The sequence below is a fragment of the Bufo bufo genome, chromosome 4, assembly GCF_905171765.1.
Source record: "Bufo bufo chromosome 4, aBufBuf1.1, whole genome shotgun sequence".
Taxonomy (NCBI): domain Eukaryota; kingdom Metazoa; phylum Chordata; class Amphibia; order Anura; family Bufonidae; genus Bufo; species Bufo bufo.
In genome coordinates, this window is record NC_053392.1 from 347,267,941 (window position 1) to 347,392,696 (window position 124,756).

Below are 124,756 nucleotides of genomic sequence, written 5' to 3' on the forward strand. Positions count from 1 at the left end.
TGACATATATATGCCCAAATATGCTAATTGGGCCTGTCAGTGTCCCTTTAACATTGGGGTGCACCCTAAGTATTGCGCAATACTATTTGTAATCCACAGAAGGTGAAGTCTGTATCCTGCAGCTTTCATATATATCCAAAAGTGTTACTAGAACAATGTGATGTGATGGGACGTGGCGAAGCCGCACTTACAGTTCCTTGGATACTTTAGCGGACTCTTAGCGTTCTCTTCCCTAGTCCACTCCCGAACTGGACCGCACAGTGGCATGATTACCTGAGTTAACGCTGCGAAAATCCCCTTGGTGCTGATGCCAGACTCCACTGTGAGCCGTAAATTCTTTTCCAGGCTCCACAGAGGTTCTCTCCTGACGTCCTCACCATTCACCAGGCAGCCTCCGTCTGGTCACTTCCTGCTCTCTCCTGGAACTCCTCCCCTACCCAGGGAGACTGTGATGCAGCAAGTGATTTCCTAAGTGCAGCCTCAAACCTGCATTTACAGTTCGCTATCACCCTCCTGAGGGTCCTAGCCTACCCCTAAATTAGCATAATTTGAACTTTGAACGGTAAAACATATATAAACTTCTCTATATTGAACAACTGCATTTTAAAACATTGTATGTACTTTGGCAGAAGAGAGACATTGCAGGCATATTACACTTTACATTAAATAACATTGGTGAGTCATGCTTACACCCTTACAGTGTTTCAGTTTCCGTTCTGTATTTCCGCCAAAAAAATCTACGTATGGTTTCCGTATGTGATCAGTTTTTTGCAGATCGCCAATGGAAACATACATTTTTTAATCAGTACTGTAATGTACTGTAATGTTTGTAAACAGTAAACACATGGGCAAAGTGGGCATGGATCTGCAAAAATCAGATGACATACGGATGTGTTTCGTATACATTCAGTATTTTTTGTGTACCCATTGACTTGACAGGAGCGACGGAACGTTATTTGCGGACAATAATAGGACAAGTTCTATATTTTAGAGGAACGTATATACGGACATACAGAAACAGAATGCATATGGAGTACATTCCGTTTTTTGTTGAAATGAATGGTTCCGCATACGGACCGCAAACGGAACCCGCAAAAACGGAACGGAAATGGAAAAAATAAATGTTCGTGTGCAAGAGGCCTAAGTCTGGTTTCTGTACTTTAGGTCTGTTCTGGTATCCTTGGATGGGGTGCCATCGACTGTTATTCCCCTCCTGACACTCGGTGAACAACTTATTTTCAGCTGAAGAATTATTCCTCTTACTGACTTCTCTTATGGTGGCTGAAGAACTCTGGCCCCTATGGCTTTCACACATCTTCCATTAGGGTGCTCTGGCTGGCCTGAGCACGAAAGGACATGACCGTGAACCCGCTCACATTCCTCCTGTCCAAACTCGACTCACTCTCTCCCTGACTGCTGCCCCACTCTTCCGGCAGGAAGAAACACTGGCCCACTTCTGCCGAGGGGGGGCGAATGGAATATCTAAATATAACTCTGCCATATAGGCTGCCACATGTTGATGAACCAGGCATATTACATGTAAAAACAGTTACATAGAAAGATTATATCATTGCATGATGTAGAGGACCTGGACAGAAATACATAGGATGACAGTTATGTTAGACCACTAAAGACATAAAAATATAATCTTTAATACTGTCAGATAGGTGTCTTTCCTTCCCCTATGGGAAGGTGCATGAACTATTGGTTCTCTGGCTTGCTGTTTCCTGAGATTTTACATTCTTTAAACTGCCTGACCTGACTTCTGCCTGTCTCCCATATTGACCTTGAGCAGCCTGCCCTGACTTATTGTCTGTATACTTGATTGTATGAACTCTTCCTGTCCTGACCTCAACCTGTTCACTGACTACACTCGGTGCCATACACCTGTGTCTCTTGAACCCCTTGGTCATCTCTCATTGAACGGAGACTACTTTAAGAGGTAGTGGCACGGTGGTTTCCGTGCAGTGGTATCTAATTCCCTGTACAGGGTTTAAAGGGTGAATACTATGGGGAGCCACTTAGATAAAGCTCTTTGACCTATTAGCACTAATCAATCTCAGATTTTCAGTGCATTTGACTATTTGCGGTATATTTTTAATTGTTTTTATGAGATGTTTTATATGTAATATTGTAGTGTGTTTATTTTTTAAGCCTATAAAATTTATGTGGATACCTATTTACTGTGTGTTTGCCTAATATTGAGTGACCCCCTATCCAAACTTTATATCTATCTCCATTCACCAGCATTTGGGAGTGCTGAGGGGTAGTGCACCTTTCCAGAAGTAGAAAAGTGAGAGAGCCACCATTTTCTTTTCCAATTGTACTTTTTTCTCCCATTGGTTGAGCTCCCACTGATCTACTATGGATATTTGGCAACACATGGATACTAAATATGAGACAATTGACAATTATAATTTTGATACATCTGTGGAGAATCACGATGATTCCGGAAGGAACATTGATGAAATATTTGGCAATTTGGAAAAATTAGTACAGAAACAATTGCGGAATAAGTGGGAAATAAGAGCACTTAATCAATATGTACAAAGTAGGCTCATCCCCAAAGGGTTAACACTAACCAAAACCCCAGCTTCGGATCTAATGAATGATGCTTTCAAAAAAGAATGGGACAACTTCCTCAAAACACAGTCAACAAACCTGATTCATATGATTATCACTATCAGCAGACGCACACAAATTCTAACGGATATTTCAGAACAGGTGACTGACTTGAGGAAGGTGGTAGACTCATTTCCTAACAATGAACAAATACATAGATGGCAACAAAGAATATGTAGAAATTTGGATGCCCTGGAGAAAGATATCATATATAAAAAATCCAAAAAACTAAAAAACTCCAACCTTAATGATGTCCAAAATATTAGTACAGAAGAAGATACTAACGATTACCACAATCAATGTACACAGTCACAGACACAACAGGTCACTAATAAGAAGGGACATACAAATTAATATAATGTCCCCACTAATAATAGATACGAATCACTTTCATCACCCCTTTTTTTAGATTATACACCCCCGCACCACAAAACAAAAATGAAAAAAGTTCGGACACCAACACCAACAAGGAAAGTAGAGAGGGAACACAGACAGACACATCATTACAATCTGAGACACCGACAAACACCAATAAAAGAGCCACTATACAGACGGAATCACAATCACCATTATCCATCACAGACCCACTACCCTGCACAGGACTACGAATTGAGGACACACAGGAAGGTACAACCATACAGGAGAGAAGGAAGATTAGAAGAGGGAGACACTGTAAGACGAAACAGATACGAGAAACAGAACCCATATCGAGTATAGTCAATTTAAGTAACACTGAACTTACAGAGGTACAAATAAATTTGCTTAATAAAGGCTTGAAATATGCTCCAACCACCAAGCTAGACAAATTTTCCACTTATATAGGGGTGGAAAAGTTCATTCGAAAATTCTGCTTGAAAAAATATTTTATAAAAAACCCCATAATAAAGGAATTAAATGGGGATTTTAACAGCAATAAATATGTACATACAGGATTAAAAACGAGTTCTAAACAATATCCGAAACAAGAGATCAGCCATCAAATGGCAACTTTTAAAAAATGTGTAGAGAACGATTTGAGGAAATTAAAAGGATATAATATAAAAAATAATCTTACCAAGAGAGAGACTGAGGCTATTAAACAATTACAATCTGCCAATAATATAACTATTAGACCAGCGGACAAAGGGGGCGCTATAGTGGTTTTAAACACAGAAGACTATAATCAGGAGTGTTTGAGACAGTTACAGGATGAAACCACATACATAAAACTCAAACAAGACCCCACAGAGGAATATTTTAGATTATTAGTGCAATATTGTAAAAAGGGGACTGAATCTGGGATTTTATTGGAACAAGAGGCTAAATATATTACCAATACTGAAAAAAGATTACCAATATTATATTGTATTCCCAAGATTCATAAAGACCCAGAAAACCCTCCAGGTAGACCCATAATATCAGGGATCAATTCAATCTCCTCCAATCTATCAGGGTATATAGACAGGTTATTACAACCTGCGGTTAAAAATATACCGTCGTACATAAAAGACAGTACAGATATTATCAAAACATTAGAGGAGATGGACTTCAAAAATGGGTGGATTTTAGGCACCCTAGATGTGAATTCACTCTATACAATAATTGACCATAAATTGGGATTGAGGGCCCTATACCAACAACTTACCACCCATAATACTATGAAGGAAGAACAGATCCTATATACAATAGAGGGAGTAGAATACATATTGACACATAATTATTTCTCATTTAATGAAGAATTCTATGTACAAAGAAAAGGAACTGCCATGGGTACCAGATTCGCCCCTAGTTATGCTAATTTATTTATGGCCCAGTGGGAAGCCACTACTATTAGGCCGATATTAGGGGCGGGTCTGGTACTATGGCGCAGATACATAGATGATGTAATATTTATATGGCAGGATACAGCAACAGCACTATCATCATTCTTGGAAGAAATAAATGAAAATAATTGGAACCTCAAATTTACATCCACTACTAGTGATGCTAATATACAATTTCTAGATCTTAATATCACTGTAGGAGATAATCAACTTATATGTAACACATATCAAAAGGCAGTAACTAAAAACAGTTACATATTATACACAAGCTGCCATTTACCCAGATGGCTGACTAATGTGCCAAAAAGTCAATTTAGGAGGATAAAACGCAACTGTACCCAAGAATCACAATTTGAGATGGAAGCAGAGGTACTAAAACAACAATTTATAGAAAAACAATACCCCACACACCTCTTGGAGGGATCATTAGAGGAAGTTAGAACAATGAAGAGGGAAGAGTTTTTTGTCCCCAAGCAGAAAGAAACAACAGAAGATACATTGAGAATGATCCTGCCTTTCCATGCACAATATAAAGGCATGGAGAGAATAATTAAAAAATACTGGCATCATCTGCTTGGGGATAAAATAATTGGACCCCTGCTAAACACCATACCTCAAATTACATATACTAGGGTCCCCAATTTGGGTCTTAAAGTTGCCCCATCAGTGAAAAAGAAGAATCCCACTATACAAGGGAAACAAAATTGGTTATCCTTTAGTGGTTTTTACAGATGTGGACGTTGTTCCAACTGTAAAATCACTAAATTTCCTAAAAAAACTTTGAAAGCACAATCAACACAAAACTCATTTTCAATGGATATTAAGGAAGGGTTGACATGTGACTCAACAAGTGTTATTTATTTAATTGAATGTCCGTGCCGCAAACAATACATTGGCAGAACTAAGCGAACTTTGAAAAAGAGAGTGTCAGAACATGTCGCAAACATTAAGAAGGGATATGAACTACATTCACTATCCAAACACTATAAAGATCATCATGGTAGTGATCCATCAAGCCTCAAATATATAGCGTTAGAAAAAGTCAAACACACATGGAGAGGGGGCAATCATATCCTCCAGATGTCCAGGATGGAATCTAAGAGGATATTTGAGTTCAATACCCTACTACCAAAAGGATTTAATGCAGATATGGAGTTATTTGGCTTCTTATAAATGGGGCGTTGGCCTGGCGGGACAGAGACATCTGTGTCAGGCTGTTTTTTCCAGCACCCAGATCTCTCTCTCCTGTTAGCTCAGCGCCCCCTATTCATCTATACCTATATATCTAGAATACTGAATAGCCATCAAAACCGAAAATGACACTTCACTCAACATTCTTCAAATTATTTATAGTAACAATATATGAGTCCCATCTCGATTCCATATTTTGAATGTATACAATGCATTCATTTCACATTTTAACTTCACTAATGTATCCAATTTTATCATATGAACCATTTTAACTCAATTCCGGAAAAAACGCATTGAAAACTCATAGAAACCGCATATGCGTTTTTTAATTTTTAAAATTTTTTTAATTTTTTTTTCCGGATTTTATGCATTTTTATGTCTAATATGTTTTATGTCCAATATATTTATTAAAGTGATTCATACCGCATGAATTGTAAAATTGAATGATAAATCTGTCAATAGAGCCAGAATATATGAAATATAAACCAGTTATAATAAGGGACATGCTCCAACATTTGGATCTGATTTCCTGGTCTTCAAGATATCCCTCACTGATCCAACCCATGGTCCAACCCATGTTTCAACCCACACCTGTTAATCATGAACACTATATAAAAGAGGACATTATACCTCCACTGTTAAACCACTGAGGAAGGGGTCTCTTCACCCCGAAACGCGTTTGGTATGACAGTGAGGGACTGCTAAGAAAAATTATCAACAATCGTGTATCTACACTTGGATTAAAAGCTTTAAACTATCTGCACCAAAGAGATTTGAAAACCCCGCCTGGAATTACAGCTCACCTGACCTGTCCAGCAAACCACATGGGACACCACACAGGTCTTGGAAGGTCAGAGCGGTGATATCAAGCAGCACCGCTACTACATATCCAGGAGTGTGGGGAACTTCATATATAGACTTTGCCTAAAGGTCCTTGCAGCTCACAACAGAGCATTACACTTGGAAACCTTGGTGTACAAGCGGACCGATCATAGGAGCGGTAAAGTACCCTGCATAATTACAAATCTAAGTAGTGCAATGTGGATATACTAACAACTCCTCAATTAATGTGGAACTTACAACCATAACAGTCTTAGGACTATGATGCTTGGAGTTAGCATTTAACAGCTACGGCCATACAGCCATTCCAAGGGTGCTAGTGCTATTGAAAAATAGCCCCTCCCAGGGATGTATTAGCACTAATCAATCTCAGATTTTCAGTGCATTTGACTATTTGCGGTATATTTTTAATTGTTTTTATGAGATGTTTTATATGTAATATTGTAGTGTGTTTATTTTTAAGCCTATAAAATTTATGTGGATACCTATTTACTGTGTGTTTGCCTAATATTGAGTGACCCCCTATCCAAACTTTATATCTATATCTGACCAAAACTTTAAAACACTGGGTCAGATCTACTAACAGTGTCACATTTAGCCATGCCAAAGAATACGAATCACAATCACCATGTTAGACAAATTTACTATTCTGGGGTATCCTTTATAAATTTGGAGTGCTCTCAATCCAGCACACATATGCCAGAATTCTGTTTATATTTTGATATTTTTTAAAGAATTTATGGTGCACATTTATTAAGACCGGTGTTTTAGATACTGGTGTTTTAGATGCCGGTCTTAATAAAGCCCCATCGCTGGCGGTGGATCGCTGAAGTTATGAAGAGGCGCAGGCCTCTACATACCGTCGGTGTATTCAGCGTTACTTCTAAATGTAAGACAGCTTCCTTGCTGTATAACTTTTAGACCTTTTTCTATGTCTGAAACAGGCATAGAAAATGGTAAATGAGATGGGCCTACCGGGCCGTCCCCTACCCCGCCCATGACACCCCCACCTTTTTAGACCTGACGTGAGCAGGGAGAAGTCGCAGATATAATTTGGGCATATTTAGGCGTATTTCAGATTGATAAATGACCCCCTATGTCTGTTATTTTTTTGCATGTTAACCCTTTCTGGGCCAAGAAGTTTAGATGCTCAAAAATGTCCACATCCAATTTTTGCCCTTTGTGTGTCTGGTGTAGAAGCCAGGCTGACACAATCATGGGGGAAGGGGTCAAAAGGACCTGGCCTTCTTGCTGGGTGCTGCCTCACTGCTGCTGCAAAAAAAATTGATCCAGTGGGCCATGAAAGACATGTACTGGTTCTGCCCATGACAGCTTCTCCAGGTGTCCACCATGGTGTGAACCTTGCCACAGAGCTAGAATAGCAGGAAGTGGCCCATGTTCTCTATCACGTTAGAGGACAAGGCAGGGATGGCTTTTTGGAGAAATAATGGCAGCTCACATCATCAGCTCCCTAAAGGCAGTGGACTCTACTAATTGGTACAGCAGCGACTGCACCGCTAGCAACTTGGCCACTTAGAAATTAAGCTTGCACACCAATGGATTGCTAGGCTGCTAAAATTGTTTCCTGGCATTGCATTCCGTTGTCAATGGCTGACGATGGAGCGGAGGAGAATTAGTCTGAGAGGAAGAGGCAGAAAATTATGACGACAATGTGAAAGACTCCATAGTGCCTGTGGATGCGGCCTGGCTGCCACAAGGGAGACTGAGTGCAAGAGGAAACTCTTGTTGCGGTAGCTGGCTTCCACCTCTGTTTGCCCATGGGGTGAGGTGATGCCACTTCATGTGGTTCAATAGAGCTGTGGTGACTTTGTTTGTGTTTGACTGCCAATGGATTATTTTACTTTTGCAGAGCTTGCAAAGGACAATTCTTCTGTCTTCCGGTAACGTGGATAAAAACTGCCAGATGGGAGATACCTGCGCAAAGATAGAAGCAGCCACGCTTGGCTTAGTTCTAGCATGTTTTGGGCCTATGCACCCGCAAAGTCAGTGGCATCATCAGTTCCAGAAGTAGATATGTCCCTAGCAGTTCTTTGTGAGGTTTGTATGTTGCCTATGCTCTTTATTGCTGCCCTGCCACCACTCTCCTCTTCTAATGTTACATCTTCCAGTTCCCAGGTATTGTCCAACACACAATCATCATTAGAGTACTCCCCCTCCCTGCCACTTTTATCAGACCATAATATTATGGTGGGCTCCTTGATCCCCAATCCAGTTCCTGCTCTGTATTTGCCTCAACTGCCACTGTCGCTGCCCCTACTACCAATACCGTGGCTATGGGTGCCACAGTTACCACCACAACCACAGCCAAGTATGGGGTCCCCCGCCCCTCCTGTACCTCCTCTTCAGGGCAGTCCAAAGGTGGACTGCTTTCACACAAGTTCTCAACAGGGAGACTCTAATGACTATCCGCCATAGAGAGTGGTGGAGTTTGTTAAATGCTTTAAACAGTCTGAGGTCAGGGCAAGCAGCTCATGGTCAGTACAAAGATCATGTAGAGTTGGGCAGCAAAGGGACAATAAGGGGATCAGGCAGAAATCAGGTCTAGCAACGAAAGGTGAAATTTGGAAGAACAGCAATACAGAGCAGGTTGCAGCCTGTGTGGAGTGGATAGAGCAATGCTACTCTGGTGGCTGGGCCCATCTGGTAGGAGGAGAGGGACACCGATGGGTCTGAGGCACCAGATCCTAGCAGTGGAGGGGCAGTTGAGCACTTGTGCCCCCTGGAGGGATTGGAGCGGCAGCGGGCATAGAATGCTGCAATAACAGGATCCCTATGTTGAAAGTGGTCATACTATATACTGTATGCTGCTTTTTAAAGTTAAGAAAGAATCAAAGTCTCTGTTCCATCGTCATTGAACTTCTGTTAATTACATAGAAGAGACATCCAACAGTAAAATTTAGAATAGCCCTCGCATTGCTGTGACATCTATTTGCCAAGACAGAAGAATTTTCAAGTACTGTACAAGATGAATATTCTAAAGCGTTAAAGGTTTTTTCCGAGATTTTGATACTGATGACCTATACTCAGTGTAGGTCATCAGTATCTGATCTGTGGGGGTCTAACACCTGGGACCCCCGCCAATTAGCTGTTTGAGAATGCACCAGTGATCTTGTGAGCACTGCAGCCTTCTTGCAGATTACCTGTCACGATGCAGAGTTGCGGGAAGCGGAGACGGCCGGGGCGCGCTCACGTCATTAGCGCCCGGCGTTGCCTGTTCCCGTGGCAACCGCAATAGGGCTGAGCATCGGAACTCAGGAGTCATGTGACGCTGGCCACGTCACATGACTCCACCAGCGCCCTATTTAAACAGGCAATCTGCTGGGCCACAGATTGCCTGTTATTGAGGTCCTTCCTGCAAGATACTCACCTGGTTTGTTGTTCCTGCTTGGCTTCCGATTTCCTGTCCGTTTCATCCTTTGGTCTTGGCGTTCCCTCCTGGTTTTGACTTTGGCTTGTCCTGCTCTCTTGGTTATTGATGCGGCTTGTTTGACTTTCCTGTTACTTGTGTTGTTTGTCTTCCCTGCACTATCCTAGCTAAGGGTTTGTCAACCAGTTGTCCCTTGTCGCTAGGACTTGCGAGGCAAGTAGGCAGGGACAGGGGTGTGGGTGGAGTTCAGTGGTCACTACCCCACCCCCTGTGTGTGTGACAGAATAACAGGCCCAAACACCACTGTTATCATGAATCCTTTGCAGGGGCGGATTAAGTGCATGATAGGCCCGGGGCTGTCTAACCAACTTGGGCCCCCCCCCCCCCCATCCATTTTAGTTTAGGGTTTTTTTGTATGAAGAGGCTGCGGTGCTTCATGAGCGCCACAGTCTCTTCTTAGGCCATATGACATCTTCAGACAAAAAAAAATACCCCAAATTGGGTCCTAAACTGAAAGATTTGGTCGCCAAATTTAACCCCTTAAGGACCTAGGACGTACCAGTACGCCCTATTTCCCGAGTCCTTAAGGACCGAGGACGTACCGGTACGTCCTGACTTAAAATCGGAATTCCGGCGCCGCAGGGGTTAATCGGAACGGGATTTCGGCTGAAATCATTCAGCCGGCATCCCGTAACAATGCAGGGGGGTCATTTGACCCCCCCGTATCGGCGATCGCAGAAAACCGCAGGTCAATTCAGACCTGCGGTTTTCTGCGTTTCCGGTCCATTCGGGTGTCCTGTGACCCGATGAACCGGAAAAAGACTGCGATCGGTGGCGTAATTATACACCACCTATCGCAGTCCGAGGATTTGGAGAGGCGGTGCTGGCCCTGGTGCTGAATGCCGCTGTCCAGGGTGCTGATTGGTGCAGGGGAGAGAGGCGCGAGATTCAAACTTCCTGCGCTCCTCTCTCCCCTCCTCTTCCTGTCCAGCACCCTGACCGTGCAGCATCGTCCAGCACCAGCTCCTGTGTCCCCCTAATCGGAATCCATCACCCTCCTGCACCCATCGCCACCCAGGTAGGTTAGGGTCAGTGAGGGAGAGGCACCGTTAGGCAGGGAAAGAAGGGAAAAGTAAGTTAGGAAAAAAAAAAAAAAAGTACTTTTATTCCAAACTTCCATCTAACCATAACCCAGACCCCCCCTGCCACTTGCCCCCCCCCCCCACCAGCCCCCCTGGACTTTTTAGTACGCGAACACCCGTTGCCCCCACACACACGCACATATAATAAAGTTTGCCACACACGCACACCTACACGCACACACACCCATGGCCCGCCGGATGTTCTCGGCCGAGGAGGCATACGCCCAGATTGCCTCCGACTCTGAGAGCCCCAGTGAGGATGAGGATGACCCCACATTCCTTTTATCATCCGCATCCTCCTCATCATCATCTGATGACAATGAGCCACCAAGGCGGCGGAGACGCCGCCAGGCGGAGCCAGGGGCCCCACATGCTAGGGATCCTGTGGCCCACCCTAGTACGAGCCGCCCTGGGGTTCGTACTGGTTTCCCGGCCCACCAAATAAGTCCACCGGAGCCCCCTGCCGATGAACTTAGCTGGTGTCCCCCAGTGGACTTTGAGCCTGAGATTCCGGATTTTGCTGGCAATCCTGGAATCCAGATTCCCACAGTGGGGTTTACTGAAAGACTATTTTAGTTTTTTTTTCAGTAACTCACTGGTGAATTTGATGGTGGAGCAGACGAATCTGTACGCCCAACAGTTCGTCGCTCAAAACCCAGGCTCAGTTTTGGCTAGACCCGGTGGCTGGACGCCGGTCAGTGCAGCCGAAATGAGGACATTTTGGGGCCTCGTGCTGCATATGGGTCTAGTCCAAAAACCCAGTGTCAGGCAATACTGGAGTGGGGACGTCCTATACCAGACCCCACTGTACAGTATGGTCATGATACGTCACCGGTTTGAGGCCATCCGGAAATGTCTGCATTATTCCGATAATGCAGCATGTCCACCCCGAGGTGATCCTGCCTATGACCGGCTGTATAAGATACGGCCGGTCATCGATCACTTTGGGGCCACATTTCAGCAGGCCTACGTACCTGGAAGAGAGGTCGCGGTTGATGAGTCTCTCGTTGCGTTGAAGGGGAGACTCAGTTTCCGCCAATATATTCCCACAAAGCGGGCGAGGTATGGAGTGAAGCTATACAAAATTTGTGAGAGTGCCTCAGGGTACACTTACAAATTTCGTGTGTACGAGGGGCGAGATTCCCGTATTGAACCCCCAGAATGTCCCCCCACTCTGGATGTTAGCGGGAAACTCGTGTGGGACCTTATGTACCCACTGCTGGATAATGGTTACCACTTGTACGTGGATAACTTTTATACCAGCATTCCCTTGTTCAGGTCCCTTGCCGCCAGATCCACGTTCGCTTGTGGGACCGTGCGGAAAAATCAACGTGGCCTCCCTGCCTACCCCCTCCAGGTACCTATCCCCAGGGGTGAGACCCGTGCACTTACCAGTGGAAACCTGTTGCTGGTCAGGTATAAGGACAAGAGGGATGTCCTTATGCTGTCCACAATCCACGGTAACAGCACCACCCCAGTCCCTGTGCGAGGTACCGCGGCAATGGTCCTCAAGCCCGATTGTATCGTCGACTACAATCGGTATATGGGAGGAGTTGATCTCTCTGATCAAGTCCTCACGCCATATAATGCCATGCGCAAAACCCGGGCATGGTACAAAAAAGTTGCGGTCTACTTGGTACAGGTTGCCATGTACAACTCTTTTGTACTATCCCGAAGCGCTGGCAGCACAGGGACATTCCTCCAGTTCTATGAGGCAGTCCTCAAGGACCTGATCTTTTCGGACCGGGAAAGAGCAGGCCGGAGTACCTCGGGAATTGGAGGCGCCCGGATCGTCCCTGGCCAACACTTTCCAGGTGTGGTCCCCCATACTGGAAAGAAGGGACGAACCCAAAAAAAGTGCAGAGTGTGTCACAAGACGGGGATACGGAAGGACACCACTACTCAATGTGACACTTGCCCCGATCATCCGGGCCTCTGCATTATCAATTGCTTCAGGGAGTATCACACTTCCATGGAGTACTAAATTTTTATAATCCTCAACAGTCCACTAGAGAACATAAAACACTATGGCTCTCAGACTTTGGAGACACGGAAACAATTTTTCTTTCCCCCAAAAATATTAGTTTTAGAGCAGGCATCCTCAAACTGCGGCCCTCCAGATGTTGTAAAACTATAACTCCCAGCATGCCCAGACAACCTACAGACATCCCAGCATGCCCAGACAACCTACAACATCTGCAGGGCCGCAGTTTTAGGATGCCTGCTTAGTGTCTCCAAAGACTGAGAGCCATACATATTGGGCATCGTTGCGTGCGTAAAAGTCGTCGCTATAAAAATAACTTTTGACCAAACGCCTCGGATGAACGGTGTTAAAAATATAAAATAAAAACTGTGCCAAAACACCCATTTTTGGGCAAAATTTCAATTTGAATCCATTTTGCCGGTAATAAAGCAAGGGTTAACAGCCAAACAAAACTAAATATTTATTGCCCCGATTCTGTAGTTTGCAGAAACACCCCATATGTGGTCGGAAATGGTTATATAGCCACACGGCAGGGCATAGAACGAAGGGAACTCTATATGGTTTCTGGAAGGCAGATTTTGATGGACAGTTTTTTTTTGACACCATGTCCCATTAGAAGCCCCCCCTGATGTAGCCTAGATTAGAAACTCCAAAAAAGTGACCCCATCTAAGAAACTACACCCCTCAAGGTATTCAAAAGTTACTTTACAAACTATGTTAACCCTTTAGGTGTTCCACAAAACCAAATAGTGAATGTAGAAACAATTTTAGAATTTAATTTTTTTGTTACATTGCCTCAAAAAAGAGTAATATAGAGCAACAAAAAATCAAATTTACCCCAAAAATAGTCCCAAAACAACAACCACCTTATCCCGTAGTTTCCTAGATGGGGTCACTTTTATGGAGTTTCTACTCTAGGGGTGCATCAGGGGGCTTGAAAGGGTACATGGTGTCAATAAAACAGTCCAGCAAAATCTGCCTTCCAAAAACCATATGACGTTCCCCTTCTTCTATGTCCTGCCGTTTAGCCAAATAGTAGTTTACGACCACATATGGGGTGTTTTTGCAAACTACAGAATCAGGGCAACCCATTTTGAGTGTTGTTTGGCAGTTAACCCTTGTTTTACTCCTGGAAAAAATTTATTATATTGGAAAATTTTCCAAAAAATAGAAATTTCTAAATTGTTTCTCCATCTGCCATTAACTCTTGTGGAACACCTAAAGGGTTAACAAAGTTTGTAAACCCAGTTTTGAATACCTTGAGGGGTGTACTTTCTTATATGGAGTCACTTTTTTGAAATTTCTATTCTAGGGGTGCAACAGGGGGCTTCAAATGGGACATGGTATAAACAAAACCAGTCCTGCCAAATCTGCCTTCCAAAACCCATATGGTGTTCCCCTCCTTCTATGTGCTACCGTTAGGCCAAACAGTAGTTTACGACCACATATGGGGTGTTTTTGCAAACTACAGAATCAGGGCAACCCATTTTGAGTGTTGTTTGGCAGTTAACCCTTGTTTTACTCCTGGAAAAAATTGATTATATTGGAAAATTTTCCAAAAAATAGAAATTTCTAAATTGTTTCTCCATCTGCCATTAACTCTTGTGGAACACCTAAAGGGTTAACAAAGTTTGTAAACCCAGTTTTGAATACCTTGAGGGGTGTACTTTCTTAGATGGAGTCACTTTTTTGAAATTTCTATTCTAGGGGTGCAACAGGGGGCTTCAAATGGGACATGGTATAAACAAAACCAGTCCTGCCAAATCTGCCTTCCAAAACCCATATGGTGTTCCCCTCCTTCTATGTGCTACCGTTCGGCCAAACAGTAGTTTACGACCACATATGGGGTGTTTCTGCAAACTACAGAATCAGGGCAACCCATTTTGAGTGTTGTTTGGCAGTTAGCCCTTGTTTTACTCCTGGAAAAAATTGATTATATTGGAAAATTTTCCAAAAAATAGAAATTTCTAAATTGTTTCTCCATCTGCCATTAACTCTTGTGGAAGACCTAAAGGGTTAATAAAGTTTGAAAAAACAGTTTTGAATACCTTGAGGGGTGTAGTTTCTAGAATGGGGTCATTTTTGGGAGGTTTCTATTATCTAAGCCTCACAATATGACTTCAAACCTGAACTGGTCCATAAAAAGTGGGATTTTGAAGATTTCTGAAAATTTCAAAATTTGCTTCTAAACTTCTAAGCCTTGTAACATCCCCAAAAAATAAAATATTATTCCCAAAATGCTACAAACATGAAGTAGACATATGGGGAATGTAAAGTCATCACAATTTTTGGGGGTATTACTATGTATTACAGAGGTAGAGAAACTGAAACTTTGAAATTTGCTAATTTTTCAAAATTTACGGTAAAAATTGTATTTTTTTATGCAAAAAAATTAACTTTTTTGACCCAATTTTAGCAGTGTCATGAAGTACAATATGTGACGAAAAAACAATCTCAGAACGGCCTGGGTAAGTCAAAGCGTTTTAAAGTTATGAGCACTTAAAGTGACACTGGTCAGATTTGCAAAAAATGGCCTGGTCCTTAAGGTGAAAATGAGCCCGGTCCTTAAGGGGTTAAAATACATATAATTATAATAAAAAAGACATGGAGGAGAATACAGCACCACATCACTCTTACATCCAGTGACATCTCCTGTCATGTAGACCTTCTCTTTTCTCTTCTCCTCCGTTTGACCCAGACCACCATGTCAAATTCTTTCAGCCGCATCTCGTCTCTACAGTTTGTAACACAGACACGTTAGATCAACCTCCTCATCCTGGTGTCCCCACAGTGTCATCCTGCTGCCACCCCCAATACTGTGCCCGTTGTGCCCCCCAATGTCCCTGCTTAAAAAATAGTGACCCTAATAGACATAATTGGAGTCCTTTATCAAACTGGTGTAAAGTAGAACTGGATTTCCAAAAGAGCTGTCAAATATGAAAGGTGGAATCTGATTGGCTGTTATGGGCAACTAAGCCAGTTCTAGTTTACACCAGTTTGATAAATTACCCCAAATGTTCCTATAGTGTCCACAGCAGCTATAATGTCCCCTAGACTGCCCCGAGTAATAATACCACCCTCTATTGTGCTCCAGGCAATAGTCCCTGTATAGTGTCCCCAAAAATAATAGAATTGCCCCTACAGTGCCTCCCCAATAGCAACACCCCCATATAGTAATTTCCACCACACTGCCCCCACATAGTAATTCCCCCATAGTAATTTGCCCCCACACAGTAATTTCCCCCAAACTGCCTCAATATAGTAGTTTGCCCCCACACAGTAATTTACCCTACATAGTAATTTGCCCCACACTGCCCCTACATAGTAATTTCCCCCACACAGTAATTTGCCCCCACACTGCCCCCACATAGTAATTTCCACCACACTGCCCCCACACAATAGTAATTTGCCCCCACACTGTCCCCACATAGAAATTACCCCACACTGCCCCCACACAATAGTTTCCACCACACTGCCCCATATAGTAATTTGCCCCCACATAGTAATTTGCCCCCACACTGCCCCATATAGTAATTTGCCCCCACATAGTAGTCCGGCTCCCATAATAATTTAGCCCCACACAGCCCCCACATTCCTCCTCCCATGTTCTCGAGGTCTCTTCCCTAATATGTCCTCCTCTGTGTGTCGTCCCCCAAAGTAGGCACATGAAATAAAAAAATAAAAAATGGAAAAGAAAATGAAAAGGTAAATACTCACCGTCCAGGGCAAGGCACTTGATCGCAGACGAAGGCGGGATGAGGCAGGCGTGCACACGTCAATGTGCTGTGTCCCGCCACAGGCACGTGATGACGTCATCACGCACGCCTGCGCCGGGATTTCACTACCGCATAGGCCTCAGGCCTACTAGGCCTGAAGCTTATGGCGGTGATAGGCGACGGGACAGGGAGCTATGCACCAGTGGCGTAGCGTGGGTTGCCAGCACCTGGGGCAAGCCAAAAATTGCGCCCCCCCCCCTACAGGCACGCCCCTTTTAACAGATACTGTAGTAGATCACTAGCAGTCCTATGTAACACCACAGATAACACAGTGATAACTCTGAGTACAGATAATGTAGTAGATGGGTGTAAGCCCCCAGAATTCAGAACACGCACAGGGTGAGCTGAAGTCTGGGGCCGAATGCGGCAGGGTGGCCATATTCTCAATCTCCTCCCCCAACCCTACTGTGAAAAAGATATGTGCATGGACATTATTATTACAGTATAATACCGCCCCATACCTGTTACATCCAGTGACGTCTCCTGTGATGTAGACTCTCCTCGACGTCTTCGTTCAGAGATAAGACCGCCATGATACCTTCTTTCAGCCGCTTCTTGTCTCTGCAGAGTTTCACAGAATTTTTTTTAGGTTCCTCACTTTACTATCATCCTCTCCTTCCTGGTGTCTCAACAACTCATCCAGCTGCCCCCCAATACTGTGCTAGAGCCAGATAGTCCCCCATTCCTCATAATATTATTTCCCCTGTATATTATAATGTCCCCCTCTTTATTATTAATATAATGGCCCCGCTTTATTGTTAATATAATGTCCCCCTCTTTATTATTAATATAATGGCCCCCTCTTTATTATTATTATAATGGCCCCCTCTTTATTATTAATATAATGGCCCCCTCTTTATTATTAATATAATGGCCCCCTCTTTGTTATTAAAGAGGGGGCCATTATATTAATAATAAAGAGGGGGCCAGTACATTAATAATAAAGAGGGGGCTATTATATTAATAATAAAGAGGGGGCCATTATATTAATAATAAAGAGGGGGCCATTATATTAATAATAAAGAGGGGGCCATTATATTAATAATAAAGAGGGGGCCATTATATTAATAATAAAGAGGGGCCAGTACATTAATAATAAAGAGGGGGCCATTATATTAATACTAATGTATTGGCCCCTATTTATTATTAATATAATGTCCCCCTCTTTGTTATTAATATAATGACCGCCTCTCCCCTCCTCTCCCCTAATTACACAGGGTGGGACTCTGCACTCAGGGACAGTCACTGACTCAGACTGTCACTCACTCTGGGTCGCTTGAATCACTGCCTGGAGTCTGGACTTCAGTTCTGCATCTTCATTCATGCTCCGGCTACTGGCTCTGCACTGCCTTTCCCGCCTGGAAGGTGGGCGGAGCCTATCGGGAACTGCCGTGCATGCCCCGCCCCCTCTCCCCTCCTCACTCTGCTCTGCAGCCGGACGCTGTGTGAAGAAAAAAAAAACACAGCTCGATTTAACTTGTGCCAGCCCAGCGGACAGCCGCGCCCCCCTGCAGTGTGGCGCCCGGGGCAACGCCCCCCCACGCTACGTCCCTGCTATGCGCTCCCGTGCCCCACCGCAGTATGTGGGCGTTCGGGTCGGCGCTGGGCCCCCCAGCGGTGCTGGGCCCGGGGCTGCCGACCCGAACGTCCCTATTGTAATCCGCCACTGATCCTTTGGTTACCCTGACAGAACATGTTTCTAATTTGACTCAGATGGTTCAGGAATTGGGGGAGAAACTCCATTTACATGAGTCAGGACAGAGTGCCTCCACTATGCATTTATTTAGTCATCATATGGAGCCTCAGATTAAGCTTCCTGAACCGTTTTCAGGTGACCGTAAAAAGTTTCTTTCTTTCAAAGAGAATTGTAAACTTTATTTCAGATTACGCCCCTTGTCATCCAGTTCTGAGAGCCAGCGTGCGGGCATAGTAATTTCCCGCCTCCAGGGAGATCCCCAGGATTGCGCTTTTTCCTTGCCTTCTGACGCTGGTTGTCTCAGCTGTCGAGGGATTCTTCCAGGCCCTGGGAACCTTGTATGATGAACCTGACAGGGCCATGGTAGCTGAGACCGCTTTTAAGGCTTTATTACAGGGAGACCAACCTGCCGAAGAGTATTGTACCCAGTTCAGGAGATGGTTTTTTCCTTCTGGATGGAATAAACCAGCCCTTAAAAGCCAGTTCAGGTCAGGTTTGTCTGAAAATCTTAAAGACCTATTAGTGAACTACCAGCTTCCTGAGACATTAGAGGAGACCATGACACTCGCTGTTCGACTTGACAGATGTGTTAGGGAGAGACAGCAGGAACGTTTGCTTTTTTTCCCAGGAGGTGCTTCAGTCAGAAGTCTGTCCTGTGAGTAGAGCCGATTTCTCTTCTGAGGAACCCATGCAGGTCGGGATGACTCGTAAAGATCAGTGTCGCCGACAAGGGGCTTGTTTCTATTGTGGCGAGTCAGGCCATTGGATTAACCAATGCTCCAAGAAACCTTCTTCCAGTAAATCTACCAAGATGGGGGAGCTTAAGAACCAGGTATTTCCTAATGTGGTCAAGAATAAGTTACTAGAACCTATTACTGTCTCCATGGGTATTAACAAATGTTCTGTTAATGCATTCATTGACTCAGGTTCTGCTGCCAACTTTATTGATATGAGATTTGCATTAAAGTTGGGTATTCCGATTTTGACACTACCAACTCCTATCCACATCATGGCTATCGACTCCACTCCCCTGGTGGGTGGTACTGTGAAGTATTCTACCCCTGAGATATCCTTGACTGTGGGGAGGTGTCACTCTGAAATATGCTCTCTGTTGGTTCTAGAAAACTTACCAGTAGAGGTAGTACTGGGAATGCCTTGGCTCCAGTTACATAACCCCATTATTGATTGGACCAAGGGGGAACTGGTGAAATGGGGGGTTGAATGCGACTCGTGCTTGTCTATAGTGCAAGCATGGGTCTCAGCAGAATCCAATACTTTGCCTTTACTCTTAAAGGAATATATGGATGTATTCTCCTCCTCAAACCCCAAGTTGCTACCGCCCCATAGAGCTTATGATTGTGCCATTGAATTGATAGAGGGGACCAGGTTTCCCAAGGGACGTATCTATAATCTTTCCAGACCTGAACGCAAGCCCATGGAGGATTATGTTGAAGAAAGTCTCAGTAAGGGACACATTAGGCCTTCTGTATCTCCTATGGGGGCGGGATTTTTCTCTGTCAAAAAGAAAGATGGAGGTCTCAGACCTTGCATCGACTACCGGGAGTTAAATAAGATTACATTCAAGAATCAATACTCCCTTCCGTTGATTCTCGATTTGTTTAATGAAGTAATGGGGGCTTCCTGGTTCTCTAAAGTTGATCTGGAGGGGGATATATTTTATTTCGAATTAAGGAGGGAGACGAGTGGAAGACAGCTTTCAATACGCCAGCTGGACACTTTGAATATCTTGTAATGCATTTTGGACTCAGCAATGCGCCAGCTGTGTTTCAAAACTTTATGAATGATATTTTTAGAGAATTCTTGGGTAAAATTGTAATTGTCTATCTTGATGATGTTTTGATTTTTTCCCCTGATTTTGAGAGTCATGTGTCTCATGTTAAACAAGTGTTGGAGGTTTTGAGGAAGAATAAATTGGCGGCCAAACAGGAGAAATGTGTTTTTGGGGTACAAGAAATTTTGTATCTTGGATATGTTCTCACTCCTCACGCTTTTAAAATGGATCCTAGCAAGGTATTAGCAATTTTGGACTGGGTAAGGCCATCATCCTTAAAGGCCTTACAACGTTTTTTAGGATTTGCTAATTATTTTCGTAGATGTATAAAAAAAAAATCTGTAATTGCTAGGCCCTTGACCGACCTCACCAAAAAAGGGGCGGACCTGGAGAACTGGTCTGTTGAGGCTACTGAAGCATTTGAGACACTTAAGAAGGCTTTCAGCTGCGCCCCAGTTTTGACTCAGCCGGATCAAGAGAGACCTTTCATTGTGGAGGTGGATGCCTCTGAGGATGGAGTGGGGGCGGTCCTCTCTTAAGGTCCCGCTAGTCTTACCAATTTAAGGCCTTGTGCCTTCTTTTCAAAAAAAAATTCTCCAACCGAGAGAAATTATTATGTGGGGAATCGTGAATTGCTGGCCATTAAATGGGCGTTTGAGGACTGGAGACATTTTCTTGAGGGGGATAAACATTGCGTTACCGTTGCTACTGATCACAAAAATCTCATGCTTCTTTAATCTGCTAAGAGGTTGAATCCCCGCCAAGCCAGATGGGCATTGTTTTTTACACGCTTTCATTTCTCCATCACATTTTCCATAATTTTCACCTGAAAGCCAAATATCCCTGACTTTTTGTGAGAAGTTTATATGCTTTTGCCAGAGCAATCTCAAACTGAAAAAGGAAAATACAGGTAAAACGGGAAAGTACTTCTACATCAACTTTCATTGACCGTGACTAAAATTGCACATTCCGTTACTGATAATCAACATTTTTGTATCAACTGGTTAGTGATGGTTCCTGAATGCACAGTGATCTAACTTGTTCTTGTCTTGTCTTGTCTTGGCCTGTCACACTCAAAGGGTAACTGTTATGTTTTCATAAAAATAATAAATTTTAGCATATGTTACTGCTGCAGCAGCATTATGCATAAAGCAATCTTTAGTTTCTTCACATACCACTGTTTTCTTTGAGTTTTTCCCTTAGTTACGGCTGTTTAAATATTTACAATATGAGGACCTTCTCAAGATGGCTCCTCTGCCAGTTCCCTCACTTCCCATACAGACTTGCTGTAGCCAGCAGCTCCCTGCCAGCCAATCAGATTGAATTACTGAGAGACACGTCTCCTCATTCTGAAGCCTAATGCAGGCATGCAGAGTGAAGGACTGCCCCTCCGTCTTCCTGTCTTCTTAGGCAGAGACAGACAAGCCATAGCAACTGTCATTTAAGGGAGCAGTGGAAAGGAACAGAGGACATTAATGAAAGCTGTTATTATAAGGGAATTACAGATCTTTTGACAATCATTGACAGACTAACTCAGGTATACATGCCCAGCTCTAATAAATTAGCAAATAAAAAAAATATGACAGTTACCCTTTACCTGTGAATGTCATCAAAGTTTTAGCTAGGTAATCCCAGGGGCAAATTATCATCTTGTTATGTTTCAATGTCTTTGAACAGATTTATTCTATTCAAATATACAAATAACGCTAACTGGGCAAAATTTTAACCCCTTCCTGACCAGCACTGTAATAGTACTGGGCAGTGGGACGTGACCTGCCGCCCAGTGCCGTACTATTACAGCCCGCTGATCAGACGGGTGCAGGAGCTGCGCCCGCCCGATCATCTGCAGGGGACCGGCTGTTCCAGTTAGCCAGACCCCTGCTGTATGCGCCAGCATCGGTGAAAACACCGATGCCGGTACATTACCCCTTCTATGTCGCGGTCAGCGCTGCCCGCAACATAGAAGGGGTTTTCTGCGGGGGCGGGAGCTCATTGGGTTCACACGCTGCTGTGGCAGGGACCTGATGGGTGAGAAGGCAGCCCGATGCCGTGCAGAGGCTGCCCAATGCCTTGCTCCGCATCGGGACCTGCCTTCTACGGGTGCCCAGGAGATCCAGTCTCAGGCTGGGTCTCCTGGGCAACCTGTTAGTGTATTACTCAGTGTAATACACTAACAGGCAATGCATATTGTAATGCATTGCAGAGGGGATCAGACCCCCAAAAGTTAAAGTCAGAAATAAAGTTAAAAAAAGTAAATAAAATTGTGTTTTTAATAAACAAATAAAGTTTCAAGTAAGAAAATAAAAAATGCCCCTTTTCCCCTGATTTTATATAAAAAAAAATAAAATAAAAAGAAAAAACACTCATATTAGGTATCGCCACGTCCGCAACGACCGGCTCTATAAAAATATCACATGATCCACCCCGTCCGATAAACACTATAAAAAAAAAAGCCATTTTTGTGACCTTACATCACAAAAAGTGCAACACCAAGCGATCAAAAAGGCTTATGTCCCACAAAATGATACCAATAAAACCGTCACCTCATTCCGCAACAAATGAGCCCCTACATAAGAAAATTGCTAAAAAAAAAAAACTATAGCTCTCAGAACATGAGACACTAAAACATAATTTTTTATTTATTTTATTTTTTTTATTTTATTTTTTCAAATATTCTATTATTGTGTTAAAGTGAAATAAAAAAATTAAAAAAATACATATTAGGTATCTTCGCGTCCGTAACAACCAGCTCTATAAAAATATCACATGACCTAACCCCTCAGGTGAACACCGTAAAAAAATAAAAATAAAAACTGTATCAAAAAAAGAAGGGGGGCGTGGCCTGGAGTGCATCAGAGCGGTCGCATGTCTCTGTAGCTCCGTGACCCACAGTCTTAAAGCGGCTCAAAGGACTTATCACAGAAGAATCAACTAGCCTCACCATATCTATATCGGCTAAAGACCTCAAAGGACATGCTTAAAATGCCGAGGGGCAAAAGAAGACCTGGAACTCCGGCTAAACTCACCAGTTTCTTCAGTCCAGCATCTCTCCAAGATGGCGCCGGTTCGCGGGAAACCATAACTCCCGCACGAGATGAAGCTGCTCCTGCTTATGGATCCCTTCAAGACTCTCCAGCCGGTCGATCGCCGTCCTGCATATCGGACAAATCACAAGGCAAGTCACACTCTTCTGCCTCGTCCCCTGTACACCCAGAGTTTATGGGTACAGAGAAATCACCTAATGCGGGCCCTTTAACTCTAGAAAATATGAAAGAGCTCCTGTCTGACTTAAAGATGTCTTTCAGCAACGATCTTAAAGCAGCTCTCACCTCGCTAAAAGCGGACATAACTGCTATAGGCGACCGCACGGCACATTTGGAGGAGAAGATGGAGGAGTTTACAACAGCTCATAACTGTCTTGTGGATGCCCATAATTCTGCTGAAGATGATATAGCTGCTATAAAGCTGAAACTGGCAGACATAGAAGACAGATCTAGAAGGAATAATATTCGCTTCAGAAATATTCCAGAATCAGTGCAAGACGCGCAGCTGCAGGAATACCTGAAAGATCTGTTTTCAGCTCTTTTACCCCAGGCCTCCAACGCAGACCTGTTAATAGACAGAGTCCACAGGCTTCCAAAGCCCAAGTCCATTCCAGCATCCCTGCCTAGGGACACCATAGCAAGGATACACTATTATCATATCAAGGACTCAATCCTTAAAGCTGCAGCAAAAAAGCCAGACCTCCCTGAACGCTTTCAAGAAATCTCTGTATACACAGACCTTTCGCCTGCCACTCTAGCTAGACGCAGGGAATTTACCAAAAACACACAAATTCAGAGAGAGCAAAGTATTCTCTATAAATGGGGATTTCCGGTCAAGCTTATAGTCCACTACAATGGATGCACTTCAGTGTTACTCTCTCCTAAAAAAGCTATGAGCTTCTTATCCAAAAATGCTCTTATCAAAGAATCAGAAGAACCGAAAAGCCCACCAAAAAAGAAGCATCACACCCTTCCTCATGAGTGGACAGTAGTCGGCTCTCCAAAATCCTCAACATCTCCAAAGTGAGAAATCACTTTAGAAATCTTGGCTAGTGTCAATACAGTTGCTTTGTTACCAGTCTGATTTTAAAAGCGGAAATAGACTAGTTTGAAAATGTTAACTGAAGATCAACATCTTAACTTCAGCCACCACCTCCCATGTCAAGTTAGCGACCTGGGGTCGCATTGGTTCACTTAGAACCGGACTTCATAATCTTATGCTTATTTTTGTTAACTTAGTTTCACATTATTTCACAGTTTTGTTCACTATTATTTATATGTGGTACATTACTCTATCACTGAATCCTTCATTATTGCAGGTATCTCTATTTACTTGGACCCCCTCTGCGCGCTTCTTTACTACTGATGCATTATGGTCTTACAAATAGTGTCCTTAAATGTTAAGGGCCTTAATAGCCCAGCTAAACGCTCATTCTTATGGAAAGAAGCCCACAGATTGGGATGTGATATCTTATGCGTACAAGAAACGCACCTAAATGAAGCAGATAGCTTCAGAATTAAGCATAAAGATTTTCCTACTATTATGTTCTCACATGCCTTTAATAAGAAAAGGGGCGTATTAATCGCTATCAAAAGGTCTATAGCCTTTCAAACACTATCTCTTGATGCAGACCCAATGGGAAGATTTATCATTGTTACTTGTCTGATTAATAACTCACCTTACACTATAGTGTCTTTATATGCCCCTAACTCTAAAACTTTAAGTTTCATCGGGTCTGTTTTGGAGTCCGTCTCAGCAAAAAAGAAAGGTTCCGTCATCATCTGCGGAGATTTTAATTTGGTAATGGATCCAGGTATTGACAAATCTACTCCTGTAAGTAAGAAGGATAATTAAAAACTTAAAAATCTATGTCACAAGGAGGAGTTGTTTGATGCCTGGAGGACACTTCACGCCTCCTGGAGGACACTTCACGCCTCGGAATCGGACTACTCCTTCTTTTCAAATCCACACAATTCTTATTCCCGAATAGATTTCTTTCTGGTTGATAAATGGCTACTCCAGAAAGTGGCGGACTCCAAGATAGGCCTGATTACATGGTCAGACCATGCCACTATTACACTCTCTATACAAGAAACTTTTAATCTTCAACACACTTCCCCATGGAGATTGAATAATCTTTTATTATCAAATAAGCACTACAAAGAATTAATATCTAAGGCAATAACAGAATACTTCCAACTTAACACAAACTCCGAAATTAACCCAACAACAATATGGTGCGCTCACAAAGCGGTAATCAGAGGCCTTTTTGTATCAAATATTCTTCTGAAGAAAAAAAGAAAAGAATGCTTAAATTAGAGGAATTATATAACAAACTTAGGGATTTAGAAAAAAACAACCAAAAACTTCCAACCTCCCATAACTCCCAACAAATCACTAACATTAGGCATGAAATCTACCTACTCATGCAAAACAACTATGAAAGACATCTTAGACAATCTAGGGCACAATTTTATAGACAAGGGAACAGAGCTTCCAAAATGTTAGCCAACAAACTTAAAAACAAAGCAGCAAACTCTCGAATCCCTTTCCTTTGGTCCACTAATAAAAACAAAATAATAAATCCCCTTAAAATTGCTGAAGAATTTGCCAATTATTATCACTCCCTTTATAATTTAAAAAACGACCTACAGGGGCGGAGCTAGCGCCAGAGAGAGATGGTGGTTTGCGTCTGAGCTCCGTCTGACTTACAGAGCTTTACCGCAGCTAACACTAGCTATACCGATCAGACAATGGTCAAAATCGGCAACCCGAGACAGGGGGACACCCTGCAACACCAGAAGCCTTCCATTACCTCAGGGGACATGGACAAATTCATTAAAAAAGCGGCGGCAATACATGTCGCTAAAGAAACTAAAATGGCGCCCGCGGCTGCCCCAGAAGAAGAAAACATGCTCTCAGAGGAAAAAGACAGCGATATGGAAGAAACGGGTGGATGTCAAAACCTACCCATCTCCAGGAAATACCTGAAGTCGGTCCTCACCAAAGCCCTGGAACCACTGGTTAGTGAGGTCTCTTCCCTGAGGCAAGATATCAGACACATCGGGCGCAGGGTGGAGGATCTGGAGTCGGCGCATCATGCGGTGCTAGATTTTCAGACGGCGGCTTCCAATAGCCTGCAAAAGGTTCAAATACATCTTAACCATGTTTATGCGGCTTTAGAGGACCAAGAGAACCGGGGCAGGAGGAACAATTTAAGATTCCGCGGGCTGCCTGAGTCAATCCTCCCCTCAGAAATACCGGAGGCAATGAAGGCCCTATGCGAGCAACTATTAGGCCCGGATTATCCCAGCCCGATCATTGAAAGGGCTCACAGGGCCCTCAGGCCTAAGCCGAAACCGGCCGAACCATCAAGAGACGTAATATGCCGTTTCCTAAACTTCCAGGATAAGGAAGCTATTCTAGAGAGCGCAAGAAAGAAAACCGAAGTCCTATTCAGGGACTACCGCATCCATGTATATCAAGACCTAGCGCCACTCACGCTGAAAAAGCGCAAGGCGCTTAAACCCCTCACAGAATGGCTTATCCAGAGGAAAATTACATACAGATGGACTTTCCCCTTTGGCATTTCGTTCCTGTACAATGGAAGCAGGATCACAATCAGATCCCACGCTGACCTGGATCAGGTGCTCCAGCATCTAGAGATCCCCGACATGGAAATTGAGAACTGGGACTTAATCCAGGATGTCGCTTCCTTACCAGAAGGTCCTAGGCCGCAGCTCTTTGAACCCAGGAGGACCCCTAAAGCCCAGCGCCAGAGAAAGAAAGCCAACTCAATCACTCCTAGACGTCTATCCACAGACTCATTTTGATCCAACTGGAGATTATGGTGTCGTTTGATGGCCGTATAGGAGCTATTCCCCATGGAAGGGATTAAAGTAGTACTTGTTTTTTATCTCTTATAAGTATATTGCTTTTATTATCCATATATATTGTCTCCAGTTATCGGCAGCACTGCCCCTATGGTACAATGGGTACAATGTATATAATCTGCATATCCTGTCTCCCTTCCCCCCCCCTCTATACCACTCATCTCCCCCCCTCCTACCCCCCCCCTTTTTCTTCCCCCCCTTCCCCCCCCCACCCCTCCCCTCTTCTTCCACCTAGAATGTTGATACGCTGGGTATTAACACGAAGCAATACTTAACCTAATATTAAGTAACGGGAAATCCTTCCTCTCCCAGTTTCAGGCCTTTACCTTTTCTGCCGCCTTCCACTGTTCTGGCAGGTAGTGTTGGAGCAGGGGGTGTTCCGCTGGTTCACTTCCCTCCTCTGACACTCACAGGAGGCATATTTGGTGGAGCTCTGTATATTAAGGGTTCACCCTTATTCCCCCCCACACATAGAGCAATGTCTCTAATATGTTGTTTATGCCTTTTGTTCTTTTCTTGTTATTTTAGTTACCATTCTTATAATGTCAACATGTCGCCTGATGACCTCAGACGGATGGCTTTGGTATGGGATGCAAGTAAAAGGTTTGATATCTCCAAGCCCACACTCTACCATCTTCACATAACTATCATGGCTTCCACCTCTCCTCATATTCCAGATGGATGACCTTAAGATAGCATCTTACAATGTGAGAGGCTTTAACTCGCCAGCTAAGAGGGGTCAGATATTTGGAGTGCTGAGGAGAGAGGGGGTGAAGGTGATTTTTCTCCAAGAAACTCACCTGAAGTTGGGCCATTTTCCAAATCTGTCACACTCATATTTCTCCCAATGGTACCATAGCGGCTCTAATTCTTCCAACTCAAGAGGTGTCAGCATAGGATTGCAAAGAGGAATCCAATTCCAACACATAGACCAGGTCTTGGACCCTGAGGGTAGGTTCATAATGCTGAAAGGAAAAATAGCTCAGCATATCTATACTTTTATCAACGTATATGCTCCTAATAGGAAACAAATTCCCTGGTTAAAAAACGTTTTAGACAAAGTAAACAAATTTGGGGAGGGGACCTTGGTGATGGGAGGAGACTTCAACCTTGTAATAAATCCTCTATTGGATTCTTCCTTGGGCAAATCCGTACATTCCCAGTCAGCTGTTAGATCCCTGACTTCGAAGTTGTGGAAGGCTCAACTCATAGATGTTTGGCGAACTTTCCATCCAGACACCAAGGATTGCGCCTTTCATTCAACAGTTCACGACTCATATCAGCGTCTGGACTATATTTATGTCTCCAAAAACCATCTGCAATATTGTAAAGACACTAGCATAGGAAATATCCTACTATCTGATCACTCCCCTATTTATCTGTCCCTGACTTCTCCAAAGAAAAACAGTACCTCGAGATCTTGGAGATTAAATGAGCAATTGCTAGGCAACCCTGAATCTAGATCAAAAATCAAAACAGTCCTGAGAGACTACTTTGATCTAAACGTCTCATCAGAAATATCCCCCCAGACCCTGTGGGATGCCCACAAGACAGTAGTAAGAGGCCAATGTATCAGCATTGGAACTTATCTTAAAAAATCAAGGAACAAACAGATAGATGAGCTACATGCGAACATAACTAAGTTAGAACAAACACATAAAATTTCCCTGCTCAAGAGTCATCTAGAGGAATTGAATGGTTATAGACGCTCTCTTAAGGATCTTCTTAACTCCCTCTCAGCAAAGTACTACCTCAACTTTCAGCACAAGATATTTGCCCACGGGAATAAGGCCACTAAATTCGTGATGAGCAGAGTCAAAAAGAGGAAATCAAATAACTTTGTCCATAAACTTTCAACCACATCAGGCTCACATATTTTCGACTCAGAATTGATCGCATCGAAATTTAGAGATTTTTACGAATCTTTATACAACATAGACACTCATACTCCCCCCTTGTCTTCCCCTGATTCCTCATCTCATATTTTAGCGTACTTAGAAAAGCTACATCTTCCTACTCTGACCGAGGAGAATAGATCAATGCTAGCCACTCCCTTCACACCAAAAGAACTTTTAGAAGTTATACGTAATTCACCCAAAGGGAAAAGCCCAGGCCCTGACGGTCTCCCTATCTCATATTACTCATCATTTTATGACACCCTCATTCCCCACTTAATCCCACTGTTTAACCAGACTTTATCCGGCACCCCATTATCTATTAATCCCTAAAGAGGGTAAGGATCCAACACTTTGCCCTAGCTATAGGCCTATCTCTCTCCTTAACATCGACCTTAAACTCCTAGCTAAAATGCTGGCAAACCGTCTAGCGTCAATCTTGCCCTCTCTGATACACAGAGATCAGACTGGCTTTGTTAGGGGGAGAGAAGGCAAAGACAATACTGCTAGAGTTCTTAACGTTCTCTTCCACGCGAAAAAGAAATCCTCGCCCTTAGTCTTTCTCAGCACAGAAGCTGAGAAGGCTTTCGACAGGGTCAAATGGTCATTTATGAATACGGTCCTCTCCTCGCAGAAATTCCCGCCCCCATTCCTTTCAGCCATAAACGCCATGTACTTAAAAGCTTCCGCCTCCATCTCGGTCAACAATATCATCTCCTCCCCTTTCACTATCAGAAACGGCACTAGGCAGGGTTGCCCCCTTTCCCCCCTTCTCTTCGTCTTAACTATGGAACCACTGCTGCAAGTCATTAGATCTGATAGAGACATTGGAGGTGTAGTCCTGGGAGATCAGGAACATAAGACGGCGGCCTTTGCCGACGACTTATTGATGCTGATCAGCAATCCTGCAACTGCACTCCCCAAGGTCTATCATCATCTAGAGACGTTCGGTAGCATGTCCAATTTTAACCCCTTAAGGACACAGCCTTTTTACACCTTAGGACCAGGCCATTTTTTGCAAATCTGACCAGAGTCCCTTTAAGTGCTGATAACTTTAAAACGCTTTGACTTATCCAGGCCGTTCTGAGATTGTTTTTTCGTCACATATTGTACTTCATGACACTGGTAAAATGAAGTCAAAAAATTATTTTTTTTTGCACCAAAAAATACCTAATTTAACAAAAATTTGGAAAAATTTAGCAAATTTCAAAGTTTCAGTTTCTCTACTTCTGTAATACATAGTAATACCCCCAAAAATTGTGATGACTTTACATTCCCCATATGTCTACTTCATGTTAGAATTGTTTTGGGAATGATATTTTATTTTTTGGGGATGTTATAAGGCTTAGAAGTTTAGAAGCAAATCTTGAAATTTTTCAGAAATTTACAAAAACTAAATTTTTTAGGGACCAGTTCAGGTCTGAAGTCACTTTGCGAGGCTTACATAATAGAAACCACCCAAAAATGACCCCATCTAAGAAACTACACCCCTCAAGGTATTCAAAACTGATTTTACATACGTCGTTAACCCTTTAGGTGTTGCACAAGAGTTATTGGCAAATGGGGATGAAATTTGAGAATTTAATTTTTTTGTCTAATTTTCCATTTTAACCCATTTTTTCCACTAACAAAGCAAGGGTTAACAGCCAAACAAGACTGTATCTTTATTGCCCTGACTCTGCCGTTTACAGAAACACCCCATATGTGGCCGTAAACTACTGTACGGCCACACAGCGGGGCGTAGAGGGAAAGGTGCGCCGTATGGTTTTTGGAAGGCAGATTTTTATGGACTGGTTTATTTACACCATGTCCCATTTGAAGCCCCCCTGATGCACCCCTAGAGGAGAAACTCCCTAAAAGTGACCCCATCTAAGAAACTACACCCCTCAAGGTATTCAAAACTGATTTTACATACGTCGTTAACCCTTTAGGTGTTGCACAAGAGTTATTGGCAAATGGCGATGAAATTTGAGAATTTCATTTTTTTTGCTTAATTTTCAATTTTAACACCCATTTTTTTCCACTAACAAAGCAAGGGTTAACAGCCAAACAAGACTGTATCTTTATTGCCCTGACTCTGCCGTTTACAGAAACACCCCATATGTGGCCGTAAACTACTGTACGGGCACACAGCGGGGCGTAGAGTGAAAGGTGCGCCGTTTGGTTTTTGGAGGGCTGATTTTGCTGGACTGTTTTTTTGGCACCATGTCCCATTTGAAGCCCCCCTGATGCACCCCTAGATTATAAACTCCATAAAAGTGACCCCATCTAAGAAACTACACCCCTCAAGGTATTCAAAACTGATTTTACAAACTTTGTTAACCCTTTAGGTGTTGCACAAGATTTAATGGAAAATAGAGATACAATTTCAAAATTTCACTTTTTTGGCAGATTTTCCATTTTAATATTTTTTTTCCAGTTACAAAGCAAGGGTCAACAGCCAAACCAAACTCAATATTTATGGCCCTAATTCTGTAGTTTACAGAAACACCCCATATGTGGTCGTAAACCGCTGTACGGGCACACGGCAGGGCGCAGAAGGAAAGGAACACCATACGGTTTTTGGAAGGCAGGTTTTGCTGGACTGGTTTTTTGACACCATGTCCCATTTGAAGCCCCCCTGATGCAACCCTAGAGTAGAAACTCCAAAAAAGTGACCCCATTTTAGAAACTACGGGATAGGGTGGCAGTTTTGTTGGTACTAGTTTAGGGTACATATGATTTTTGGTTGCTCTATATTACACTTTTTGTGCGGCAAGGTAACAAGAAATAGCTTTTTTGGCACCGTTTTTTTTTTTTGTTATTTACAACATTCATCTGACAGGTTAGATCATGTGGTAATTTTATAGAGCAGGTTGTCACGGACGCGGCGATACCTAATATGTATACAATTTTTTTTATTTATGTAAGTTTTACACAATGATTTCATTTTTAAAACCAAAAAAATGTTTTAGTGTCTCCATAGTCTAAGAGCCATAGTTTTTTCAGTTTTGGGCGATTATCTTAAGTAGGGTTTCATTTTTTGCGGGATGAGATGACGGTTTGATTGGCATCTATTTTGGGGTGCATATGACTTTTGATTGCTTGCTATTACACTTTTTGTGACGTAAGATGACAAAAAATGGCTTTTTTTACACCGTTTTTATTTTTATTTTTTTACGGTGGTCATCTGAGGGGTTAGATCATGAGATATTTTTATAGAGCCGGGCGATACGGACGCGGCGATACCTAATATGTATACTTTTTTTTTATTTATGTAAGTTTTACACAATGATTTCATTTTTGAAACAAAAAAAATCATGTTTTAGTGTTTCCATAGTCTAAGAGCCATAGCTTTTTCAGTTTTTGGGCGATTATCTTGGGTAGGGTATGATTTTTGCGGGATGAGATGATGGTTTGATTGTTACAATTTTGGCGTACATGCGACTTTTTTGATCACTTTTATTACCTTTTTTGGGAAGTAAGGTGGGCAAAATTTCAATTTCATCATAGTTTTTTATTTTTTATTTTTATGGTGTTCACCGTTCGGGTAAAGTAACATGACCGTTTTATAGATCAGGTCGTTACGGACGCGGCGATACCAAACATGTGTAGGGAATTTTATTTTTTTCATTTTTTATCAGTGATAAATGTGTTTTTTGATTTTTACTTTTTTTTCACTTTTATTCACTTTTTTTTGACCCAGACCCACTTGGTTCTTGAAGATCCAGTGGGTCTGATGTCTGTATAATACAGTACAGAACAATATATATTGTTCTGTACTGTATTTTACTTACACTGAACAGATCTATGCTTTCAGCACAGATCTGTTCAGCACCATGGACAGCAGGACGCCTGAGAGGCGTCCTGTTGCCATGGGAACCTTCCCCGTCTGCTCAGAACTGCGCAGACGGGGAAGGGTAAGGAGGGGATCTGTCGGGGGGCTCTCTGGGAGCTCTCTCCCTCTCCCATCGGGGGGCTGCAAAGGCACAGCAGCCCCCCGATGGGAGAGGGAGGGAGCTCCCTGCGCTGTTAACCTTTTCCATACAGCGGTCCGTACGGACCGCTGTATGGAAAGGGTTAAACGGCTGACATCGCATCGCAGATGTCAGCCGTTTATACCAGGGTGCCAGCAATGTGCTGGCACCCTGGTATCCCCACTAGAGACCAACGATTATACAAGGGGAGGCGGGCGGGGGATCGCGATCCCGCCTGCCGCACCGCCCGCCTCCCGCACCGCCCCCACCGCCCGCAACCCTCCCCCTGCACCTCCCGCCACCATAAAAATCATTCGGGGGTGCAGGGGGGGGTGAATAAAACTTTTTTTAGACCTATAAAGTTTCTGATCCCCGCGGTCAGGGACCGCGCGGACCAGAAACGGCAGAAATCGCAGCAAACCGCAGGTCTGAATTGACCTGCGGTTTGCCGCAATCGCCGACATGGGGGGGTCACGGGACCCCCCCCGCGCATTTAGCCTAGGTGCCTGCTCAATGATTTGAGCAGGCACCGGGTTCCGATCACTGCCAGCCGCACGGCAGTGATCGGAAATACATAGGACGTACCTGTACGCCCTGTGTCCTTAAGTACCAGGGCACAAGGGCGTACCTGTACGCCCTATGTCCTTAAGAGGTTAAGGTTAACCATGGGAAATCCCTAATCATACATACTGGCCTCTCCTCTAGTTTAGCAAAATCCCTGGAACAAAATTCACCCTTCAATTGGGCAAGTCCTCACCTTACATACCTTGGGATAAAGATTAGCAATGACCCCTCCCAATTGTTTGCATTAAATTATTTACCTCTCTTGAGCCATATCTCCACTTCCCTCAAAGATGTAGACCTGCCAATCCTATCCTGGTTTGGTAGGAAGAACCTACTCACATCCCTGGTGTTACCTAAATTGACCTACTTAATTCAGGTTCTCCCTATCCCTATCCCCTCCTCATACTATTCCTCTCTCCGATCGTTATTCAGCGCTTTCATCTGGTCGGGGAAGAAAGCTCGTCTTGCCTATAAAACCCTAAACAAACCAAAAACCCTAGGAGGTATAGCCCTTCCAGATCCAGAGCTATACGGGAATGCAGTCCTGTTAGCCAGAGTTGCAGATTGGCTGAGAGTCCCCTCTCATAAATCCTGGGTCCAAATAGAACAGTCATTAATTAACTCATCTTTTAGTACGCTTTTGCTAGGATACAAATCTATACCTCCTTTTCCCTCAGATGTAACACCTATAATTAGAGCTACTTATAAAGCCTGGAAATGGTTCCAATCTACCTATCTTCATGTTCCCTTCCCTTCGCCCCTCCTCCGGCTTGGCGACATTCTACGAACTGCCCCTAAAGCATTACAAGACAGTCTACCCACACACCTCAGAGACTCTGATATTAAGCTGAGAGATCTTCTCATAGACAATACTTCTCTATCATTAGACAAACTGAGAGAGAGTCTTGCAATCCCTCCCTCTCGCATACTCAATAACCCTATATACTTTATCAAGACATACATATCCTTACACATCTCAATGGGAGAATTGACAAGACCTCTAACATGGTTTGAAAGCTTGATAGAGAGCTCATTGTGTCCCAAAAAAATTATTTCGCAGCTATATAGTAGATTTAGATCTCATACCCCCAATGTTCTACCTTCATTCATTGGCCTATGGGAGAAAGACCTGGATCGAACCTTTACTAGTAAAGAAATTATCACTATACTACAATCTCCACATAAATCGTCTAGATGTGTTCGTATCCAAGAAAACGGGTACAAGATCATGACTAGATGGTACAAGACCCCAGATATAGTCTCCAGATACTCATTGTCTGGCTGTGATAAATGTTGGAGATGTCTGTCAGAAAGAGGCTCCTTCATCCACATATGGTGGAGATGCCCTGGACTCCTTAAATGGTGGGAGAAAATATTCCATGTAACCAACCACATATGTGGAGCAGATCTAGTACCTTCTCCAGAAATAGCACTCCTGGATGTATTCCCGTCCGGACAGAGGATCACTAACATGACTCTGTTTAAACATCTGATAGCAGCTGCCAGACTTCTCATTCCGAGATTATGGAGATTATCTCTATAGAAACCCCCTCCATTGAACAATGGTTACTAAAAGTCGACCAAATCCACAGATTTGAAGAAATTTCCTCTTGGGAACTAAGAAACTTCCAAAGTTTCACAAAGGTATGGAAGGACTGGAAGGCATTCAGGAGTCTCAACGACATATCACAATTCTATCCTTAGTATCAGGATTCTATTTCATTCTATATGTTCCGGAGTCTTGGGCCATTCATCCTGGTCCTTCTGACCTAATTGTGCTTTATATCTCAAACCATGTAAACCAAACTTCTTGTGCACCCATACCAATCCATCACCGTACATAATATTATCCTGTATTGTTCATGAAGCCTTCTTGACAAGAATTGCTTACTTGTAATGAACCAACACATTGGCCTGTCATTGTATACTGTGACAACAATGGTACTGTTTTACTTTATGTTCTTTATTTGTGAGGATGCTTCCTCCACTTGTTATATCTTTTTGACTTCAATAAAGAAATTTGAAAACAAAAAAAAACAAAAAAAAAAAAAACGACCTACAATCCCATCAGCCAACCTCAGAAGACATTAACTCCTTTCTAAACGACATATCACTTCCCCTTCTATCCCCAGAGCAAGTTTCATCTCTAAACAAACCAATTTCTTCACAAGAAATACTTAACACCATATCTACTCTCAAAATAAATAAATCCCCGGGCCCTGACGGTTTTATAAATGAATATTATAAATCCTTTTCCCATATTTTAACTCCCCACTTGCTTTCCTGTTTTCAAAACATGATGCATGATAAAGGAATCCCAACAGAAATGCTTCAAGCAATAATGATCACTTTGCCAAAACCTGGAAAAACCCCTAATATACCTGCTAATTTTAGACCAATATCCCTTTTAAATACTGATCTAAAATTATTTTAAAAAATTTTAGCTAACCGCTTAGCAGATATATTACCAAGTCTTATAGACTCAGACCAGGTTGGTTTTGTCAAACATCGTCAAACATCAGATGGGACTAGACGTTTCTTGGACTTAAATTGAAATTGCCCACACCCGTCGAACGCCTTCTCTACTCCTTTCACTGGATGCGGAGAAGGCGTTCGACAGGGTTCACTGGGGATTCCTTCAATCAGTTTTGCTAAAATTTGGATTTAATGGCCCCCTATTGTCAGGTATACTAAATTTATACTCCACACCCCAAGCATTTGTCTACTCCTCAGGATTCAAATCCCAATTATTTCCCATCTCAAACGGTACTAGACAGGGGTGTCCCCTATCCCCATTAATCTTCGCCCTAATAATGGATCCACTAGCTAGTCATATCAGATCGTACCCCCATATCAGCGGCATTTCAGTATCAGATAAAGATCATCGCATAGGCTTATTCGCAGATGATGTTCTTTTATTGTTATCCAATCCTACCACCTCCCTTCCCCACACTTGCAATATATTAACATCCTTTTCGAAAGCATCATATTACAAAATCAACACCACAAAATCTCAAATTTTGAACTTGGGAATTCAAGAGAAAACTGTTAATACTCTTAAACCCCCTTAATGACCAGATCACTTTTTACAATTCTGCAATATACTACTTTCATGGTTTATTGCTCGGTCATACAACCTACCACCCAAATTAATTTTACCTCCTTTTCTTCTCACTAATAGAGCTTTCATTTGGTGGTATTTCATTGCTGCTGACATTTTTACTTTTTTTGTTATTAATCGAAATTGACTGAAATTGTGAAATGCTAAAGGTGCTCTTTAGAATTTGGGCCCCTTTGCGCACCTAGGCTGCAAAAAAGTGTCACACATGTGGTACTGCCATACTCAGAAGAAGTAGGGCAATGTGTTTTGGTGTGTATTTTTACATATACCCATACTGGGTGAGAGAAATATCTCTTTTCCCATTTTTTTATACAAAGTTGTAATCTTGCAGAGATATTTCTCTCACCCAGCATGGGTATATGTAAAAAGAAACACTAAAACACATTGCCCAACTTCTTCTGAGTACGGCGATACCACATGTGTGACACTTTTTTGCACTCTAGGTGCGCAAAGGGGCCCAAAATCCAATGAGTACCTTTTAGGAGGGCATTTTTAGACATTTGGATTCCAGACTTCTTCTCACGCTTTAGGGCCCCTAAAATGCCAGGGCAGTATAAATACCCCACATGTGACCCCATTTTGGAAAGAAGACACCCCAAGGTATTCCGTGAGGGGCATGGCGAGTTCATATATGATTTCTTTTTTTGGCACAAGTTAGCGGAATTATAAATTTTTTATTTTTTCTCACAAAGTCTCCCTTTCCGCTAACTTGGGACAAAAAGTTCAATATTTCATGGACTCAATATGCCCCTCAGCGAATACCTTGGGGTGTCTTCTTTCCAAAATGGGGTCATTTGTGGGGTGTTTGTACTGCCCTGGCATTTGAGGGTCACCGCAATCATTACATGTATGGCAGCATTAGGAGTTTCTGCTATTCTCCTTATATTGAGCATACGGGTAATGAGATTTTTTTTTTTCCGTTCAGCCTCTGGGCTGAAAGAAAAAATGAACGGCACAGATTTCTTCATTCGCATCGATCAATGTGGATGAAAAAATCTCTGCCAAAAAATGTGCAAAAAAAAAAAGGAGGGGAAAGGCGTCTGCCAGGACATAGGAGCTCCGCCCAACATCCAAGCCCACTCAGCTCGTATGCCCTGGCAAACCCGATTTCGCTATTCACATCAATCGATGTGGATGAATAAATCATTGCCGGAATGGCCACCAACATCTGGCACCGAGCACCCCAAAGGCAGCTTCAAGGAGTTCCCTGGCGTGGCAGTTCTTCAAACAATGTGCTGACGACAAGACCCGAGTGGTTTGCACGCTGTGCCATCAGAGCCTGAAGCGAGGCATTAACGTTCTGAACCTTAGCACAACCTGCATGACCAGGCACCTGCATGCAAAGCATGAACTGCAGTGGAGTAAACACCTTAAAAACAAGGAACTCACTCAGGCTCCCCCTGCTACCTCTTCTGCTGCCGCCTCGGCCTCTTCCTCCGCCTCTGGAGGAACGTTGGCACCTGCCGCCCAGCAAACAGAGGATGTACCACCAACACCACCACCACCTCCGTCACCAAGCATCTCAACCATGTCACACGGCAGCGTTCAGCTCTCCATCTCACAAACATTTGAGAGAAAGCGTGAATTCCCACCTAGCCACCCTCGATCCCTGGCCCTGAATGACAGCATTTCTAAACTACTGGCCTATGAAATGCTGTCATTCAGGCTGGTGGACACAGACAGCTTCAAACAGCTCATGTCGCTTGCTGTCCCACAGTATGTTGTTCCCAGCCGCCACTACTTCTCCAAGAGAGCCGTGCCTTCCCTGCACAACCAAGTATCCGATAAAATCAAGTGTGCACTGCACAACGCCATCTGTGGCAATGTCCACCTAACCACGGATACGTGGACCAGTAAGCACGGCCAGGGACGCTATATCTCCCTAACAGCACACTGGGTAAATGTAGTGATGGATGGGCCCCAGGCGGAGAGCTGTTTGGCGCACGTCCTTCCGCCGCCAAGGATCGCAGGGCAACATTCTTTGCCTCCTGTTGCCTCCTCCTCCTACTCGGCTTCCTCCTCCTCTTCTTCCACCTGCTCATCCAGTCAGCCACACACCTTCACCACCAACTTCAGCACAGCCCGGTGTAAACGTCAGCAGGCCATTCTGAAACTCATATGTTTGGGGGACAGGCCCCACACCGCACAGGAGTTGTGGCGGGGTATAGAACAACAGACCGACGAGTGGTTGCTGCCGGTGAGCCTCAAGCCCGGCCTGGTGGTGTGTGATAATGGCCGAAATCTCGTTGCAGCTCTGGGACTAGCCGGTTTGACGCACATCCCTTGCCTAGCGCATGTGCTGAATTTGGTGGTGCAGAAGTTCATTCACAACTACCTCGACATGTCAGAGCTGCTGCATAAAGTGCGGGCCGTCTGTGCGCGCTTCCGGCGTTCACATCCTGCCGCTGCTCGCCTGTCTGCGCTACAGCGTAACTTCGGCCTTCCCGCTCACCGCCTCATATGCGACGTGCCCACCAGGTGGAACTCCACCTTGCACATGCTGGACAGACTGTGCGAGCAGCAGCAGGCCATAGTGGAGTTTCAGCTGCAGCACGCACAGGTCAGTCGCACTGCGGAACAGCACCACTTCACCACCAATGACTGGGCCTCCATGCGAGACCTGTGTGCCCTGTTGCGCTGTTTCGAGTACTCCACCAACATGGCCAGTGGCGATGACGCAGTTATCAGCGTTACAATACCATTTCTATGTCTCCTTGGGAAAACACTTAGGGCGATGATGGAAGAGGAGGAGGAAGAGGTGTCATTTTTAGCACTTTCAGGCCAGTCTCTTCGAAGTGACTCAGAGGGAGTTTTTTTGCAACAGCAGAGGCCAGGTACAAATGTGGCCAGCCAGGGCCCTCTACTGGAGGGCGAGGAGGACGAGGATGAGGTGGAGGAGGATGAGGATGAAGCATGTTCACAGCGGGGTGGCACCCAACGCAGCTCGGGCCCATCACTGGTGCGTGGCTGGGGGGAAACGCAGGACGATGACGATACGCCTCCCACAGAGGACAGCTTGTCCTTACCTCTGGGCAGCCTGGCACACATGAGCGACTACATGGTGCAGTGCCTGCGCAACGACAGCAGAGTTGCCCACATTTTAACGTGTGCGGACTACTGGGTTGCCACCCTGCTGGATCCCCGATACAAAGACAATGTGCCCACCTTACTTCCTGCACTGGAGCGTGATAGGAAGATGCGCGAGTACAAGCGCACGTTGGTAGACGTGCTACTGAGAGCATTCCCAAATGTCACAGGGGAACATTCATAAAAATAAACCAAGCATGGATCCCACAGGACCTGTCCATCCCTTGTGCAGATTAGACATTTATAACTACCTCCCCTTAACCATATATTATTGTACTCCAGGGCACTTCCTCATTCAATCCTTTTTTTATTTTTATTTTACCATTATATTGCGGGGCAACGCAAAGTTGAATGAACCTCTCCTCTGTCTGGGTGCCGGGGCCTAAAAATATCCGACAGTGGCCTGTTCCAGTTTTGGGTGACATGAAGCCTGATTCTCTGCTATGACATGAAGCCTGAATCTCTGCTATGGGACCTCTCTCCTCTGTCTGGGTGCCGGGGCCTAAAATATCTGACAGTGGCCTGTTCCAGTGGTGGGTGACATGAAGCCTGATTCTCTGCTATGGGACCTCTCTCCTCTGTCTGGGTGCCGGGGCCTAAATATCTGACAATGGCCTGTTTCCAGTGGTGGGTGACGTGAAGCCTGATTCTCTGCTATGACATGAAGCCTGATTCTCTGCTATGACTTGAAGCCTGATTCTCTGCTATGACATGAAGCCTGATTCTCTGCTATGGGACCTCTCTCCTCTGTCTGGGTGCCGGGGCCTAAAAATATCTGACAATGGCCTGTTCCAGTGGTGGGTGACGTGAAGCCTGATTCGCTGCTATGACATGAAGCCTGATTCTCTGCTATGGGACCTCTCTCCAATTGATATTGGTTAATTTTAATTTATTTTATTTTTATTTTAATTAATTTCCCTATCCACATTAGTTTGCCAGGGGATTTACCTACATTTTGCTGCCTTTTGCAGCCCTCTAGCCCTTTCCTGGGCTATTTTACAGTCTTTTTAGTGCCGAAAAGTTCGGGTCCCCATTGACTTCAATGGGGTTCGGGTTCGGGGCGAAGTTTGGGGCGAAGTTCGGATCCCGAACCCGAACATTTCCGGGAAGTTCTGCCGAACTTCTCGAACCCGAACATCCAGGTGTGTGCTCCACTCTACTCATGTGCTAATTTGTTGGGTATGCACACCAATTTTTTTAGGTTTTGCTTCATGATGGAGGTGTGATCCCATTAGGTCTCATTGTAGGCTATTAATGTTTTAGATGATCAGATCAGCAGGCCCTTGCTCCAAATATTTTTGAGGGTCACCAGCAAGACATCAATCATAATTTTTCAAGGGTGTGTATGATGCCCTCCTTTATGTGTAATAAAGGGTGTTTTGGAGTGCCGGTTCCTTGTAATTTTTGGCAGCCCTTTCACTTAGTGCATAGGCTTTATGAGTGTAGGAGTCCCACTACCTGAACTAATGTACCACAATGTGAATAAGGCCCTCCATTATGTGATATACAGGTTGTATCGGAGTACCTCTTCCTTGTAAGTTTTGGCAGCACTTGCACTTATCCTATAAACCATGCACCCTCCCCTCTTTAGAGCAAGGGTGCCTGGTTTAATGCTCAGGTTCTCCCATTGACTTTCATTATACTTGGGTGCTCGGTAGAGCACCCGAGCATCCCGATGTGTTCAGCCAGACCACCCGAGCACTTTGGTGCTCTATCAACACTAGTTATTTCCTGTCATTGATGTTGAAAATGGAAACACTGGAATACCCCCTTTATTGGAGCTGTAACATTTATCACCAACAAGAAGGAAGGAACAAAACCAGCAAAGTATATTATTAGAAGAAACAGAACATAGTAATACATGACTGGGCTTTTGCTGACAAAATCTACAGCAACAGCACCATCTAGTGACACTACATAATTATTTAAGATATATCAATCAATACATAGAAAATAATATAACTATTTTTATTGTGAGTAAAGTGACTGTCCACTCTTTTTTTGGCCTATTCTCAGGCTATGAGGAAGCGCTGTGCCCGTGAAATGGGCGTTGCTGCTTGGAGCCACGCTGTACCTGCATCCGAGAAGTTTTTTAAATGAAGAAAATAAAGCTGCAGAAAGATTTGGTGAGTGCTGTTGTCTTTTTTTACTAAGAGGACATGAAAATGATCTCAGCAGGCACACGTCAGGAGAACAACATGTTAATGTTTATAGGAATTGCTTCAACTAAAGCCATATTTAGTGTCATTTGTGCAAGCGTTAAAGGAGGGGGATAAATAGAAGTGTGTGATGTATTGCAATTGGCTTCTGGATGAGGCTGTAGACACTCTCAGCTAATTACAGCACCAGCAACCCGCTATTGGCTAAATGGGCATTTCAAGACATTTCTTAAATGTCAAGATGGGGCCTGAAAGCGGAGAGTGGGGACCCGGTCAGCAGGCTGCCATTAGGGCAGAACTATTGGTATTGCCATAAGAGCCTAGTAGAAAATGTAATAAAATGGTGTTGCTTTCTGCGTCTGCCTGCCACCACTGTAAACTAAACACAATAGGGCTCATTTACTGTAGGTTAATATAGCTCAAAGGAACCGGCCCATTATGCCAATATGCCTGTTTCTTCAAGATAGCTGGTCCTCATAAAACAGTCAGTGTCAGCCCACATCTCTTCTCCTTGCTTCTACTTTACTCCTCCTCCTCATAGTGATGCCATGTGTGTCTGTATCTCAGTAAGAAGGTAGAACTGTCTTTGTGAGAGTGAGAGTAATTAATGCCTACCAATGCCATCACCAGCCATGGCAAGTCACCTGTGAGGACAATATGTGCAGTGGTGTCAGTGTCAGGCAGGAAGACTGTGCCTGCCTGTCATTTTGCCCTGATTCTGCCCTGCCCTAATGAAGAATGCCAAAGCTGTAGTCCAAACAGAGACAAAGGTGAATGTGAATCCAGCCTGATCCCGTGTACTTGAGATGTATTGGGTTATGTCTTCTCTCTTAAGCATGCTTGGGGAAGCGGTATACCCCAAAATGAGGCATCTCTGTAGGATCACATTCTATTATCCTCCACTTTCATATGTGTTCGCATTACAGCTCTGGGATTTTATTGATTTGATAACTCTTGGATTTTTAGGATATGAATATTGTCTACTATTTACATAGGTATTATATTGTAAAAGTGTATTTGTATGGACATTACCTACAAGAGCCATGGGAGCCTCATGTTCATGTAGAGCTAAAGGTAAGCCAATTAAGAGTTGGTGTAGTTATAATTATCCTATGTCTGATCTAACAGAGACCCATCTACTTTTTCTTTTACATGTCCCTGATCTAATAACATTTTTTTCTTTCCCCTTTCACTTACAGACCTCCTGCCTTTTTCTGAAGCTGGCCTACACATTAAATGACAGGCAACATCAATTGAGATAGCAATACTGTCTGATTCTTTTGTTGTTGGGAAGGTAAGCCTTCGGCCAAATATATCTGGCAGAGGCTTTCTCTGTTCTCTCCATTCACTACATATTCACAATATGGTAATAAACATGGGATAGGGAGATTAGCTGTCGGCTGAACTAGTGTTCACCTGACAGATATCTCATGCCTGACCTCTGCCTCCACACAACTTCTTGTCATTTTCAACTTTCCCCAACAAAGTGCTTACCACCTTCTTTGACCTACCTCGTCAAATATTCCTTGGCACCTTTTGTCCCACTAGCCCTACGGGGCCACCACCACCATATTTTATTCCCTTACAACCCACAGTACCCCTACCATCTTTGTTTCCTCCTAATCTAATAGAGCCTCTCCTACATTTTGTCTTCAATGTAATACAGATCCTGTGGCAACCTCTGAACCCCCTGCTACCTTTCATATTCCTCTTACCTAACAGACCAAATTACCTCTTGTTTTCTTGACAGAGCTCTTGCCACTTCATGCCCCCCCCCCCCCCGCCATCCCCTGTAGTACTGCTTCAACCTCATGTAGCTTCTCCCCAAACAAGCCCCATCTATCTTTTGTGTTTTATGACAGCACTACTCCCAAAAAGCCCTACATTTGTCCTCCCTACCTCAGATATAGCCCCTGTCTCCTGTATACTATCTTGCACCTGAAATACCACTTCTTTCTACAGAGACTCCTTGTACCCAAATTCTCACCATCCATCACAGAGCCCTGCAACTTGTCTTTTCACCTAACCACCTCACACCACCTCTTTGGCAATGTCGGGCTTCAGTTTTGCTTGACAAGCATCACTACGGCAACATTCTAAGTATCGTATAAGTGAGTATTCCTTTTTTATGTTTTAATACCACCATATCTCCGGCTGCTTAGCAGCTAGCAATATGATCCATGTTTGAAATCCAGCAGCTAGAGCTTTAAAATAAGACTAGGATTGCTACATTTTCTCCTTGAGATATAGCCTTTAAAAATCAGGTTGGGAATGATAGCAGCTGAAAGTGAAAGTAGGTTTCAGTTGCTTTCATTCCTGACTCGATTCCTAAAGGCTATATCTCCCAATGTATAGCAGCTAATGTTGGCATTTTCTACTGGCACACATTATAAAAATAATTATTACTACTGGGGGACTATGGGGAACTTGATTACTTGTATGAGCACTTGTATGAGGGCATTATCACTAGAGTTGAGCGAAGTGAGCTTCGGATGCTTAATCCAAAGTCGTTCCGTTCAAACTTCAGAATAATACTGTACGGAAATTTGTCTCCATACAGTATTATAATATACTAGACATTAAGCCCGTTACAATAACGGGCGCTAGAACAGTAGTGCTGGCACTGTGATGGGGGATCTGTGGATCACACTGTTATGTGGGTATCTGTGAATGGTACTGTTATGGGGGTATCTGTGAATGGTACTGTTATGGGGGATCTGTGCATGGCACTGTTATGTGGGGATCTGTGGATGACACTGTTATGGGGGATCTGTGGATGGCACACTGTTATGGGGGGATCTGTGGATGGCACTGTTATGGGGGGATCTGTGGTTGACACTGTTATGGGGGATCTGTGGATGGCACACTGTTATGGGGGTATCTGTGAATGGTACTGTTATGGGGGTATCTGTGGATGGCACTGTTATGGGGGATCTGTGGGTTGCACTGTTATGGGGGGATCTGTGGGTGGCACTGTTATGGGGGGGATCTGTGGATGACACTGTTATGGGGGAGATCTGTGGATGGCAATGTTATGGGGGATATTTGGATGACACTGTTATGGGGGATCTGTGGATGGCACTGTCATGGGGGGGATCTGTGAATAGTATTGTTATGGGGGATCTGTGGATGGCACTGTTATGGGGGATCTGTGGATGGCACTGTTATGGGGGGATCTGTGGATGGCACTGTTATAGGGGATCTGTGGATGGCACTGTTATGGGGGATCTGTGGATGGCACTGTTATGGGGGGGACTGGGGATGGCACTGTTATGTGGGGGATCTGTGGATGACAGTGTTATAGGGGATCTGTGGATGGCACTGTTATGGGGGGATCTGTTGATGGCACTGTTATAGGGGATCTGTGGATGATACTGTTATGGGGGATCTGTGGATGGCACTGTTATGGGGGTATCTGTGAATGGCACTGTTATGGGGGGAACTGTGGATGACAGTGTTATAGGGGATCTGTGGATGACACACTGTTATGGGGGATCTGTGGATGACACTGTTATGGGGGATCTGTGGATGACACTGTTATGGGGGATCTGTGGATGACAGTGTTATAGGGGATCTGTGGATGGCACTGTTATGGGGGGATCTGTTGATGGCACTGTTATAGGGGATCTGTGGATGATACTGTTATGGGGGGATCTGTGGATGGCACTGTTATGGGGGGATCTGTGGATGGCACTGTTATGGGGGGATCTATGGATGACAGTGTTATAGGGGATCTGTGGATGACACAATGTTATGGGGGATCTGTGGATGACACTGTTATGGGGGATCTGTGGATGACACTGTTATAGGGGATCTGTGGATGACACTGTTATGGGGATCTGTGGATGGCACTGGTATGGGGGGGATCTGTGGATGGCACTGTTATGGGGGATCTGTGGATGACACTGTTATGGTGGATCTGTGGCTGACACTGTTATGGGGGATCTGTGGATGGCACTATTATGGGGCGCTGTGGCTGACACTGTTATGGGGCTGGTCTGTGGCTGACACTTATTGGGGTCTGTGGCTGACACTGTTATGGGGGATCTGTGGATGACACTGTTATGGGGGATCTGTGGATGACACTGTTATGGGGGATCTGTGGATGACACTGTTATGGGGATCTGTGGATGACACTGTTATGGGGGATCTGTGGATGACACTGTTATGGGGGATCTGTGGATGACACTGTTATGGGGGATCTGTGGATGACACTGTTATGGGGATCTGTGGATGACACTGTTATGGGGGATCTGTGGATGACACTGTTATGGGGCTGGTCTGTGGCTGACACTGTTATGGGGCTGGTCTGTGGCTGACACTGTTATGGGGCTGGTCTGTGGCTGACACTGTTATGGGGCTGTTCTGTGGGTGACACTGTTATGGGGGTATCTGTGGGTGAAACTTGATGGGGTCTGTGGGTGACACTTATTGGTGTCTGTGGCTGACACTTATTGGGGTCTGTGGCTTAGGCTACTTTCACACCTGCGTTCGGGTGTCCGCTCGTGAGCTCCATTTGAAGGGGCTCACAAGCGGCCCCGAACGCATCCGTCCAGCCCTAATGCATTCTGAGTGGACGCTGATCCTCTCAGAATGCATCAGTCTGGCGGCGTTCAGCCTCCGCTCCGCTCAGCAAGCGGACACCTGAACGCTGCTTGCAGCGTTCGGGTGTCCGCCTGGCCGTGCGGAGGCAAGCGGATCCGTCCAGACTTACAATGTAAGTCAATGGGGACGGATCCGTTTGAAGATGACACAATATGGCTCAATCTTCAAACGGATCTGCCCTCATTGACTTTCAATGTAAAGTCTGGACGGATCCGTTCAGGCTACTTTCACACTTAGAATTTTTTCTAAGTTATAATGCAGATGGATCCATTCTGAACGGATACAAACGTCTGCATTATAGGAGCGGATCCGTCTGAGCAGACATCAGACGGACCCGCTCTGAACGCTAGTGTGAAAGTAGCCTGACACTGTTATGGGGGTATCTGTGGATGACACATAGCATCTTATGGTATGTGTCATCCACAGATCCCCCCATAACAGTGTCGCTGTTTAGTGTGAATGTAATGGCAGTGGGGCCCGGTGCAGTCACTGTATTGCACCAGCCCTGCTCAGAGTAGTAATACTTTAAATAACTGTAATAATGATAATGATCTTCACTTCTTCACTTACTACATGGTGAGGCAGGAGGCCGGGCGGGCGGCCAGGCACTGGCAGCGTAACTCACTACGTCATGTGCCTGCGCCGCCTGCTTCATTCATGCAGTGTGGCGGAGCAGGGGCGTCACTTAGTGAGTTACACTACCAGTGCCTGGCCGCCCGCCCGGCCTCCTGCCTCACCATGTAGTTAGTGAGCGGGGCCGGTGCAATACAGTGACTGCCCCCCGCCGCCATTACAATAGGATGCTGCACATGTAGTGTCCGTGGAGTGTGTGCCGATGGAGCGGCGTCTCGGCCGCACTGCGCATGTGGGTAAGCGGGCGCACGCACAGTGCGGCATAATGAGTAAGATAGCTGGCTCTTAGTGTGGACGGCTCCCCGGGATCTGTGACGGCTGCGCTGTCCCGTGTGCTCTGGGCAGAGTATAACTCTGAAAGCCGCTGTGCCCGGCTCCCTGCGTCCTCCTCCCTGAGCGCTGCTGTCCCGCCGATGTGCCCCCGAGCCCGGCTCTGCGACCTGGATTGGCCTGTGTGTGTGTGTCCGTCCACTGCGCATGAGCACTTCTATAATCGGCACACACGGATGGACACCAGCCCTGAGCACGTACACAGGGCTTTTATTAGTATAGATAGCTTGTACCATTGATTCCCTCAAATACAATCTATGATAATAAAAGCCCTGTATGCATGATCCGTGTCCATGTGCCAATAATTAAACTGCGCGAGCGCGGCGCGCCCACACCAATCATCACACGGCAAAGTCTCAGCCATCCTTTCCTCTAAAATGAAATGGAACATGGTCAAGATCATATATTCAGATAAAAATGAATATCCTATTTTCATGTCATCTTAACCTCCAGAGGCATTTTTCTCTGAATAATCCCCCTGTCTGCCCGGCATCACCCCCCACCCACTGATACCCCTTCCCTTTAAGCAACCTCACCATGCTCGAGATGACATCATCCCTTAAATTTCATCCCGCCTCTTCTGGCCTCTGATTGGCTCATTGGCACTCCCTACACACCTCTCCAGTGATTGGTCCAGGTCTGTCAATGAAACCCCGTAGCCACGCCTCTATAGGTGTTTGAGACAGCGTCTGGTCTCTATGGAGGCGGTAATTAATGATGGAGCTGGAAGACACCGGTTTTCCTTCCATTGTCGCCGGCTAGCCGGGCACCTGCATCTCCGCTCCAGAGTCTGCATCTCTGACTGAGGTAGGGAGCGGAGAGGAAGACAGGACCCCATCTTGTGTGACAGTCAGCGCCATGCAGCCGCCCCAGCACTGAGCCGGACCACAGAGCCGCCCCCAGCTGCCACTCTTCTCCTCACAGAGCCCACGGGGAAGGGAAGTTGCTGGGCTGTGAGTGCCATGGCAGAGGGGCCAGAAGGGGTTTGTGGGCGGTGCAGCGCGCTGTGTCCTGATTGGTCGCCCCCTGCGAATGCCCAGTGTAAAAATCGGCACACACGCACGGACAGCACGTACACAGGGCTTTTATTATATAGGATTGGCCCCGATGAGCCGAAGTTAGTTATTCACGAACTCATGCGGAACTGAAGCTGGGTTCGGTTTCAAGTTTTAAAGTGATTTTCCACTTTAAAAATCAACTACCGAAGTTATTCAATGAAGTCACGCGTGGCTCAACTCTGACTATTACGTCTGGGGCACAATGAGCGACATTATAACAATTGGGAGCACTGTTAACACTAAGCGCATTCTGGCAGATAATTTTTTCTATTAGTGGGACTTTTGGGACCGCTATTACAGGTTTTCCTCTCTCTCTTTTAAAGGCCAAGCCCGCCTCCCACTACATCACACCCCCTAGTGAACCACTTGTGAGAAGATGGGCGGATCAGAAGCCTCCCAATAACTACTCCAGGCCGCTGACAGACCAATTGTGAGGAAGTGGGCGTATCCACCCTTCTTTACTCCTTCCTTACATTAAATTACACATAGGGGCATTTTGGGGTGGGGTTAGTGTCACTCTCCCTCAATGACATGACAGCATACTCAGCTGCCAAGGCAAGACCACTTGGAGGAAATTCCCCTGTCAGCTGCAGCACGCCCCGCATGTCTCACGTTAGGGAACAGCGTAATGTTGCCATAGAGACCTAGTAAGCGCACCCCCTGACCAAGTTGGCTGATGGAAATTCCCTGAAGCAGAATGTTGTGAATGTTCCATACCAAGGTGTTACTTTTTGAAGTGTATGTAGCAAAAATGTGCAACAAAATATGTGCATACCAAGATGTTGATTACTGCTACTGTGGTTTGTTTATTTTGGTGTTCACACAAGTTGACTCTTAATAGAAACAAGTTACATTTTAACATTCCATCTGACACCCTAGCATAGTATCAGCTTAGCACAATTATTTTTGGGGGACATTATGTTTACACTATTAGTGTCAGGGATAGAGTTGAGAGAACACAAACTGCAAAGTTCGGGTTTGTGCCGAACTTTGCGAGTTCTGGTACCCGGACCCGAACCCGGACTTTTTCACTGAAGTTCGGGTTCGGGTTCGGTAAGCGGGTGATTTTATAATTTTCCATTATAACATGCTTATAACGGAAAATAATAGCATTCCTAAAACAGAATGCTAAATAAAATGTCTATTGAGGGGTTAAAAATAAAAACAAAAACTCACCTCATCCACTTGATCGCTCAGACGGTATCTTCTTTTCTTCAGGACCTGCAAAAGGACTTGCGGTGACGTCACCGTGCTCACCATGTGGTGAGTGCAGTGATGTCACCGCAGGTCGTGCTGAATGAAGATAGAACCTTCTATCTTCATTCAGCAGGACCTGCGGGTACGTCACCGCGCTCACCTTCATTCAGCAGGACCTGCGGGTACGTCAACGCAGGTCCTTTTGCAGGTTCTGAAGAAAAGAACATACCGGCTGCGCGATCAAGTGGATGAGGTGAGTTTATTTTTAACATAATAGACTTTTTATTTAGCATTCTGTTTTAAGAATGCTATTATTTTCCGTTATACCCATGTTATAACGGAAAATAATAAAGTGAAGTTTGGGTCCCCATTGACTTAAATGGGGCCCGGGTTCGGGGTGAAGTTCGGGTCAAGCTCGGGTCCCGAACCCAAACTTTGACCTAAAGTTTGACCGAACCCGGTGAACCCGGTGAACCCGAACTTCCACGGGTTCGCTCAACCCTAGTCAGGGACACTATTTGCTGGGTACAGTTATTTTTTAGGGCACTGTGTGCCAATAATTATTGAAGGGGGCACTATCTGCATTGTACTAGCATTTTCAAGGGGATTATCTGTTTCTGAAGTATAGTGTTGGGGAGCACAGCGAACACAGAATTGGGATTGGTAGGATGGGGTGTTGAGAAGGTGAGGAGGATGATATAAAAGTAGGAAACCAAGATGTCTATTTGTCAAACTCTGCAGAGACAAGAGATGGCTGAAAGAAGTCATCATGGCGGTCTTGCCCAAATGGAGACGATGAGGAAAGAGTCTATATCAGAGGAGACATCACTGGATGTAAAAGTTATGTGCCACTGTTTTAACCTGTATGTTTTGTAGCACTGTATGTAATGTTTTTCAAGTATGTCTTTAACAGTAGGGCTGGAGAGAAGGGATTGGGTTCATAATTTGGCCTGTGGGGTACTGTTTCAATTTTTGCCTCAAGCAGCAGAAAGGCTAGGAGCTCCCCTGCCCCTTGCAACGAAGTCAAGAGGCATGGGGGACCTAAGTTGAACTCCTGCACCAAGATCCGTAAGCCTTTAGCAATGCCCCTTAGTGATACCCATTACACACTACAGTAATAGTGATAATGATTAGCACTAGAGAGGAATATCTAATATATTAGCCCTCATATGGTTATAAAAATAAAAATAAAAACAGGCACTCACCAGCTGGTATCTCTATAGTAGAATGTTTATATAAAATATCACATAAAATATCACATAAAATATAAAATACAAAATAAAATGCAATGAATCATAATATGCACTGGGGTTGGCACATATATTATATCACATCCGCTCTGTTGCGCAAAATACAAATATTATAGCGATATATTTCAGAAGAGTTGCTTCAATATGATGGATTAATAAAAGAAAAAGAAAAAAAGTGATACTATGTATGATAAATAAGATCAAAAATCTGTGACAGAAATGTCCCGTATAAGGATTAATACCTGTGAATGAAGGGTTATTCAAGAGTGAAAAAAACTGCTGAATGAGCAGCTGTAAAGAACTTGCATGTGTCTTCTTAGGTGATAATTGTGTCCATGTAGATTGATGTAGCACTGAGGAAGAGGGAGACCCCTCGAAACGCGTCTGGCTGGTCCTGCAAGCTACAAATTACCCACCCTAACCCGAGGAAAGAGACCTATACATCGTTGGTCAATACAAGCACATTGTTGGTGATCTGGATACCAGCGAAAGCGAAACTGGTTAGACTTATCGCGAGACTACGCGATCCCTGCACATTACTTCCTGGAAGGCGACACGCAAAGACATCACGTGAAACGCCGAGACCGGAGGGCAGTAAGCAGTGAATTTAAAGTACCGGATCCCACATCGTGACATAAAGGACCCAGCGACCATTGGCAGCATAAATCACACAGGCATTCTAAAAGGGCAAGGTAAGAGGGTTCACGGATAGGGGGACGCCCCATTCATAAAACCCGTCTACTTTAATATATACTGAACCCTGAGTGCGGACTTTGTATGCTGGTGAAACCGGATGTTTCACATCTCTATATTAGCGCTACATTAGTTGCTACATCAATCTACATGGACACAATTATCACCTAAGAAGACACATGCAAGTTCTTTAAAGCTGCTCATTCAGCAGTTTTTTTCACTCTTGAATAACCCTTCATTCACAGGTATTAATCCTTATACGGGACATTTCTGTCACAGATTTTTGATCTTATTTATCATACATAGTATCACTTTTTTTCTTTTTCTTTTATTAATCCATCATATTGAAGCAACTCTTCTGAAATATATCGCTATAATATTTGTATTTTGCGCAACAGAGCGGATGTGATATAATATATGTGCCAACCCCAGTGCATATTATGATACATTGCATTTTATTTTGTATTTTATATTTTATGTGATATTTTATGTGATATTTTATGTGATATTTTATATAAACATTCTACTATAGACATACCAGCTGGTGAGTGCCGGTTTTTATTTTTATTTTTGCATTTGAAGTACATTTGTTACATTGGATGAACGGGTGAGACATCCAAAAAACAGAGCACCTTAACCAGGCTAACAGATAAGGGTGAGCCACTATATAATTATACTTCACCTCATATGGTTATGTTGTTGGAAAAATAAAAATGTTCTGGGTCTTGGATTGCAATGACATAAGAACAGATTATTATCAGGGATTAGCGAATTGACTTCGGATGAAATATCCAAAGTCGATTCGCATAAAACTTTGTTCTAATACTGTACGGAGCAGGAGCGCCTCTCGGCTTCTGCCTCTTAACAAATCAGGCACATCTCACGCCAGTGCAGGGAGATCAAGCCTGGCATATGGATCCGCCAGCCTTGATATATCTCCCCCATTATGTTCTTGTAAATATAGATGTTCAGGGGCTTGTTCAGCTGTTCCCCTGCTTACCGACGCAGTCCCGGGTGCCGTGTTCAGCTGTGATCTGCTGCCAGTGTTTTCTTTCAGCCCTGGCCATAGCATGCATGCTGCTTGCTTCCTGCAGCATTTCCTTAAGCCCAGCGCGCATCACTTCCTGTGTTTTATGCGTTGGATCATGTGACCCCGCCTGCACATATATAAGTGGCTCAGCCCCCTTCCCAGATGCCTCAGTGTCAAGGTCCTTGTGTCCTGCTAAGGTTCCTGATATCCGCTTATGTTCCTGACTCATACTTGTGTTCCTGGACTCTGCTACCTGTTTGATCCCTGCCTGCTTGCCTTGACTCTCCTGTTGCCAATCCGGATTGCCTGACCTGTACCTTTGCCACCTGCACTGACCTATTGCCTGTCTAACTTCGCCTCTGCCTCATCCTTTGGTCCTGCACTGTTGCTCCTAGTAACAACTCAGCCTGCTGACGATGCCTGTACCTCTGGTACCTTTCTCAGGTACCTCCTGGTCCGCCTGGACCAGCTGCCTTGTATGCCTATCCTCCTCAAGAGGTAGCGACCTGGTGTTCCTCTCAGGAAAGTCTATCCCCACCATCAGGGGTACTGGGAAGATCGAGGAGTCCACTTAGACAATGCCCTTAGAGGAGGTAGGACACGTGGAACAGTGGGTTCACACCCGCTGGTTCGTGACAGTACACTAAAGGCCATGGACACCGCTGGTCACCCCAAGCCTGTCATTCAGGAATTGTTACATGAAGTGAGGTGTCAGAGCGAACGTCAGGATGTCATGATGCAGTTCATGCAAAATGTTGCTACTCGTCTGGATGCCATCTCTGATGTCATTTGTGTGCCGCTGGTGTGCAACTCCCTCTGCCATCACGCTATTGTGGAGATCCAAAAACCTGTCATGGATTCCTGAACCAGTGTCTGATCCACTTTGAGTTGCATGGGCAGAGCGGTCCAAGGTTGCCTTCATTGTGTCCCTGCTGTCTGAGGCCCTGGCTTGGGCAAATCCTATTTGGAAACATCGCGGTCCAGAGACCAGTAATCTGCAGTCTTTCCTGGCTACCTTCTGGCTGATCTTTTAAGAGCCCGGCCGCACGTCCTCTGCTGCATCAGCTCTGCTGCATCTACGACAGGGTTCCTTGTCTGTGGGTCAGTACGCCATCCAGTTTCGTACCCTCGCTGCCAAACTTGCATGGAACAATGAGGCTCAACTGGCAGTGTTCTGGGAGGGCCTTTCTGACCAGATTAAGGATGAATTAGCTGGTTGCGACCGTCCGTCTACTCTGAATGACCTGATCACCTTGGCCACAAGGATAGATATGCATTTCAGGGAACGTTCTAGGGAGGTCACAGGCACCAGAAGACCACCCCGTTTGACTCCATCCTTCTAGAAGACGGTTCTTTCTCTAGTGTCCATTCTAGCTGAAGAGCCCATGCAAATAGAGTGCCTTCGATTGTCTGACCAGGAACGTTTACGCTGCAAAGCAGACAACCTGTGTCTGTATTGCCGAGGCAAGGCCCACTTTGTGCGTAATTGTCCACAGAAGTCAGGAAAAGCCAATGTCTAGGGTCAGTTGGAGAGGTGGTCCTATACAAGGAGAAGTCTGCTCCGAAACTTTCAGTTCTGGTGACTCTTTCTCACAAGGTAGTCACACTGTCTGTGCCTGCATTCTTGGACTCTGGGTCAGCCGGTAACTTCAGTCAGCAAGCTGTGGTCCATCAGTAACAGCTTCCTACCACCCGTCTAGAAAGGCCTCTGTCAGTGGTTTCCGTAAATGGACTGCCACTTCCCAAACCTGTGCTTTCTGTTACTATGCCTCTTAAGTTGCAAATAGAGATAATCTCCGTCTATGTGCTGCCAGCGTCCGTAAATCCGGTTATCCTTGGTCTTCCCTGGCTGCGTCAGCACACTCCAGTTCTGGACTGGCACTCCGGTCAGATTCTGTGTTGGGGATCATCCTGCCAGTCCACCTGCTTATCAGAGGTCCGACCTGCTTCCTTGCCTACTGTACCTGTAGACCTGCCTGGAATTCCACAGCAGTATGCCAGTTTTGCGGATGTCTTCAGTAATAAAGAAGCCGAGACTCTGACTCCTCATCGTCCGATTGACCTTCTACCTGGTGCCACTCCTCCTCGTGGTTGAGTCTACCCACTCTCACTTCCTGAGACCCAAGCAATGTCTGATTACATCAAGTAGAATCTCGAGAGAGGGTTTATCCGGAAATCTACTTCACCAGCCGGTGCCGGGTTCTTTTTTGTGCAGAAAAAAGATGGATCATTACGGCCGTGTATCGACTATCGAGGTCTGAATAAGGTCACAGTCAAGAATTTATATCCTCTACTGCTAATTTCCAAACTTCACAAAATTCGACCTGTGCGGCGCATACAACCTTATCCGCATTTGAAAGGGCGATGAGTGGAAGACTGCTTTCAACACTCGTGATGGACACTACGAGTATCTCTTCACAGTATTGGAGTTGGAAAACTATATCTTCCGGGACCTTCTCTATGTCACCGTGATAGTGTACCTGGACGATATACTGATCTATTCTCCAGATTCGACCACTCACCGGAAGCATGTACGCTTGATTTTACAGCAGTTGAGAATGAATCGACTTTATGCCAAACTCAAGAAATTCATCTTTGAAAAATCTACCGCACCTGTCCTTGGATACATAATCTCGGATGCTGGGTTGCAGATGGATCCTGAAAACTTGAATGCAGTAATGGACTGGCCCCGCCCACAGGGTCTTCGTGCTCTACACACTTCTTTGGATTTGCTAATTTCTATTGTCAGTTCATCCCGAATTTTTCATCTCTTACATCTCCGATCTCTGCTCTTACTAAGAAAGGGGTGAATGCCAGAGTCTGGACTCCTGAGGTGGAGGCCACCTTTGTCCAATTTAAGAGGTCCTTTGCTTCTGCATCTGTTTTGCGTAATCCTGATGTCTCCTGCCAATTCTTTTTAGAAGTGGACTCCTCCTCCATAGGAGCTGGTGCTGTTTTACTACAGAAAGGTTCCAAGGGCAAGATGTTTACATGTGGATTTTTCTCCAAGCTATTCTCCCCTGCTGAGAGGAATTACTGTATAGGAGACAGAGAGCTTCTGAACATAAAACTTGCCTTGGAGGAGTGGCATTATCTATTGGAGGGGGCCCAGAATCCAGTGATAATCTTCACCGACCACAAGAACCTTACATATCTGCAGACGGCCCAGTGTCTGAACCCTCGCCAAGCCAAATGGGCACTCTTCTTCTCCCGTTTTGATTTTGAGCGTCACTTTCGCCCAGCCGAGAAGAACATCAAGGCGGATGCTCTGTCTCGGTCATTTGACTTCTCCGACCAGCAGGAGGATCCCCAGTACATTGTAGATCCTGCTGGCTTGATCCTGGCTCCTATCCTGGTAAAAGACATCCCTCCCAGGAAGACATTCATGCCATATGCCAAGAGAAAACATATTCTAGTTTGGGGGCACAACTCCAAATTGATGGATACGCAAGACCACAGAACTTTTGTCTCGCCACTACTGGTGGCCCATACTGTCTAAGGATGTGCGTGATTATATGTCTGCCTGCACCATCTGTGCTCAGAATAAAGTCTCCAGGACCAAACCACCCGGGCTGTTGTTACCTCTTCCTGTTCCTGATGCCCCATGGCAACACATTGCCATGGACTTTGTTACAAATCTGCCCTCTTCTGCCGGATGTACAGCTATCTGGCTAGTCGTGGACCGGTTCTCCAAGATGGCGCACTTCGTTCCTTTGGCTGGACTCCCTTCGGCTGCTGAACTTGCTAAACTGTTTACCTCTAAGCTCTGGAGAGCTCTTTGCCGGCTGCTCGAAATTGAGCTGGATTTCTCTTCCGGTTATCATCCCCAGACCAATGGGCAAATAGAGCTGGTCAATCAAATATTAGAGAACTATCTCTGGCATTTTGTTTCAGCCCAACACGACAGCTAGGTACGATTGCTACCTTGAGCTAAATTCTCTTATAACAACCACTCTAGTGAGTCTACTGGAACCTCTCCATTCTTTGTCATTTATGGACACCACCCTCATATTCCTCTCCCTGTTCCTATATCTTCTAGGGTACCAGCTGCAGATTCCTCTTTTAGGGATTTTTTGAAGATTTGGCGTGACACCAAGAACTGCATCAAAAAAGCGGTGACTCGCATGAAAACGAATAGAGACAAGAGAAGAAGAAAACCGCCTCAGTTCTCGTCTGGGGATAAGGTATGGCTCTCCTCCAAAAACATCAGCTTAAGGGTTTACAGTTTCAAGTTTGCTCCTAGGTTCCGTGGACCCTTTGAAGTATTGAGGAGGATCAACAAAGTGACACATAAGTTATGTCTGCCTCTCTCTCTGCGTATTCCTAATGCCTTCTATGTGTCCTTACTAAAACCAGTAGATCTTAATCGCTTCTCGACGGCTCCTTCTACTCCAACTCCGGTATCTGAAGATTCTTACGAGATATTTGAGGTCAAACACATTCTAGACATCAAGAAGACCTACTATCTTGTCGACTGGAAGACTTTGGTCCTGAGGAGAGGTCTTGGGAACCAGAAGAGAACATTCATGCTCCGAACTTGATAAAAAGGTTTCTGTCTCGTCGTGGACTCAAGAAGAGGGAGCGTAAGGGGGGGGGGGGGGGGGGTACTGTAACCACCGCGGTCCCGGGCGCCACTTTCAGCTGTGATCTGCTGCCAGTGTTTTTAGTCCTGGCCACAGCATGCTTGCTGCTTGTTTCATGCAGCATTTCCGTAAGGGCCGGCGCGCATCACTTCCTGTGTTTTATGGGTTGGATCATGTGACCTCGCCAACCAATCCTAGCCCTCCTGCACATATATAAGTGGCTCAGCCCCCTTCCCAGATGCCTCAGTGTCAAGGTCCTTGTGTCCTGCTAAGGTTCCTGATATCCACTTGTGTTCCTGACTCGTACTTGTGTTCCTGGACTCTGATATCCACTTGTGTTCCTGACTCATACTTGTGTTCCTGGACTCTGCTACCTGTTTGATTCCTGCCTGCTTGCCTTGACTCTCCTGTTGCCGACTCGGATTGACTGACCTGTACCTTTGCCGCCTGCCCTGACCTATTGCCTGTCTGACTTCACCTCTGCCTCATCCTTTGGTCCTGCACTGTTGCTCCTGGTAACGACTCAGCCTGCTGACGATGTCTGTACCTCTGGTACCTTTCTCAGGTACCTCCTGGTCCGCCTGGACCAGCTGCCTCGTGTGCTTATCCTCCTCAAGAGGTAGCGACCTGGTGTTCCTCTCGGGAAAGTCTATCCCCACCATCAGGGGTACTGTGAAGATCGAGGGGTTCACTTAGACAATTCCCTTTAGAGGAGGTAGGACACGTGGCCCAGTGGGTTCACACCCGCTGATTCGTGACATCAAGTGATATTTCTTTCTAATAGAACCATTTTGTGGCAAAAAAATCAGTTCAGTACAAATATGGCATTATCACATATATATAGTTTTATTTTTTGCTACAGTTTTTTATTTTACTTTTTCACAATAAAAATGCTTTTTTTTTAAATAATAAGAAAAATTGCATTTGTGTTACCATATTCTGAGAGTATCCGTAGCAACTGCATCTGTCTGTGAGAAGAGGAAAATTAGGCCTCTTTCACACGGGCGTTGTGGGAAAATGTGCGGGTGCATTGTGGGAACACCCGCGATTTTTCCGCGCGAGTGCAAAACATTGTAATGCGTTTTGCACGCGCGTGAGAAAAATCGCGCATGTTTGGTACCCAAACCCGAACTTCTTCACAGAAGTTCGGGCTTGGGATCGGTGTTCTGTAGATTGTATTATTTTCCCTTATAACATGGTTATAAGGGAAAATAATAGCATTCTGAATACAGAGTAAAACAGCGCTAGAGGGGTTAAAAATAAATAAATAATAATTTAACTCACCTTAGTCCACTTGATCGCGGCCCAGCATCTACTTCTGTCTCCTTTGTTGAATAGGACCTGTGGTGAGCATTAAATACAGTTACAGGACCTTTGATGACGTCACTCCGGTCATCACATGATCCATCACCAGCGATGGACTGGCCATCGGGAGTACCGGGAGAATCCCGGTGGGCCGATCGAATTATGGGCCGGCTGTCAATCACTGTCATTTTCTGTGTGATTTTGATTCATTTACCTGGCGGCTGGCGTCGGCGGCGCCGTCAGCCAATGACCGGCGTCCATCAAGCTGCGCTGGCCTGCCACTTCCCTCCGGCTCCGCCTCCTCCTATGTTTAGAGCGGCCCTGATCACCTCCCAGCGACGTGAGGTATCTCAGGGGTCACGCTCACGGCCGTATGCGGGAGGAGAGGAGGAGTATGGGAGGAGCCGAGCCCGTTCAAGCAACAAGAGGAGGCGGAGCCAGCGCCGCCAAGGAGGAACGAGGAGGAACGAGAAAGTGTACAAGTACAGCGATAATTCAGTGCCACCACCACAGCGTCAGCAAGTAAGGTTAACAACAAGTGTTACCTATTGCCATTAGGTGTGACTTGCAACAACAAACATGTTAAAACACAAGACTAAACGTAAGGGAGGAGCCGAGAAGTTAAGAGACAAAAAATGGCAAGCACTTGAGGCAGATGCCACTAAATGTGTAAAATTAGATGCATTATTTGCTGGAACGTCCGCAAAAGCTGAGAGCAGTGCGGGCCTGACTGCTATGGTAAGTCAGACATTATTATTTATTCCTTCTTAAACCACATACAGATTTGTGGACTTTATGGAACATATTTAGCCTACAGTTGTGACTTACTATATGTCTATTCTCAGGCTGGGTCCACAATAGAGGAGAGTGGAGAGGAGAGGGAGCATGAGGCAGGCGATGAATGTGAAGACGATAGAGGAGATGAGCAGGAACATGAGTGTAGACAAGAGAGAGAAGTTCTGAAAAAAGACAGAGGATTAGAGAGAGGAGAAGACATAACGCATGAGATAGTAGATGACAGAGGAGATGGAAACATACTTATACTTACAGTGGAATGTTTTTACTTATGTTTTTTTTTGAGTGTGTTTGGGAAAAATAAAGTGGGCCGGTCTGGCTGAAGTCCAGGGCCACTTTATTGTCCCAGTCCATCCCTGTCCATCACCATGGTAAAAGATCATGTGACGTACCATGTGATGACTGGAGTGACGTCATCAAAGGTCCTGTAACTGTATTTAATGCTCACCACAGGTCCTATTCAACAAAGGAGACACAAGGAGATGCCGGGCTACGCGAGCAAGTGGACTAAGGTGAGTTAAATTATTATTATTATTTTTTTAACCCCTCCAGCCCTATTTTACTTTGCATTCTGTATTCAGAATGCTATTATTTTCCCTTATAACCATGTTATAAGGGAAAATAACAATGATCGGGTCTGTATTCTCATTCTCATTCTCTATGGGGCTGTTCACATGAGCGGTGATTTTCACGCATCACTTATGCGTTGCGTGAAAATCGCAGCATGCTTTATATTCAGTGTTTTTCACACAACGCAGGCCCCATAGAAGTGAATGGGGTTGCGTGAAAATCGCAAGCATCCGCAAGCAAGTGCGGATGCGATGCGATTTTCACGCACGGTTGCTAGGAGACGATCGGGATGGAGACCCGATCATTATTATTTTCCCTTATAACATGGTTATAAGGGAAAATAATAGCATTCTGAATACAGAATGCAAAGTAAAATAGCGCTGGAGGGGTTAAAAAAAAATTAAATTTTTTTTTAACTCACCTTAGTCCATTTGATAGCGCAGCCGGCATCTCCTTCTGTATTCTTTCTTTAGGACCTGGGTAAAGGACCTTTGATGACGTCACTCCGGTCATCACATGATCCATCACCATGGTAAAAGATCATGTGACGTACCATGTGATGACCGGAGTGACGTCATCAAAGGTCCTGTAACTGTATTTAATGCTCACCACAAGTCCTATTCAACAAAGGAGACACAAGGAGATGCCGGGCTACGCGAGCAAGTGGACTAAGGTGAGTTAAGTTTTTTTAATTTATTTTTTAACCCCTCCAGCCCTATTTTAATTTGCATTCTGCATTCAGAATGCTATTATTTTTCCTTATAACCAACCATGTTATAAGGGAAAATAATAATGATCGGGTCTCCATCCCGATCGTCTCCTAGTAACCGTGCGTGAAAATCGCACCGCATCCGCACTTGCTTGCGGATGCTTGCAATTTTCACGCAACCCCATTCACTTCTATGGGGCCTGCGTTGCGTGAAAAACGCAGAATATAGAGCATGCCTGGATTTTCACGCAACGCATAAGTGATGCATGAAAATCACCGCTCGTGTGCACAGCCCCATAGAAATGAATGGGTCTGTATTCAGTGCGGGTGCAATGCGTTCACCTCACGCATCGCATCCGCGCGGAATACTCGCCTGTGTGAAAGGGGCCTTAGTGTTCTCCCTACATACTGGAGGCCACATGGGCACTCCAGCATGTAGATGACCCCCATACTCTCACAGGTAAGGTTCTCCTTTTATCTTGAAACACGAGACATTGCTCCTAGAGGTCACCTCCTCAGTTTTTCTTGGTGCGATTTCTGCAAGCTCCACAGAAACCGCACCATGCAAATAGATGTTTATTATTTTTCCGCTGTGTTATAGGTAATTGACTATGTACCAAATTTTCTTTAATGTTTGGAGCTCTTCTAAAAATAACAGTAGGATTATTGGGAATTAATCCTCCAAGTACTGGGTAATTTTTCAAGACGGGCCAATTTTTACGTATAGCATTCTTAATAAGCTCTGCATTGTTACTAAATTGTGTAATGAAGGCTGTTTTCACCAGTTTACTACCGGTTTCTGTGGAGCAATGTCTTGTGTTTCAAGATAAAAGGAAAACCTTACCTGTGAGAGTATGGAGGTCATCTACATGCTGGAGTGCCCATGTGGCCTCCAGTATGTAGGGAGAACACTAAGGAAGTTAAAAACACACATACGGAACATAAAAAAAGGTGTAGAGACACATAGGGCCAGATTTATCATTACTCTGACAGCTCACTCCACTTTAACATATGGCTAAAGTCAGTTTTAGCCAAGTCAGATTTATGATCGGCCCTTCAAGACTGTAATAAATGTGGTTTGACGGTAGCAGTTTATCCGTCAGTAAGCAGCTTTACAAAAGTCGCACATCTTTACGAAAAAGTCGCACGTTTTTATGAAAAAGTCGCATGTTCTATTAAAAAGTCTCATAAGATAAGCATGGTCCTCACTGGAGTAAAATTGCGACTTTTTTGCGACTTTTTAAATAGTCCCAATAGTAAATCTGTCTAGAGATTCATTTACATAAGAAAACACGCCCACTTGCAGAAAACTGGCGAGCATAGTGCAGAGCAGAAAAAAGTCGCAAATTTGTGCGCAGTTTTAGCGTTTGGGACTTTTTTTGGGACTTTTTCACTCCATTATTCTGACCTGAGCTAATGATAAATCTAGCCCATAGAGTTTCTGTACACTTTAGGCTAGGTCTACACGGTGACATTTGTTGCGCGACAATAAGTCGCACGACAGATAGGGCACAACTACACTGCAACATTTGTCGCGCAACATTTTGTTGCACCAATGTCGCGCGACAATTTTTATAATGGCAGTCTATGGTGTCGCACTGCAACATGCGACATACTGCGACACGACAGTCGCAGAAAAATCCATCTCAAATGGATTTTCTGCGACTGTTGCGTCGCAGTCGCAGCAGGTTGCATGTTGCGGTTTGACACCATAGACTGCCATTATAAAAATTGTTGCATGACATTGGTGCAACAAAATGTCGTTGTGTAGACCTAGCCTTAGGGCTCATGCACACGACAGTATTTTGCGTTCAGTATACTGGACGTTTTTTGAGTTCAGTATACGGAACATATACTGAACCATTCATTTCAATGGTTCAGCAAAAAATACTGAAGTGTCTCCGTGTGCATTCCGTTTCAGTATTTCAGTATTTCCGTGCCGTGAAAAGATAGAACATGTCCTATTCTTGTCCGCAAATCACGGTGCTTGGCTCCATTCAAGTCAATGGGTCCGCAAAAAAACTGAACACATACGGAAATGCATCCGTATGTCTTCCGTTTCCGTTCCGTTTTTTGCTGAACCATCTATTGAAAATGTTATGCCCAGCCCAATTTTATCTATGTAATTACTGTATACTGTATATGCCATACGGAAAAACGGAACGGAAAAACGGAACAAAAACGGAAACACAACGGAAACAAAAAACGGAACAACGGATCCGTGAAAAACGGACCGCAAAACACTGAAAAAGCCATACGGTCGTGTGCATGAGGCCTTAAACAGATACACGATAAAAACCCACAGGGTCTGAAATTTGTGGGCCTGGAGAAAATACAAACTAAGTGGAGAGGGGAAGATCCAGTGGTAAAAATTTACAGAAAAGAAGTGGAATGGATTTATCGGTTAGGAACACTGCAACCAAATAGTTTTAACATAGAGTTTGACATCAAAACCTGCCTTACAGGTTAAAAACAAAATAGTTAGTAAAAGAAGTCCAAAGACAAGTCTATTTATGAATGTGAACAGTGTCTAATAAGTTTGTGTATGTTGTGGATAAAAGAGGAAAATTTGGGATAAAGGGAAGAATTATATTGCTATTAAATAATTGTAAATGAGGTATAGATACAATTTCAAGTGTTTTAGATAGATGCGGTTCATGAGCAATGTGAACACAGACCAAATTAATTATGTTCTCTATATGAATGGGTTAATAATGCATATAGGTAGGCTATATTGAAGTATGAAATATATGTTAGTAAAAGGTCTCAATTATTTGTATGAAAAACATATTTTAGCTATAAGCTTTTAAGAAGATTGTTTTTATGATTTTGTAGTATATTAGTAAGGAGGAGTATAAGTAAGTCCAGGCTGTTTTTTAGTGAAGCTGGATGAATGTCGATAACTCCCACATAAATATAAAAGCGCGGTTGGGAATTAAAACATAGAGTTGCCCCTGACGAAGCAAGCAAAAGCGAAACCTGGGTCGGGCAGGTGAAAAACTGAAACAATACTCCATATGATTTTATATGTGCTGATCAATTTTAACCTTGTGAGTATACCAATAAATGTGTGATTAATGAAATACTTGCGGTACTTCACTATGTCAAGCTCTTTCCGTACGACATCTAGGAAATAGAGTGAATAGCTGTTGGAGCCGGACCGCAAGCCCAGTGATTAAATACATGTGAAGAAGATTCTCTGCTTCAAGTCTGACTGTGTATATTCCCATCGGTGGTGTATGAGCTGCGCAGTCTCACTTATAGAACTTTGGACTTAGTGTGAATTGGAACCTACATCACCATAGACCTGCTGCGCTCCGAGCAAGATTGCGATTTGAGTCCTTTTTGATCTTTAAATCAATTTAACCTGTATAAGTTCCAGAGCTATAAGCCCAGAGTGCTAGCCATTGAGCCACAATGCTGGCCCGCTGCCTCCACAAAGTAATAGAATCTAAGGCCTCTTTCACACGAGCGTTGCGTGTGAGGGCCGGATAGGATGCAGGTGCATTGCGGGGAAAATGCAAGATTTTTCCGCACAAGTGCAAAGCGTTTTAATGCGTTTTGCACGCGTGTGAGAAAAATCGGCATGTTTGGTACCCAGACCCGAACCTGGACTTCTTCACAGAAGTTCGAGTTTGGGATCGGTGTTGTGTAAATTTTATTATTTTCCCTTATAACATGGTTATAAGGGAAAATAATAGCATTCCTAATACAGAATGCTTAGTAGAAGGTCAATTGAGGTTTAAAAAATATAAAAAAATTAACTCACCTCCTCCTCTTGATCACGTAGTTGCCGATCTCTTCTTACTTCTTTAATCATGAGCTGCCGGCTAAAGGACCTGTGGTAGCGTCACATCACATGGTCCATCACCGTGGTGATGGACCATGTGATTGGACCATGTGATGAGTTCAGTCACATCACCACAGGTCCTTTGACAGGTCCTGAAGAAAGAACAGGAGACCGGAAGCTACGCGATCAATTGGAGGAGGTGAGTTAATTTTTATTTTATTTTTTAACCCTCAATTGACCTTCTACTAAGCATTCTGTATCAAAGAATGGTATTATTTTCCCTTATAACCATGTTATAAGGGAAAATAATTACATCTACACAACACCAAACCCAAACCTGAACTTCAGGGAAGAAGTTCGGGGCTGGGTACCACAGTCAGTTTTTTATCACGTGCGTGCAAAACGCATTGCACTCTTGCGATAAAAACTGAACTGCAATTGCGTACCTACTCGCACAGGTTTGCCGCAATGCACCGGGGACGCAGGCGGAGCCAAAACGTGACGCCCGTGTGAACCCAGCCAAAGTCTGTCTTTGCTTTGTAGGCCTGTGCCAAATTTATGAAATGAAGCACCTTTATAATATATTTGACTTGATGGTAATGTGGTTTACACCTATATGTGTAAAAGTAGGAGGTTGCCTGGCGTGGAGTTGTGACTTTTGCTGATATTTTCTATTTGAGAAATATCCCCCTACATCATATGTTTCTATATGATTGCGTGGCTGAACTAAATATGTGGAAAAATCTAATTATTTAATGTGTATTAGAATAAGGCTGGGTTCACACTTGAGCGTTTTACAGCGCGTTCAAACGCGCTGTAAAACGCTTAACACATGAAAACCAATGCTTCCTTATGGCCCTGGTTCTCACTTGAGCGTTTTACAGCGCGTTTGAACGCGCTGAAAAACGCCCTACGCTCAAACAAGTTCTTGAGCTTCTTTGGGGCATTTTGACGCGCGTTTGTGGCCATAGGACACTGCAGTCAATCACACAAACGCGCGTCAAACGCGCGTTTACTATTGCAAAAAACGCGCGTAAAAACGCGCGACAAAAACGCGCATATGAAGTGCGCTCAAGTGTGAACCCAGCCTAAATGTTTTAACGTTTCCCTGATTATTGTCCGTAATGTCCTTTTGTTATTCTATAACTTGTCATTATGTAAAATATGAAAACAAGTTTTCTAGTAATTTCAAGAATTGACTACAAGAATAAATTCTAGACTAGTATGTCATGATGATGCAGGACTGGATAGGTTGAGTTTCTACCTAAGGGGAATAAGCTTTATTCTTTAAAGAGGAAAAACCAGAATTGTTACAGAAAGGCCTCTTGCACACGGCCATTGCCTAAGGCCTAAATGTACCAGAGAGAACACACTGGCATATATTTTTCTGAGTCCAGCCTGTGTTTCACACAACTCACAATCACCATGAACCGGCTTCTTCATATAATTTCTATAGGTCTCTGCTGGACACCTGTGCAGATGTATAACATTACTGAAGACGCTGCAGCTTATCTACCAGGAGACATTATGATTGGAGGACTGTTTCCTATCCATAAAGCGGTATCAAATTTAGTAGAGAAAACTGAAAACAATCCTTTCCTGTGTGACAGGTAAGTGGTAATATGTTCATAAGATAATCATAGTTATTGAAATCTTATCTAAAATGTGTCATTTACATATAGGTAATGTACTTCCATTAAATATGTAAATTGTAAGATCTTAAATAATAGGTTTAGATAAAGGATGTTGGGTAAAAATTTGGTGGGGGACCACCTCCCCAGAAACTATCATAATGCTTAGTTGGCAATGCACATTATATAATGGTTGGCAGATGCATTTGATGTCAACAGAACCTAATGCAAATCTGATTTATATAGGGATACCTTTTTTGCTATCACATTATACATTTTTGTTATTTGTTATATAATTTATATGCACACTTATTTAACCTGTAGGAAACTAGCGCCTTACATGTACAGCGCTGGTATCAGGGTCACAAATCCCATCGCCATGCAGGTGCTGCACCCGCCCGATCAGCTTCAGGGGTAGGCAGTCACTGGTAGCCAGACCCCTGCTGTATGCACTGGCATTGGTAAAAACACCAATGTCGGTGCATTAACCCTTCCACTGCTGTGTTCAGCGCTGACCGCGGCACATGTGGTATCCTGCCAGGTTCGGGGTGGCCATCGGGTCTCCGCGCTGCTGGGACGGGGACCCAATGGCAGGGAAGGCAGCCCGATGCCTTCCTTAGGCATTGTGGCTGCCTTCCGTGACAGCCTGTGAGATCCAGCCCCCTGTATCTCACAGGCAGAAAGGCCGTAAGTGTATTACACTTGTATTACATTTACAGCCAATGCATTACAATACAGAAGTATTGTAATGCATAGTAAAGAGGATCAGACCCCCAAAAGTTGAAGTCCCAAAGTGGGACAAAAAGTAAAGTGAAAATAGAAGTTTTACCCAAAAATATTTAAAGTTTCAAGTAAAAAAAAAAAAAAGAAGGGGTCTTTTCACCAAAATAAAGTAATAAAAAATTTGTAAAAAAATAGATATCGCCGCATCTGTATTGACCGGCTCTATAAAAATATCCAATGATCCACTCCGTCAGGTGAACGCCGTAAAAATAAAAAAATAAAAACAGTGTCAGAAAAGCGATCAAAAAGGCGGATTTAGCCAAAATGGTACTAATTAAACCATCATCTCATCCCGCAAAATATGAGCCCCTACCTAAGACAATAGCCACAAAAAATTATGAAAATAGGGCTCTTAGAAAATGGCAACACAATAACAAGATTTTATTCTATTCAACAATGCTTTTACTGTGTAAAACTTAACAAAAATTAAAATAACCATAACCACCTGCTCTATAACAATATCACATTATATGCCCCCTCAGGTGAATGCTAGAAAAAAAATAAAAAAACTATGCCAAAACAGCCATTTTTTTTCACCTTGCCTCACAAAAAGTGTAATACCAAGTGATCAAAAAGTCTCATGTACCCCAAAATGGTACCAGTCAAACAATGATCTCATCCTGCAAAAAATGAGTCCCCACATAAGACAATCACTTAAAAAATAAAAACCAATGGCACACGCAAACCAATCAATCAAAATCTGCCAAAATCCATATGGCGCTCTTTTCCTGCAGACCACTGCCATGTATGGGGTATTTCTGTAAACTGCAGAATCAGAGTAATGTATATTGAGGTTTATTTTGCTGTTAACCCTTGCTGTGTTGAAAGAAAAAATTTATTAACATAAGAAATCTACCAAAAAAGTGAAATTTTGAAATTTAACCTCCATTTTCCTTTAATTCTTGTGGAACACCTTGAGGGTTAACAAAGTTTGTAACATCAGTTTTGAATAACTTGAGGGGTGTAGTTTTTAAAATAGGGTCATTTATGGGTGGTTTCTATTATGTACCGTAAGCCCCACAAAATCACTTTATAACTGAATTGGTGCTAAAAAAATGGTTTTGTAAATTTTGTTGAAAATTTTGTAAATTTTGGATTATTTTATAAATAAAGGTGAAATATATCTACTCAGATTTACCACTGTCATTAAGTACAATGTGGCATGAGAAAACAATCTCAGAATAGCTTGGATAAGTAAAAGCATTCCAAAGTTATTACCACAAAGTGACACGTCAGATTTGCAAAAATCAGCCTGGGATTTAAGGTGAAAAGTGTCCCAGTAGTGAAGGGGTTAATATAAGGCTCATCAAGTACAACATTCTGTGTTTAGAAAACCTTACTTGATCCAAAGGAAAGCAAAAAACATAATACGCAGACTAATTTGCCATATGACTGAAAAATGTCTTCCTGACCTCCTACTGGCAATTATGATTTAGGGGATCTGAATGCACTGAGCTCTACAGTGTACTTGAGGTCTTAACACCTGCAGGACCTTGCACGAGAATGCTCGTCCTAATTGGCCGGTACTTAACGCCTTAGGACTAGCATTACTATCCTAGGGTTAACCAGCTTCCCCACACGCGCTGCTGCGATCATCAGCAGGGGCCCTGCTGATACTGACAACCGGGCCCCTGCTGTATCTGCCAGCATTGGTGAAAACACTGATGCCGGTGGATTAACCCCCTGACTGCGGCAGACAGGGGGTTTGCGGAAGCTTGTACATCCCCATCGGGTCCCTGTGCTGCGGTGACGGGGACCCGATGGTTGCTATGGAAGCCGCAATGAGGCTCGGGACTTGCACAGGCATCGGGACTGCCAGCTAAGGAAGCCCAAGAGATCCAGCCCCAGGGCTGGGTCTCCTAGGCAACTATCAGCATCTTACAGTGTAAGGGCTCATTCACACGACCGTTGCCCCGCCGTGCCCGTGCTGTGGACCGCAATTTGTGGTCCGTAATGCACGGGCACCGACCGTGGGCCAGCCGCATGCGGATCGCGGACCCGCTCACTTTAAAGGGTCCGCGATCCCTCCGTTCTGCAAATAGATAGAGCAATTTCTATCTTTTTGCGGTGCAGAGGCATGGAACGAAACCCCAGGAAGCACTCCGTAGCGCTTCCGTGGGGTTCCATTCTGTGCTTTCGTTCTATTCTGCACCACATCTCCGGATTTGCAGACCCATTCAAGTGCTCGTGTATTGCAGACCCACCGCATGCGGGCCGCAATACGGCAACGGAGGGACAACAGTCGTGTGAACAAGCCCTAGGGCACTGACAGTTCAATACAGCACAATACAGATGTATTGTGCTGTATTAAAACAGGGATCAGACCCTGAAATGTTGAAGTCCCATAGTGGGACAAAAATAAAAAATTATAAAAGTGAAATTAAAGTGTTTTTAACAATAACATTTTTTTTAAAGTTCAATAAAAAAAGCTCCTTCCTCATAAAAAGAGACATATAAAATTGTAAAAAATAGAATAGGTATTGCTGTGTCCGTAACAACCTGATATATAAAAATGTCCCATGATCCACCTTGTCTGGTCAACACTGTGAAAAAAAAAAATATATATAAAAACTGTAAAAAAAAGCCATTTTTTGTCACATTTTATCACAAAAAGTGTAATACCAAGCAATCAAAAAGTCATATGTACCCAAAAATAATACCAATCAGCATAGAGGTCCTATCCATAAGATGGTCACACATTACTCAGTAATCTCCATCCAAACACACTTCACTTGCACCAAACTGCCAACAGTCCAAATAGAGATGGAAGAGGCATCACGTAGAGGTGATTTGCCTGGTCACATCACCCTCCATCAGTAGCCATTCTATGGCCAAGACTTCTGTGAGGTCTGCACAAAACACATGACAAACAGGGGAGCTATGTTTTTATGCACAAAACTACTTGTCCATTAACAATCAACTCTCAATGAACAATAAGTCCTTAAGAATTACTGTAAAAACAAAACCAGAACTGCCTGGAGATGTGATTTTCCCTGCATCGCTTTTTTTTATTTTTTATAATAGTTATCCAGATATACCTCTGAGGTTGAGGTGCCTCTGAGGTTTCCTTAACAGGAAAGAATTTGGCTTTCAAAGATATATTCCTTTCAACCATCGCAAAATGTAAGCTGGATAATCAGCATAGTACAATGGGGTAGAGTTTACTTGCTGGAAAGCTAGGTATGGTGATATCTAAAAAGAAAATTCCTTTCCTAGTGCAAAAAAGAAGCAGAGCTATAGCCCATATCAAGAAAATATTAAGAAATTAATCAGTTCAGTTTTGACCTATTTACATTTTTTAAAAGGGTGGTAATTAGGAAGAAAAGAATTAAACCATTTTAGAAAATTCAGCCAGAAAATATGCCACATAAAGACTTCCCCCATTATACGTGCTCTGCTTCGGTATAACATTCTGCCATGCAAATGCAGGATTTTTCCATTAATGTCAATGGGGGATGTACTCTGCACAGAAATCCACTACAAAATCCACATCAAAATCGCTCCTTTGAAAAAATCCACACCTGCATATTTTCTGGCAGAACCCTTACATCAAAAAAGAACGAACAGCAGCAGAAGATATTGTTTGTATGAATTGTTTTGGTGCTGTTATTATCACTACACTAAACCAGTTCTTGCAAGACATTAATAAAAGCAGATATATCGAATGGAAGGAATTTATCACACTCTACACTCCAGAATCCTGGCTTCAAAAAGTCGGTTTAGGAAATTTTTAGCTTTTTTGTACAACTCTTTGTATTTTTATACCATTCACTCCAATTTTGAAAAGTTGGCATGGTTATTTAATATTTCAATGACATATGTAGCATTCCAAATGGGGCTTACAATCCAAGTTCCACATTAGTATGTATTTGGGAGGAAACCTACGCAAACACAGGAAGAACATATGAACTCCATGCAGATGTTGTCCTTGGTCAGATTCAAACCTAGGAGTCCAATGCTGCAAGACACCAGTGCTAACCACTACGCCACCATGCTGCCCATGCTTGGTCATATTAAGGGATTTCACTCTAGATTTATCACTGTGATTATTTGAAGAAAATCAACCAAAAAGTTGCTCCAGTCATTCCAGTAGGGAGATGGCATTAAAAAAAACTGTTGCAGCATTTGTAGACTAAGGGGGTGATGTATAAAGTGTGCTGCACAAAAAAAATATGGAGTGATTTTGCCTGTTTTGTCTGTAGAGTTTGCTTTTGTCCAAAATTTGTAATGCATTTGCTGAATTTTTGTATTTAATAAAGGACGAACAGATGGTTTATGGTTTAGCTACATTTTTAGCCAGATTTAGCCAAATTTTCAAAAGTGTATGCCAGTGTTCCGGTGGTGTACAAACATACAAAATCTAATATAAAAGCTGTAACAAATTCAACATTTTGAAAATTGGCTGCAAAAAGACTAGCTTCAAACCAAGTAAACACTCCAAAAAAGGCCAAAAAGTTGCATCTTGATACATTACCCCCAAAGTGTTAGGTTTAAAGATGCACCGAATTTAACAAACGTTGTGTGTAATTTGATAAATTAGGTGCAAAGTACGCTAATGCAGACTCAATAATAATATTATCTTTATGATAAATTTCCCGTGGTTTTTTTTTGACTTTTTATTTTTGTTTATTCCAGGTTTTATGTACGAAGCATGATTGAAGCTTTTTCCATGATCTATGCCATTGAAAAGATTAATAATTCCACCTTACTCCAAGGAATTAAATTGGGTTATGAGATATATGACACATGTTCTTATCCTTTAAAGGCCGTTGAATCAACATTAAAGTTTATTCCAGATTCTGCAATGAGACAAAATGATTCAAACTGCAGCAATAGAGAAAACCCAGGGCCCGTCAAAGCAGTTGTAGGAGAAATTTATTCAGAAATTTCCATTGCTATTTCGCAGATACTCAGCCTTTATCTAATACCACAGGTATGAATACACTTGACTTAATATAAAGGATGTGACAACTGGCATAATTGCATTGATGGCTAAATCACATTGATCATTTTTGGTCTACTCTTTCCCAGTTAAATAAAGGCAGTAGGACTATCAGTATATAGGTATTTGATAAATATATCTGAAACTTTATTCATAAATATTACTTCGGACTTGATTTGAATCAGTATTGGTTTTAAAAAAAACTACATATACACCACCATGACCATGTAAAACAAATTTCCCTGCATGCTCATCAAGTGGGATAAATCAACATTATGCCCGAGTGATGATAATAGGACTAAGCTGGTGTCACAGGGACAGCCCATGTAGGTGGTCCCCTTTTTTAATTACATGAGCATCTTTATAACTCTTTATAACTGAGTTTTTTTGATATATTAACAATTCCCCTATTTTATCCGTTTCCAGTTAAATAAATGCAGTAGGAGTAAGACATTACTCCTAGGGCTCAAGTTAATCTGCTAAAATGTTGGTTCACTGCAAGTTGCAATATGTATTACAACTAGTGTTGAGCAAATCGAAGTATCATAGGTGGAATTTGATCCAAATTTCAGGAAAAATTTGATTCGCCATAAAGCCGAATTTCCTCCCGCTTCGTGGTAACAAATCAATTTCATTGGTGGTAAAAACAAAAACAAACATATATATCCTCACCTCCTCCATTTGCGCATGAAGAGGCTGCTGCGCCCATCTTGTTTAAAGATACCGCGCAAAATCTCACACGCGGTGACAGCGCAAGATTTTGCGGGGTGTCTTCAATTAAGATGGCTGCAGTGGCCTCTACTCAATCAAATGGATAAGTTGAGTATTTTTTTTTTTACTGAATTAACCCCTGAAAGAGTTAAATGTTAATCTCAGATGCCACGATCAGCAATGAACACGGCATCTGAGGGGTTCAACAACGAGGGGTGGCCCATCGCCATTCCCCGTCATTGCGCCCTCTTCATACAAAGAAATGCCTTTTGTGAAGCAGACAAATCAAAATTTTCAACTTCACTCATCTCTAATTACAACATAGGCGTGTGCCCATACGCAAGTAGGACTAAAGTCCTACTGACTTTAGTTTGCATAATTATTTTAATTATTACATAGCCTCACAACTTAAGACCTTATTAAAGGGGTATCCGGGTTGTCACAAGTCATTCACTATCCACAGGTTAGGGGATAACCATTAGTTTGTGAGCAAATCACAAATCACGAGAATTGGGACCCCATACCCCTCAGGGCCTTCCAAAATGAATGTAATTAGGGATGCAGATGGCACAAATAAAAAAACCACAAAATCTAGCAAAATATTTTTTTCTGCTGCACATAATGAAGATTTATAAGGTCTCATATGTTTTAGTGTGAAGAGAGTTAATCCAATGGTCAGAGGGGGAAACCTCCTTTATTGAACAGAGAAACACATTGGATTTTCCTCTCAAATTCTACTTTTCCACATTGTCTTAATTATAAAAAATGTGCTGCTACAGCCAGTGAATGATACCATCGGTGACATCTCCCCTATGCGTCACATCAGTGGGTCACATGACGCAAGGGGGACACATCACCTCTGCGGCCAGTCGTTAACTGCAGTAGTCATGTGATACTGGATGTAAGCAGGCAGGGGCAGATTGGGAACTTAAAGTGGCTCTGGAAAAAAAACTAAACGTGGCCCCGTGTTGTAGATGAGTTCAAACTGACAGAAGACAGGCCAAAACAAGTAGGCATGAACAACCAAAGTAGGCGGGGCCTGCAATATCATAGTGCAGTACTGAATACCGCCCCAACAGAACCAAATACCACAGGACAGCACAAAATACTTCCGCCCTCATCACAGTATTCAACTGTATTAACATCATGAGAACAGTAATACAGTTGAGTTCAGGAGGGCACCTGCGGCCGTTGAGCATCAGATCATTATGCACCTGGCCTGCAGCCATCAAGAGGGTCTATTGTAAATCCTCCCCTGTAAACAGTGGAGCGAAGGAGTTGCAACCCAGCAGGTAAGTATAATTACCTCTGCAGATCCAGCCCCGGAGGGTGTCCGTCTAAAAGGGCCCAAAGATGGATAGCATGCCAAGGTGCGTAAGTGCCGGTATTTCTGCCTGTGGCACTCATACTCGAAACATTGTTTTCACATGATTTGTGTTTGGAATTTGTACATTGATCTCGTTTTGATGTGGTACTGAAATGGTTTTTTATATATGTTTACTTTGTTACATGCTATTTGTTACACTATTTTATCAATAAGCTTTATGACATGAAAATAATTGAATTAATCTTTTTACTTTATACAGATAAGCCCAGCGTCATCTGCTCCTACCTTAAGTGATAAAATAAGGTTCCCTTCATTTTTACGAACCATCCCAAGTGATACACATCAAACAAGAGCAATTGTGGAACTAATAAAAACATTTCAATGGAACTGGGTGGGAATCATTTCAAGTGATGATCAGTATGGCCGATCTGCTCAGGAACTTTTGAATGGTCTTTTTAAACTAGAAGGTATATGCACAGCCTTCTCCAATCCAGTGCCATCCTATGCAGGTCATCCCCTTCTGAAAGATTATTTAGAAAGTGCATTATCTAGCATCAGAGGCAGTTCTACAGAAGTTGTAATTGTAATTGCAAAAGATCCCATTGTCGCCAACCTTATTCAAGAATGTATTAAACTGAATATTTCCAAAATTTGGATTGCCAGTGACAGCTGGTCGAACTCAAAGGACGTTATGAGTATCAAAAACATTGAAAAAGCTGGTACTTTTCTTGGAATAAATTTCAAAATGGGCCATGTTATAGGATTTGAAGACTATCTAAGCAACTTGCAATCTTTAGGCCATGGAGCCGTTAATCATTTTCTAGAAGAATATAAAGAATTAAGATTTGACTGTACAGAAGAATATAGGGAATATCTGCAGTGTGTTAAATCATCTTCTGCAAACTGTAGTTTTAATGATTCTTTAGAACTTAAGTCTCCATTTGCATGCCAAATGGATAATTTCTCTTTCGCAAATGATGACTACTTGGTGAAAAATATTGAATGGAGCAAAACGTACAGTACACATCTGGCAGTTTTAGCAATAGCTAATGCTCTAGATAAGGTTTTGTGCACAAATGGAGTTTGTAAAAAATGGTTTGACTTCTCGCCAAGTCAGGTAAGGTGAATAAATATTACAGGAGTATAACAATAGAGCAACTTGGATTAAATTCATGCTGCTAAATTGATATTTAGATTAAAACATAACTTAATATCTACCACTTGCTCGGTCTTTACTAACTGAAGTTCATGAAAGCCTTAACAGGAACAACTTGTTAGAAGTAAGCACTGCTGTATTGGTGCAATGCAATAAATAGGGCTGCAGCAGTGTTGTAGTTATAAGGATTGCAACGGGGTCATAACTGGTTGATATTGACCCTCTTAGCAAGGGTGGCCCTCAGCACACAGTCACTCTCCCCTTAATGACCGAGGAGAGTGCTTCTGAGTCTCTCTGCCTGATCATAGAGATAATCTCCCTATCATACTTATCTGTATGATCAGTGCAAGGAGCAGATAGTAAGTTATGGCAAGGACAATGCTGGATCCTAGAGAGGTGAGTAACCACTAGATCCTAGGTGTACACCATTAAAGCAGATAAATAATCTTAGACAAGCCGTCCAATAGCTTAAAATAAAAAATCATGGTATTCTCACCCCTTTCTCCAGCCCCATCCTCTGCAGACTTGGTCCAGTCCTTCTGCCACTGCTTATTTAAAAACTGCAGTGGTGATTTACTAGTATAAGGCAAGTGACAGCTGCAGCCAATCTGTCTTCAGCAGTCTAATGTGAGTTCTACAGTGCATATTGCATGACAATTCATTGTGTATTGTAATGTATTGTGACTGTCAGTATTACACTGACCATTGCCTATGAGACCCAGCGTGAGGGTTGGATGTCATACTGTAGGCCTCCATAGCTGGAAGGTACCAAGGCTTTCGTAAGTCAATGGGATCAGAGTGGGAGCTCCCTCCTTCTGTAAACCCCATAGATGCAGTGGGCCGCAGCATTTAAGGGGTTAATCTGCCGGCATCACAGTTTTGACCGATGTTTCCGGTTACTGCACGGGCCTGACTGTTAGCAACAGCTGGGCTCCTGCTGCTGATACGGCAAGTACAGCAACTATGCTCTCCCGATCAGCACGCCGTACATGTATGGCGCTGGTCGAGAACTCACTTTCCCCTGCACCATACATATACGGTCATGAATTGGTTAAAGAGTAACTTTTGCTTCATTTTTTTCAGAAATAAATTGTACAGGTGAAATTAATAAAATACAACTTATACTGAATCTTTTTCCACAAAACTATATATCTGCTCGGCTCCTCCTGTTCTATAACATGCTGCCTGTAGATTATTTCTCACTTCCATAGTGACAGGGTCCCTTTAACTGCTGAATTTACATCTAAACAACTCTGTATAATGTCCGGCTGCTTCTGAGAGTGTGCTACGGAGAGTTTGGAAGAAGATTATCCTTATTCATTACCTGTGTCTGGGCAGACATGAAACCACCTAGTCTCCAATTACCAGATAAAAAAAATGATAATGGAAGACAGATTGCACAGGGTTATATCTGGCAACTGTGAAAAATGTCAGATACAATCCATATAATTACCAGAAACAGTGTTATTCCTCATAAACATCCATATGGCAGCTTATTCTGAAAAATTACCTGAAACAACAACAGCGCTTTAATTTGCATATGTAACTTCCTATAACTTTTCATCTTAAATTGGTTGTGCAGGCAGTATATCTTCATGACCTATCCACGGGATAGGTCATCAATATCTGATTGGCAGAGGTACGACACCAGACACCCCTGCAGATCAGCAGTTTGAAGAGTTGTTTGGCCCTCCATGTCGGTGCTGTATCCTCTTCATTACACTATGCGTTGTCTCAATTGCAGCAGCAGTGAATTGAGCGAGTACTTGTAATTACACACAGAGATAACATGCAATGTAATGAAGAGGAAGCAGCGCTCACATGGAGAGCCAAACAGCTTTTCAAACTGCTGATCTGCAGGGGTGTCTGGTGTTGCACCCCAGCTGATCAGATATTGATGACCTATCCTGACGATAGGTCATCAATATATACCATCTGCAGAACCCCTTAAATATATGATATTTCTGGAATAATAATAATAATTAAATATAATATTCTCTTATGCAGCTACTGGAAAAACTAAAGAATGAGACTTTTTCCTTCAATGGTGAAACCTTTAACTTTGACTCATCTGGAGATGCCTTAATTGGATATGATGTGTTAACATGGAACTTGTCGAACACAACTAGTACAATTGAGATTGTTGGTAATTATGAAATTTCAGAACACAAGATCAGCATAAACAGAAGTTTAATTCAGTGGAACACAGAAACTAATCAGGTAAAAAATGACAGCTGGCAAAATAACTCCTTATAAACCATTGTAAAGGTCAATGAGCCAATGTTAATATAGTCATTGACAAAAAATAATGTTGGAATGCAATGAAACTTTCTACGTGTGAAGGTAATGATGAGATATGAAATTGATAAAAATATTAGAGATAAAGAAGTAGTTTATTGGGGAAAACTGTACAAGTGAAAGGAGGCTCTAGTGCCCTTTTGGGCCGCCTCTAGCCTGGATAAAAGATATGTAGTTATGAGTAGTGATGGACGAACATCAGCCAGGACGATTCGCGATCACGCAGACTCGATCAAATGTTCGTGAACCGCAAGTCCGCGGCAGGCCCCATTCACTTTAATAGCAGGTGTACCTGAAAAACCTTCAGGTCATATTTGCAGCCACCAAATACTTGCTAGAAGTGCACAAATCGTCCCACAACATGGACAGTGACATACCAGAGGGGGATCAATGGCAAAAATTCCCACAAAAAAGATGTATTTTAATCAGGGGCCATTTTTATGCGTCTTAAAGGGAAACTCTCAAAAATATGCCCTGCTGGAGCCTAGAAAATTTTTTTTTTTTATTTTTTTTTTTACAGGCCCCAAACATTAGGCATTCACCGAACAGAAAACATCAAGTGATTATGTGGCTGGAGGTATATTAGACGGTCATTGGATATCAATTTTATTGCAGGCCAGTGGACTACAGACCCCAAAAATTATTAATTCACCGTATAGAAAAGAACAATTGATAATGTGGCCAGAGGTATATTAGGCGGTCACCGTATAACAATTTTACTGTTGGCCAGTTAGATTACAGGCCCCAAAAATTATGCATTCAACGTACAGAAAAGATCAAGTGATTATGTGGCTGGAGGTACATTAGGTGGTCACCGTATAACAATTTCACTGTTGGCCAGTTACATTACAGGCACCAAAAATGATGCACTTACCATACAGAAAAGATCAAGTGATTATGTGGCTGGAGGTACAGTTGCAAGAAAAAGTATGTGAACCCTTTGGAATTATATGGATTTCTGTACAAATTGGTCATAAAATGTGATCTGATCTTCATCTAAGTCACAACAATAGACAATCACAGTCTGTTTAAACTAATAACACAAATAATTAAATGTTACCATGTTTTTATTGAACACACCATGTAAACATTCACAGTGCAGGTGGAAAAAGTATGTGAACCCTTGGATTTAATAACTGGTTGAACCTCCTGTGGCAGCAATAACTTCAACCAAACGTTTCCTGTAGTTGCAGATCAGACGTGCACAACGGTCAGGAGTAATTCTTGACCATTCCTCTTTACAGAACTGTTTCAGTTTAGCAATATTCTTGGGATGTCTGGTGTGAATCGCTTTCTTGAGGTCATGCCACAGCATCTCAATCGGGTTGAGGTCAGGACTCTGACTGGGCCACTCCAGAAGGCGTATTTTCTTCTGTTTAAGCCATTCTGTTGTTGATTTATTTCTATGTTTTGGGTCGTTGTCCTGTTGCAACACCCATCTTCTGTTGAGCTTCAGCTGCTGGACAGATGGCCTTAAGATCTCCTGCAAAATGTCTTAATAAACTTGGGAATTCATTTTTCCTTTGATGATAGCAATCAGTCCAGGCCCTGACGCAGCAAAGCAGCCCCAAACCATGATGCCCCCACCACCATACTTCACAGTTGGGATGAGGTTTTGATGTTTGTGTGCTGTGCCTCTTTTTCTCCACACATAGTGTTGTGTGTTTCTTCCAAACAACTCAACTTTGATTTCATCTGTCCACAGAATATTTTGCCAGTACTGCTGTGGAACATCCAGGTGCTCTTGTGCAAACTGTAAACGTGCAGCAATGTTTTTTTTTGGACAGCAGTGGCTTCCTCTGTGGTATCCTCCCATGAAATCCATTCTTGTTTAGTGTTTTACGTATCGTAGATTCGCTAACAGGGATGTTAGCATATGCCAGAGACTTTTGTAAGTCTTTAGCTGACACTCTAGGATTCTTCTTCACCTCATTGAGCAGTCTGCGCTGTGCTCTTGCAGTCATCTTTACAGGATGGACACTCCTAAGGAGAGTAGCAGCAGTGCTGAATGTCCTCCATTTATAGACAATTTGTCTTACTGTGGACTGATGAACAGCAAGGCTTTTAGAGATACTTTTATAACCCTTTTCAGCTTTATGCAAGTCAACAATTCTTAATCGTAGGTCTTTGAGAGCTCTTTTGTGTGAGGCATCATTCACATCAGGCATTGCTTCTTGTGAAAAGCAAACCCAGAACTGGTGTGTGTTTTTTATAGGGCAGGGCAGCTGTAACCAATACCTCCAATCTCATCTCATTGATTGGACTCCAGTTGGCTGACACCTCACTCCAATTAGCTCTTGGAGATGTCATTAGTCTAGGGGTTCACATACTTTTTCCACCTGCACTGTGAATGTTTACGTGGTGTGTTCAATAAAAACATGGTAACATTTAATTATTTGCGTGTTATTAGTTTAAGCAGACTGTGATTGTCTATTGTTGTGACTTAGATGAAGATCAGATCACATTTTATGACCAATTTGTGCAGAAATCCATATCATTCCAAAGGGTTCACATACTTTTTCTTGCAACTGTATATTAGGCGGTCACCGTATAACAATTTTACTGTTGGCCAGTTACATTACAGGCCCCAAAAATGATGCATTCACCGTACATAAAAGATCAAGTGATTATGTGGCTGGAGGTATATTAGACGGTCAATGGATATCAATTTTAGGGCAGGCCAGTAGACTACGGGCCCCAAACATTAGGCATTCACCGGCCAGAAAACATCAAGTGATTATGTGGCTGGAGGTATATTAGACGGTCATTGGATATCAATTTTACTGCAGGCCAGTGGAGTACAGGCCCCAAAAATTATTCATTCACCGTACAGAAAAGAACAATTGATAATGTGGCTAGAGGTACATTAGGCGGTCACCATATAACAATTTTACTGTTGGCCAGTTACATTATAGGCCCCAAAAATTATGCATTATATAGAAAGTATATTATAGGTATATCACACACCCCTGCCTCAATCAGTTTTTTTGAGGGGCAACTGGTTTATCACACCAGTTGCAATTAGTTGTTCCAATAGCGTTTGTCCCTCTGTATAGCTGCGGTATCGCAGCAGAACCGCACACAACTGCTGCACAATACATATGCACTATATAGAAATTATAGGTATATCACACCCCTGCCTCAATCAGTTTTTTGGGGGGCAACTGGTATATCACACCAGTTGCAATTAGTTATTCCAATAGCGTTTGTCCCTCTGTATAGCTGCAGTATCGCAGCAGAAACGCACACAACTGCTGCACAATACAAATGCACTATAATACATTTTCTATGTTAGAAAGTATATTATAAGTATATCGCAGCCCTCAGTATGTCACACCTATCGATAGCACACCTATACCAGTCCTTAAAAGGACTTCTGTGGCCCTATTAGCTAGCGTTTGGTGTCCCTAACAATCTATCCGGGCTCCACACAGCAACCTCTCCCTACACTGGCAAAAGATTGAATGTAAAATGGCGGCCAGATCGGGTTTATTTATAGGGTAGGGGGTGTGTCCATGTGCTAAAACATCTCAATTGTCTGTCCTGTCCCACCTGATGGATGTGTCAGGGGTCAAAGTTCGGCGCAATGCAAAAGAATATGGCGCCGGTGGACTTCGCCATATGTTCGCATGTTCGGCAAATCGCAAACGAGCAAAGTTTGCTGCAAAACGACCACCGGGCGAACTGCAAGGCCATCTCTAGTGATGAGCGGCAGGGGCTATATTTGAAATCACGATATTTCATGAATATTTGGGCAAATATTCATCATATATTTGCAAATTCGAGATTATTTTCTTGATTGTGAAAAATCGACAATGTAATATTAGCGTAATGTGCACGAAATACAGGCGTGGGTCACTTTTGCTACATTTTCCAAGCTGCTAGAAGTTTCCTGAGACTGGAGAAAATGGTTGGCATGGCAGAACATTACAATAGCTTTATATGCAGATACACTGCGTGCAGAATTATTAGGCAAATGAGTATTTTGACCACATCATCCTCTTTATGCATATTGTCTTACTCCAAGCTGTATAGGCTCGAAAGCCTACTACCAATTAAGCATATTAGATGATGTGCATCTCTGTAATGAGAAGGGGTGTGGTCTAATGACATCAACACCCTATATTAGGTGTGCATAATTATTAGGCAACTTCCTTTCCTTTGGCAAAATGGGTCAAAAGAAGGACTTGACAGGCTCAGAAAAGTCAAAAATAGTGAGATATCTTGCAGAGGGATGCAGCACTCTTAAAATTGCAAAGCTTCTGAAGCGTGATCATCGAACAATCAAGCGTTTCATTCAAAATAGTCAACAGGGTCGCAAGAAGCGTGTGGAAAAACCAAGGCGCAAAATAACTGCCCATGAACTGAGAAAAGTCAAGCGTGCAGCTGCCAAGATGCCACTTGCCACCAGTTTGGCCATATTTCAGAGCTGCAACATCACTGGAGTGCCCAAAAGCACAAGGTGTGCAATACTCAGAGACATGGCCAAGGTAAGAAAGGCTGAAAGACGACCACCACTGAACAAGACACACAAGCTGAAACGTCAAGACTGGGCCAAGAAATATCTCAAGACTGATTTTTCTAAGGTTTTATGGACTGATGAAATGAGAGTGAGTCTTGATGGGCCAGATGGATGGGCCCGTGGCTGGATTGGTAAAGGGCAGAGAGCTCCAGTCCGACTCAGACGCCAGCAAGGTGGAGGTGGAGTACTGGTTTGGGCTGGTATCATCAAAGATGAGCTTGTGGGGCCTTTTCTGGTTGAGGATGGAGTCAAGCTCAACTCCCAGTCCTACTGCCAGTTTCTGGAAGACACCTTCTTCAAGCAGTGGTACAGGAAGAAGTCTGCATCCTTCAAGAAAAACATGATTTTCATGCAGGACAATGCTCCATCACACGCGTCCAAGTACTCCACAGCGTGGCTGGCAAGAAAGGGTATAAAAGAAGAAAATCTAATGACGTGGCCTCCTTGTTCACCTGATCTGAACCCCATTGAGAACCTGTGGTCCATCATCAAATGTGAGATTTACAAGGAGGGAAAACAGTACACCTCTCTGAACAGTGTCTGGGAGGCTGTGGTTGCTGCTGCACGCAATGTTGATGGTGAACAGATTAAAACACTGACAGAATCCATGGATGGCAGGCTTTTGAGTGTCCTTGCAAAGAAAGGTGGCTATATTGGTCACTGATTTGTTTTTGTTTTGTTTTTGAATGTCAGAAATGTATATTTGTGAATGTTGAGATGTTATATTGGTTTCACTGGTAAAAATAAATAATTGAAATGGGTATATATTTGTTTTTTGTTAAGTTGCCTAATAATTATGCACAGTAATAGTCACCTGCACACACAGATATCCCCCTAAAATAGCTAAAACTAAAAACAAACTAAAAACTACTTCCAAAACTATTCAGCTTTGATATTAATGAGTTTTTTGGGTTCATTGAGAACATGGTTGTTGTTCAGTAATAAAATTAATCCTCAAAAATACAACTTGCCTAATAATTCTGCACTCCCTGTAGAGTGCTCCAATATATTCATGATTGCGCTAATCGGCACTAATGATGCAAATATTTTGGTGCTATACGTGAAACTTCACATTCTAGCAAGTCTGCATGTATGTATGGACAGCAGAACATATCACACTACCTAACACACTGCACTGCAACAGCTACACTATATCAGGATATAACCTACACTGACTATCTCCCACTAACTATCTGTATTATATACAGTTGCAAGAAAAAGTATGTGAACCCTTTGGAATGATATGGATTTCTGCACAAATTGGTCATAAAATGTGATCTGATCTTCATCTAAGTCACAACAATAGACAATCACAGTCTGCTTAAACTAATAACACACAAATAATTAAATGTTACCATGTTTTTATTGAACACACCATGTAAACATTCACAGTGCAGGTGGGAAAAGTATGTGAACCTTTGGATTTAATAACTGGTTGAACCTCCTTTGGCAGCAATAACTTCAACCAAACGTTTCCTGTAGTTGCAGATCAGACGTGCACAACAGTCAGGAGTAATTCTTGACCATTCCTCTTTACGGAACTGTTTCAGTTTAGCAATACTCTTGGGATGTCTGGTATGAATCGCTTTCTTGAGGTCATGCCACAGCATCTCAATCGGGTTGAGGTCAGGACTCTGACTGGGCTACTCCAGAAGGCATATTTTCTTCTGTTTATGCCATTCTGTTGTTGATTTACTTCTATGCTTAGGTCGTTGTCCTGTTACAACACCCATCTTCTGTTGAGCTTCAGCTGGTGAACAGATGGCCTTAAGTTCTCCTGCAAAATGTCTTGATAAACTTGGGAATTCATTTTTCCTTTGATGATAGCAAGCAAAGCAGCCCCAAACCATGATGCCCCCACCACACTTCACAGTTGGGATGAGGTTTTGATGTTGGTGTGCTGTGCCTCTTTTTCTCCACACATAGTGTTGTGTGTTTCTTCCAAACAACTCAACTTTGGTTTCATCTGTCCACAGAATATTTTGCCAGTACTGCTGTGGAACATCCAGGTTCTCTTGTGCAAACTGTAAACGTGCAGCAATGTTTTTTTTGGACAGCAGGGGTAACCTCCCATGAAATCCATTCTTGTTTAGTATTTTATGTATCGTAGATTCGCTAACAGGGATGTTAGCATATGCCAGAGACTTTTGTAAGTCTTTGGCTGACACTCTAGGATTCTTCTTCACCTCATTGAGCAGTCTGCGCTGTGCTCTTGCAGTCATCTTTACAGGACGGCCACTCCTAGGGAGAGTAGCAGCAGTGCTGAACTTTCTCCATTTATAGACAATTTGTCTTACCGTGGACTGATGAACAGCAAGGCTTTTGGAGATGCTTTTATAACCCTTTCCAGATTTATGCAAGTCAACAATTCTTAATCGTAGGTCTTCTGAGAGCTCTTTTGTGCGATGCATCATTTACTGCAGGCATTGCTTCTTGTGAAAAGCAAACCCAGAACTGGTGTGTGTTTTTTATAGGGCAGGGCAGCTGTAACCAACACCTCCAATCTCATCTCATTGATTGGACTCTAGTTGGCTGACACCTCACTCCAATTAGCTTTTGGAGATGTCATTAGTCCAGGGGTTCACATACTTTTTCCACCTGCACTGTGAATGTTTACATGGTGTGTTCAATAAAAACATGGTAACATTTAATTCTTTGTGTGTTATTAGTTTAAGCAAACTGTGATTGTCTATTGTTGTGACTTAGATGAAGATCAGATCACATTTTATGACCAATTTGTGCAGAAATCCTTATGATTCCAAAGGGTTCACATAATTTTTCTTGCAACTGTGTATATATATATATATATATATATATATATATATATAAGCTATCTAACTATCGATCTAATGTAGTGTGGAAAGCATAGAGCACAGCAATGACACTGCTGTCTCTCTCAGAACTTTAAAAAAACTGTAGAAAATGGCTGCTGGGGAGGATCTTATATAGTAAGGGATAGGCAACTTTCCTATTGGTTCCCAGGGATGTTGCTAAGCTCAGACAAAGACATTGCAGCCTTCTCATTAGCCCACAAGCAAGAAGGGAGTTTACTGCTGAAAAAAAATCTAGAATATTCGAAATTACGAATATATATCACTATATTCTAAATATTTGTGAATTCTCGAAGTGCCGATATTCGCGATTAATATTCACGATTCGAATATTAGCGCCTAACACTAAAGATAAGGTACATTTGGGCATGGAGGCATACAGGTTCTGTACAGTATCCTATGGTACATTTGCCCACAGACATTGCAGTTGGGCCTGAAAATTCTATACACTTATAGGTAGCCGAAGCGTGCGTCCCAGCTGGTCCCATAAATCCTTAATTGGCAATAAATCTGATGAATGGGCAGGCCAAGGAAGTTTTGCAATCTGGAAGATACATTCCTGGGAAACCCTTGCCTTGTGTGGGCATTATTCTGCCGAAAAATGCCTGTTGGAAGCTCTGCCATCAGATGCAACGCATGTGACTGCATGTTCTGCACCTATTGCTTAGCTGAGCGTCCCTTGTATCACTGCTTGGGTAACCAACAGTCGTATGAGATGGCTCCCCAGATCAGCACACCAGCACTTTGGACACAGTATCACCCCACAGCAAAGGTAGAACTGAAGGGCTCACCACAAATTCTACATACTCAAACCAAATTGTTGTCAGATCCCAAACAGAACCTGAATAAGTTGCTAAAGATGATTCTGTTCCAATCCATGGCAGTCTAGTTTTCAATCATGACACCACTGCAAACGAATGCAACGGTAGCAGACTGTCAATGGCAGGACTTGTAATCGGCACGGTGACACCAAATTTCCTTCTGCTAAGTGCCTGAAAATGGCCCAGTGTGTGTAATAAAGGTGCCACCGGTGTCTGGACAGGGGACAATGAAACTTCTGGAAAGGCTTGTGCTTGTCAGCTGATCAAATGAACATCTCTACTGGTGGTCTGTCTGGGCCATCTGGAGCCTGTTTGCTGTGTCTGCATTCCCTCACATAACTACTACTCCCCACACCTCCTAAGAACTAAGTCAGATGGTGTGCAGTTTGTCAAAATGACCATCCTGCTTCTCTCAATCCAATGATGTGCCCTGTCATCTAGACAAATGTCTTAACATTTGTCATAGAGTCAGCAAACTTCCAAGGGGTACACTAGCCAAAAGTAGCCTCTAAGAGCTTTTTAATAGGGCAAAAGAGGAAGCACTTTTACACCCTTTTGTGGCAAGACTCATGGGGTCATTTATCAAACTGGTGTAAAGTAGAACTGGCTTAGTTGCCCATAGCAACAAATCAGATTCTACCTTTCATTTTTGACAGCTCCTTCAGAAACTAAAAGGTCAAATCTGGTTGGTTTCTATGGACAACTAAGCCAGTTCTACTTTACACCAGTTTGATAAATGACCCCATCAGTGTCTCATCAGACCACAACTGTAATCATTTATTAATCTGCCCCAGACATATACTAAATGAATGCCGAGTTTTGCAGCAATCTGACATTCATATCTGGATGTGTTATTTATGGGTTTTTTTTTTGTCAATGAGTGCATGTTAGAGTACTGCATAGCTAGAAATTGACGGTCAATGATAAGTCACTTGTTTGCTGTTGATTGCACCTTTGATGCCGATCTCATTTGTTGCAGGACATCCACACATCTGATTGCCATTTATAATTACATTTACATGAGAGGGATGACAGACAAATGATTGCAATTAGGGATGAGCGAATCGACTTCGGAAGAAGCATCCAAAGTCGATTCGCATAAAACTTCATTCCAATACTGTACGGAGCAGGAGCTCCTTACAGTATTAGAATGTATTGGCTCAGATGAGCAGAAGTTATTGCTTTGCGAAGTCTCGCAAGACTTTGTGTAATAACTTCATAAATTAATTTGTACTGTAAAAAAACATTTCCCGAACTTGGGTTCGATTCCAAGTGGTACCTTGGAACATCTTAATTGCAATAATACAAAAACATGCAATTATTGTAATATATAAAATACTCTTGAATAATTGCAAGTAACTTTTATATTCTTGTACGCCACCTGTCATGGCAATTTATGAACCCTTGTCAAAGGATGCTTAAAGTAGCATTCCCACAAAAATGTTTTATTCTTTGACCTGTTAGAAAGGTACATGCTATAATCTGTAGGGAATGTAATCTTCTCATCAGTGTCTGTATTTGTGAGTTATCCCCTTCCTTCTAATTCTCAGCTGTGTCATGTGACCAAGATTCTGATCTCCAGCAAACACAGGACAGGAAGTCAGTTTGTTCTATGAGACTGACATTGAGGCTCCCCTAGGAATACATGGAGAAACTGACTTCCTGTCCACACATAAGAAACTGTGTTATTTGGAGGGTCAGAGTGTTGGTCACATGACACAGCCGAAAAGCAGCATTTTGCTGACTGCGGATGCGTCGGACAGTTCGATCGCGCGCGCGCTCGGCCGTCACGCTGTAACAGGCAGCGTACCGCGCATGTTCTAGAAGAGCGTGATCACGGCAGCATGTCCATCTAATTGTAGAGGAGGGGTAAGAGGCGGGCTTAGCTTTACTTGAAGCAAGGAGGCCGCTGCCCCCTTGACTTCAAGCCTGACTCGGAGACAGCGCCAACCGACATTAAAACAGCGTTTTTAACGAGTATGAAGAAACACAAAGAGGAAAGAAAAACATGATTAGCAACACACTGGGGGATACTGGAAGGTACTGTGGTCGGTTTAATATGCATTTTGCAGGTGACAGGTTCCCTTTAAAGAGGATCTGTCACCTCTCTTGACATGTCTGTTTTAACAACTAATTGCATTCTACATGTAATACCAATTCTCAGGCATCTATTCTTATGACCCTTTATTATTCCTTCTAGAATTTATGAATTAATTGCAAGCAGTTTTCAATGAAGGCTTGCTCAAATCCTTCTGTCTCTTTATGTAATCCTAGACAGACTAAATGGTGTTAAGCTGATCCAGTGAGAAGGAGAAATGAGGAGTTGGAGCCTCCAGTAGAATGTCTGTCCATACCTATCAGTCTGATGAATGCACTGGTCCACTGCTGAAATGGATTGTCACCAATGAAGCTTTTATCTTGAACCATAGTGGCAAGATTCTGTTCCATTAAACCGGCGGTTCAGCTCCAACTCCTCATTTCACCTCCTCATTGGATCAGCTTTGATTTTTGCCTTCATTAGAGTTATGACTGTTTAGCATAACCACTCAAGGTGAGCCTCCACCTGTTTGCTTTTCATATTTTGTCATTTCTATTGGCAATTCAATCTATGGTGCACTGTGTATAATTTTATCATTGTGGTCAAGGCTACGGCCGAGCTCGTGCCTGAACGTGCCGAACCTGACAGAGGAAAACCACCATGCCTACCTGATATGGCTGGAGATGTGCCCTTAGCCATGCCGCGGGTAAGCCTAAAAGGGGGCATACCCTGATGAGTATGAATAGAAAGGGGAGGGTGGGTGGGGCACCAGAAACGCACGCAAATGGGGAGAGGGCATGCCTCCTTTTAAGGGTGCCTACGCCCCTCCCACAAATGCAGGCTGACATGTCAGCCTTAACCTACTTGTGGTCAAGGCTACGGCCGAGCTCGTGCCTGAACGTGCCGAACCTGACAGAGGAAAACCACCATGCCTACCTGATATGGCTGGAGATGTGCCCTTAGCCATGCCGCGGGTAAGCCTAAAAGGGGGCAAAAAAGACAAACAGGTAGGGAGAAAAAACCTTTATTGGGCAGTGAACCAATTTACAAAACCAACTTGTGGAAAGCCTGGGCTATCTCGACCTGGGGGTTAGGTATGTATCGTGTGAAGCAAGAGGAGCGCCAGCGACCCATTTTCCGGATGATGTGGCTGGGGACGTTGTGTTTTGATGCTGCGGATGCGGCACCAATGCGGAATGAGTGCCCTGAAATGGTCTTGGGGTCGAGACCCCAACCCATGGCCAGAGTGCGGACGTGTGAAATGAATTGCGAAGCGGTGAGGCCTGTGGCCTGAAACGGGAGCAATGGTTGGTCAGGGGCGGAGTCCCCCAGAGCCGCCAGCAGACTCTTGAGTACCTGGACCGGGCACCATGTGTTGGCGGAAGGGAAGAAATCCACCTCCACTGGTGGACCTACCTGCGAGGTTTTGGAAGTAAGGAGGTGCAGGGAGAAATGGTCGTGGTGCCAGACTAGTTGACCCCTGGTGAGACCCTTGGACCTAGCTGAAGTGCGGGTGACTTCGCCGGGTCTTAAGAACCCGTAGAAACTAAGGTACATGGCGGCCTTGATGACTATGCTGGGAAGGAGCCCAAAAGGAAGACTATCTAGGGAGGTTGAAAGTTTCCTAAATAGTTCCCCTGATACGGGCTGCCTGCTTGGGGTGGCTGTGATACTATTTTTCTGAACCCCCCTAAGGGTTGCCCTGACTGCTTGGGATAGGAAGACCGACCTGCTTTCGGGGTCTTCCAACATGAAAAAATGTTGGACTCCGGCCAAATACACTTTGATGGTGCTGAAGGACAGCTTGAGAACGAAATGACAGAAGGCTATGAAAGCTGTGATGTACGTGGTTTTGTTGGTGTCTCGACTTGGGTGTAGGCCCCTGAACTTGTTGAAGGTGTCCCAGGCGGTCCTGTAATTCCTGGCGGTGTTGTGAGACAAAGACTTCTGCATCAATGTTTTTGCTGAATTAATAAAAAGGTTTAATCCAACACTAGCAATTGGTACCTCGGAGGAGGAAGCCCCACACGGTCTGCCGCTGGCATGACCTGGAAGAAAGTTTCATAATTAAAACGAGATAGGGCATCTGCGGCCACATTGTGAACCCCCTGGATGTGCTTGCATGTTACGTGGAAATTGTGCACCAGCGAGAGCCAGACCAGCCTGCGGACAAATGACATGATCTGGGGCGACCGAGACCTGCCCCTGGTGATGATGTCCACCACCGTTTGGTTATCAGTGATGAACGCCACCGAAGAGTTGGCCCACTGGCCGCCCCAGACCTGGGCAGCCGCCACCACTGGATAGAACTCCAGCAAAGGGGATGACCGCAAAGCGTCTCTGGCTGTTGATACCTCGGGTGGCCAAGGGCCCGCGAACCATTGGTTCCCACAGATCGCCGCGAACCCCCCGGAGGCGGCGGCGTCTGAGAAAATCAAGGTGGACTCTGGCCCTAGCCGAGGAACGAACAACGAGACACCGTTCCAAGAGGCCAGGAAGTTCTCCCACATGGACAAGTCGGCCATGGCTTGTGCGTCTAAGGTGACGAGACTGTCCTGCTCTGGGGCTGAGGGGAGCAATTGGAGAAGCCTGGACATGAAGGCCCTGCCCTGGGGCATGACTTTGGTGGCAAAGTTGAGCATGCCTAAAAGGGACTGCAACTCGACCTTGGTGCAGGTCCTGCAGCCCGCCGCGGTTGAAATGGCTGTCTTGATCTTTGCCAATTTCTCGGCTGGAAGCCTGGCCTCCATCTTCCCTGTATCTAGCGTTATACCTAGGAAGGTGATTACCGTGGCGGGTCCTTCGGTTTTTGCAGCTGCCACCGGAACATTAAGTCGGCCGAACATGTGCAGCAGAGCCTGGAGTTTGCAAGGCTGGCGGTCTGGGCACTCAATGATGAGAAAATCATCCAAGTAGTGGATGGTCATAGGGCAACCACAGTGGTTGACCAGGATCCAATGCAATGCCTGCGCGAACTGGTCGAACAGCCAGGGACTGCTCTTGGACCCGAACGTGAGGCGATTGGCAAAGAAGTACTGATCTTGCCACTTGATACCGTAGAACCCCCAGAGCCGTGGATGAATGGGCAGCAGCTTGAAGGCGTCGGCGATATCTGCCTTTGCCAACCACGCCCCCCGACCTACCTGGAGGATCAGCTGTATGGCTTCGTCTATGGTGGCGTAGCTCATGGAGAACTCCTCAGAAGGCACTAAGGAGTTGAGACTGGGTACACTGGAGCCATGAGGCGCCGACAAGTCATAGATTAACCGTGCTTTATTTGTGAACTGCTTGGTCACAATACCGATAGGGTTGATCCTCCAGAGGTCGAATGGAATGAAGGGGAAGGGGCCGATGAGAAACCCTTTCTCCAACTCTGAATTGATCAGAGTCCCCACCGACTCAGGGTCCCTGCTCGCTGACAGTAGATTGGGCCCTTCCCAGGAAGTTTGTGGGAGAGCTACTAGCCCCGTGTGGAACCCTGTGGTGAACCCGGAGACCAGGAACTGCACCCAATGCGGCCTATGGTGCTCGCGCAAAAGGGACTCTAACAAGACCACGTTGACCCCGCTTAGTCAGGATGGCCTTGTTCTTTGAGGACACGCCGTCTGTGGGTGAGCCCTGAAACAGCCTGTGCAGACGTGGAGAGCCCTGCACTTGTTGTAATAACAAGCCTCCTGATTAAAATTATTACAAACCTGGCTGTTGCCCAGAAAAACTATTGGCCGACCTAATTTATCCGTGGTGGCGCCAGGACGTGGGAGGGGCCCGGATCTGCTACGGAGGGATCTGCCCTGGGATGTGGAGGGACCTGAGTTGGGGCACCAGTCCGACGAGTGAGTAATGGACTGGCATGACGTACATGCCGGTGCCCTGAGGCACGCGAAATGTCGGCAAAAGAGTTCCATGTCCATTACCGCCCAGTTCGTAAGGTGCTGGAATTGGACCAGCGAGGCGGCGGCTTTGGCTGAGAACGAACGATGGTAATCGTAAAAAGCCTGCCCACCGTACTTGTGGCCCAACTCCGTGACCCTGTATAAGTAAGTGTCCAACTCTTCCCGCCTCTCAGGGTGGACGGAGCAGATGACATCTCTGTATAAGCTAAACGCCAGGACAAACTCCATGGGGGTTAGCTTCCTGTTGAGGCGGGGGTCCCTCGCTTTGAGGACGATGGACATATCGCCGCAAGCAATGGTCTTGCTCTCCACTGTGTCATGGGTTGCTATCAAAATAGACGCCAGGTTGACGTCCTTGCCCTCTAAAATGTCCTTCTTGATATTGCTGGGGATGAAATGGGCCGGAGCTACCACGGGTGCGCAAAGAACTCTACCTGGGGGAACCAACCCTGCCACGGGGGCCACCGGCAGTGGAGAGGCGACCAGCTCAGATGACAGTCCCTGGTGAGACTCCACTGCCTGGAGTCTGGACTGCACGTCCGAGACTGAGGAGGCGATAGTGTTCATCATGGCGTGCAATTGTGTCAGAGACACTTGCATAGTGGACATGGAGACTTGCTCCAAGTCCTGGGCTGCTGGCTCCGCCGTGAGCAGCCTGAAAAGTTCGGCTTTCCGGGCGGAAGCGGGGTGTTGGATCCCTCTTCTATTAAGCTCCGCAATTAACTTGGCGATCGTCCAACTCCTCAGGGATGAGGAGCAGGGCCGTTCGGATGCGGGTGTCTCCGGGACGGACAGAGCTTCCTCGATATTGGAAATCTGCGACATTTCGTGGCTGTGAGGTGGTAAACAAAAATTAACATCTGAGCTGGAGACCCCAAGTGACAGAACGACGACACCCGAGCCGTGAATGGTGATGAAGAGCGAACTTGGGGCGGGCGAGTGCCTAGAGCTATGAAGGGGGGACTACTGTGGAAGACCTTACCAACCTGAAGTGAAAACAAGACGTAAGCGCTATGAGGACGTGGTCATTGACATAGGAGTAAACACATGGAAAAACACCAAACCTGGGGTCGTACCGTAGAAAATAATATCGATCGAACCTGAAAAACAATGATAGCGACAAAAAATAGTGATTAACCGCATGAACCTGACCTGTAACCGGTAATGGACTATGTAAAACCGTCGGCGTGACGGGGAATAAAAACATGGGGGAAACGTACGCCTGACGACGTGATAGGCAACAGACGGGGTACAGTAAATACGTAAGCCTGAAGCGTAACAGGCAACAATTGGAAAAACGTAAGCCTGAATCGTGACAGGCAGCAGGACATGTATAGAAACGTGAACCGGAGAGGAACCGGCAAGAGAAGAAAAAACGGAAAAACGTAAGCCCGCCGACGTGGCGGGCAACAGACATGAAATAACGGGAAATGTGAGTCAGGAAAGTGACTGACGCTAGACAGAGAAAAACGTAAGCCTGGAACGTGACAGGCAGCAGACATGTTATGACAGAAACGTGAGCCAGAAACGTAACTGGCGACAGAAAGAACCCAACCAGTGAGTCTGTAAACGGAAAACAGACAGCAAACATGAGAATAAGCCCCTTTTTTTTTTTTTTTTGTTCCTGATCCCGGCTCTGACGAACTGAACGTCAGCCTGAACCGCGACCGGGAACCGGTATGGTATGAGAGAAAAAACGTAAGCCCGTAGTGCCAAGGCAATGAGATGACAAGAAATACGTAACCTTTACATAAAATAGGTCCAAAACATGGCGGAGCATGTTGTGACATGGAATCAAGGAGTAATTACCGAGCAATGTCCGTAGATGCGGCAGAGCTGAAAGGCGGTGTTCGCAGCGGGTGGAATCCGTAGAGAACTTTTTGGCAGACGATGGATGATAAGCACGGCAGAGTAACCAGAGTCTGCAACAATAATCAGTAGCGTGAGGGGGGCGGGGGGGGGGGTGGCCCCTGATGCCATGGTACGATCCTGGACCAGGGAAAGCGTGTCCCTGTGACTGATGAGACTGTGTTTGTGTGAGCTGAGGTGCGAGGTAGCGGGACCGCTGCCGTGGGGTGTGGAGGGTTGGCTGGCCTGTAGTTTGGCCAGACAGAGGGGGGGGGGGGCCCGTGGGAGCCAGCGGAGGGCCAGCCCCTGGCAAGCAGCTGTGCTGTGTATGAGCCGGCGAGGGCCTAAGATGGGGTTTATGGAATGGAACCATTGTGTGTAACCATTCTTTTTTTTTTTTTTTTTTTCATAACTTTATTGCTTGGGGAACAGCACCCGGCGCCGGCCGGTGGCTGCGTGTGAAGAAGCGGTGCCCCTGGGTCTCGACGGACCTGCCCGTGGGGAGAGCGCCAGGACCAGCCAGACGAGGGGGTTTGAACTGCTGTGGCGGCCGGAGCCAGGACGGGAACCCGACAGCAGAGACCGGCGGGGACGCAAGATCCGTAGCCATGGCAACGGAAGCGCTGCCGGCGTCGCTGCCGGCGTCCCGCGAGATTTGTTTTCGAGGCGGCGCCTGAGCGAGGCCGGGCCTGGCGTGCGAACCGGGATGCTAGGTGAGTGGTGAGTGGAGCGGAGCGGAGCGGACCGGACCGGGGGGAAGGGGGGGGGGAAGATGGACACGCCGGAGGGGGGTGCGGTGGAGCCTGAAACTTACCCCAACAGCCGCCCGGGAAGCGATGGAGGGGAACCCTCAACCAAACTTACCTACTCAGCAGAGCAGCAGGACGGGGCGTGACGTCAGGCGGGAAAAGGCACCAGAAACGCACGCAAATGGGGAGAGGGCATGCCTCCTTTTAAGGGTGCCTACGCCCCTCCCACAAATGCAGGCTGACATGTCAGCCTTAACCTACCTATCAGATGAGGCTTTTGGGGGGTTATATCATCACTTTATTGACTTATTGACTCATTCTTCTTTACACTGAATATAGATCTTAACTACATTGGCTTTATGTCTGGGGTTGTTGTCCTGCTCAGAATAACTTTGGAGCCAATCAGATGTCTCGCTTGATGGTTTTACTTGATGGATAAGAATCTGTCTATATTTCTCAGCATTGAGGACACCATTAATTCAGATTAAATCTCCAACTATTTCATGAAATGGAGGGAGAAGTTAGCAATCTAATCGATGGGGGTCTGAACGCCAGGACCACTACCAATCCTAAAAATGGGAATCCAATTCTCCTATCCTAATGGAGCTGCAGGTTGAGCATGTGTCCTGCAGCTTCATTCATTCTCTATAGCAAGGATCAGCAACCTTCGACACTGCAGATTTGGTGAAACTACGACTCCCAGTATGCACACTTGCTTGGCTGTTCTCAGAACTCCCATAGAAGTGAATGGATCATGTTGGGAGTTGTAGTTTCAAAAGAGCTGGAGTGTTGGAGGTTGCTGACCCCTATTTTATAGGAATATGCAAATATCTCTAGCAGTCTCATAAAGAATAAACAGAGCGGCTATTGGAATTGGTGGACTTGTTCATTCACATTGTGTATTGCTAGTATGTAGTACAATATGATGTACATGTGTAATTTAAATGTTTTTTTCTAAATATTTTTATTTATTATTTTAAAGGTTCCCTTTTCAAATTGCTCCAAATCTTGTATTCCTGGGTATTCTAGAAAATATTCTTACATAAGTTGTTGCTATGAATGTGTCCCTTGTCCTAAGGATTACTACTCACCTATGGCTGGTAAGTATGTTTTAGTTCTCTTGAACTGCACTGCCTTGACCTTCTAATATTGGCATGATTTCTAAACATGTGGACTATGGGTCATCGGAGTGGTTACTTAAAGAGGACCTTTCACCACCCATGATAATGCATCTTTTAATAGCTTCATGCATTCCCCATGTAATAACAATCATGGAGTGTCTATTCTTATGTCTCTATGTTGTGCCATTCCTTTATTATTTCTACTAGAAGTTATGAATGAATTGCTATTAGCCTTCAGTAAGGGTACAGAGGGGTGGTAACCAGTTGGGGGGGGGGGGGGTGGACCTGCAGAGTCTAAATATGTCAACACTGATTGGATAGAGTGAGTCTGTGCAGGTCCACCCCCCCCCCCCCCCCCAACTGGTTACCACCTCTTTGTACCCTTACTGAAAGCTAATAGCAATTCAGTTATAACTTCTAGTTAAAATAATAAAGGAACGGCAGAACATAAAGCCATAAGGAGTAGATGCTCCAGAACTATCATTACATGGGGAATGCATGAAGATATTAAAACAGGCATTTCCAGAGCGGTGAAAGGTCCTCTTTAAATAATATATCATCATGCATGTGTTTTACAATTCACAGTATTATTAGGAATTATGAGGATACCACATGTACAGTATGTACAACGTTTTGTATTTTCAAAACTATCTGTCTGTCTATATATTCCTTCTTAATTATCTATCTATATATTTTCATCTATAGTAGAAAAAAAGGAAGCTAAGTTAAAGGGCAGAGCCCATGAAGGGTGGATTGGCAGCATGAATGCTCTTCGCATACATTTTTTTACTTGCTGTACTTTCAGTGTAATGCCTGGGAAAGGTCCTCGCATACACACTGAATGTATATATAAGACAACATGTACTAGGCATAAGCCAACAGATTTCCATTTAGGCATACATTGGACCAGAATGCATTGGTATACTCATTTATTTTATTTTTTTATTTTTATTTTTATTTTTTTTAGCTGCGCACTGTTCCTCCTATAAAAGGAACACAGTAAAAAAAAAAGAAACTACCCTATGTTTCGCCCTATAAGACGCACCGGCCTATAAGATTTACCTAGGTTTTAGAAGAGGACAATAAGAAAAAAATATTTTCCATTACACCTCAGGTCAGACCAGTAGTCAGACCCCCAATGTTAATCAGACCTCAGCTGACAGCCCCAATTAGACCCCCAATGTTAACAAGACCCTCATATAGGCCCCCCAATGCCATATATAAGCCCCCCAGCCTCATGTCAGCCCCCAATCTCATATATTAGGCCCCAGGATCATATATCAGCCCTTAGCCTCATATATCAGCCCCCTAGCCTCATATATATCACCCCCCAGCCTCATATATCAGCCCCCAGCCTCATATCAGCCCCCAGCTATCAGTTTTTACAAAGGAAAATTAAGGAAAAGGAAGACTAATGCATCTTTTGATGCATGTGTCTTTACAGAGGAAGAGGTTCTAAGTCAGCTGTCTAAAATTAATACAAATAAGTCACAGGGGCCTGATGGGATACACCCAAAGCTATTAAAAGAGCTTAGCGGTGAACTAGCAAAACCATTAACAGATTTATTTAACCAATCACTGGTAACATGAGTCGTCCCAGAAAATTGGAAATTAGCAAATGTTGTGCCCATTCACAAGAAAGGTAGTAGGGAGGAATCGGGCAACTATAGGCCAGTAAGCCTGACATCAATAGTGGGGAAATTAATGGAAACAATACTTAAGGAGAGGATTGTGGAGCATCTTAAATCCCATGGATTGAAAGATGAAAAACAGCATGGGTTTACTTCAGGGAGATCATGTCAAACTAATCTTATTGATTTTTTTGATTGGGTGACTAAAATAATAGATGGCGGAGGTGCAGTAGACATCGCTTACCTAGACTTTAGAAAGGCTTTTGATACTGTCACACATAGAAGGCTTATCAATAAATTGTGCGTGGACTCCCATATTGTTGAATGGATTAGGCAGTGGCTGAGGGACAGACAACAGAGGGTTGTAGTCAATGGAGTATATTCAGACCATGGTCTTGTTACCAGTGGGGTACCTCAGGGATCTGTTCTGGGACCCATATTGTTTAATATCTTTATCAGCAAAATTGCAGAAGGCCTCGATGGTAAGGTGTGTCTTTTTGCTGATGACACAAAGATTTGTAACAGGGTTGATGTTCCTGGAGGGATACACCAAATGAATAAGGATTTAGGAAAACTAGAGGAATGGTCAAAAATCTGGCAACTAAAATGTAATGTTGATAAGTGCAAGATAATGCACCTGGGGCGTAAAAACCCAAGAGCAGAATATAAAATCAGTGATACAGTCCTAACCTCAGTATCTGAGGAAAGGGATTTAGGGGTCATTATTTCAGAAGACTTAAAGGTAGGCAGACAATGTCATAGAGCAGCAGGAAATGCTAGCAGAATGCTTGGGTGTATAGGGAGAGGCATTACCAGTAGAAAGAGGGAGGTGCTCATGCCGCTCTACAGAGCACTAGTAAGACCTCATTTGGAGTATTGTGCGCAGTACTGGAGACCATATCTCCAGAAGGATATTGATACTTTCGAGAGAGTTCAGAGCTACTAAACTAGTACATGGATTGCAGTATAAAACTTACCAGGAAATATTAAAGGACCTTAACATGTATAGCTTGGAAGAAAGACAAGACAGAGGGGATATGATAGAAACTTTTAAATACATAAAGAGAATCAACAAGGTAAAAGAGGAGAGAATATTTAAAATAAGAAAAACTGCTACAAGATTACATAGTTTTAAATTAGAGGGGCAAAGGTTTAAAAGTAATAGGAAGTATTACTTTACTGAGAGAGTAGTGGATGCATGGAATAGCCTTCCTGCAGAAGTGGTAGCTGCAAATACAGTGAAGGAGTTTAAGCATGCATGGGATAGGCATAAGGTTATCCTTCATATAAGATAGGGCCAGGGGCTATTCATAGTAATTAGTATATTGGGCAGACTAGATGGGCCAAATGGTTCTTATCTGCTGACACATTCTATGTTTCTGTGTTTCTATCAGCGCAAATAAAATAAATAAACCACTTACCTCTCCTGGACGACGACGCTCCTCACCACCAGCGCTCTCTCTCTTCTTGCTGGTCCTTGGCTGTTGGCTGCGAAGGCTGCGCACAGGGCTGGTGCAAGGATTTTTGCCAACACAAGCGAAGCTACATTTTGGCGCCCCCCCACCAGAACTCAGTGGGGGTGATGTAACATGGAGGGGGAGAAAAGTGACATGGAGGGGGAGAAAAGTGACATGGAGGGGGAGAAAAGTGACATGGAGGGGGGGAAAAGTGACATGGAGGGGGATAAATGTGACATGGAGGGGGATAAATGTGACATGGGGTAGGATGACAAATGTGACATGGAGGGGGTGATGTGGCATGGAGGGGGAGAAATGTGACACAAAGGGGGTGATGTAAAAAGGAGGGGGTGATGTGACATGGAGGGGGAGAAATGTGACATTGAGGGGGAGAAATGTGACATTGAGGGGGAGAAATGTGACATGGAGGGGAAAAAATGTGACACGGAGGGGGAGAAATGTGACATTTCTCCCCCCATGTCACATTTCTCCCCCTCTATGTCACATTTATCCCCCTCCATGTCACATTTCTCCCCTCCCATGTCACCCCCCCTCTATTAATCTGGTGTAAAAAACATTATGCTCACCTCGCCCTGGTCCCATCGGTAGCAGCTCCACTTCTCCTCTGTTTGGTCCTGGTATCTTCTCTCTGGGCTCCCGACAAGTTTGAGGACCTTTCCCACTCAGCCAATCAGTGGCCGCAGCTGTGTCACGTGTCAGGCCAGTGATTTGCTCAGCGGGAAATCACTGGCCTGACACGTGACACAGCTGCGGCCACTGATTGGCTGAGTGGGAAAGGTCCTCAAACTTGTCGGGAGCCCAGAGAGAAGATACCAGGACCACACAGAGGAGAACAGCCGCAGGCGGGCGGCCTGCGGAGCGCAAGTGATTTATTTAAAGTAAAAAACATTTTAATTTTTTGCTCCCCCCCTTGGTTCAGCATCGCTGCACCCTAAGGTAACCGATTGGTCTGCCTTATTATAGCGCTGGGCTTGGCTGCACACAGCGTGAGGTCAGGAAGCAGTGAGGACAGATCATTCACTGCTTCCCGGTCCTCCGGTACTAATCAGCCCTGAATAGTATTCACCCCATTAGATGCAGGGGAATTTTTCCCCCACTTATGGGGGGGGGAAAGCGTCTTATGGGGCGAAAAATACAGTAAGTATACTTTTTTTACAATTGTAATCAAAGTTAAAGGGTTACTGAGTTTTCAAAAAACGTTTGATATGTTATAGAGACCTATTAAATGTTTTGACCTGGTGGAGGTCTGCATACTGAGACCCCACTGATCCCTAGAAAGAGACAAGAGAAATGTTGCAGGAGATGCGCTCAATAGACATCTATGGGTCGTCTTGATTTTGTCTTCTGCAGCGAGGAGAGAGCATATGCACTATGCAAGCTCTTCTCTCGTCTCATTCTAGGGACTCTCTTCATAGATAATCATGCAAGCTATTTTAAAAAAAATCCCAATAAACCCATTGATTCATATTGGGGTCTTTCAGGTTTTCGTGTACATACTGTTTTTTATATCATGAAAAGCACAGCAGAGTACACTATTTTTGCCACAGGTAAATGGAAGAATGTGAACAGAGCCTTAGGCCCCTTTAACATGAGCGAGTTTTCCACGCGGGCGCTATGCGTGACATGAACGCATAGCACCCGCACTGAATCCTGACCCATTAATTTCAATGGGTCTGTGTACATGAGCGTTTTTTTTATTCACGCATCAGTTCTGCATTGCGTGAAAAACACAGCATGTTCTATATTCTGCGTTTTTCATGCAGCCCTGGCCCCATAGAAGTGAATGGGGCTTCAGTGAAAAATACATTGCACCAGTTTTGCATCCGGAAGCAAGTGCAGATTCAATGCGTTTTTCACTGATGGTGGCTAAGAGATGTTGTTTGTAAACCTTCAGTTTTTGATCACGCGAGTGAAAAACGCATCAAAACGCATTGCACCCGCACAAAAAAACGGAACAAATGAATGCAATCGCAGACAAAACTGACTGAACTTGCTTGCAAAATGGTGCGAGTTTCACTTAACTCAATCTGAACTCATCCGGAGCCAATCCGTATCGTTCTATCGTTCGTGTGAAAAAGGCCTTAGGTATTGGTTCGTATTTTAGGATTTATAAACTACTCTTATTATCATGAATATAGATGAGCGAATCTAATTCAACAAAGTGGAATTCGATCCGAATTTCAGGATAAATTTGATTAGTTGCGAAGCTGAATTTCCTCATGCTTTGTGGTATCGAATCGATTTAACCTGAAATAGTGTAAAAAACAAAAAAAAACATACTTACCTCCTCCATTAGCTCTCGATGGGCCGACCGCCACCATCTTGATTGAAGATCTTGGCCGAAATCCCGTGTGTGGGGACGTATGACGTAATCCCTAGCCGCGCAATGTTTCGCGCAAGATCTTCAAGCAAGCATTATTACTAGTGATGAGCGGGAGGTGCCATATTCGATTTCGCAATATTTCACGAATATTCGATTGAATATTTGTCTGATATTCGTCTAAATCGAATATTTGTCATTCTATTTATCACAAATAATATGCTATTTAATTATTCGCGTATTGCTAGTTGAACTGTATAAGGCAACTTTCCTATTGGTTGGCTATCTATAATTAACGAAGATAACGAATATAGCGCTATATATTCTCTATATTCATTAATTCTAGCAAGCCAATAGGAAAGTTGCCTATGGACAGCTCTAAGTTGGATTCGCAATGCGAGAATATTACTTTGCCTATTTTTTGCAATAAATAGAATAATGACTCAGTATTCTATTTATTGCAAAAAATAGGCAAAGTAATATTCTTGCATTGCGAATCCAACTTAGAGCTGTCCATAGGCAACTTTCCTATTGACTTGCTAGAATTAACGAATATAGAGAATATAGCACTATATTTGTTATTTGTATTTTACGAACATTCGCTATATTGCTATATATTCTTGATTTAGAATATGATGAAAATTCTAAAAAACTAAGTTATAGCAATATAGCGAATATTTGTAACATACACATATAGACTACAATTTAGCTAATATAATGCTATAACCTTTTATTTTCAGTTGTAATTTTTCTTCAAATCTGAAGTTCATAAGAGAAACAAAATTACGACTATGAAATTTTTTTTATAGCACTATATTACCTAAATTGCAGTCTATATGTGTATTTTATAAATATTCACTATATTGCTATATATTCTTGTTTTAGAATATGATGAATATTCTAAAAAATGAAGTTATAGCAAGATAGCGAATAAATTCGTTATTTCGAATTTTCTTCTTTTTTTTTTCAATGTGTACTGTTATTCCACTTTGGCATACTCCTCCCCGACAAGCGTCCCAGTCACCATGGGAACGCCTGTGGGTTAGAATATACCATCGGATCTGAGTTTTCATGATCGCAGGGAAAACTCAGATTCGATAGTATATTCTAACCCACAGGCGTTCCCATGGTGACGGGGACGCTTGTCGGGGAGGAGTATGCGAACAATTGTACAGATTGGATTTTTTTTTTTAATATTGCTATATATTCGTTTTTTAGAATATTCGTCAATTTTTTTTCCATATGAAAACATGATTCCTTCCTGCTTAAGTTGCTTGTGGGCCAATGACTGGCCCACAAGCAAGAAGCAGTGAGGAATCATGTTTTCAGATGTTAAAAAATGACGAATATTCGATATAGCGAATATATAGCACTATATTCGAAATATTCGCGAATTCTCAAAGTTGCGATATTCGCCCCAAAAAATTTGTTATTCGAATATTCGCGCTCAACACTAATTATTACTCTTAGATGCCGCGATCATGTATGAACACGGCATCTGAAGGGTACAATGATGGGGAGCGGTGCTCCATAATTCGCAACAAAACAATTTTTTTTTGGTAACATTCAGCAAAGCAGCCAAAACGAAGTTTCTAAAACTTCGCTCATTTCTAATCACGAAGGTGACATTGAATGATAAATGAATCTAACCCAGTGGTTAGATTTATCATTATAGAATCCACTGTCCATTATTTTAATAAACTTTTTGTCTTATGTGGACAAGGCTATTTTGTTATCTTGTGTTGTCCAAAACACTGATTGCCCCAAGTCATCATCATTAGGCCTCATGCACATGACAGTGTTTTTTCACTGTCAGTGATTTGGCTTCAGTGATTTGGCTTCAGTGTCCGATTTGGCTTCAGTTGTGTTTCCTTGTGTCTTCCTTTTTTTTGTCTGACAGGGGGAAAAAAAGAAAGGTTAATAAAAAGTGTAATTTTATTGCACCAAGGTCTTGTACAAAAAAAACAGACGCGGACACGGATGACATACCATTTGTGCATCCGTTTTTTTTGACGGACCCATTGACTTGAATGGGTCCGTCCTCCGTTTTCCACTGACAAGAATAGGACAGGTTATATTTTTTTGACGGACTGGAATCACGGATCACGGAGGACTATCAGTTTTTTTTCACAGCTCCATAGAAATGAATGGGACCTCCGCTAAACTGTGAAAAACGACGGCACGGACGCGGATGCACACAACGGTCGTGTGCATGAGGCCTCATGCACACGACCGTTGTGTGCATCCGTGGCCGTTGTTCCGTTTTCCGTGATTTTCTGCGGACCCATTGACTTTCAATGGGTCCGTTGAATACTCAGAAAATGCACCGTTGTTCATCCGCGGCCGTGATCCGTGTTTCCTGTCCGTCAAAAAAATATGACCTGTCCTATTTTTTTGACGGACAACGGTTCATGGACCCATTCAAGTCAATGGGTCCGTGAAAAAACACGGATGCACACAAGATTGGCATCCGCGTCCGTGATCCGTGGCCGTAGGCTACTTTCACACACACGGATCCGCAGATCCGTCTGCATAAAAGCTTATTCAGAGCTGAGTTTTCAATTCGTGAAAACTCAGATCCGACATTATATTCTAACACAGAGGCGTTCCCATAGTGATGGGGACGCTTCAAGTTAGAATATAATACGAACTGTGTACATGACTGCCCCCTGCTGCCTGGCAGCACCCGATCTCTTACAGGGGGCTGTAATCCGCACAATTAACCCCTCAGGTGCCGTACCTGAGGGGTTAATTGTGCGTATCATAGCCCCCTGTAAGAGATCAGGTGCTGCCAGGCAGGAGGGGGCACACCCCCCTCCCTCCCCAGTTTTAAATTCATTGGTGGCCAGTGCGGCCCCCCTCCCTCCCCTGTATTACTTTACATTCATTGGTGGCCAGTGTGCCCCCCCTCCCTCTCCCTCCTAATTAAAATCCCCCTTCCCCATCATTGGTGGCAGCGGAGAGTTCCGATCGTAGTCCCAGTTTAATCGCTGGGACTCCGATTGGTAACCATGGCAACCAGGACGCTACTGCAGTCCTGGTTGCCATGGTTAGTTAGCAATTTTAGAAGCATTATACTTACCTTCGCTGTCTGTGACCGGCCGGGCGCTCCTCCTACTGGTAAGTGAAAGGTCTGTGCGGCGCATTGCTTATAGCACAGATCTTTCACTTACCAGTAGGAGTGCGTATCATAGCCCCCTGTAAGAGATCAGGTGCTGCCAGGCAGGAGGGGGCACACCACTGGCCACCAATAAATGTACAGTAATACAGGGGAGGGAGGGGGGCCGCACTGGCCACCAATGAGTTAAATACAGGGGAGGGAGGGGGGGCACACTGGCCACCAATGAATGTACAGTAATACAGGGGAGGGAGGGGGGGCCGCACTGGCCACCAATTAATTTAAAACTGGGGAGGGAGGGGGGTGTGCCCCCTCCTGCCTGGCAGCACCTGATCTCTTACAGGGGGCTATGATACGCACAATTAACCCCTCAGGTACGGCACCTGAGGGGTTAATTGTGCGGATCACAGCCCCCTGTAAGAGATCGGGTGCTGCCAGGCAGCAGGGGGCAGTCATGTACACAGTTCGTAGTATATTCTAACTTGAAGCGTCCCCATCACTATGGGAACGCCTCTGTGTTAGAATATAATGTCGGATATGAGTTTTCGCGATCTAACTCAAATCCGATGGTATATTCTAACATAGAGGCGTTCCCATGGTGATGGGGACGCTTCAAGTTAAAATATACCATCGGATTGGAGAAAACTCTGATCCGATGGTATAATAGGGACTCCTGACTTTACATTAAAAGTCAATGGGGACGGATCTGTTTGCAATTGCACCATATTGTGTCAACGTCAAACGGTTCCGTCCCCATTGACTTGCATTGTAAGTCAGGACGGATCCGTTTGGCTCCGCACGGCCAGGCGGACACCAAAACGACTTTTTTTTTTAAGTCCGTGGATCCTCCAAAAATCAAGGAAGACCCACGGACGAAAAAACGGTCACGGATCACGGAACAACGGAAATCCGTTTTGCGGACCGCAAAAAAAAACGTCCGTGTGCATGAGGCCTGAGGCCTAAGGGGTAGGAATGACATCTGAAGCCTGGAAGAAGTTAGAGAGCCTTGCTTTCACCTCACAATGATCAGAGCATGGCATAACAATCATTTTTGAACACACACGTTTTAAAGGAGTTAACCTCAGATGGTTTGTGACTGTCTGCCGAAAGTCACTACATGACCAGAGCAGGTGCTGAGGATATATGCTATCTCTTGCCCCTGTATATCAAAGATTTAGAAGAATTTTGTTTTGCTAGAGACCTCTTGTTTTGTTCATATATAATGGCATACACATTCTGGTGGCTTTCTCAAGTTTCCATTCTGGGTAGACCTAGATCAGAATAGACACCTTGGCACAGCATTTTAGACCAGACTCTTTACCACATGTAATGACTGTTCCGCAGTCTGGAGTAGTTGAACTCACGAGGACGGCTGTATCTCCGTTACTCCCTGAGCTGGCATACAGTGATGGGCATCTTTGTTAACTTTGGAGCACTCCCTGGCTTTGGGGATTATCCTGCCTAATGGTGATTGGTGTGATGATGGGGACCCCTTGGTGGTGTTAGGTTTTGAGGTGCAAGACAGGGTTCCCAAAAGTGTTGCTTTGCAACAAACAACTGTCCTTGTTGGGGAACACAGGCCTAGATAATTCCTTCCTGAGTCAATCTTCCTGAAGCCCTACTTTCTCTCTCTCACAGACAACCACAGATGTGCAATATTTCTCTTCAACCTTTCTGCACTTTTCTCTGTTCAACCATCGGACAGGTTGCTGAATCTCTCAAATTGTGACACTACAATGCCCAGCTAGCTCAATAAGTATTTCTGCTATACCCACTGCCATGTCAGTTTATAACAGGCTGTTTCAACACTATGGGCCAGATTTATCATTACTCTGACAGCTCACTCCACTTTCACATATGGCTAAAGTCAGTTTTAACTAAGTCAGATTTATGATCGGACCTTGTGATAAATGTGGTTTGACGGTAGCAGTTTATCCATCAGTCAGCAGCTTTACAAAAGTCGCACGTCTTTATGAAAAAGTCGCATGTTCTATTAAAAAGTCTCAAAAGATAAGCATGGTCCTCACTGGAGTGAAATTGCGCATTTTTTTGCGACTTTTTAAATAGTCGCAATAGTAAATCTGTCTAGAGATTCATTTATATAAGAAAACACGCCCACTTTCAGAAAACTGGTGAGCATAGTGCAGAGCAGAAAAAAGTCGCAAATTTTTGCGCAGTTTTAGCGATTGCGCAAAAAATTGCGACTTTTTCACTCCAGTATTCTGACTTCAGCTAATGATAAATCTGGCCCTATGCCTGGGTACAGAAGCTGCTTTTATCTCTGAGGAAATATGCTATGTAGCCACACAGCTGTATGCAGGTTCTCTCCACAGTTGTTAGAATGCACCTCTTTACACAGGTTGATTTACTCCCAGATGTTTCTGAATTGTTTCCTTAGAGGTTTGTCTTGTAGCTCTGTCTTTTTTTTCCAAGCTGGCTAGCATTCATTCCCCCATGGGTGATTTCTGCATCTTTTCTTCCTATCTCATACTCAAGACTGAACTCACTCTCCGCAAACAACCTCTCCCTACGGGTAGGTGGAGCAGCCCCTCCTCACTACAATTGCTAACAAGCTGGTGTTAACCCCATCTGCACAATCCTCAGGATGGAATTTAAAGGGGTTATACAATTGTAGACTTTTATTTTAGGCCCCTGCAGAGTAACTGGGCCTGCATTGGTTTGGGTGATGGGTGTCTGAGCCATAGTCCCTCACATTGCAGCAATGTCTGTAAAGCCGCAATTTCGCTGATCACTCTGCTATCTTGTCACACTGATGATTTCTGTAAGCAATGTTCTTAATTCTGGAGATCTCTCTGGAGTGATGATCTCACAGGAGAACTGGATACGGTACCTAGGAGTATGAGCATTGACCTGTGCTTGCTCTTCCTTCTCTGTCTGAACTGGAACTCCCCCTCCTGGCAGGAAGTAGGACCAGCCCACTGCTACCAAGAGAGGAGGAACAGGGTGGTTATACCTCTTCTGTTGGAACTAACGGCCAAAACATGAAAATAACAAGACATTACATAACAATACATAATACAATACATATGAAACATTAAATAATTATATACCCCCAGGTCTCATAGTCTCATCTGTTAAAAAAGTTTGAAGTTGGATAAAAATGGCACATGAAAATTACATATTCTTAACCTTTTTAGTAAACAATCCCCCTTTTAGTTGTTCCATGCATGAATCATGTCTGACTTCTTCAGATATGATATGTCTGATCTCCCATTCCTTGTTGCAGGATTAGCCTATGGGGCCCCTTGGATACAGTACATACGTTCTCTGGCTCAGTGGCGTAACTACCGGGGAAGCAGCTGCTTCGGGGCCCGGGCTGCCAAGGGGGCCCGGCGTCCCGGCAGCGTGTGTGACAGTTTATTTTCAAGTTAGTTAAATATCGATGTCTTAATGTTCAGGGCCCCCTTCACAGCAGCAGCGGCTGACCAGGCCCCCTCGCTAATGTAATCTAATCTTACTGTCTCCTAAAGTCTTCTGATGTGTCTGGGATTCGAACCCACAACCTCCAATGTTTCTCTAATATCTATACACATGACAGCTGCCCCAACACACCCAGCACTGCTATATCTCTATATGACAGCTGTCCCAGCACACTCAGATCTGCTATATCTCTATATATGAGCAGCTGTCATGTGTATAGATGTACACTTAGCCAGCTATAACAGTAGAAGTCTCATATTTTTTCAGTCAGCAGCAAGGCAGCTGTTATGGTCTTGTGGTTAAATGCTTTGCCTCTGATACAGAAGGTCGTGGGTTTGAATCCCAGCAGAAACTTTTCTGAAATACAAGCACTGACTCCATATATGGACATACAGGGCGGGACACAGGAAGAGGCTGCATCGCATCGCTGACATGGAGGTAAGTGTTTATTTTATTTTTTTTAATACCCGACTGTTACTGCCATGGGGGGAGTGGGGGGCACTTGATACTGGCACATGGGGGAGGGGGGGTTGGCACCTGATACTGGCACATGGGGGAGGCACCTGATACTGGCACCTGGGGGGGGGGGGTTGGCACCTGATACTGGCACATGGGGGGGGGAGAGGCACCTGATACTGGCACATGGGGGGGAGGCACCTGATTCTGGCACCTGGGGGGGAGGGGGGGTTGGCACCTGATACTGGCACATGGGGGGGGAGGCACCTGATACTGGCACATGGGGGGGAGAGGGGTTGGCACCTGATACTGGCACCTGGGGGGGAGGGGGGGTTGGCACCTGATACTGGCACATGGGGGGGAGAGGCACCTGATACTGGCACATGGGGGGAGGCATCTGATACTGGCACCTGGGGTGGGGGAGGGGGGGTTGGCACCTGATACTGGCACATGGGGGGAGGCACCTGATACTGGCACCTGGGGGGGGGGGGGGGTTGGCACCTGATACTGGCACATGGGGGGGGAGAGAGGCACCTGATACTGGCACATGGGAGGAGGCACCTGATACTGGCACCTGGGGGGGAGGGGGGGTTGGCACCTGATACTGGCACCTGGGGGGAGGGGGGGGTTGGCACCTGATACTGGCACATGGGGGGGCAGAGAGGCACCTGATACTGGCACATGGGGGGAGAGAGGGGTTGGCACCTGATACTGGCATCTGGGGGGAGGGGGGTTGGCACCTGATACTTACTGGCACATGGCATGGGGGGGAGAGGCACCTGATACTGGCACCTGGGGGGAGGGGGGGGGTTGGCACCTGATACTGGCACATGGGGGGGGGGAGAGAGGCACCTGATACTGGCACATGAGGGGAGGCATCTGATACTGGCACCTGGGGTGGGGGGGGAGGGGGGGTGGCACCTGATACTGGCACATGGGGGGGGAGAGGGGTTGGCACCTGATACTGGCACCTGGGGGGGGAGGGGGGGGTTGGCACCTGATACTGGCACATGGGGGGGAGGGAGAGAGGCACTTGATACTGGCACTTTTTTTGTGGGGGGGGAAGATGGCACTATAATACTGGGACATGTGGGAGGGAGGAGAGAGGCACTTGATACTGGCACATGATGGGGGGGCATCTATGGGGACACTTACTGGCACATTATTGGGGGGCACTATGGGGGACACTAGGCCAGCAGCCTATCAGAGGCCGGACACTGAGGGGCATCTACTGGGGCACTATATATGGGGCATTTTATACTGGTACATTATGGGGGGCACTAGCAGGAAGGGGGGAGAGGAGCACTATGGGGGAATTTACTGGGGGCACTATATAGGGGTATTTTATACTGGGACATTATGGGGGCACTATGGGGACATTAGCTCAACTGGGGGCATTACAAGGGGGTATTTTTGCACTGTCACATTATAAGGAGGATTATTACTACTGTGGGGGGGGGGCATTATGGTGGGCTTTATTACTCCCCATGGTATGATCCCCTAGTAGCAGCACCAGCCTCTCCCTGCTCTGCTATCCCTCTGCCCCTTCTCCAAATCCTTATTATGAAATCTTTCTCATTAGGATAAAACACAACATCAGCTCCGCCGAGTCCCCGGCCAAAGTGTTGAAGTGGTGTCCGAGATCCCCAAGGGCTAAGTAACTGTAAGTTTTCATGTGAAATATGTTTATGTTATACACATATAGCATCCACTGTGCCGCACAATATACAGTATACCGCTACACTGTGCCACACAATATACAGTATACCGCTACACTGTGCCAAAGGAGTGGGGTTTACACAGGAGGAGGGAGGTGCGAAGCGCGCTGGAGGGGCCCTTACAAATATTTGCTGTGGGGCCCAGTCACTTCTAGTTACGCCCCTGCTCTGGCTTATTAGGCTGAGATATGTCAGGACAAAATGATGTAACATAAGGGTAAGGCCTCATGCACACGAACGTTTTTTTTTCACGGTCCGCAAAAACAGGGTCCGTAGGTCCGTGATCCGTGACCGTTTTTTAGTCCGTGGGTCTTCCTTGATTTTTGGAGGATCCACGGACATGAAAAAAAAGTCGTTTTGGTGTCCGCCTGGCCGTGCGGAGCCAAACGGATCCGTCCTGAATTACAATGCAAGTCAATGGGGACGGATCCGTTTGACGTTGACACAATATGGTGCCATTTCAAACGGATCCGTCCCCATTGACTTTCAATGTAAAGTCAGGAGTTAATATACCATAGGATGGGAGTTTTCTCCAATCCGATGGTATATTTTAACTTGAAGCGTCCCCATCACCATGGGAACGCCTCTATGTTAGAATATACTGTCGGATATGAGTTAGATCGTGAAACCTCATTTCCGACAGTATATTCTAACACAGAGGCGTTCCCATGGTGATGGGGACGCTTCTAGTTAGAATATACTACAAACTGTGTACATGACTGCCCCCTGCTGCCTAGCAGCATCCGATCTCTTACAGGGGGCCGTGATCAGCACAATTAACCCCTCAAGTGCCGCACCTGAAGGGGTTAATTGTACTATCATATCCCCCTGTAAGAGATCAGGGCTGCCTGGCAGCAGGGGGCAGACCCCCCCATCCCCAGTTTGAATATCATTGGTGGCCAGTGCGGCCCCCCCCCCCCCTTCCTCCCTCTATTGTAATAAATCGTTGGTGGCACAGTGTGCGCCCCCCCGCCCCCCCCCCCTTCCTCCCTCTATTGTAATAAATCGTTGGTGGCACAGTGTGCGCCCCCCCGCCCCCCCCCCTTCCTCCCTCTATTGTAATAAATCGTTGGTGGCACAGTGTGCGCCCCCCATCGGCCCCCCCTCCCTCTATAGCATTAACAACATTGGTGGCCAGTGTGCGGCCTCCCATCTCCCCCCCCCCCCCCCCGATCATTGGTGGCAGCGGGTTACTAGCAATAGTACAATAGTTAAAGATTCATACTTACCTGTGAGCTCGATGTTCGTGTCCGGCCGGGAGCTCCTCCTACTGGTAAGTGACAGTTCATTTAGCAATGCGCCGCACAGACCCTGTCACTTACCAGTAGGTGGAGCTCCCGGCCGGACACGAACATCGCAGCAGCAGCCAGCAGCAGGTAAGTATGAATCTTCTACTATTGTACTATTGCTAAGTAACCATGGCAACCAGGACTGTAGTAGCGTCCCGGTTGCCATGGTTACCGATCGGAGCCCCAGCGATTAAACTGGGACTCCGATCGGAACTCCGCTGCCACCAATGATGGGGGGGGGGGGGGAGATGGGAGGCCGCACACTGGCCACCAATGTTGCTAATGCTATAGAGGGAGGGGGGGCCGATGGGGGGCGCACACTGTGCCACCAACGAATTATTACAATAGAGGGAGGGGGGGGGCCGCACTAGCCACCAACGAATTATTACAATAGAGGGGGGGGGGGGGGGGAGGCCGCACTGGCCATCAATGATATTCAAACTGGGGAGGGGGGGGAGGTCTGCCCCCTGCTGCCTGGCAGCCCTGATCTTTTACAGGGGGATATGATAGTACAATTAACCCTTTCAGGTGCCGCACCTGAAGGGGTTAATTGTGCTGATCACGGCCCCCTGTAAGAGATCGGGTGCTGCCAGGCAGCAGGGGGCAGTCTTTTACACAGTTTGTAGTGTATTCTAACTAGAAGCGTCCCCATCACCATGGGAACGCTTCTGTGTTAGAATATACTGTCGGTTCTGAGTTTTCACGAAGTGAAAACTCAGCTTTGAAAAAGCTTTTATGCAGACGGATCTTCGGATCCGTCTGTATAAAAACTAACCTACGGCCACGGATCACGGACACGGATGCCAATCTTGTGTGCATCCGTGTTCTTTCACGGACCCATTGACTTGAATGGGTCCGTGAACCGTTGGCCGTGAAAAAAATAGGACAGGTCATATTTTTTTCACGGCCAGGAAACACGGCTCACGGATGCGGCTGCCAAACGGTGCATTTTCCGATTTTTCCACGGACCCATTGAAAGTCAATTGGTCCGCGAAAAAAAACGGAAAACGGCACAACGGCCACGGGTGCACACAACGGTCGTGTGCATGAGGCCTAAAGCTGTGGTTTACTCTCTGGAGGATCTGATGGCTTAGTGCTGGAAGTTACCTTGTTACTTGGAGATGGTAGAATCTGTTGCTGTATGAGTACATCCATGTGGTACAGTAGATTAGAAGTGACTCTGACATGTGCAACAGGAGATATAGGTGATGACACCTAATCAGTAACTCGATTAGCTGGGTCTTCCACTTCTCCTAGGATGAAGCAGTCTAGGTCAGTGTCTTGGCAGAATGCTTGTTCAAGCACTCTGCTTCTTCCCTTTCCATTTAGAAATTTTTTAACTGGGCTTTTGCCTCTGCCTCCATCTGTGCCATCTTTGTCCTTACCTCTGCTTCATTCCTTTCTATTTTTGCCCTTACCTCTGCTTCCATCTTAGCAAAGGAACTTCTAACACTAGCTTCTTCTGCATTGGCATGGAATTCTATTACTTGACACATAATGCTGACCTAATTAGACTATCTGGAAGATTGAGATGCAAGTTTGTTGGAGGCTGATCAATGTGATCTTACCTCTCGCAAGTGTGTGATGCAGAGTTCTATTTTATCCTTGGCATCTTGTACTGGCACTTGTTGCCATTGTACCATGCATGCCAGAGTCAACCACTTGTGGGTTTGGTTTGCGTTCAATGGCAGTTCTGCTCTGTGTGTCATGACATCGGTCTCTTGTGGAGTGAATTGTGCATATATGCTTATATTTCCTCTCAGTCCTTAAGGGTCCATTCACACGTCCGCAATTTCGTTCCGCAAGGAATTGAGGACCCATTCATTTCTATGGGGCAGCACGATGTGCTGCCTGGATCCGAAATTGCGGATCCGCACTTCCGGGTCCGCAATTCCGTTCCCCTAAAAGAATAGAACATTTCCTATTCTTGTCCGCAGTTGCGGACAAGAATAGGCATTTTCTATTAAGTGACGGCGATGTGCGGTCCGCAAAATGCGGAACGCACATCGCCGATGTCCGTGTTTTGCGGATCCGTGGATCCGCAAAACACACACGGACGTGTGAATGAACCCTTATTGTGAGGGCTAATTCTTCCTTGTGGCTTGCACTGGTAGTTCTGATGGAGTGTGTCAGCTGACAACTGTACTTGGAGACTATTCCAAGAGGTAGTGGCTTGGTGGCTCCCCTGCAGAAAAGTCCAGATCCCTGTAGAGGGGTTAAAGGGTGAAAACCAGGGACCACCAGGATAACGCCATCAGGTCTAGCCCAATGTCACACCAGTTAGTTGACACAATAGTTCCACAACCATTGTCGGTAACATGTCCGTAAAAGCATCCCTTCTTTGAAGTACAAGCTTTCTCTTAGCTACCTCTGCTGAGGCATTATCTATATCAGAGTTGCTCAAAAATGTGATATACTTTGCGGACAATAACTGGTAGAAATCCTAGGTGGCAGATAGATGATTGAAAGCTGTGGCTAACTCTGCTGCATCATTGTTAAAGCGTGGAAGACATGCTATGTAGTTTTCAGCTGTTTCCCATAAATCATTTAGATTTTTTTGGAACTCATCTCTGGTTGCCTCAAAGTTCTCTCTAATCTTTTTTGTTGGCTTAATAACAAAGTTAGATCATATTTTTTGTTCTGCAATTGGTGTAGCCACACTAAAAGGAACTCTGATAAGACATGTCACAGCGTTATCTTGTGACAAAAGCTATTGAAATCCATTGAAAAAGTCAATTTACATTTTCTTGCCATTGTTTACTTAACGTGTAAACCATTAATTTTAGCTCTGCTTCATTAGTACGTCCAAGTTATCAGAAACATGACATATTTTTCTTGGTCCTATGCCAGAAGAATCCACAACGCTCATTGTCATGTTTTGCTTTTTCAGAAAGTTACTGTCTTTTTAAGACAGAACCGCTGCTTGCTCACAGATACAGAACTGCGGTTAGGATACGGCCATATGCAAGATGGCAGACAACTCTAAGCTTGCTTGTAGACTATGGGGCACATTTATTAAGACTGTTGTTTAAAATGCCAGTCTTAATAAACCCTTAAGCTGGAAGTGGTTCCACCGAAGTTATGAAGAGGCACTGGCCTCTTCATAACTTTGGCGGATCCTCCGCCAGTTCTAAGTGTAAGACAACTTCCTAGCTGTCTTATATTTAGACATTTTTCTACACCTGAAACAGGCATAAAAAAATGATAAATGAGATGGGCCTGCTGGCTCTTCCCCACCCACACCATGCCCACTTTTTTAGACCTGGCGTGAGTGGGGAGAAGTCGCAGATTGCCACGCAACTAGCTGTTGTGCTGCAATCTGTGCCTGAGATACACCTAATATAGGAGTATATCAGATTAATAAATGAACCCCTATGTTTATACATGCAAACGATGTTGACTTAGGTTTCTTTTGACGATTCTGCCACCCATATACATGAGAGAAATCTCTGATGTGTGTGAGTGGCTATCTCTTGTACAAGTAATGGAAGATAGTGAAAACACTATAGTCACTCACCTATCAAAATCAGTTACATGTAGAATTCAAGTAAGGGAGATGCAATGGATATGCCTTTAGGTAACTTATTGAATGCACTTTGAGAAATTATGAGATAGAGGTCAAAAGAAAATCCTCTCTCCAGATCTGTGATGCATGTGCAGCACGCCAAACCTGCAGGGTATTGTGATAGTGAGGTCACGGTTATGGGCAATCGAGAGTTACTCACTTTTTAGAGGAGAACCCTGGTTAGGCATGCGGCAGTGAAGGAGAGGTAGACACAAGTTCCTCTGGGGCACACTCTGGATGTAGGGACCAGACCTGATGGTGGATGAGGTGCCCTGGATGTTGCAGGTATTTTGAGTGCCTGAGGCAAGGTCCCTTTAAGGATCGTGACGCCAGTGCCTATAACGATGGCACACCGATTTCTAATAGCAGTAAGTGAGGTACACAGATGATATGATGAACAAAACGTTGCTTTACTTGGGAAACAGTCCAAACTTTATACAGACAGTTGGTTATGCAGTCCCTTGAATCATATCATTCACAAGCAGGTTTACTTCTTAATATGGCAGGTAACAATCTTGCAAGATACTTGGAGGGTAAACAGTTAATGCTTCACAGTCAAGGCTGCTCTATCCCCTCAGCTATTCTAGCTGGCTGGATCCCAAGGCCCGGATGCCTAAATGCTGGCTTTAATCCTTGGTAATAAATCTTCCTCCCGTATTGACCCTTGCTTTTATCTTATAGTACCTCGGCCTCTCAGATTACTTCTCTGAGCTGGTTGTATTGTTCCTGTTGTGAGGGAAGCTGCAGGTTTCTCCCAGGAGGTAAATCCTTCTCTTAGGGTGACTCTACTGAGCTAAGCTTAGCCTCAGGAGCTTCAGGCTGACTAGGTTACTCTTCTAGCCACCTGGAATGAACTAACTCTCCCCTGTCTGGGCCTACATATATATACTTAGGGCTCTCTAGCTCCCTCTAATGTCTAGGAGGCTAAACTACACCCTAACAGACCTGACACCCAGATAACACAGGGAAATGCATAATTAAACATCACAGTAATGCAAAAGACATGTTAACCCTTGTGTAGTGCCCACCTTTACCTAGTGGGACACTACACATGTCTGACAAACAGGAAAAGACTGCAGGACACAGGATATAATCTCACAGAAGAGGAGGAGTTAAAGGATGAATGGCATAATGAAATTATAACCACAGATAACTTACCTAAACAAATAGAACAATGGCTACTAGAGGGCAGCAAAGCACATTACGTATAGTTGATAACAAGTATAACACAGAATACAATTAAAGGGGTATTCCAGTTATACCAAGTCATCCCTTATTTACAGGATACGGGATAACTATTAGATCAGTGGTGGTCCTACCAATGGGTCCGCCATAGAATTGAATGAAGCATCCACACACATGTGCGACTGGCCGCTCAGTTTTTTTTAGGTGTGTTGCAAGGCGTATGGGCCCCCGGTTCTCATGATCAGTGGAAAGGGGATAACTTGTAACATCAGAAATACCCCTTTAGTTGTAATTTTAGCTGTCCATTAGCTGGGACAGGACCATACACTATGGCACAAATTCAGTGACTGATTCTCTATGAACATATATTTAGGAATTGGGATCATTAGTTGACTAAGTGACATCTGCATGGTTAGTGCCAAGAAAATATGTTTCTGACTGTCAGATATGGCTGTTTATATTTAAATACAAGACTGTTATATCTAATTGACTTTTTTTTTTTTCTAGATATGACTGAATGTCTAAAATGTCCATCCTTGCAATGGTCAACTAATGGAAGTGATCGATGTACAAACAGGACAATTGAGTATTTTGCTTGGAAAGACCCATATTCCATTACATTGGTGGTTTTCTCAGTCGTTGGGTTTCTACTTGTGCTAATCACAGGAGTTTTGTTTATTCATCACTTTGATACCCCAGCAGTTAAAGCAGCGGGGGGCCACTACACGTTCTTATTGATGATATCATTGCTTTTTAGCTTGGTGAGCATAGTTTTTTTTATTGGAGAACCTACTGAAACTCTCTGTAAAGTCAGACAACCTCTCTTTGGTATCAGCTTCACCATCTCTGTATGTTGCATTTTGATGAAATCAATCCAAATTCTGATAGCGTTTGAATCTGCCAAAAGATGCAAAGTATTAGCTCCAGTAAAATACCTATCACCAGTTGTTATTATTACATTAAGTAGTGTCCAGATGATTATTTGTACATTATGGCTCCTGATGAATGGACCTTACCGTCAAGATGATACAATGAATGACCTCATAATACTAAAGTGTAATGAAGGTTCATATGCAGCATTCAGTATCATGCTTGGCTACATTGGGTTCCTTGCATTGATCTGTTTCCTTCTAGCTTACAAAGGCAGAAAGCTTCCTGAGAAGTACAACGAGGCTCGATGCATCACCTTCAGCATGCTGGTCTATATGTTTGTGTGGATCCTCTTTATTCCAATCTATATCAACACCACAAGCGGTATGTATCTTTCAGCTGTACAAGCTGTGGCCATACTAGCCTCAATATATGGAGTTATATCCTGTCACCTTTTGCCAAGTTGCTACATCTTGATTTTTAAAAGAGAAACTTGCACCCGAGAAAAATACCTGCAGAGTACTTTATCATTTTTTAGAGCTAGAAGAAATGTGCAGACAAATGTAGAATTTCCTGCTGCCACCTTAAAGCCAAATGTTGTAACTACTCAGGTACTACATTTAACTTTGGGTTATCCATTGATAGTAAGAAAAAGACATAATAGCTGTTAATAGAATAAAAAATGTCTCAGGTCGGGGGTGGGGTATTGATTTACTAAGTGTATTAGGCTGGGTTCACACGAGCGTGTCCGGATTAGGTGTTGCGGCAAACCCGCGCGAGTAGGAATGCAATTGCAGTCAGTTTTGACTGCGATTGCGTTCCGATGTTCAGTTTTTATCGCGCGGGTGCAATCTGTTTTGCACTCGCGTGATAAAAAACCGACTGTGGTACCCAGACCCGAACCCGGACTTCTTCACAGAAGTTCGGGCTTGGGATCGGTGTTCTGTAGATTGTATTATTTTCCCTTATAACATGGTTATAAGGGAAAATAATAGCATTCTGAATACAGAATGCATAGTAGGTGATCAATTGAGGGTTAAAAAAAAATAAAAAAATTTAACTCACCTCCTCCGCGTAGTTCCCGGTCTCTTCTTTACTTCTTTAATGATGAGCTGTCGGCTAAATGACCTTTGGTGACGTCAGATCACATGCTCCAATCACATGGTACATCACCACGGTGATGGACCATGTGATTGGAGCATGTGATCTGACGTCACCAAAGGTCCTTTAGCCGACAGCTCATCAGAAGAGACTGGGAACTACGCAATCAAGAGGAGAAGGTGAGTTAATTTGTTTATTTTTTTTAACCCCTCCAGCGCTATTTTACTAAGCATTCTGTATTCAGAATGCTATTATTTTCCCTTATAACCATGTTATAAGGGAAAATAATACAGTGAATAGGCTGTCACCTAGCAACCATGCGTGAAAATCGCACCGCATCCGCACTTGCTTGCGGATGCTTGCGATTTTCACGCAACCCCATTCACTTCTATAGGGCCAGCGTTGCGTGAAAAACGCAGAATATAGAGCATGCTGCGATTTTCACGCAACGCACAAGTGATGCGTGAAAATCATCGCTCATCTGAACAGCCCCATTGAAATGAATGGGTCCGGATTCAGTGCGGGTGCAATGCGTTCACCTACCTACCGAAATCTCGCCCGTGTGAACGCAGCCTTATTCTGGCTGTGCTGAATATATAGATTATTTCTATATTTAATATAATGTTATATGAGAATCCATGTAAAATCATGTAGTATATGTTAAATGTATCATGTTAGTTGAGATGCATTGCATTCACATCTATTGGTTGTGTCCAGCCTGTTCACTTTTACTTCAGAAAAGTACAACTGTTGGAGAAATTGTACATTCCAACTTCCATAGCCAAACAGAGACAGGTTGCATGCATCACTTCTGGCTGCTTTCAGTAGATACCTGGCATCACAGCTGTTGCCACATGACACAAAACTGACCCCCATAGGAAATATGGGACAAACTTTGTCATCATTATCCCTATGGCAAAGACACATGTGAACAGATTAAATTGGATTATCCAGTTTATAATATATACCTGTCATTTGTCAGTTAAAGGCAGCACCTTCCCACCCCCTTCCTTACCAGACTTTTTTTTCTTCAGTACAGGTGGTCTACGTTTTTTCAGTGATACATAAGGTTTTATTTTGTCATTTTTATTTTATTTTTTATATTTTATATCCAGAAAAAAATAGAAAAAAAGACTTTTAAAATGTTCAATTTTTTAATAGAAAAAGTGCAACTAAAGTACTGTTTACCTTATGTCCCCTTAATATTACAGTTGTTTTTAAATAGGGGATATATAGTTTATTGTCATCAGGGCAGGGCTAGAAGCTGTGGCCTCGGGGAGGCATTCCTTTTTAAAATGTTTTTAACTTTTTTTTATTTTCTTTATTTTTTATTGTGCCGCCCATAAGGTTTATTGCTGAGACTACAGCTTACTGACATGCACTACAGTGCTGATCTGGTTCTGCTAAGACCCAGCAGCCAGTGCAGTTTTCGGGTTCTAGCTATCCTTTGATAGCTTGGACTAGACCGGGAAGCAGCACTATGTATACAGCAATGGGGAAGGCAGGGATGGTAAAAAAAATTATCTGCCTTCTTAATGGTTAGTTCTGTCATAACAGTGATTGGTTTCAGTGGCGAGGTGCTGAATCAAAAAATGTCACTGTACAAGTTACCAACTACTGTAATATGCCAAGTTTTGGCACGCACTTCCCCATTGCAGCCAATCACCATCCTATGATAACACTATAAGAACACTGAGGACAGTGATTGGCTGCAGCTGTCACATGCCATATCCAGGTATGTCACTGCTGCAATTCTGAATACAAATAACCAGAGGAGCGCCACAGAGAATTTTGCTGGAGTGTATAATTTTTTATGTTTTATTTTAATACATTATAGTGGTTGTCTAAAATTTTTATCTTAGACAACCCCATTAATCTTTGCTTTTGGTGAAGGCAGTTTTGGAGGTTTAGACAATGCTTTATTGAACTATATTAGTTTCCTTGTTTACTTTTGTCTCTGAAAGATTTTATGATTTTTTTTATGTGAGTCATGTTATATAGACACATTATATACATACATACATAAATATCTGTTTAATATGTGAGTACAATGTGGATTATAAAGATAGAAGAACCAGATGTAAATTACTATGAATGACTATACTAATACGGTATATGGTTGTGAGGTTTTTTCATTTAATCTGTAATTGTAAAATATTTTAATTAACCTTGTCAAAAGTATGTGAAATGTTGTAGTCATGCGTCAAAGAAAATTAACATGTGGAAAATAAAGGGTTAAAACTGCCATTGTAAATCATGGTAAATTTTTATGCTTCTGTAAATGTATACATATGTTAAAAATGTATATTAATAAACATGTGTAAAGTAGAGACCACATGTTTCAGATTGGTGTCTGCATTTTATTATCTAGGGTAAAAGATGCCCATTATATCATTATGGTAAAAAACTTTACAGTGATTACAGTGATGTATCAATATGTCTAAAAAATAATGTATACTGTACCTTTAGAGGGGCACCAACAGTGGTATAGCAGTGATGGTATAATAGGTCAACCCTAGTTAACAGGGTTTGTTCAAGTATAGTGTATCACTGACAGAAGACATATTTCAAACAGTTTATACAAACATAAGTAATGCAATATGCAGAAAGAGACAAACAGAAGTCTGCGCAGAGACCTTTTACTGCTTGGATTCTGTATGCTGATTATTTGAATTCCACTTCTGTTCGTCTTTTCTAGTGATGAGCGGGAGGTGCCATATTCGATTTCGCGATATTTCGCGAATATTCGCATGAATATTCGTGTTATATTCGTCGAAATCGAATATTCGCAATTATTCCAATTATCGCGAAATTATTTTTTCGCATATTGCGAAAATTTATCTTGATAGTATAAGGCAACGTTCCTATGCTAATGACTATGGCTAGGCTAATATGTGTATTTTACGAAATTTCGTAATATTGCTCTAACTTCGTCTCTTAGAATATTACGAATATTCTAAAAGACGAAGTTAGAGCAATATTAAGAACATTTGCAAAAGTCGAAATTGCGATGCGAGTAATATAACACGAAATAGTCGCATGAAGATTTCAACTTAGCACTGCTATATTCCATATTCTAGCCTAATATGGAATATAGCTGTGCTAAGTTAGCACTGCTATATTCCATATTAGGCTAGAATATGGAATATAGCTGTGCTAAGTTGAAATCTTCATGCGACTATTTCGTGTTATATTACTCGCATCGCAATTTCGACTTTTGCAAATGTTCTTAATATTGCTCTAACTTCGTCTTTTAGAATATTCGTAATATTCTAAAAGACGAAGTTAGAGCAATATTACGAAATTTCGTAAAATACACATAGATTGTATTTAAGCTAATATACTGCTATAGTAATAATTTTTAATAGTGTACATATTTTACAAAACTTAGGTTCAGAAGAGGCAAAAAAAAATTACAGGAAAAAAAAGGGATTATAGCACTATATTAGCTAAATTACAATCTATATGTGTATTTTACGAAATTTCTTAATATTGCTCTAACTTCGTCTTTTAGAATATTCGTAATATTCTAAGAGACGAAGTTAGAGCAATATTACGAAATTTCTAAAAGACGAAGTTAGAGCAATATTAAGAACATTTGAAAAAGTCGAAATTGCGATGCGACTAATATAACACGAAATATTCGCATGAAGATTTCAACTTAGCACTGCTATACTCCATATTCTAGCCTAATTTGGAATATAGCAGTGCTAACTTAGCACAGCTATATTCCATATTAGGCTAGAATATGGAGTATAGCAGTGCTAAGTTGAAATCTTCATGCGAATATTTCGTGTTATATTACTCGCATCGCAATTGCGACTATTGCGAAATTTCGTAAAATACACATATAGATTAGATTGTAATTTAGCTAATATGGAATATAGCAGTAAGTTGAAAACGCCACTGACTGGAGCAGCCAGGAAGCCAGGAATCCAAAGGACAGGTAAGAACAATTTTAGGGAAGTGGGAAAGAAAAAAATATAATAAAAAAAAAAAGAAAAAAAAGAATATTCGATTTCGCGAATATATAGAACGATATTCTAAATATTCGCGAAATCTCGAAATTGCGATATTCGAGAAAAAAATTCGCAATTCGAATATTCGCGCTCAACACTAGTCTTTTCCTGTATATAAAAGGTTTTTATGCTTAGCAGATACAGTTCACTCCACAAGTCGAGGGCACAGTTCTTGAACACTTTACAATTATAAAGGCAGCAGATGGCTTTCCACAGACTCACTTGACATACCCCTAGACTCCTGGGATGGCTGAATCTCCTCACATTCAATTGGGTTGACTGAATAAACTCCATGCTAAGATTCTCACTGCACTGCTCTCTCTTTTTAGCTGTTCAGATGACAACCTGTGCCCATTGCTGCCCCACTCCTCCTTGCAGGCACGGACACCGTGCTACTCACCCAGCCAGCCTCCCTGTTGTCCCGGTGGTCCGGTCCCACTTATACTCTGCCTCCAGCTGCAGTGGTCCTGGACGCCAGCAATCTAAATAACTTGGCAGTGTCACAGCCAGACAGCTGAGAAGCGCTCACAGGAGCTTCTCAGATCCTCCTCCTTGAATTTCTTTGTTTTGGTTTAGTTTCTCATCTCGTTAGTCTATCTCAGCTGTCATGCAGTTAGACTGATCGCTACCCTTTAAGTTCCTCCCCATAATGCAGTAGTGTGCGGCTGATACAACTTCCTGGAGTGTGTGTGCATGCTGTTCCCAGTTCCCAGTTCCCAGTCGTCAGTCGTCATTCGTCTGCAAGATAAGTGCTGTTTATGTATTTATGATTTTGTCTTTTCTGGATCCAGGTGACCCTGACTCCCTCCGTGTCAGTGTAGGGAGCCGGTGGTCGTGTCCCTTCACTATTGTAGGGTCTTCAGGTAATAGATAGCCGAGGAACGTGGATATGCGGCCATCCACCTTTGGGGTGTTCGCATAGGCTGAGCAGTGAGGGAGAGCGGCAGGTCTATTGCAGGGGTCTCCCTTTGTTCCTTAGTTGTGGATCCAGAGAGACATTGTTTATATGGTATTGTCTTGTTTCCTGTACACCATCCGTGACATTATCAGCCGCCAAAACCGTCTCAAGCATGGATCCGGTTTCACTTTTTGCTGAACGCTTTCAGGGTCTTTCTTTGGAGGTAGCTGATCTCCGTAAGACTTTTTCTCAGTTTCAAGTGACCGGTTCAGCTTGCGTTCATGGAGTTTGTGCTGAGCCTAAGATCTCGCTCCCGGATACGTTCTCCGGGGGTAGTGAGAATTTTGTGCGTTTTAGAGAGGCTTGCAAACTCCATTTTTGCCTTCTTCCCCATTCTTCTGGTGATGAAGAACGGAGGGTGGGGATCATTATATCGCTGCTCAGGGGTAACGCTCAGTCCTGGGCCTTTTCGCTGCCGGAGGGGGCACGGCCCCTTCGTTCAGTGGATGAATTCTTTTTAGCTCTGGGTCAGATATATGATGATCCAGATCGTATTGCTCTGGCTGAGTCTAGACTACGTCTGTTATGCCAGGGTAAACAATCCGCAGAGATATACTGTTCAGAATTTCGGAGATGGGCAGCAGATACGGGTTGGAATGATGCTGCACTCCGAAGTCAATTTTGCTATGGTCTTTTAGAGGGATTGAAAGATGCATTTGTCTTTCATGAAAGACCTACCTCCTTGGATTCTGCTATGTCTCAGGCTGTTCGTATTGACAGGCGTCTTAGAGAGAGAGGAGAGATCTCTCCTTCCTGTCATACTCAGTCCCGGGACAGTGCAGCGGTCTCATTCTGTGCACAGGGGTCTCAGTCGCTGTCAGCCCCTTCTGAGCAGGAGTCCATGCAGCTGGGGTTGATTGCCTCTGACAATAGAAGATTCAGCCCGCAGGGGAGGGATTGTTTTTGTTGTGGAGGTATAAATCATCTGGCAAATGTTTGTCCCTCTAGGAGATTCAGGCAGTTTTCTGGGAGTAATAAAGAGACAAAAAGGAAAAAATCTTTTAAAAATGTTCCATCTGTTACTATTGGCAGGGTTAAGGCGGAAATTGAAGGTTTTCCATTTACTTGTAGTTCCCGTTTTGTCCTGCCTGCTAGGGTGGCGCTAGAGAGCAAGAGCATTTTTTGTGAAATTTTTGTGGATAGTGGAGCAGCTGTCAACCTCATTGATAATCAATTTGCAATAACTCATGGTTTCCAGGTATGCACTTTGGGAAAGGATATTCCTGTTTTTGCTATTGATTCAGCTCCACTTTCTCAGAAATCATTAAAGGGCATAGTTCACAATATCCATTTAATTGTGAGTGATGCTCATGTTGAGGATGTGTCATGTTTCGTCCTTAGCGGTTTGCCTACTCCTCTAGTGTTGGGGCTACCCTGGCTCACTAAACATAACCCCACCATTGATTGGCAAGCGAGGCAAATAAATGGTTGGAGTAACTTTTGCAGAGAGAATTGCCTCATAACATCTGTTTCTGAGGTTTCTACTAAGACTGTACCACCTTTCCTCTCTGAATTTTTGGATGTCTTCTCTGAGAGTGGATTTCAGGGTTTGCCTCCACACAGGGAGTATGATTGCCCTATTAATCTCATCCCAGGCGCCAAGCTGCCTAAATCTCGTTTATACAATCTCTCCCAACCTGAGAGGGTCGCTATGCGGGCTTATATCTCTGAGAGTCTGAGAAAAGGACACATACGACCCTCGAAGTCACCTGTTGCCGCTGTTTTTTTCTTTGTTAAGAAAAAAGATGGTTCTTTAAGACCTTGTCTGGATTTCAGGGAGCTGAACAGTATCACTATTCGTGATCCTTATCCGCTTCCTCTGATCCCGGACCTGTTTAACCAGGTTGTTGGGGCTAAAGTCTTTTCCAAATTAGACCTAAGAGGGGCATACAACCTGGTTAGGGTCAGAGAAGGAGACGAATGGAAGACGGCTTTCAATACCCCTGAGGGCCATTTTGAGAATTTGGTTATGCCTTTTGGTTTGATGAATGCCCCAGCCGTTTTTTCAGCATTTCGTCAACAGCATTTTTTATCATTTAATGGGAAAATTTGTATTAGTGTATTTGGATGACATTTTGATTTTTTCTCCTGATTTCAAGACTCATAAGGAACACTTACGTCAGGTCTTGCTCATCCTGCGGGAGAATAAATTATACGCGAAACTGGAAAAATGTGTGTTTGCAGTTCCAGAAATCCAATTTCTGGGGTTTCTTGTCTCCGCTTCTGGTTTTCGCATGGACCCCGAGAAGGTCCGCGCTGTGCTTGAGTGGGAGCTTCCTGAGAATCAGAAGGCGCTGATGCGTTTTTTGGGCTTTGCCAATTATTACAGGAAATTTATTTTGAATTATTCCTCTGTTGTTAAACCACTCACTGATATGACCAGAAAGGGGGTAGATTTTTCTTCCTGGTCGGTAGAGGCGCGTAAGGCCTTTTCT

At 44.0% G+C, this 124,756-nt stretch overlaps 1 protein-coding gene across 1 annotated transcript; it reads left to right on the forward strand.

The window, feature by feature from the left end:
* Positions 1-59,216: 59,216 nt before the first annotated feature.
* On the forward strand, positions 59,217-116,914 carry LOC120999207 (G-protein coupled receptor family C group 6 member A-like). The gene is made up of 8 exons (XM_040430081.1): positions 59,217-59,375; positions 59,483-59,576; positions 65,958-66,111; positions 71,551-71,848; positions 74,155-75,012; positions 77,059-77,271; positions 95,034-95,151; positions 115,881-116,914. Exons 1-8 carry the CDS (start codon positions 59,217-59,219, stop codon positions 116,912-116,914), a joined length of 2,928 nt encoding a protein of 975 aa, XP_040286015.1.
* The last annotated feature ends 7,842 nt before the right edge of the window (positions 116,915-124,756 follow it).

Bases quoted from the DNA above. Each gene is read 5' to 3' on its own strand.
- LOC120999207 (XM_040430081.1), top strand. From the start codon at position 59,217: ATGTTAAAACACAAGACTAAACGTAAGGGAGGAGCCGAGAAGTTAAGA. The intron at 59,577-65,957 runs GTAGACAAGAGA...TAATTTCTATAG, and splicing joins AGATGAGCAGGAACATGAGT to GTCTCTGCTGGACACCTGTG. The intron at 95,152-115,880 runs GTAAGTATGTTT...TTTTTTTTCTAG, and splicing joins TTACTACTCACCTATGGCTG to ATATGACTGAATGTCTAAAA.